A 102,500-nucleotide genomic window follows, 5' to 3' on the forward strand; every position below is an offset into this window, starting at 1 on the left:
AATTTCCTCAAACCTATTTGATCAGACGTAGGTCTAATTTAAGTCTACGTAAAATTAATATTGAACACCTTTATCCGAATTTTTTGCACGAGAGAGAGAGAGAGAGAGAGAGAGAGAGAGAGAGAGAGAGAGAGAGAGAGAGAGAATGGCAATTCACGGAATTGGCTAATCCAGTAATTGCAGCCACGTGACTTTCGCACACATCTGATGGCTCTTCAACCACAGTGTTTTCCAATCGAACGAGGATGAGGACGAGTCAGCCTAAGAAGAGCCTCTGGCCGTACCTGTGAATATGAATTCTCTCTCTCTCTCTCTCTCTCTCTCTCTCTCTCTCTCTCTCTCTCTCTCTCTCGTGAACATTTCACCGAACCAAGTTCATGCCGTAATCAACATACATAAAAATAAGCACCAACCCTTCCAATTGAAATGAACATCGATCATACAGTCATTTTCATAATTCTTAATCGCCTCTTACAAAGACATCAATAACACCAACTCACTGGAAAATAAAAAGAAAAAGAAAAAAAGGAAGTGACCCCATAAATTGAGGTCAGTGACTCGGACTGAGTCTAGCCATCTTGCCACACGCGTCCAGTGATCAAACTCGACCTCTCCTTCCTGTATTAGTCCATTTCAAAGCTCCCTTTCGCCTTTACTGTATATACGTTGTTGAAAAAAACTTAAATAAAAAGATAACCACGAAACTAACTATATATTAAGTCCTTTTCTGTTTTCGTTTGGAAATATTGATCTGACTCAAATCTCTCACTCTCCGTTCAAACATCACATGATTTGTATTCACATGGACACGTGTACGAAACTGAACAGAATTTTAGCAAATCATGAATGAATGGCTATTTATAAGTTAATTTTTTTACATTGATGGCCCATGAATAGCAATAATTCAGTTGATGCCAATATACTTTTTTTTTTGCTTGCAATTTTGTTTATCAGTTCTTACGTCAAAATGATAATCATGAAAAATCAATAGACAAAACTCTGTAAACAAAACAACAAAAAGCAATCAACAGGAAACATAAACATAATGAAAAGGTAAAAAGAATAGGAATTGGAAACTAACAAACAACAGCAGTGAACAAACAATATAACCAGACAAAAAAAAGTACAACATAGACCGAGCGTTTTAGCCACGTGCCGGGTAAAGTATAATTCCTCCCATGTCTTATTCGCTCGTCATCTGATATGATGATGATGACGACGACGATAATAATGATGATGATGACTGCGGTGAGTAGAGAGGGAGGAGAAGGTGGGTGAGTAGAATGATGGAGGAGGGAGGAGGAACCGAGGGGTGGAGGTGGGTGGAGGGAACCAGTGTTATGGAGTTTCCGGCACGTGTACGTTCTAGTCTGCAAGGTTGCCAGTTAAAATATTTGACACCAATTCGTCCCAATGGTTCCTCCCTCCATTTCTCCCCCTCCCCCTTCCCTGCACTCCCTCCCCCCTTTCCCACACACCATCCACCCTCCCTGTATTCATCTAGTACATAATTACAATACTCTCAGGCAACGGCGGCACTTTAATTAGACTCATAACTTTAATATCAATCACAGACTATAATAATGCATTGATCTGAATATTAATTCGAACTGTAATTTGAATATCAATTAGGGAATTTTGTTTCAGCATTGAAAAGAAAATGTTAAATACAAACTGCAACCGTGTTGTACATAACAGGAATTCTACAAGTCTTTAAAATAATGATTCATTATAAAATGAAAAAAATATTTGACTGATTGGAGGAAAGAGGGATTTTAAATAATGATTTCATTAAAGACACACAACACGCATATACACACATGAGAATTCCACCTAGAAACCAAGAAAAAATTGAAAAGGGGAATCGTGATTGATTTTTCATTCCCTCAAGGCTACTAAGTCGTTATTTCTCATTAAGCCTAAATAGGCCTATTACCAAAGGCACTTGAGTTTTATATACAAACCATACCGCATGAGTCCCTCGGTTATTACACAATGCTATACTAGAATACAGATATGAGAAGGGGATTGGCTGGAATAAGTCTACGGGTTTTACTCGCCGACGTACGATGGCTATAGCCTGCTTCCCCAGCTCAGACTAGACTAGAAATCAGAGGCGTTTAGGCTTATAGGCCTAGTACCATTCAGAATCATTAAAAATTCTTGGGCGATGAAAATAGGTTGAGGTTAGTACCCTCTTAATAATTATTATTCGTGGGTCATTGCTCTGAAAAAAAAAAAAAAAAATTCCGAGCAGAAATAAAGGAGTTTCTTCCCAATGCATTTTATAAGCAATGACCCCTTACAAGTTATATGATTATTCTTAATGCGTGTGACCCCTTATAAAAAAAATTTAATTGGATGTCTGATCTTTATACGTGATCTGATGTCTTCTAAAATCCAGTAAAAAATAAAAAACTAGTAAAATACAAGGCCAAACTAAACTAAAAACTAAATCGAATTGTTAGTTATCAGTCATTTGTCACCAGCGTCTTGGAAGGAAACCTGTTTAAATCGTACATCGTGAATCATAACAATCCATATCCCTCGACAACTTAATTACAGTTACTAAAGACAATTGTGACAGTTGTCTTTAATAATTATAAATTCTTCGCAGCCATATTAATATCTTTTAATGAAAATCACGTTGCAGGCTTACTTCAACAAGAAATGTACAATAACTCCTAATATAAGTCAAGTAATTTCAAAATAACTTAATAATGTCTATAATAGAACAAAAAAAATACTACTGATATAGTACTAAATATTTCGCTTTCCTTGAAATACAGATTAAGATAACCTAAAAATTTTTTCGCCAGTAATCACGAGTAAATGTCACCTTCTGTAGAGTCTGGTTTTGCATATCTTAGGCCTAATCAAAGTGGCAATAAACTGTAAAGGTCAGGTGTGTTCCTAAGTTCCGAGGAACGTTGCTGGCTACAAAAAAGTATTTGGATTATTATAAATATTATTATTACTATTATTCTTAGTATTATTATTATTACTCACCAAGACCTTAAACAGGAAGCGTCTACAGATTAAAAACTTACACAAATACTTCCTTATTTCTGTTTCACATCCAGAAGCTTAATATTCACCATTATTCCTGACAAGTACCACTCTTAACATATCTCATTTCCATAAAAAAAAAAAAAAAAATACTTATAAAAATGAAACTACTGGCCCTTCTGAATTCGGAAAATCCCAATTTAGCATGATAATAGGCCGTCCGCCGAACTTATGAATGCCTATCAGTCGTCATCTCTACCCTAGGCCTACTACTCCAGGCTAAATTTGGTGCGTCTGGGATCTTCATTTAGGCCTACGCTTTCACCAAAGGCTTCTCTTCTCTTCTATTAGAATCGCTACTGTTGAGGCCATGACAAACGAAAATGTTAAGTCTACGGTTTAGCGGTTAAGACGTGTGTGTGGAGAGAGAGAGAGAGAGAGAGAGAGAGAGAGAGAGAGAGAGAGAGAGATAGGAAATGTAAGTCCTCATTCTCTCTCTAAGGAACAATTAAAGATAAAAACAGAGAGAGAGAGGGACCCTCTCTCTCTCTCTCTCTCTCTCTCTCTCTCTCTCTCTCTCTCTCTCTCTCTCTCTCTCATGAGCAAATAAAAATTAAACCAATGTATTTCATGAGTGTACGAGTAATAAGTTTATTCATATTGACCTCTTGGCTAGGACTAGGTCTTAGCTCAAATGGTCATCAAATATTACAGCGATTTCAATATTTTTAAAATTCTCAAAATGTATTTATAAAAATTCCAATTGCGCAGGGAATATCTTTAAAGAATCATAAAATATTTCCTTTTACGAAAACCATCCTTTAAGCTATACAGAAGTGATACGTAAACAGGATACAACCCCCCCCCTAGCACACCAGTCTCCATCAACATCCCCACCCCTATGTCTCCCTCATGTAAATTTTTTGATAAGGAAAAGTAACAGGTGTCATTTTTTAAATATCATTACTGATTCCTTAGTATTAATACTGATGACTTACGGCTAATATTTATTATCACATTTATCATCATTATTATCTTCCTTCTTCCTACTGAACACCATATTCTTTGGAAGCTTGAATTTCAAGTCAATGACCCCTGTGGGCTTGTTCCATATGAATAGGTTTCATCTACTGAATAATAATAATAATAATAATAATAATAATAATAATAATAATAATACGACGGACATTTGACCAAGTATGTATCATTATTATTATCTAGACTAAGAGTTGATTAGACATCAGTGGTATAGTAAGGATTATGACTGTAGGCTACTTGAAAGACATTCATAATGCAAGCTCATGCCTAGTGTCTCGAAAGTTGAGAGAGAGAGAGAGAGAGAGAGAGAGAGAGAGAGAGAGAGAGAGAGAGAGAGAGAGAGAGAATTTCACAAGCGACAAAATTTGTTATACTCCCTTCTAAGGAGGTCCTTAATTTCGATTAGAACTATTACTCCTCAGAAAACTTGCGAACTTGAGAGAGAGAGAGAGAGAGAGAGAGAGAGAGAGAGAGAGAGAGAGAGAGAGAGAGAGAGAGAGAGAGAATAACAGGGAAACAATCCCAACGATTTTTGTCCATTAGCACCTCTTCCACCGTCGGATATCGCTCATTCCACACAAAGAAAAAAAATTATTCTAAAAACACTCACACACACACAACACACACACACACATACACGCCTTCTCTCGCACTCGAGGAAGGCGCCATTGTATACAATGCGACAGGAAATGCCAGGACACGTCCTATGAAACTTACCTTCTTCCCCCCCTCCCCATCCCCCTTTTTATCCCCTCCCCCATTAAGAAAACACGCAGAACAACAAGCTGCCAGGACACTCACGCACTTAACATTGAAGGGAGAGAGAGAGAGAGAGAGAGAGAGAGAGAGAGAGAGAGAGAGAGAGAGAGAGAGAGAGAGAACCACCATGACTAAACCATGAGCTGTTTTCAACCTAGGGACTATGTTCATAAACTGTCATGGACTTAGTAGTTAGTTCTGGCGTAGTAACAAAATACATCCTGATTTTGATAATGATAATTAATACCACGATAAATTTATTATAATTTGAAGCTGTCAGCGTTGTGTGTTGTTTCCTACATTATTAAATCTTAATTTAAAATAATTCTGTACCATGTCAAGCTACTAAGCCTACACCACGCTCGTTTCCTAGGGCAATCTGGTGGCCATTATGGGTTTGAGGTTGCACGCAAACGCTACTCTTACCAACGTTTTTCATAGATTTCATTTTTTTTTTTATAAATCCATTCTTTTCTTCAGTCCTTTAGTCTACGGTTGCTTAAATGCAAAGTATAATAACTGGTTACGAGGACGTATTTCAAGTAGAACCGCCACTACATTCATTGAACGTTTTGTAACTGAAAACTAACACCAGAGAGAGAGAGAGAGAGAGAGAGAGGTGGGAAGTAAACGCTATTCGTTTAAATGTCAAACACAGCTAATTACGTGATTACGTTACAGCCAAAACACAAGATTATCGAATCCACTGCACTGGTACAATTCTCACTACACTGATTTCAAAACCTACGAGTAATTCAAAATATTGTTAAAATTAAAACAATTTTGCAAACAACAAAAATAATGCATAAAAACAACAAAATCAAGACAATTTAACCTGAAATATAATGTTTCTGATTGGAAAAGCTTTCAAGAGCTACCATTAACTATTTCACTTACAAAATCACTACATTCTCTGATTCTAAACTATTTTCTTAAGTTCTATTTGCTTATAACGAAAACCCATAAGCATCCCTTTCACAGAATAGACTGTCAAGATTATCGTCATCAATCATAATACGCATATAGGCCTAAAGGCCACGACTTTCATTTCGAAATGCAAACTTTGCATTACAGAGCCCAATGAAGGAAATCTACGGTCATACACACCCACATTTCAAATGCCTCTCCGGATTCCTGTTAATTGGGCAAAACCGGAACTCGGAAAATACGTGCCTCTCTCTTGTTCAGGGGCTTGGTTGATGTACGTGCCTAGTTGTGCGTAACACGTACCAAGATTTAATTATAGAGTTTCGCACTCAAAGCGACGTCAACGTCATACGAAATTTCGTCGCGGGAACAAAAAATGAACAGGTAAATGACTTCAGTAAAGTAAAAAGCGTGAGTTTATATAATACTGAAGCTTTACTTTCTAAGTAATAAGTATAATATAAAACTAGTTTAGACTGACGTCATATATTGCGAATGAAAATGAAAAAGACAGACGATAACTTTCGAGCTTTCAATAAAAACAGGAGAATAGGTTACGTGTAAGAAAATAAAAATGAGAAATCTCTGCACGTTTCAGATATGGAGCTGCAAAATGGAAAGCCAATCAAAAAGGCTTGTTTGTGGTTCATGGTGGTAGGTTTCTGTTTCCTAATAGTAGTACTTGGACCACCGACGGATGGTCTCTTGTTTGTCACTTTTTTATATTGTATTTCAATAGAGATCTTTCACATTCACAATTGATCCCTGGTCCCCTTTATCTGCCGAGAGCAACCAGATTCGCTGAACAGCAGCACCAATATGCAGTAAATGGGTCTCGCTGTCGAACTTCGCAGTTCCAGAGGGTCTTTATTCCTCACACCGTTGGTCTGTGGAACACCCACCCTCCCAGAGGATGTCGTGCAACTGGAACTTCAAAAGATCAAGCGAAGGTGCAGTGCATTACTACTCTAATACTATTCTCCTTGCATTTTAATACGTTTTTATCTATTTGTTAATTTATTCATTTTTTTTCTTTTTTAATAAGTGGGATCTTTTCTCTCTGTGTTTCCCTTTACCTCCTCCTACTTTTTCCTAATGAACACAATATTCTTTAGAAGCTTGAATTTCAAGCACGAAGATAGGCTACTTAGTTATTCAGTTTATATTTCAGCTAAGTAAATATACCGCTTGGTTCGCAGTAGACCTAATTTTGGTAAACAATCGTGCCATCTCTACTGCACGAAAACATATCAGTTCTTTATACTATGAAGGCACAAAAACTTTTTTTTTTATAAATTTAAATCAGACGGAGGTTAAAACGACGAGCTGTCTGTCGGGTAAGTAAGGCAGTCGGGTTGTGGCCTTTCTCCTCCTCCCAATTCGAATTTCGCTCCCAGACACGCCGCCCTTTTCAGCCCAAGGCCCACCCTCAGTCAATAGCGAGCGAGCGTGTATATATGCGCGGTGGGGGGGGGGGAAGGGAAGCCTCAACCATCCCATGTGGCAGCGTCGCAGGTTTGTGACACCTTGCACGAGATTCATCCCTCTTCCTCCTCCTCCTTCTGGAGGTTGTTGGTGGCTGGTGGCAGCCACCTGACTTGACCTCTTGTGCTTCGGCTGTCCGACATCATTCTTTCTTTGCGGATGTAATCGTAGATTCGTTATCATTTGATCTCTTACGAGACGCTTTCATGACTATACTACGTTCCTCTCGGAGTATTATGTTGTAAGGAATGACGCAAGCGTGGGCTCTCTCTCTCTCTCTCTCTGCCCTGTCCTGATCGGGGGTGTCATTGGCGATCTTGCCAAGTGAGGCGCCCACTTTTAGCAGTGCACTTGCCCTCAAAAGCCGTCGCCCCCTCCCCCTTCCTCCCACCTATCCACAATCCAATCACCCCCTCCCTTCGGCCCCCACATATTCAACCGCCTGGCATCTCCAAGCTTACTTTCAATTTATGATTGATCACGCGAATACTCACAGAAGCGTTAAAATGCATTCTTGGGGCCAACGCAAGTATTAAGCTTTCATCGGTCAGTCTATTTAAAAGGACCTCCGGAGACATCAGTTACAGAAGCGTTGATGTGGCAACGCCGAGCGCGGTGGCCACCTCAACACGCACACATACCATCACTCGCAGCACCCTCCTCCTCCCCTACCAACATGAACCGACACCTACACTCATAACAAATCACCCGAAGGCGCCGCCAAACTTCGAAAGCAAGACGAGACCGTCGCATTTTGACGTTTTTCAAGGGCGTGTTAAACTTTCGAGTGGGAGCAATAGTACTAGAAGATGCTTACGCAAATGAGCAGCACGTGCAAGATGGCGCGGTTGGCATGCCTGGCTGCACTTGTTCGTTGTGAATGCCCTCGGGGGGAGAGGAGCACCACCGTGGTGGTGGTGGACGACGACTCTCGTGTGTGTGTGTGTGTGTGTGTGTGTGTGCTGAGAGAGAGAGAGAGAGAGAGAGAGAGAGAGAGAGATGGCTTGAAGCAAGACGACCACAGCACCTAACACCTCCGGACATCGACCACGTGTTTTTACTCCTAGTCCCGGAGTCTAAAGAACTTTGACCGAAACCTTCCTTTCTCATGCCACCTCCTCTTCTTCTTCAACCTAGCTCCTGCCTGGGCATCTCCAGGATGATATGACTGGCCACCGTTAACATTGGCTGACCTTGAAAATACACCCCGTAAATAAACGTTCGAGTCGTAACCTTTCCGTTACGATTGCATATCGATATTAGAAGCGGAATAAGTGATACCCCGGAGAGAGAAAATGCTTACCCGTGATGTGGCAAGAGCCTTCGGGCCTGGAGGCAGCAACTGGCTTGGGTATGAGAGAGAGAGAGAGAGAGAGAGAGAGAGAGAGAGAGAGAGAAATCGCTCCATGCTACCTATAAAGAGAAACAGCCCCACGACCACAAATATGCAATGTGGATGTCGGCACCACTCCCTTGTCTGATGTCAAAATCAACATTTTGGAAACTAATCTGTCATTTTTGCAGCCTTACTAATGACGAAATCTACAGCTTAATTTAATAAAGATCACTAAAAGGTCGAAATAATTTGTGCATGAATATGTACGCAGCAGAAAACAATGTGTAAGTGTGGGAACCAAACTTGTTGAAAATTTTCTCTAAGAAAAAAATACACTTCTTTTAAAATATTTAATTTCGGAAAAAATACTTACCCCAACAAAATTTGGTTTAAAAAAATTATAATTTACAAGCAAAAGAAATATTAAACATGTTTTCCTAGTGGACACAGTCGCTCCAAATATACAACAATTAGGCCTATACACAAGTTTACTCCATTCGTAAACATAGAAGCAATCATTAGGCTTATATTCAGGTCTCCATTCGTAGATGTTAAGGTGTAAAATAAACATTAAAAGTAGTATAATAAAATTTAACAATCAAGACGAAAGCAAGTAGTCATTATCACAATTAAAAAATTATAAGGAACCTCTCACATAATGATGGGCCCTTGACACGGACGATAATTATGTGCAGAGGTCACCGACCAATTTGACAAGTCCGAACTGGGAGCAGATTCAGGATTCTCTCCCGTCTTGTCGCTCTGGGTTTAACGACGAATGAGCGACAACGTTTGAGCGCTGGGATTTTAGATGAAAATCTTTAGTTCTAATAATATCTACAGTAGCTTCAGAAGTATTTATTGAATCGTTGCGTTTAAGGTTATTTGTAAAATACGTAAATATACAGGAGCTGTTTCCTAAGACTAGCGCACACTTATTCACGCATGATTATAAGCAGACGGAAATTATAATGATGATGATTCCGGTCTTCTTATAATGAGTAGACAGGAAATTATAAAAATAATAACTTATGGCTGTCTATAATAACGCGTGATTAAAAGCACACAGAAATTATAATCATTTCTGCCTGCTATAATAACGCACGGTTATAAGCAGACATTATTATGAGACGAAAATTATCATTATAATTTCCGTCTGCTTATAATCACGCATGTATAAATGTGGCTATAAGCACTACTATAATCTGAAAATTATAATCATGCTCATTATCACATTTATACATACTTATACAGACTTGACAGACAATTACAAAATACAATGAGGTAACCGTAATTCAGTATTACAATTTCACAGACTAGCAATTATAATTTGACGAAATGTGTACGTAGATCAAAATCTGGTTTGGTGAAGACCATCTGAATTCAAGACTAACATCAAGAGATTGAGACAAATGTCATAAAAATATCATTAAAAAAATGTTATAAATCTAACTCGTGTCACTGACCCTGAGCACAAACATTGACAAAGTGAGGTAAACACGTTCATTGTTTATAGCACACTGCCGTACATTCATTTATAGCTTAGTCATCACATCTAGTCATACAATTCCACAATGAAATATGTCTAAGTCACTCTGACGAGATATAAAATCTAATTAATGGCAAGACACGTATTTTATTTAAGAGATTATGTTTACTATTTATCTAAATAAGGAATAATAGGATATCAAAAGCAAGTTGTAAGTTTGTTTTGTTCTTAAAAATGTTTCTCTATAGTGACACAACGCTGCATATCTCATACTTCATGAGAACAATGAGTGATATATCCTGAGATATCTCGTAACCTCATGTGAATCTACGCACCAACACACTTAACAGTCATGGTAGGGGAGAAGGTAGCCGGGGGTGGGGGAGATAGCACCCACAGAGTGGGAGAGGAGAAGCAAGCCAGCCACCTGCACACACACACACACACACACACACAAATACATTCACACGTACATAACCCACCTTCCTGTGTATTTATGTGTGTGTGATGACAACATATCGCATACCCTCCAGCATACATTAAAGCTATTTATATAAACTGTGCTGACCATGTGGTGAAAAAAAATTATTTACAATGTCCAGCAAAAAAATGGAGAGAGAGAGAGAGAGAGAGAGAGAGAGAGAGAGAGAGAGAGAGAGAGAGAGAGAATCTGTAAAACATGACATATTTTGTCCGTTCTGTGTTTATATTATATAAAAAAAGGCATGATAGTAATCTTGATGTAAGCTTTACCTGTCAGGTGTATTGCCAGGTGAACTGAAGCATCTGATAAAACATGAAAACACCGCGCATGCGCTTATGGCCCGCAGGTAAACACGAGTTAAAAAGGCATTATTGATCGCTGCATTAATATCACTTCAATTTATTACTTCATACAGGGTCACTAGATGAAAATAAAACAGAAATCATAAACTGATTATTTGCTAATGTCAAATGCACAAGCTTAGGCCCAATGGAGAACAGTCACTACAGATACTTTCAATTTTAGATCTAACAAGCAAACTTGTTGCAACTGCAAGCACTTAATAAGCGGGATCAGCCAAAGTTAAGCCCTAAAAAAATAAAATAAAATAAACTGGATAAGGCCCGATGATGATACTAAATATCTGAAATCTTTCAAGATAATCCCTATGTGATAAAACACAAAGTGTATCCAAGTTTATACTTTAACTGCAATCGTATGCAGTCAATTGCAAGTTGCAGCCTGGCGTACTAACGAGGAAAAATCGCACTTATTCGTTAAAATGAAGAACCTCGCGTTAAAAATAAAATTCAGTAATGTTGCAAGATTTTATAAATGATAGTATTTGATTGATTCATGGTTACTAAAACTGGCGGAGCAACATCTAGGTCAGTGACGCCGTAAATGCGAGTACTAGTGATGTTCTCGTTTTCTTATTAGTTTATTTCCTGTAAAAGCAAAACAAGGAATTGATATATATATATATATATATATATATATATATATATATATATATATATATATATATATATATATATATATATATATATATATATATATATATATATATATATATATATATATATATATATAATTCTAAAAAAATGTCCGCTGAAACTTCTAACATAACTACATGACAAAACACAGACTACAAGCGCATTATTCTCCAACAACCGCCTCCCCCCCCCCCACAGCTGCCTCTTTTAGGGGGAGGGGAAGCCTTTGGTAGGGGGAGGGGTGAAAGACGGGTGGGGGGGAGACTGGGCTTATCTAGTTCCTCGGCCGTGTGTGAGGCGTCACGTGCACAAGACCAAGCATCAATATTCGATGATGGAGTTCACTGGCATAAAAAAAAAAGAAGAGGGCCAAGCTCGTAGTGCCATAATCTCTCTCTCTCTCTCTCTCTCTCTCTTTAGCAAAGATCAGCCTTTCCCAGTCATTCTTTCTCCCTCGAGATTTAATGAGCTAGACTTATGGCTTGTCATTCTTGAACCCGACCAAGCAGACGACCATGGTCGTTGCGACGCCAGATTATTACATAAAACGTATAAAATCAATTAACTGTGTCCCTCGAATGCCTGCTCTAAGCCCTAGGCGATCTGGTTCAAGCGGCAATGAGTTAGTATACGGCCAATGAACCAAGAGAGGAAGAACTAGAAATATAATGTTCACGGGCAGCTATCAGATACTTTAGGATAATGTAGTTCTTGCGTCTTAACGGGAGCAAGCGACCGTGCTGGCATAAGGCCATCTCAGTGAACAACAACAACAACAGAAACTGAACAACACCACCAAAGAATCTTGCAGCAAAATAGGTTCTGTTTTAGAATCTTCAGCAACAGTATATTGATTGTAGATCTAGGCCCACTGCAAAATTCAAAGCCAGTTTGGGTGCGAATCACCTCTCTCTCTCTCTCTCTCTCTCTCTCTCTCTCTCTCTCTCTCTCTCTCTCTCTCTCTCTCTCAACTGCAATTCACAACACTCGACAAACATCTACGTATGAAATTCGCCGCGATTCGAACACGGGTCGTCCAGTGGAATATGTTGGGAATAAAAACTTAACAACAATCAAATCAAGAAAAAATATTTAACATACTGCCACCTTATCCTACTTAATCGACTCTGAAGTCGACACCAAAGACATGTTTATAAACATGTAGTGCATGTTTAAGCTCTAGTACAAACACAACACACACACACACTATCTAGCGTCAAAATACTGTACATGCGCTCTGTCAGCAGGCAGTCTATACACACACACAGCTCTCTCTCTCTCTCTCTCTCTCTCTCTCTCTCTCTCTCTCTCTCTCTCTCCCCAAATGATGAATTAGGTTGACATATTTTTAATCAAAGTGTGGGTTTCTACTATTAAATCAAGAATTCTGATTGAAAATGTTTACGACAAAACTGAATAAAAGTAATACTTTATTTCGCACTGAGCTTGTTCATTGCAATAAATGTAACAAAAAATCAATAAAAAAGAAGCCTCTGTCATTTAAATGACAAAAATAAAACATAACTATACCTCTATTCCCTTTTTCATCCTAGTCTTACATTAAACTTAAATTTCACCATCTACAGATAGTTACTATAATCGTATTTTCATAAGTATCGCAGTACTATACGCGAAAATCCTGTAATTAAACCCTCTTTTCAAAAAATAATAAACGAATAAATACATAATTCATGCACGATCGACCACAAAACATCGTACTAAAAGAATGCAATTGCATTACGATAAATCACGTTGCCATACGTAAGGTTCCAGATTATATTTTCTATCAAGATGGACGAAATATTAAAGGCTGAAACTCAATTACTGCATGCACTTAAGCATGCAGCTCAATATCTCAATTCACGGTGGTCGCAGCGAGCGACCAACCATCCATCAGACGGTATGCAAACCTACATCTCATTAACGGGGTCAGCGACCCAAGTATGACGCAAGGGAAGGACTAGTAGTAAGGAAACCCGTGATCATGGCACCTGTAGGATGGTGAAGTAGATTTTTTTCTACGGGTGAGGTGTGGCGGTAAGAAAATACTAATTTGATGTTTAAAGTATGATAAAATAAAAACTATTATAAAAAAAATTGTCTAAATACAAATTGAGGAAAACGTACATGGTACTATGTGCGTGTTGGGCTTCTAAATTTGCTGTTTAAAGCTGTATAGAACCTCACACATTCTCCAATAACATAATTTAAATGAAAAATAAAGACTAAAGTCTCTGACAATAATGAAAAGTAGAATAAACTGAAAATAAAAGTATACAGAAACATCTAAATCAAGACGCCTAGATAATGAAAATAAATGAAATCACTATTTGCCAAACATAAGCGTACAGATATTATTAGACCTAACTACACCATCCTAAGGTATACAGAGCAATATTTCCCCTTCAGCAGGTGGAAACTTATTCACCCTTATCTCTCTCACACGTCTGATATCTATTCTTCCAGCAATATATTATCCTTAAATCATACGACGGTGACCTAGATGACGCTGTAACAATGCATTGGGCATGTGAGGATACTGTAATCTAGAAGGACCTACAATTCTTAATAAAGTTTTCAATGTACGCACTTATGTATCATCATGTGGGGATTATAACAGTTCTGTATGCAAAAATACAATCACGAATGGATTTCCCTCCAAAGATTGCAATCAAGAAGGAGACGAAAAAGAAGTTGTACCTCCCTATAAACAAACGAAGCATGACATAAATCTTCTGTTTAGGAACTACAAACTACTAAGAACGGTATATCAACAGTTACAAGTCATAACTATATGTAAAAAAATACAAAAAAGAACCTGATAAAGTTTGGCTAAATACAGTAAAAATACAAATGACAATAAAGAAAAAAACTAACAATAGCGTTGCACCCTCAAATACGAGTACAATGAACGAAGGCTTACTTTATGTCTAATTTAAACATATATGACTTTATCATCATCGCAAAATCAGACACCACCAAATAACAAGTGCATGACGAATCGTAATCGGCCTAATTTAGTCCTCAGAAGCGCATTGCATAATATCTTGGTTAACGGGCAGTGCACGATGAAATATAGTGGGCTATAATCAAGTACATAGCACTATATAGACCAGAGATTTTTGTTTAATTTCCAGAGCATGTTCCGGAATTTTGATTCTCAGGTCATGGTACTGTGTTCCCCCCTGGTTACTCATGGTCAAAGCAAGGAGATTAATAAGAATAGAAACAAGAATATGGAACAAAATAAAAATACTGTGGATTCAGTGTCGAGTTCGCAACGAGCTAACATAATCTAAATACAAAAAGCACGTGATTTAAGCGTGAGAGAGCCATCTTCGTCCACTCACATACTCTTGGTGGTATCTATACAGTATCTACACACTATCCAGACCGATAATGCCACCAGATAACAACAACAACAATAGACACAAACATTAGAGAATCGACATCACAGGCGGGTTGTGATATGGGCCTATAGGCCTATATGTAACACAGCTTTCTCGTGAATTTCCAGCATCTTTCATGTAGCAACAGGGCCTGATTTTGGGCAGCCATACCTATCTGGGCAACTTCATATGAAAATATATGAGAAAATACATTAAAAACAATAAACATAAGCTCAGAATGAATGAGAGCACGCAGTTATTGAGCAAGTATTCAAGGACCTTGCACGTGTGGAACAATCGCATTGAGGTGGTGTACCGTAGTGCACCGTACTAAGCAAGGTCTCCTGGTCGTTAAAAAAAGACTCAGTAAATATGTATCAAGTTTTAAGCAACACTACAGTGCAATGTGGGACGTTGCAACGGATCACACTCATGTTAGTATCCTTCTAAACATCTGGGAGCGTTTAGGACTATAATAGTTGGGTGGTTATAAAAACACTTTCATGAGAGGGGTACATTTTGTGAGGCTTCATGGGTACTACTGAAGGAATGCTACTTATGATCACATTCCTGTATCTTATTTACAGTAACTTGAAGTAGTAAAGATAAAAAAAACTAAAGTTCCCTTGAATTTCGGTAAATAAAATCGCTGAAATAATTAAAACACGCAAAACTAAGCCATGGATGAAGATATTTATTTATGGTACTAGGGTGCGGAAGTACTGCTTAGAGTACGCTTAGACCCAAGTCTTCGGTTTTTATTATATAACAAACTATTATATATGGAGCGATGAATTACATTATGTCAGGGCTACAGTAGGGATTGTTTTTTTATATACACTGATTTCCATGAACACGCTATCATCACTAACAGATATTATCTGACAGTTACGACCTACAATGCGGCTACTGTTTAAATCTCTTCTCTCTCTCTCTCTCTCTCTCTCTCTCTCTCTCTCTCTATATATATATATATATATATAGACAGATCTTGAAGTAAAGGCTCGATATGAGTCGAAATTATCTAACGGTATGGAGAGAGAGAAAGAAAGGAGCATTGATATTAAAAAAAAAAAGTTTCCCAGGTGTGAAAATATGTACAGAACAATTGTTGACACTTTTTTTTTTAATTGCATTGTTACAGCAATAACACAGTAACCTTGGAATGACTTCCTAAGACATTCCATAATTTATATACCGTACATAAATTCAACCACTCGATTTTAACTCAATTCTCTGCGCACAGGTTCTGCCTTTGATATAAAATTATCAAGATTCCAATGGCTTCCTGAAAGAGAGAGAGAGAGAGAGAGAGAGAGAGAGAGAGAGAGAGAGAGAGAGAGAGAGAGAGATGGTCACTTTTCCTTCTGGTTACATACAAAAACAATCTGCTTTTGGTATAAAATTATCAAGATTTCAATAGCTTCTTTTGAGAGAGAGAGAGAGAGAGAGAGAGAGAGAGAGAGAGAGAGAGAGAGAGAGAGATTATCACTTTTCCTTTGGTTACATACAAAAACAATCTGCTTTTGGTATAAAATTATCAAGATTTCAATAGCTTCTTTTGAAAGAGAGAGAGAGAGAGAGAGAGAGAGAGAGAGAGAGAGAGAGAGAGAGAGAGAGATTATTACTTTTCCTTCTAGTTACAAACAAAAAACCAATCTGCTTTTGATATAAAATTATGAGGATTTCAATGGCTTCTTTTGAGAGAGAGAGAGAGAGAGAGAGAGAGAGAGAGAGAGAGAGAGAGAGAGAGAGAGAGAGAGAGACCAACCAAGAAGTCAGCATCTGAAAGATGTGGACACATTCTGACAATGGTCTGCTGGAGAGATGCTTAATAAGCTAAGGTTATGTGCGGTAGTGCCCGTGAACAACGGCTCAAGGAGAGAGAGAGAGAGAGAGAGAGAGAGAGAGAGAGAGAGCTGGAACAAACAAGAGTGTGTGTGGCGTAGTGTGGGTACCGAATACAGTGTTTGTGTGTGCTAGGGCGAAGGAGCTGGGAAAGAACGGGGAGATTGTGGGGGTGGGGGTTAGATTCCATGGAGGTGCGTGCACGTGAGAGACGTTGGTATTGGGGGTGGGGATATCCCGTCCTACAGGTCTCTCTCTCATCCTTTAGTGAGAGTACTAGCCAAGGTTACCATGAGGACCCTCACCCACCACCAGCCGCCTCTCTCCCCTTCCCTCCTCCTAGGACGCCTTCCCTATTTCCCCTTCCATCTCCAGAACCCCCTCTACCCCCTTCCCACGAAATACCGCCTTGGACACACAAAGACTCCTCCTCCTCCTCCTCTTCCTCCCCCTACCTCTCAGCCTAAGACGGTTTTCTCCCCGCTATCGTCTTTAATGATTTCCCGGGAGCAAGAGCCTGTGCTGGCTCAAGGCCAAGCGAATCTATCTGTCAACAACAAAGTTATCGAGTAACTCCTCGACAGGAATGAGGAATAGTGATAATAATTACTTACGAGGCAAGAGCCCGTGCTCATCAGAAACGGTTTTGGCATCTGCGGAAGAGTCAAGCTCCCTAGACTCATCCACAACGGAGTCACATCGCTAGACCTTATCACTAAACAATCGAAAATAAAAGCAAATTAATAATTTAAATTGCTGAAATAACGAAATAAAAAACACCACTTTATGAAAATACCTCGCAATTGTTTCGAAATCAGCAAAACAAACACGTATGGACAAAGAACAAGTCATACGAAAAACAATAAACAGGAAAATAGGAAAACAACAATTATCCCGCCAGAAGAGCTACACCAAAAGTGGCTCGGAGAATTTCGCCAAGATGGATTTGTTACGTCATTCTGTACACCTCCGAGAGAGAGAGAGAGAGAGAGAGAGAGAGAGAGAGAGAGAGAGAGAGAGAGAGAGCACTTACGGAATGGTTCCAGCTACTGTGGGAGGGGAATTACCTCGTCGAGGCCCTACCCAGGGCGGACTCTGGGCACTATGTGTAACTGGTTACTGAAAGCACCGATATCAGATCTTACTAAGGAATTGAATACTACGTGTCAAAACGCTGCAGTGACCTAAGAGAGAGAGAGAGAGAGAGAGAGAGAGAGAGAGAGAGAGAGAGACCCAGCCTTCATGCAACACGGTATATAAAACGATCAACAGTACGTGCAGTAGTGCCAAAACGCAGAAATGACCTAAACAGGAGAGAGAGAGAGAGAGAGAGAGAGAGAGAGAGAGAGAGAGAGAGAGAGAGAGAGAGAGAGAGAGAACACGAAAAAAACACTAATTTACATATTAAGTGAATAAAAGATTCAATACCTTTTGGAGACAAACCCTTGTCATCTGGAGGGAAGTAAAACATTGTGGTATGATTTAATTGCTACGAAACTTACGCATCAAAACCAGGATACTGTAAATGAAAGATGTCAAAAAAAAATGAAACCACAAGGCTTTGCAGTCAAGGTTTTCGGAAGACAAACAAGACAGTCAATATGAACTACAGAAAAACAGTTGCCCCAATTCTGGTCGTTACTTGGAATCAATTGCTATGATCTGTAAATCTTAAAACTATCAACCGAGGATCATGGAATGATTTTCATAATGTTCTTGGCAGAATTACATTTATAAACTGACTTCTGGCCTACTTGTTGGCAAAGGTCATGCAGACTTTAAACTACGTTTCCAAATAATTGAGGATTCATTTTGATTCACTTACGCCCCCGCAAGTTTTATCGAATTCATAAATATTTCAAAAGTTAAAAAGTATTAACTTTTGCATAAGTGAGCTAATTATTCAAATTTCAGACCATTCTTTCATTCTTGCTTCACTTACAAAATTAATCAGATCAACGTCTATTGTATAAGATCGAAAGTGACCTTATGATATCTCCTGCAGGTAACCGATTACTGATGCGATAAACAATTTCTGAATTGAAAAATATATATGACCCCGATATTTTTGATAGAACGAAGCGAGATAAACAACTAACTATCCATTTCTAACTTTCTAAGTCAAGCAAAATATTTTTAAGGTAAAATACAAAACTTGATTTGACACTGTTTCAACGGCGTGTTAATTTAAACAGTTATAATGCTAAAACATTCTTCGTCGTAAACAGACAAACAATGAAAGACTTGTCTACGAATTGCCTTGTAAGGGTTTATGGCAATATTAGATTATAACTGACGCAAGTCAGCCGGTTCAACAAAAAAGCATTAAAATTAATACAGTTTCCCGATTCATACACTGGTGAAGACTGCAACCTAAATCACTGAATGATCTTTGCCTTCAGGACAAAAATACACGAAGCGACGGTTTCATATTTCCAAACAATGGCAATTATTTCTAAGGGCCACCTTCGCGCGATATTATCTGATAGTCTTCTAAAAATTATATTTCAATAGAGAATTTTCGTTATCAATTATACTGCAAGTGGCTTCGAAGTAAGTTACTGCTAATCGTTTTACATAGCATCTACATTCTGTTTGGGCGCCAAGTTGCCAAGTGTCCAGTCTTTTAAAACTCCATTGCAGCAAATTTTAAAAGGTTTTCTGGCAAAGTTCTGCAATTTGGTTCATCTCGGATGGGGTTCCTGCTCAGCAGAATATTTCCTGTCTTGATTATTAGTTATGTGTTTAAGACGAATAACAATCATACTATGCTAACTACTGAAGGTGCTACTGTACCACAGCTGCTAATTTTAATACTTAGAAGCCAGCAACAAAGAGAAACGAGTTTAAGAATAAAAATTATCTCAGAAAACCCTAAAACACCAAACATTTAAGTCTTACTAGATCCTAGCTTACATTATAATACTCACAATGCTAGGTCTAGGCTCTTGAAAACTTATTTTCAGTGAAAACTCGGAAGGCAACGGAATAATGCGTTGGCGGGTAACAACTTATAAAACTTCTCTTGCCCCAACACTCCTTCTGCATACGGCAACCTTTGACCTTCTTCGGGATTCGGATTCTGAAATGTCTCACTAACCTCAAATTTCCTCTGAATATTCAAGAAGAGAGAGGGGGAATGGCATGCATGTTTACGTCTGACCCATGGACTGAAATTGGTTTACTATACGCCTTGGATTTACTACAAAAACTTCCAAGGACTAATGTGTAGTCATTCTAATCTATAAGGAATCGCGTACCTAAAGGAATATAACTATAAAAGAAACTCAAAATCTATTAACTATCGAGCTCGTTATTTCAACCCACGATTTGTACACGGTTTCAATAAAAATCAAACAACATTGCTCAGATCATAGCGACAACCATATTACTTGTAACAAGTGGACGTATCGTCTTGTTGTTGGTCTGTTAGAAGCAAATAGTAGTAATAAACTACCTTTCTCTGCAAGTATTCTCATGAAAACATCATGAAAAATATCCCTAGTCCAAAATTAATATAATCTTGCGTTTCCAAAGCCGTAATTTAAGTTTCATTAACAGAAAAATGGAAATTCTCAGGCTGGAAACTGTCGTTTTGAAAGAAACAAACAACCGCCCTGTTGTCGACCTCTGTCTAAAGGTATACAGTGTATATGATTCTGAGCCGCTGTCCATCCCTTCAGCAGGTACTTGGGAGACAGGTAAGCATACTACGGAGAGAGAGAGAGAGAGAGAGAGAGAGAGAGAATCGTTAGGCCTACAGTAATCGTTAGGATCCCGAGATAGGCCTTACAGCTATTTAAATGATACCTGTACGAGATGGATGCTTTCGGTACTCGGGTCCTATAGGAGATGGCGCCCCAAAAAAAGAAACAATTGTCACTGCTTCATTCAAGCTCCATTTGCCGAATCGCGGATAAACCCCATTTGCAAAAGACTTACGCTTTTGTTAATTCACAGTCCTACAATGCTTATCATGTCCCTGTTTTGACGAACTGGCGTATCCCATTTTTTAAAGTTTTTGAGTTTTCCAGTCAAATTGTCTGTTTTTGAAACTCTATAACATAAAACAATTTCAGCGGTCTGCGTTGTCATATTTTGCAAAAAAAAAAAAAAATCATCAAAAGATAAGCAAATTGTCAAAATCTTTGAAGAATATTTTCTCAGACTGAGGAAAAAATGGCTTACGCCAGTTCGTCAAACTAGGGACGACATAATGCATATAATGTTACAGCTGTCACGTGTGAATTCACAACTAATAACACTCGTTTAACAACAGATAAAACCCAAGTAGTATTATTTCACCACAGATAATGTTCTATGCTCCGTTATCTACAAAAGATACATTTTATTTATGCATTTATCACGGCATGATAGCTTTAAAAATCCTTTACTAAATTGCTTTTGATATGTCAAGGCATTTACAACTTATAATGATACTAAACATACCACAAATATGCCCAGATTCCAGGATAAAGCATATTTGTGCTACTATACAAATGGATTCATTTTTAATCCTCATACACGAAAGATACTAATTTCAGGAAATGTTTTACCCTGCAATTTGGAAGTGGTCGCTCGGCGGGCACGTCACAAAATGTACGCTGTTTGTTATTAAAATTTATTCCTATACTCTTTGACGAATAGATCTCTCTGGATGAGGCTTTAAAGATCTGCCCTGTTGCCAGTTTTACGAAAAACAGGCTACTGACACGTGTGTGACAGACCTTTAAATGTCTTCGAGACAAACCCTGAGGCTATACTTATAAGATTTTTGGGGCTTTTGATTTCCAGGTACTTTAATCTCCTTCCTACTCCGCCCTGCTCTCTCTCTCTCTTTTCTAAATCTTAGCTTTTTTTTTTTTTACATATGATCACCTTATCTATTTTGACTTGTAGATAGATGTACATTTATCATTATTACACAATTAGATACTTAAAAGTATTTAATTAATGCTATAGAAATAGGTGATATATTTCTTGTTCATTTTTCGAAATTTGAATTAAAATAAACTTTTTGTCGCCTATATATTATCTATAACGAGGAGGATCATCTTAAGGTTTAAAAGACTACTTTTTCAATCAAACTTTCGAGATAGGCCTAATCCTCTCTTTTTTATATATAATTTATTCAGAAAACTAGTCATCAGATTATCAGCTATGTTGATGACAAAACTGTCAACCAACTTGTCTACAGCCACATCTTGCCGGGCATCCTCTTTTTGAATTTTCTAATGCTGCATTCTTCCAGTTTTTGACAATGCTTCCTGCACTAAAATTTTAAGGTCTGCCAGTTTGAACGTATTCTTTTCGCCATATAAGACTTCACTTGAGCCCAGTGTAATTTTGATTGACCCAAGTTTCGTCGAGATACACGAATTTCTGCCCTGAACGACGCTTCATCTCTCTCAAAAATCTTGACCGAGCTACAGTTACATCTTGCCTTTCCAAGAGAAATGCCCATCAACCTTCTTAAAGAGAGAGACAGAGATCTGTCTGTATACGAATGTTTATTTTCTCTTGCCAAACTTACTGTTATGCTTTATTTCATATTTCCTTGCTTACCAATTTATTCTTTAACGATGTTAAGAAATCAAGGTATATGTAGAAACGAGAAATGCCTCCAGACATAATAATACCGTGATGACCGTGACCACCGAAAGTGCTCCTAGAGAAAATCCAGCCTTTACCCGTGGATTTTAAACGCACGTGGATCCGTGTGTGAGGTATTAATTAACACCACCAAAATGAGATGCCATATTGATAGAAACTCTGATTTTGTTAATTGCTTAAAAAAACATTATCAATCGTGAACCTATGTAATAGACTTGGAATTTGTGTAACGAAAAAGGTTTTATTTGATATCTGTAATGGGAGAAATGATCTCGCTGTTGTTATACATTTGGGTTTACCTGCGAAGAAAACGCCAGAGAGATCTATACATTTTATAATTAAAAGTTTTTAATTAAAATTAATAGTCTTTGCGTGAAGGATTTGTGAAATAGTCTAAATAACTCATTAACGCGGTTATTTAAAATTCACTCCAAAATAACATTACGGAGAGATGAATCGAGGATTAGAAATATTTTAATCACAATTAATCGTCTTTCGGGTAAAGGATTTCTGAAATAACGTCTAAAAAACGCATTAAAGTGGTTATTAAAAATTTCCCCAGAAATAACGTCAAGAGGGGACTCAAGGATTAAAAATGTAAATTTTTAAAATTAAAATTAATCATCTTCCGTGTAGGTGAGGATTGGTGAAATAGTCTCTAAATAATGGATTAATGCTGTGGTGGTTGCATCTTACACCTGCCAACCCGATACACCATACCAACACCAACACGTACCCACACACACACACACACACACCCAAGTGAGTCAGACAAGAGAGAGAGAGAGAGAGGAGTACAGCAAAAGGTTGTTGGTTGGTCCTCCGCACGCACTCTTACTCTTCTTTCTCTTCCTCTCCTTCTTCTTCTTCGTTTACCTGACAGACGCTTAGGCCGATACACACACACACCACACCAGACACTTTCTTTTCCTCCCCTAAGTAAAACTTACTCTTCAGATGGACGGGAAACTTCTGCTTTCTACGAGACATTCCGTCAGGAGGGGGGAGCCGAAATAAATGTTATGGCACACACCACACGCGCATATCACCACTCGCTCATAAGGACTCGCGCCGACAAGTGTATCGGGGTGGCGGCGCTGCACTTGTCCTTCCAACGCACATCCACTCCTCACCACTACGGCAGCCACCTCGTGCCACTGTTGCCACGTCTCCTCTCTCCGCTGTTTAGGTCGACCCTGTGGAAAACAAATAACAAATTACGCTTTTAGAGTTCCCTTTCTTCTTACGCTGTTAAGATTAATACGCTTTCTCTCACCAATGCAGACGCATCGTCTAAAATTGGAGATAATTATTACGAAGATATTTAAAATCTTATAAGCACATACGTTTGCACGTGTTTTCGAAGGATCAGAGGTTCCAACAACGCATTTAAAGCGCGTAGGATTCTACAAGCTTAGGATAACGAAACAATATACGCAGATTTAGTAATTGTATATTTGTATTAGTTATATAAACGTTGGGGTTAACGGTATGGTGCTTTATAAAATACGCAAACCTGTTTGAAATCGCACGCGCATTATGGCTTCAGTTAAACGGTGAGTTGCCATTTTCAGTTAGCGTAGAAATACCAGACATTTTCTGAAGAACAAAGCAAACATTAACGTATTGATAGAGAGGGAATGTTACTTAAATATATCTGTATTACTGATAAAAAATAATTTTTTTATTTACTTTCGTCGTTGGTGAGGTTGAAAGTTCTTTGTTTTAACAGCACTCTCAGTCAAGCTCACCCACTGATTATTTAATTCTACTGAACGTCGTTTTCGAACTTTCGTAACATTTAGCAGATTTTCTTATCATTATATTTTCATTTTTATAGTGTTTTGAGACATGATAGCACCACTTTCGTATTCATACTATCTGTTGACAAGTCGCATCTTCAAGTATAAGTGATTGATAAGTGAAATTATCTACTTCTTGTGTTAACAAAAAACCATTAGTCGAATAAAAGTGAAATCAGTAATCTAATATTAGACATAAGCACAGACCCTGGACCTTTTAACCTGACTCATAACCTAGACCTAATGAGAGAACCGGACCTACTGTATATACCAAACATGATCTGCGAGTGTTTTATTATTTTTAATTTGCTATTTTGACTTCAGATTGAAATTCTAGACTAGAATAAAAATAGTGGCCGGAATGAGGGGTTACAGGAGAAAATAAAAAGGAATCAGAAGAGAAACTACAAGAATTAATAGTAAAGATATGCAAGAAAATTCAAGCAGATTTTTCTGCGTCCTAATTTATATGCAAAATATATGGAAATTAATGACAAAGTACGTATAATAACCTCTTATTCAAAACCCTTTAGAACTCCGACCTTAGACCACCCCTGTTGAGAGATCTATTTAAGCTCGACTTCATAATTGCTCGAGTTATTATGTATATAACAAATATTACTGTAAAAATTGTTGCGTAAATGAAAACTGCGATGTTTGTAAATAAACTTTATTGAATTAAATAAAAAAAAAATCATAATTGTAGAGTGGTCATGCACTAACCTTTTCGTTTACTTGGAAGAAGACAAACTTCCAATGCACTGTTTTATTATATCATCACTATATTGTGATGGTGAAATGTCTTCAGACAGGACTATAATGAAGCGATTTTAAGGTTTTCACTGGGAATATTACTTTTGGTATTTTAAACTGCACAAGAGTTGCTTCTGAACAGCATAGTTTTCCTTACGTGTTTTTTTTTTATCAAGCTATGAGCAGGAAGTGGCCTCATATCTTGACTAACACCATTTTCTGATCTCCTAAAAAAAAGAGGTTATAGAATGATCCTTTTGCTGTCATGCAATTAGGAAGCCACCCGGTGGCCGGAAATAAAGTCACAGGGAAAAAAAGTCACAATTTTGGCTAAGGAAAAAGTCACAGGAAAAAAAGTCACATTAACTTATGGTGGCCGGTAATAAAGTCACAGGGAAAAAATCACAATATATATTCCTTGGGGGTCATTATCATCATCATATTTACAGTTTTTTGTTTATGTTCTTACGGTAATCTAGGTCACTATCTAGGAAAGATTAATGCGACTTTTTTTCCTGTTACTTTTTTCTGTGCTTTTTTTTACCTGGATTCAGCCACTCATGCAAATAAAGCACCATAACTCTTAAGTTAGCTCATCACTTGTTATGAGGGATACCGTCCGCATGAGGATGAATTCTAAAAGCTTAATAGTGGCAGCCAAGAAAGTACTATAACCCTTTGATTTGATAATGTTGCCATAGGCCTACACCAGGCTTCATGTTTTGGTAAGCCCCTGACCAGAAAGGACATGAAAATAATCTGTTATTATCTCTCAAGACTGTAGACATTACATAATACCATGACACCAGAAAAAGTGTTGCTTGCCTCAGAGTTCACAGGTGTGGCTCAGTAAGTGAGGATAGTAGGAAATAACGGTTATATAGCCAGACAACACCTGAAATATGAAGCAAATGAGCAAACTGCATTTATTCAAGGAAAGTCTCAGATGGTGAGGGACATCTGGCTTCCGAGAGAGGGAGAGAGACTTTGTGACTGCTAGAGGATTCATCAGGATTCATCATAGCTTTTCATAAGACTACATTAGTAGTAAAAGCTTCAGGGAAACTTGGAATTTCAGGTGAACCTAGAATAAACCCGGTATATATATAGGCTACATATATATATATATATATATATATATATATATATATATATATATATATATATATATTATATATATATATTATATATATATATATATATATATATATATATATATATATATATATATATATATATATATATATATATTAGAACCTTCTGACTTAAGTTTCAAGGAATTCTAATTTCCGTGGTTTTAGACCATGCGCCTAAACATTTTTTTTTTTCATTTGACTCAGCTGATTATTTCAGCAAAAAAATAAACTCAGTATTACTGATTTTGGTTTTGCCAGACTCTGATATATATAGACTTAATAGGCCGTTAGTTCCTCGGTAAAACGATTAAGCTTTAATTCAGGACACACTATTTCAAGATGACTAGTTAACCTACCACTGAAGTTACCTTCAATTGATGATGGAGTAACACGCCATAAGCAACAATGAGTTTGGTCGGTACTTGGATAGGTAACCACATATGCATACCAGTCATTACCCCGATTGCTACACAACTGGTCCTTTGATCAGTGAATTTAAACATTAGGCCTAGTCACTATTTGGAAGGTTGACCATATATTAAAATGATAAAAATAATTTGGAGGTGTTAGAATAACGCTGAAAATGAGGAGTCTGTACAATTAATGATTGCTCGAAATTATTATACAAATATTTCGGGTTTGAAATCCTTGGGTGAACAAAGCGTTCTATATGTTACATCTTAGAAAATAAGTCTATTCTTGGTTAGGTTAGAAGAATGAGCAAAATATTCAGAGAATATATCTTTTCATAACATATATATATATATATATATATATATATATATATATATATATATATATATATATATATATATATATATATATATATATATATATATACCCTATATATATATAACTCATCTGGAAATATTGTATATAGATCACTTGATGCAATGTTATCACTTGATGAGGTTATATATATATATATTTTTTTTTCAGACCCCTGGAAGACTTAAAATAGATTCTTGCAAAGCCACAGAGGATATCCAAGACAGTAAGCATTTGTAAAGTAAGTGACTGTAAGCAATTTCAACATTACTTAACTACAACAAAATTCTTTTAAATAAGAGATTTTTCCTGCACTGAGAAAGAAAAGTAACATATTCAACTTGATTACTTTTAAGGAGCAAGTATTCAATTGTCTTACAAAAAAATTGGAACTTTTAACTTCTTTTTTTCGAATTCACATTCCACTTGTAAATTTAAAATTTGAAAAATTGGCCACTACGAGATCAAACGCCCACCAGCAAAGGCAACCAATCTAATCACCACCAGCGCTCGTAAAATATCCGATCGCCCGCGACGCCGTTGTTCAAGAGGTGCATTTCTATGTCATCGATGAAAGACTCGGGGCCGCAGACAAACACCTTCAGTGACTCCAAGTTTAGCGCCTCCAAAGACGTCTTCAGTACGTCGTTGTTTATTCGACCATCTGCAGAGACGTTTAAACGAGGTAATGGTTAGATAATGAGGTCAGTTTTTTCATACAGGGAATGATTATTAAGATATTTAACACATAAACAAATCGTTTTGAAACTTACAGTTGACGTCTGAAAGTCCACCTGGCTTCTCTTGGGTTACAAAGTACTTGACGTCTATTTTTGGGTTTTCCTCGGCGATTGCGTCTAACGTCGGCTGTCAATAATAATAATAATAATAATAATAATAATAATAATAATAATAATAATAATAATAATAATACAATGAGAAGAAAATAATGAAGTACAGAAAGAACAAACAAATGGTTTTAACATAATGTATCAAACATAATGTAGCCTATATATAACGAAATTATAGTAAAATAAAATTTCTCAAGATGATGTTCGTAGACTCATCTTGATCTAACATATCATGACTAAACGGAATAAACAAAACATTTTTTGTTTGTGTATTGTGGCAGCAAATAACACCAATGAAAACAAATCACTGCTGTCTACTGTGAATTATTAATCCTACCTTGAAAAGCAACTCTTCTTTGGTCTTAGCAGAACACAGCAATGAAACTCTCCCAGGGAGACATCCTTCCTTGTCCTTGCGAAAGGGTTTGTGTAAATCGTCTGCGTGGCGGTAAATTGAAGATAGAGGGTTGATCCCAACACCTCCAGCTACGAGGAGTAGGTCGTGGGCGCCTTCCTGACCTCCTCCTTCTACTGGGTCGTAGTAAATGTTGCCACCAACGCGTACCTCTACCTTTGAGTTGACCTTACACTGAAAGATGATATGGTGAGTTTTTGGTTATCAGAGTGCAGGGGCGTCATTCCAGATTTTTGTTGGGGCGGGGGGGCAAAGACAATTTGGCGAGCGAAGCGAGCCTAATCAGCTGGGTTTTTTTTTTAGCTATTTTATGTGCTTTTTGAAGCACATAAAATAGATAGATATAACTTAATGTGATGACACATTTGAATTTCGTGGGAATAATGGAATAGCAGCTGCTGTTACTTCATTGGGCTTTGGGGTGAGGGGGCAAGTTGAGGCTTGGGGGGGCAACTTGAGTCTTGGGGGACAGTTGCCCCTCCCAGCCCCCTAAATGACGCCAATGTCAGAGTGAGGAGCAAGGGCTATTATAGTGGGCGTTTCCGTGGTAAGCCTAGGTATTTCAGAGGGATTATGACCTAATCAGATTTACCTTTACCTAACCTAACCTTGGACGCCGTCCCCTAACCGGGCCAGGGGTGCCTTGCCCCCAACCCCCAAGAAAGCTGTGACCCCCCTCCCCACACTGCATTCTACCCGTTTGTCATATTGCTTTTTTTTGTTTTGTTAAAATCGAAGTTATTTAAGCAGTTATTCGAAAGTAGATTTATAGCCTCCCATTCTGTTAAAGATACAAATTTTCGAACAATAATTGTTAAAAAAATTGCAAAACAGTTTCTTAATGAGTCTATGATATCATAGACTCATGAAAATTTATTCTGAAAAATATCGGTAGGCTACATCTTTTGAAAATCGTGATGGTGATATTCAGTAAAAATGCAAAGCAAGATTAAAGAATATAAGATTGTCTGGTAGTCATTTCATACACAGAAAAGTTAAACTGACAATTGTTTAGAGGAAAATTAATTATTGTTTCTCATCAAAAGGAACACAAAGTAATGAGTCTCAACCCTTGGCTGAAGACAATTAATACTGACCTGAAAACAAAATCAAAACACTTTATTGAAAAAAGGAATCTTAGGGTAATTATTCCCAACACCATGTTGATTAAATGAGTATCTAATACACCGTGAATTTTATCTAAACAAACCAATAGTTTGCTGTACTGGAAAAAGTATAAAAAACAATATTTACACTAAATAATCAAATATAATATTATTTGATACTCGTTGTATGTAAATGGTGTATATATCATATAACTCTGCTATAAATAATGAATATTTGGCTAAGCTCTACAGTCTATATTTTTCCACAATAAGCTGTAGGTCCCGTTGCTAAGTAACCAATTGGTTCTTAGCCACGTAAAATAAGTCTAATCCTTCGGGCCAGCCCTAGGAGAGCTGTTAACCAGCTCAGTGGTCTGGTAAAACTAAGGTATACTTAACTTTACTAAATTGATATTAGACCTACCTATGTTGCTAAGTGCGGCAACCGAATCATTTCAGATGTCGCTTTAGGTTGCCGTACCCCGGGTCGTTAGTTGTATAAACATGATCAAGTCTGGGGTAGTGCCATATAAAAAGCCATACCTTCTATAGGACTGGGGCTGAGTTTCTTAGTCTAGGGTACAATAAAGCACTCTTACCTTCCATTATTTATTCAACTTTTTTATATATCTTTCTTTTATCTCGGCAGCTAATTGTGTGCATATGTTGTTATTTGTTTTATATATATTAAGTTTTTGTTATGACTGAGGGGTTTCTGTTGTATGAATTTGCATACCAGTACAGAGTGTTTCTTACTTGTTCGTGCATCCAGAGAGTGGGAGGCCAGTCAGAATACTTTAGTGCTAGGTCTATGGTCCTCTGTTCTGTGAGCTGCTTGGGACTTGAATACATTGAATAGCCACCAATAGTCTCTATCCCGGGAACAAACAGATCAACCCTGGAAGGAAAATAAGTCTTATAAGATATCCTATTAATTGTAGATCTACTGGGGATAATGGAACAAATAAAAGAAACTGATGCTTTTGTATAGCTGAAGTTCAGGGCGTAATTTGAAACACCATGTATATTTGGAAAAAGGCTTAAACCCGTCTACACTGCAACGATATAAAAGACAGATGTAATTAAGGCTGGTTGTATGAAATTCCGTAATAATTTGTTGAAATATAGGACGGCTGTCCTTATCACTTGGGCCTAGTACGAAGTGCATTACAATTTCTCTCCTTCATTATTACGTAAAACGTAGTGTAGTGGTGTAGTTTTTTTTTAAACAAAACTCTTACTAGCACCATCTGACTAGATTTTGAGAGGGATAAATATGTAACTTTTAAGGAAATGGGACTATTTTTATATGCATATTATAAGATCGACACAAAACATAACTGTCTGCAACTACTCATACCCTTAATGGGCCTAGTGTCTAGCACCAAGTGACTAGCCTTTGAAAGCGATAAGAATGCAACTTTTAGGGAACTGGGTCTATTTTTGCATTTTTTTAGATCATCACAAAGTACGTACAACTATTTGAAAATTCTCATACCACTGCCCAGGCTTGAAATCGAAACGTGGGTTGTCGATTCGAAGGGTGAAGCCTTTCACTGATGGAGATTCTGATCTCACTTCAGTCACCACTGCCTCTGCTCTTACGGGCTCTGAACTTCTTCCCTCCATGGTGAAGCAGACTTGTAGCCTTTAAAACATGATGTGTTAAAACTAACTTCGAGTGTTCTTTAGCTTCGTAAGCTTTATATTTGGAAAATTTACTTTACATTTAAGCAAAGAATTAATATATTTCATCTTCATTTTACTTGATTAAACCTAAAGACAAGATTTTATTGTAAAGAATGGCATGTAATAAAATATGAATCCTATTTTCGTATCCTTTGATACAAAAAACAGTAAAATTATAATTAATAGTAAGGATTTCAAAATAAATGAGGAAATAATGTCATCAATAAAAGTAAAATATAAGAGTAATTATTATATCTCTCGGGTGATTGTGGACTTCATTTGATTTACATATAGATTATTTCTCCCCTCTACAATGATCTTAAAAAGAAAAAATCTGAAAATTAAGCAATTTACCGTATTTAGATTTTTACCATCGACAGAATTGTTAATATCTAGATGACTGGGAAAATCTAAAGTTATCAGAATTGCAGAAAAGACCCTCTAGAAATACTTTTCACTTACATCGTCAAGAAACCAATAAAAGGTCTTAGATAAAAGAAAATGCGATAAGTGAGATGAAAAAAAAATCCAGTTTAAGAGTAAACTGGTGCACCAGAATTTGTTTGAAGTCGCTTCTAGAAGCACGTTTAAAATCGTGAGAACTGCTGAGAGAGAGAGAGAGAGAGTTTTTAAGAACTCAGCCTAGAAGTAAACTGACTCGTCAGAACTTGTGAAGTCGCTTCTAAACGTGCTTAAAATCTTCATTCTGAGAGAGAGAGCTATGAGCTATTTAAGGATGGCATCTATCCCTGCCTTTGTCGTGGGTCAAGGACATTCACTACTAGGGGATGGGTGTTGCCCTGGCTACAGAAAGTTAAGCTACAAATCAATAGCTTCTCGTTAGTACTATAGGAGGTAATAATGGATTACTTCAAGGTATAAACTAACAGCTTTTTATAGATATATATTATAACCTGTACTTAAATTTATTAAGTCAGGTATTGATATGTCATATTTGGTAGCTTTAATATCAGGTTGGACGAATGAGAATTGGTGACTGGTAATCGATTACAGAAATGACCTGACCTCCATGCAGTGTGGAGGTCAAGGCATAATTTAAGGGCAAAATAAAACAGATGGAGACTATCCAGAGCTGATTAAATCAATCTATTGAAAAGTAGGATCCAATAAGACTAATTTTTGTAGAAGAACTGTTAAGGCAAGGATTGTATATGTACACTAAAAAAAGTTTAGCGTAGGTGAAAGCACGGATCAAAGTGTTTATAGATGGTCTGCTCATGTGGAACGAAAGGAAGATGATAGGTAAGTGAAAAGAGTGTTTGATTCGGAAGTGTGAGGAGGAGGAAGGAGAGGAAGAAATAAGAAACAATGAACAGATAGTAGGAAGCCTAATTGCGTGTCTTCTGTATAGGTGTAGGAAGCGGCACGCAGTGTTGTGGGTTCATATGTGATTCAGCAGTTTCATGTCGTTTTATTTTAAAGCATCACTTGACGTGTTTACATGAACATGCATACACAATCACACAATTTCTTTATGCGTTTTCCAGTGCTTAGTCCCTTTTTTGATATTATATTCTATAATTTTTCTTCACTCACACTTTTGTCTTGACATTGCCTTCGTTCTGAAAATTTAATATTTACTGTATATATATATATATATATATATATATATATATATATATATATATATATATATATATACTGTATATATATAATGTAAATATACAGCACTGGGACCTGTCCCCACTGGCTGTCGGCCTAAGAAACAGATCAGCTCCTACCCTATGAGCCTACAGAAGCCCAGGAGGACTTTAACTTTTAGTTATATATATATATATATATATATATATATATATATATATATATATATATGTATATATACATATATGGTATATGTATGTATATACATATACATATATATATATATATATATATATATATATATATATATATATATATATATATATATATATATATAAGCGAATACCATAGGAAAATGAGTCAGAAGTTCAGTACCAGGCGCTTTCACGTGTTTATTCACGCATCTCGTGCCCCGAAGATGCGTGAATGAACTCGTGAAAGCGCTTGGTACGGAAGTTCTGCCTGCCATTTTCCTGTGGTATTCACTTGTATACCGAAGTCACGTGCATCTACCATGATTTTTAAACACACACACACACACACACACACACACACACACACACACATATATATATATATATATATATATATATATATATATATATATATATATATATATATATATATATATTTGTGTGTGTGAGAGAGAGAGAGAGAGAGACAGGACTCATTCTCTGGCGATGACACTCTTCTTCCTTCTTCGGTATAACCATACAGTATGGCGTAAAAAGTGTCACAGACCTCATGTGCTAAAATTTGAAGGAAAATATGGTCTCTGTAACTCCTGCTTTATAACTTTACGGTTTCTGATTTAGCAAATCTAACACAAACAGGGTTAAATAATATTTGTAATAAAACAGAACCCGGGTTTTTGAGCTCAGTAGGCATTGAAAGAAGAGACATACCAACACAACTGATGAACAATTATACTAAAGGCTGTAAGATTTGTTATGAAGACAAATGAATGAAGCCATACTTCCTTCAATAAATACCAAGATCTCTGTAGCTGAATGACTTCCCTTAGTGGTATCAGAGTCGCAGACTGCTATAAGCTTCCACTATACACTGACCGATCTAAACTGTGAAGTGGATGACTATGGATCTCTTCCCAAGAGGGCAATGGAGTCCACTTATCTTACGCCCTTTGCCTTTACCAACAAGATTTTCTAGATGCTTTGCTATCTGACAAGTGAATCACGGGCTAAAATCAAAGTGTAGGGAAAACTGATGCTTAGCCTATTATGTATCTTTTTTGCCAAACATCTATAATAAAGACCACAATTTTGCTTCATTCTTGATTACTTGTTGATCGAATGTGGATATAATCATTCTTTGGGCAAATCAAAATTTATTTAACTCCCAAAAAATTAAACCGAAGTAAACTGAAAATTATACAAAGGGAAAATTATCTTTATCAGTGACAAATCAGTTTTAGATTATATAGTTTTCCACACGTCACATTTATAGCTAGCTTCTGTATCTATATGTAGCATATTTAGAGTTACAGGAGGTGTTTTAATAATGATGGATAGATGGCATAACGTTGTGAAATCGAAAGGAAAATTGACCTCTATTTAAGAGAGAAGCATTACCAGATTCCTTTAATGTGAGAATATCTACTTGCATGAGAGCAGAACAGAACGTAAACAACATCATTCCCCGATCCCCATAAGGTACTTGTTATCCTCCAAGTTTTCCGGGTCCGTCTGTGCGATTTATTATTTATAAGACATTATTTTTTATAAAATTTTATATATTAGCATGTAAATTAAGACTGTTATATAGACCGTAGTCTTAAAAGCAGGCTTGACTTGATAAATTTAGCGAGTATCACCTGGCTAAGGCCAGGCTAATTCCCTACCCTTGGTAGGCTGTAAGCGAAAGCAAATCCTAGCCATAATTCTGATTTAGTTATAATTAGGGCTTATGATTTTTCTTGTAGGTTTTAGTGGGTAATTTACTTCTTTATAGTTTAATTATTTGGTCAAAAACTATGGATTAGCCTACAGTTTGTGTGATATTTTGGTATTTCCAAATAGCCTAAGAGCTCTGCACGGACTATTACCGTGGAAATTGATTTTTGCTATACTTTGTGTTGCTGATGAAGGAGGTAGTGTTGTTTATTGTCGGTCAATTATTATTAACCTCATATCTACCCAACATGGTTGGGGACCCTTTGGAACGCGGGGTTTTGGAAACAATGGGAGAAAGAACAGACCACCATGTTGTTTTTATTGAGCGTTTCTACGCATTCGCAAGTCATTAGGGAGCCATATGTTTAAGAAGGGATTGGCAAAGGAAACCTATTATAAAAAGAACTATACTAACCTAACCTAACCTAGCAGGCCGTGTTATAGTCGGGGCCTCAAGTGGTGAAGGAAACTCGGTTATTTTTCGTTAGACTCCAGCCACCTGCTTTATAATTTATAGGTAAAACATCAAAACAAAAACATTTAGCAGAGAAAATAAGGACTTGTAAGGTAAGACAAAAGTTCCATAACTTATAAACACCCTTAGTAGTTTACGTTAGGTTGGTATTTTTAGGTTCTTTTACTAGCATTCCAGGATTTTGCATGAAAATGTGCAAAACAACTTTTGAAAGGTCGAAAAACAGCCACATTTTACCAAAAATAACATGGGAAGCATTCCAGGATGCCCAATGTACAACTTTTAAGGTTACAGTCGACCGTCAAAAAATAATGGGAAATTCTTAATAAGCAAGCAAAATATTGTATGGAAAATCAATTTCCCAAGTAATACCTGATGTGGACCTCTTGCTTAGTTCCACTGATATTTTAGCCAATATCCTAGGCTAGTGTGATTTTTGACAAATTTGACATTTAGCCTATTGCCAGCGGAAATGCTTGGGTAGCCTGTTACACATTCCATATATTTATCTGTTGGTGAAATCCTACATCTCATCCTTATTAGAGTTTGGCATGGACATTTAGGCAGGTTAGGGAACATCACGCAAAGTTAGGTTAGGTTAAGGTAAGTCTGGGTAGGTCATGTACCCTCTGAAATGCCCACAAAATCTACAGTATCCCTGACCCCTCACATTGTTTGTCCATATGTAGTTTTTCATGTGATTTTGATTAATTTAATTTCCATTTTTGTATAGAATGACGAAGTTATCTCCTTGGTGTACTGCAGACCCTTCTATTTCTAACAATAATGGGGCTTCTAGGGGAAACTAAGGTTACTGGTTATGGAGAATCATTATCTGACCATAGGCTATCTTACAAATTAGACTAATCTGCTGAAGGGAAGGATATGTAAACTGAGCAGGTGTGTAGGCTAGGATAAATGTATGAGTATGTCAAGTAAAAATTTATTGGTGTAATTGAATACTACTATCTCTCCCATCTGATTATGGTAAATACCAGTTTATGTGCAAAATGGCAGCTGTATTTAGTGCCACCCCTGGATAGTTTTGATAACAACGGGAACAGGCTCTAACACTGCCTCAGAGTGGAAGCTTAGTTCATGTTTCTGATGTTCATTGTTACTTGGGGGAATCCAAGGAGGGCAAAGCCCCCCTGGCCAGGTCAGGGCACAACACCTTAAGTCAGCTTGGGGAGGTAAGGTCTTGTTAGTTAAGGATACGACATTATAGAAAAGTTTAGGTTTTTTTTTTTTTTTTTGTTAGCGAAGCATGTGTCTGTCGTTCTCAACTGGCCCCCCAATCCCTTGGGGATGAACCTAAAAATATAAACATATGACGGTGAATACCTTAAACATAAACAAAGGGCAGTAAATATTCCAGTTGGCATCTGACAAGAACCAGTCTGTGGTAGTAGTTTTCAGTTTTTCCAATTTACTTTCGAGCCATCTATCCTTGGGTTGTTTTTGTATAACCTAAATTATTTGTATTTATCCATTTTTTAATTTAAATTTCAAAATGACACTTTAAACCTTTCTTTGTTTTGATCTGTATCTTCCATTTAGGGAAGTGACCATGTTGGTTAAGAATTAGGAACCTGCTAACCTCATCAGTTATGAATTATTTTGGTAGCCTTTTGTATTTTTCTAACCCTTCCTTCTTCTGGTAGCCTTTTGTATTTTTCTCACCCTTCCTGCTTCCTATGCATGATGCTCTTTTATTCCAATGAGGGCATCAATAACCTAGGTGTTGTGATGCCAGTTTAGTAGCCATTATTCCAATAAGGTTTGCCGAGTTTGGTTAAGTATACCTTAGTTTAACCAGACCACTGAGCTGATTAACAGCTCTCCTAGGGCTGGCCTGAAGGATTAGACTTATTTTACGTGGCTAAGAACCAATTGGTTACCTAGCAACGGGATCTAGAGCTTATTGTGGAATCTGAACCACATTATACCGAGAAATGAATTTCTATCACCAGAAATAAATTCCTCTCATTCTTCATTGGCCGGCCGGAGAATTGAACGCGGGCGTAGGAGAGCCGAGTTTAGTAGTATAGTTCTGATACAGTAATTACTTGTCATCTTCCACATTCAACTGTAATTTGAGCAATGCAATTCTTGTAAGTCTGTCATTATTATCATGAGAGTCACATCTCAGTCAGAAGATCTTTCACTCTTGCAGCAGTTTGGTAAACTGTGGATAAAAAAAAAAAAAGCATTCACCCAGAAGCTGCTGTTAGTTTTTTGTAATCATTAAGCATTGACTTAGGACTGAAAATAGAATAAAACAAAGTCATGAATGATGTTTTTAACTTTTGTTGAAGTTTAGAACTTATGCAAGAAAATACTAAATACTACTCTTCCGCAGATGCCGAAGAAGAACAGATATCGTAGGCAAGATGATGCTTATTCGGATGAAGAAGAGGCTGAGGAGTTAGAAGGGATTCCTCAGGCTTCTAAAAGGAATGTAGAAGTAAGTTCTGAAAATTTTGAGATCTCTTGACCCAATGTCTATCAGAATTTTTTACCTATGCTTCTCTTCTTTAATGCTGTTTCACTGCCATTACATAATGACTTTGATTTTACTACGATTTATAAAGTATGATATTACTATGATTTATAAGTATTATTTGTGTACATTTGTTTTTTTCTCTTTTATCTTTTAAAGTTAACTCACAGCATTTATGCGAAGTGATCCAAGTTTTGGGTCACTTTGCTTTTATATTCAGTGTAGACTTACCACTACTGTAGTAATTGTTTTTGCCCCTCTGACATCATAAGATAAGTTGCTTGCAGTACTTTGTATCTAAAACATTTTCATTTATTGTGGCTTATGAATACAAAGTGGAACAATTTTGAATTATGAATAACATGGATCTTCTGATGTGCCTCTACTATGTATGTTGACCTCGATTTTGTAAAACATATTTTGTCATGTTTCACTTTTATTTTTTGGTAAATGAACAAGTCTGTTTTTCATGTTGTTGACTGAGGTTTTGGGCTAAGTAATTTGTCATGTGGGTAAGAAAAGAATGTCATCCTCGTTTTATGTCAGCTTACCATTTTTCGCAGTTAGGGGTCAAGTGAATTCTTTCCCATTTTTCGCAGTTAGGTGTCAAGTGAATTCTTTCCAGTTTCCGTCCTTTGTTCTCTCCGTAAATTTCTTTCTGGCCTTGGTCTTCATCTATACCCCCTCATGCATTTTTTGGTCTTTGTCATGCTTCTTCAGTAACTACCACCTTAGTCTTCCTTCTCGTGTATCTTTTACTTTTCTGACTAGTTGCTTCTCACCTTGTCTCATTCTGTGTCCAAACCATCCATGTTGCAGCTGTATCACATTGCCCTTTCAGTACCTACCTTACATCTGAGAATGTCCCCTAGTTAACAAATATTCTAGCATAAGAGGTACTCCTTTTCTCTTTCTCCTCTGTCAGTTCTAATATATTTTGAGAAATGGGCAGTGAAATTCCTTACTCCATTTACATTCTGCAGTCCTGAACATATCCTGTAACACCATCTAAGCCATTTGATACATAGGATTGAATCCACCCTTATACCTCCTCTATCTGCAGCATCCACATGGTTACCTCCTTGCTTGTACTTTTTCTGTAGCATCCATCTGAGCCACTTAAACTTAATTTTCAAATATTGTCAAACATTAAAAGTCATTGGTTGTAGTTGTGGGTATGTTACATTTAAGTATCACAGCCTACTGCCTACACCACTTACTGATCTATTTTAAAGTCTCTGTAAAAGCTAGCAGCCATTTCCACTGTAAACCAGGACTAATAAATGCAACATAAGTTGCAACATATGCACTTGGCTCAATCAGTATTCTGATGCTGTGTGTATGTAAAGTCAAATGTTTGTTTTTATGGAAAATAGGAAGTATTTTTTATTTTGTTTATATTGTGATCATATTCCCTCTATGGATCTTAGGGATAAATGTATTGTTTCTTGTTGAAGTACCTGTACATAATTTGTAGATTATCAGGTGCACATTTTTATTACAGTGCATGACTTGTTTGTAAGAATGATGCGAGTTTTAAGTTCTGAATTTTTCTTTAATTATAATTCAGCTGCATTTTTGTTATTTAGATTTTAGTTCCTTTTAAGAGCATTGTACCTCATTGGCATCTCTGATAAACATTTAAGCACTGGATTTTCAGCATTAATTTTTTTATACAGTGTCTTCCCATGTAACTTTAACTGAGATTTTGCATCATCATTTCAGGAGAGGGGAGTGCAGGCAACGCCTAAAGATCAGTATGGCGCATTTGACTTTCGTTCACAACTAGAGCTGAGAGATGACTATACTTCCAGACCCTTGTGGGTAGCTCCAAATGGCCACATATTTTTAGAGAGCTATTCCCCAGTATACCAGCATGCTAAGGATTTCCTTATCACAATTGCAGAACCAGTATGTCGTCCAGAATTTATCCATGAATACAAACTTACTGCGTATTCATTGTATGCAGCTGTAAGTGTTGGTATGCAAACACATGATATAATTGAATATCTTCGTAGGTTGTGCAAGACTTCATTGCCACCAGGTATTTGTGACTTTATCCAGAGTTGTACACTGTCATATGGAAAAGTGAAACTTGTTCTGAAAAAGAATCGTTACTATGTAGAAAGTGACTTCCCAGAAGTTATTCAAAAACTTGTGAAACACCCAGCTATACAGGAGTGCATGTTAAGGCCAAGTGATGGGGTCTTCAGTTCTGAAAAACAGAAGTCTCAGGCCATCATGTTTACAAGTCATCAAGCTCAGATGGCTGGAGGAGGAGGAGATAATCCTGAAGAAGAGGATGCAGATAAAGATGCAAAAGATGGAACAACTGTAATACCAGAAGATATAAATGACCTTTACGAGAAGTTGGACAAGGCAGATGATGATGAAGATGAAGAAAGAGCATCCCATACGGTCTCATTTGAGGTTAATCAGGATAAAATTGAAAATCTACAGAAAACTTGTATTGGCTTAGATTATCCGCTACTTGCCGAGTATGATTTCAAAAATGACACAGTCAATGAGTCCATAAAAATAGATTTAAAACCATCTGCAGTATTACGCCCTTACCAGGAAAAAAGCCTTAGGAAAATGTTTGGAAATGGAAGGGCAAGATCAGGAATCATTGTACTTCCATGTGGTGCTGGGAAAAGTTTAGTGGGAGTTACTGCTTGCTGCACCGTTAATAAAAAGGCTTTAGTTTTATGTAATTCAGGAGTTTCGGTAGAACAGTGGAAGCAACAGTTTAAGATGTGGTCAACTGCAACTGACGATATGATCTGCAGATTTACCTCTGATGCCAAAGACAAGCCATTCAATGCTGGTATTTTAATTACCACATATGCTATGATCTCTCACAACCAGAAGCGAGCTTATGAAGCAGAGCAGACGATGAACTGGTTGAAAGAGCAAGAGTGGGGAATTATGGTGTTAGATGAAGTGCACACAATTCCTGCAAAAATGTTCAGGAGGGTACTTACTATTGTTCAGTCACACTGTAAATTAGGCTTAACTGCAACTCTTGTTCGTGAGGATGACAAAATTGCAGATCTCAATTTTCTCATAGGGCCAAAATTATATGAGGCTAATTGGTTGGAACTTCAAAAAGAAGGCTATATTGCCAAGGTTCAGTGTGCAGAAGTATGGTGTCCAATGACACCAGAATTTTACCGTGAATATTTGAATGGTAAGGTTTCTGATCAGAAAATCAAGCTTTTGTGTGGTATGAATCCCAATAAATTCAGAACTTGTGAATTTTTGATCAAGTATCATGAAAACAGAAATGACAAAATTATTGTGTTTATTGATGAAGTGTATGCACTGGTGCACTATGCTAAAACGATGCAAAAAATGTATATTTGTGGCAAAACAAATCAAAAAGAGAGAATGACCATCATTCAGAATTTCAAATTGAATCCAAAAGTGAACACCATATTCTTCAGTCGAGTGGCTGATACGTCATTCGATATTCCTGAGGCAAATGTTCTGATTGAGATTTCCTCGCAAGGTGGTTCACGACGTCAGGAAGCCCAGAGACTGGGTCGTATTCTTCGAGCCAAGAAAGGCGCAGTCGCAGAGAATTACAATGCCTTCTTCTATGCCCTTCTTTCTCAAGACACCAGAGAAATGGGATATTCTAGGAAGAGGCAGAGTTTTCTGATCAACCAAGGTTATGCCTATCGTGTTATAACACCAAAACAGTTGGTGGGAATGGATGAAGAGCAGCTCCATTACAACACTAGAGAAGAGCAGGTTCATCTTCTTGAGCAAATTCTTGCTGCTTCAGAGTCAGATATGTATGAGGAAGGACAGTCTTTAGATAAAGGTGGTGGGTCTCATCGTCGTGTTGGTAACATGAGTTCCATGTCTGGTGCCGATGATTCTGTATATGCAGAGAAGAGAAAAGGTGGGAAGAAGGAGCATTTGCACTATCTTTTCAAAAAGTTCAGGTCGTAGTTATTCTAAAAAGTGTAGGATTTTGCTTATGATGTGGGATAGGAATTTAAGATTTTATTAAATTTTTGGCTTCAAATAAAATGTCAGAATAGTTAATGATTGTTAAAGAGACATGTTGCATCTCATCGTGTCATGTATATCCTGTTTTATGAAATAATTCAATTTTTTAGTACAGTATATTACACATATGCTTAAGAGGAAATATAATGATTTCCTTAAACTTTGTAACCAAGGAAAACAAATGCTATATGAAATTTACCTAAAGCGCCGTATCTGTTGTTTCAATATTTTTACCAGAAATTATGTACAGGTTCATAATCAGCTTTATAACACTGATTGCAAAGTGGATTTTCAGACATTTATTATAATTACTAATATGCAGTATATGAAGTTCATACTACGTACAATATTTTATATAAAAAGAAATATTTCTGAGATAGCAATTATTTTGAGGGTCCTTGTTTGGTGTAAAAATTCATATATGACAGACGTATGATTCAGGTTGTTCTTGAATTAATCTCATTTTGTTTTATAGGTTTATATGTTCAAGTAATTTGTCTTCTAAATTATATAATTAATGTATTACTGTAATATATATTTTCAGTAATATAAAGTATTCTTAATTGGCCCATATTTTCCTGCAGCAAGTTGAATAGGCAATTAGCTTGCCTTGAAGTATTTCATCATATGAATTCCTGCATGTTTAAAAAGAGGAAGTTGTCACTCACAGTGTTCAGATTGCAGAAAAATCACACAAGTATTGTTTCAGTTTGGAGGTATACTGGAAGATATGTTTTAGAAATCATTATTCTGACATCAGGGATGGAGCTGTTTGTGCAACATTAAAAACTGTCTACCTTCTACAGTCCCTTGCTTGTCTTGCTGGTTAACCATAACCAATTTGTATAATTCATATTGTTTACTATAACTGCAATTACTGCTTACATTACTAAGTGGTTTCTTGTTAACATGCAATATCCAGCCACATAATTGCATAACGCCACTTCCTAGAATAACCATACACTTCAGTTTATTCTGTAACTGACCTGTTGTGCTGTATTTAAATATGTACAAAATGTTGGTGGAAGAAAATTTGGCCACTGCTGGGAGTGATCCTTGGCAGTAGAGGGCCTTGCAAAAGTGTTAAGTGCTTGAGATTATAAACCACCTAATGAGCAGGTTCATCCACCAGGGTTGCTATTAGTAGTTTCTGTTGTGGGCTTGGAGACTAGGTTCCCAGGTCACTTTTGACAAAAGGGAGAGAGTGACAAGAAGCCTGCACACCAAATTTTCCTCATGATATACTTTCTAGAATAATGCACTTTATAATCTGTAGAACCACAAACATACATGAAGTGAAAAAATTTGTTTACACCCTTAAAAAAAAAATTAGAGGATACTCATTCCCCAGGTATTTAAATCAGAAAAGAGTTTATATTACTCACAATTCATCATTAAAAACACTGTACTAGATTATCAAAATGTATGTTTACAAGACTATGAGAGACATATTACATACTTGCACATGTAGTCAAAAGCATTTTGTCTTGGCAAAATGTCATAATACCTCTGCTTCCAAAATTGGCACATGCTCAGTGAAAATGCAACTTTAAAGAGGCAGTTAATGAGCTGCTCCCTTAATCTATTATCATATGTTATACAAACAATACAGCTGCTCTGCCAAGAGAAACTGACATGCACTGTACGACTGTTATTGATGTAGTTGAATCTTCACAAGCCAGCATATTTAACTTCATCAAAGGCTTTCCTAGCTTTCTTTAATTCTTCATTCATATTCAGAAGGTCATGAACTCGAGCATACTTCCTCTTGTCTTTCCTCACCAAGTAGAGGACATCCTCAACCTGAACTCGACCTGATCTGCCCACTTCCATTGCCCGCTGAGTCTGATGAAAAAGTTTTTACTTAATAAATTTGGCAAAACTTGAATACTAAATGCTTCACTAGAATATCAAAACCTGTATAATGTATAACAAAATTTAGTAACACTAATTGTAAGTTCCTTGGCATAAGAGGTGCAGTATGTTAAGACTATTTTCAACAGTTGCTTAAAATTCATAACTTTGATAGTGAAATTAAAAAAATACTGAAAATTTTACTGTTCAACATTATGACCAAAGTGTAATATTGGTTTAAAATTTTTTCCTTCATATGGCAAGAGGGCATTTCTGACTGAGCCACTGAAGTTCAATGCAGAACCTATGGAAGAAATGTTAATATTCTTACTTCTCTACGATGACTTACCATTTGTGTTATAAATTCTAATACAAGATCTTCTAAAAGGTCAACACTTTCTGTGTACGGGTTCTGATCGTCTCCGAAACCGTACATCATGCATCGTAATTCCTTGGAAAACAACCTTTTCCTTCCTCCAGTTCCAGAAGATATGGTAGCTTCACTCTGAGTCTCTCCTGCTTCTTCCTCCTCATACTTTAAAGCATATCAAAAGAATATTAAAACTTAATACTGTAAATATATATATTTACAAACATTAGAGTCTGCTTTCTAAGTACTGTATTTGACATGTTACAGTACCATACATGCATTATATGTTGCTAATTACAAAAATAAAAATACCAGATGTTTTTTTCAAGCACAACAACTAAGACTATATTTTCAATTTTACATGTCAATGCATGTCCCAAGAAAGTTTTAGAACCATCAAATTTCAGCTCTATAGCTGTTTGTTTTGTCCTTATGAGCATACATTTTGTATGGGAAAAGCAAGAACTTCATCTCACATAATAAGCTTCCAGAGAAGAGATTGCACAAGTATGAAATAGAAAAAAGAAAAGAAGAAACTAGAAAGGGGGCCATAGGCAAGGGCATTCACCAAGGGTCATACAGAGAAGCAATCTGCTATCCCGCCTTCAAAGAAAAATCAATCTATATCAAACAGTAGTCTTGATTCAAATAACAAAGCACAAGTCTGTGGAAGATAAATGAATATCCCAGATTTTCAGGGATAGTCAAATGAACAATCCATGGATGTTTTCATCTCTGTACATTCCTTATTTGATTATTATTTCATTATTAGGGTGCTATTTTCCAGATGAAGCAAAACCAGTTTTCCTTTACTGGAGCTGTATCCTCTGAATATGAACCATAACTTTAAAACACTTTCTAACAAAAACAAAATAATGACCAGATTGCCAGCAAAGTTGAATGGTAAATCATGTGTAAGAGTGATACTAACGAACTTCATGTTCATTAGACTCTCCTGTTAATGACGTTTTCTATGTACAGTGCAGTAAATACAGTATACAGTTATAAAAGTATCATTAGCCAACAGTATATAATGTAGTGTGGATAAAGTTTACAATTTACAGTGGGATAATGCAATAAATTAGCCAATCAGCACACAACATTCTCCTTGAGCCATTCACTTCAAATACAATGCTCAGCTACTTCGTCTAGCTGAGCAGAGATGTTTTTGTGCTCCCATACAAACAGTCCAACCTTAATTCTCACATCAATTTCCACCTGTGTACTTTATTTCTCACTTTTGCCATTTAGTGTTTTTAAGTGCACATACATGGTCGCACTCAGAATGGTGGAGTTTGAATAAATGATGGATTACTTTGTGTGGAAGCAACAAAGCAGTGAACAGTAAGAAAGGACAGAAAATTAACAGAATATAAATGAAGACGTGAGAAAGCCTGGATACCACACTAAGTGCGTTGCACTGAAAAGCGTGGAAAGAACTCATCAGAAAACTAATCCCATAAAGGAAAAACAACAAAACTGTTTGTGTGTTGTATGAACACATGAAAATTAAATCTAGTTATTACTGCATTGTTTATTACTGTGGCATTAAATTTATGCACTGCAATATAGTTTACACTTGATTGTTTATAACATACAAAAGAACAACCCACCTGATCAAAACTGTCATCTGCAGATGCCATGATGCGTTAAATGTTGTAGAGGAAGATCCTTTAAACAGCTCACTATGGTACAAGCTTTACGTGATCCTAAAAAATAAATGAAGATTACTTTTGAGAAGAAGACAAATACATGAAACAAGTTTTTCATACAAACCCATGACTGGTGGGTTTGTACAATATAAATCTGTACTAATTTTACGAATTCTATTTTCATTTCATTGAAAGAAATTCTTACAAAGTGTTAAAGCAAATTAGTCGACAGACTTTTTTGCTATAAATTTACCAATTTCCAGGAGAAAGGCATTACATCCTGATAAAAACATCTAAAGGCTAGCACTAGCCTATATACCGATTTTAACCCTATAGCCTACTATCTGATAGGTTCAAAACTGCAAGTTTAGGGTTATTCTGTTTTCAAGTAAAGTTGAATTGTCTTGGCATAAAACCCAATTCTAATATAAAGAGGCAGCCAAAGATACACGAAAAGGCAAAACTAACGAATCCTTCTTGGGTTACGTAAAATGGCAAAAATATCTTGCTTTAGTCCGGCAAATATCTTGCTTTAGTCCAGTAATAAGCCCTTTGTTGGCCGAGTCTGTTGAGCTTCAGACCGTCATTCGATGGGCCGGAGTTCAATTCCCGCCGCCGGCTGATGAAGAGTTAGAGGAATTTATTTCTGGTGATAGAAATTCATTTCTCGCTATAATGTGGTTCGGATTCCACAATAAGCTGTAGGTCCGTTGCTAAGTAACCAATTGGTTCTTAGCCACGTAAAATAAGTCTAATCTTTCGGGCCAGCCCTAGGAGAGCTGTTAATCAGCTCAGTGGTCAGGTAAAACTAAGGTATACTTACTTTCAGTCCAGTAATAACTTTAAACTTGACCCTCCCATTTCATATGGAAAAAATCACGGCAATGATCAATATGCGACCACTAGCGAGATTAAACTACGAAATTGCATTACCTACTTTTGTATAATCTTCCTTGTAAATATTTGTGACTGTATGTATTGTTCCATTATCACCGACAGGCATATCCTAAAATAGGCTAGTCTGAGCCTATTTTAGCAAAATTTCAACAGAATTAGCAGCAAAACTGGTAATTTTTCGGAAGACTCCAGCCAGCCACTTCCAAAGGTGCCAGCTAGCCATTTTGCATGAAAAACCATTTTGGATTTTTCATGCAGAAACAGGAAATGATAAGGTAGTAAAAGAACCTAAAAATACCAACCTAACGTAAACTAGGGGTGTTTACTGGTTACAATTTTGCCCTATTAGTTATGGGGGGCTGCTGGTATTGTCTTTTACAAGTCCTTATTTTTCTCTGCTATTAGGCATTTGCGAAGGTTATGTATTGAGAAGAAGTTTTTGTTTTGATGTGATTTACCCAAGAAAAATATAAATTATAAAGCGGGAGGTGGCTGGAGTCTGAAAAATAACCGCAAAACTTTTCATTTTAATACACAGACCACATAACATGACTGCTACCTTTGTAAATTTACAATAGCCTACGAACACTGGCTACCCTACCTGAAAATGGAGGCAGTTCGAGCTGACGGCCTGACGCTGGCTACGGTACCCTAGGCTTTTTAAGTCCTTATTCGGGTCAGGAGAAGCAAAAATGCCCCTAGTGATAAAGAGTATTGTTTATCCTTTGTCTTGAATTATTTTTTATTTAGATTTTGTTTTTTTATGGGAGACAGCTTTTCTAGAACACTACCAAGCTTAAGGTGAGGGCTGTGGACAGAGTGACAGCTAACGCAATCTGCCTGAGGCTGTTGACATATTAATAGTAGTAACAGTTGGATGTATGCTTTGGAGAGGCTCCTTCTATATTTCTATTTCCCCCGCACTCTCATCGATAACTTCTACGTGGTTCCACATTCTTTAGCAAATTCTTTCATATCTTCAATTTATTCTCTGAATAGATCTGTAAATTGTAAGATTTGAGCAATTATTTAGCTCTTACCTTCCTGGTATGGCTGCTGCAAGAATCTGAATCCACTCCTTATATTATTGTACGCTGGGCAATAAATAAATGTCTTGATCTTTTGTTTTACATACCACACTTTCGGTCTTCCCATATTTCAGTATTTCCCTGTAATTCATCTTTAACGTATCTAAATCGAGTCTACTGTTAACACTGTTGTTTCTGTGCCATCATGCCAATTTTTTATACTCCTTTTGAATTTACTATAAAACTTTGCCCTCTCTCTCTCTCTCTCTCTCTCTCTCTCTCTCTCTCTCTCTCTCTCTCTCTCTCTCTCTCTCTCTCTCTCTCTCTCTCTCTCTCTCTCTCTCTCTCGTTGGTTTCCCAATGTATACGATTCATTTAACTTTGATTTAATGCTTATTTTGCAAAAAAAAACAGGAATTCTTTATCGCTTTTAAAACCTCCAACGTTACTTTATTAATATATATATATATATATATATATATATATATATATATATATATGTGTGTGTGTGTGTGTGTGTGTGTGTGTGTGTGTGTGTGTGTGTGTGTTTGTGTGTATGTGTATGTGTGTGTGTTTCTGGTAGTTTATGCTTCAGATAAAGCAGTAGCATTTCTTGAACAACTGGGTGACGCACCCATATCAAATCTTAGGGCCACAGTGCTTGTAATAATGCCCTATACACTCGATTGAAAGAAAGACCTTTTTATTTAATTACATTGCTGTTGTGAAGGGTTTAATTAACATCACAATTTCCATGGAACGCATTACTGTTTCCATTCCCAATCATTGCTTCACTACAAATTTACATACGATGGCACTGACCGTATTTGCTAAAGCTGGTGCATATAGTGTTTTAAATTCATGGTCTGAATCTCAAAGAAATATCTCATTTAATAACACTTTTCCTTGATATATATATATATATATATATATATATATATATATATATATATATATATATATATATATATATATATATATATGTGTGTGTGTAATTATGTATGTATGTGTATGCTCTGCGATGCAACATTTTTCATTATTCTTGTCAAATAGAAGTATAGTGATGAGGACAATTATTGTTGGGCTTGTGATTATTATACCATCATCTACTTATCAGGAAAACTATGTAACCGATTCTTTTAATGCAAAAGAACTTGTGAAAAGCGCCATAAGCAAGCTAATGTCGTGAAAAGGAAACAATAGTGTTTTACAAGTGACAGAGTAACAATAATTCTATAAATAACACCATAGTGAATCACTTCTAAATATTGCACAACAAAAAGTAATGAGGAATCTTGTTCACTCAAGAATTTAATTAAAGTAAATATAAATTTTCTTAGCCTAAAATTGATTTATAACAGATGGTATGACAAAGAACTGAAAGACAACCCTGCTGCGTGTATATTCATGTAAAGAGAATAAGAAAATATTTTTAAATAAAATGCTAAACAGATGCCTTTTAATATTTATAAAACCTCTATGTCAATGATACCAGCATCTTGTATGAGTTAAACCTAAAAACACTAATCTTTTGTGAATAATATTGTAATATTTTTGCTTTAACGATATATTAATAGAATTTTTGTATTTTAATTTCATCTAAAAGTTAAAAATTACTTAATTTTAACTTAATTTAATTTCATAATCACGGATTTTATCAGATCAAAAAGTGACAATGAAGACAAAAACTGGCAACACTGAGTGATTGCCTACGGCCCTTGTGTCATGAAAATACATTAACGTTTGCAAAACAATAACACCGTACTGCAAGTTGGGGTTTTCACGCAGTTATCCATGATCTACTTTAAACAAGGTGAGTAATTGGCGTACTTATTATTATTCTTAAAAGAGTTATATAAGAACCGTTTCGTTAAAGTAATTGTAGTGCGTAATATGAAGTCTTACTGTAGGCCTACACTATGCGTTGATTAGCCTATCATGTAGAGACTTGCGTGTATTCTTATTATTATTTATGCTGGTTGTTAAGACAAGTAACGAATAATCCGACCTGGAATATAATTATTAAGTTTATTTCTTTAAATAGGGACTCTGGTTCACTTTAATCTTAACTTACGTAGGCAGTGGTAACCCAACCTGTCATTGTTTTCCTTTTATGTCAAGTGACCTAATTTTTCCTGCTGAGGAGATAACTTAGTCCCAAGCCGAAGCAAGTGGGTATTTTTATCGTATGTTTTATTTAGTTTATTTCTAAGCATGATGTCTGCATGAACTATTAGACCTACCTTGGAAATTGACTTTTCCTATACTTCTAGCCTACTGTTGCTGGTGAAGCAGGTGTCATTGTTTATTGTCGGTCAGTTATTATGGTATTTCTAAGTATTAGCTCCGTGCTTGTTGTTACCTTGGAAACTGGTTTTTTCTACACTTTTGGGGCTGCTGATAATGAAGGTGAGTTTGTTTATTGTCGGCCAACTGTTATTTGCCCCCTAACTCCACTCAACAGTAAATGGGGACTGGGAATTCGGTTTTGGTTGGGGGAGAACACAGAAATGGAGCGGACATGTTTATGTTGTGGAAGCGTCCCCTGGAGGAGGAAAACGCCAGGGAGCCATCTGCAGGTGGGAGGGAGCGACTGAAAGGGAGGGAGAAAGTTCCTCACGTACCCCAACAGCAGGGGAAAGTGAGGAATGGTGCAAGTGGGGGATGGGAGGTGGAATGCGCAAACGCAGATCGCGTTGGGAACAAGAGTGGGTAGCAACAAAACAATGTGGTGGCGACAAAAAACATGTGACTGACAAAAATAAAACACTACCTCCTTTACCAGCAGCCGTAAAAGTGTAGAAAAACCAGTTTACAAGGTAAAACAGGCACGGAGATGTATTTAGAACTCGGGTTTCATAAAATAACCTGAAAAAAAACACAATCCGGTACACTAAGAGAAGAAGCCCCAATAAACTTACCTTAGGGACTCCGAGCCTGCACTCACTGGGGATAAAATTTGCCTTTTTTTTTTTAAAGGCTGTGACCTTGGCATAGCTGAATTAACATCTCGTAATTTCCGTAACAATATACGTTAATTTCCCGGTAGTTGACGTAAGAGTTTACGCAGGAAACAGCTAAAGGTGATGTGTTACAGGTTCACAGGAGCGTGCAGCAAGGAATCAGCCGGTGTACTGATTTGAAACGACTTAACAATTGTTCCAACTCAAACAGGCAGGTGCAATAGTTGGAAAGACTTGTGAGAGTCGCGTATGAATACCCCCCACACCCCCTCCAACGACGGGAGAAACTTCTCAACTCCTCCTGAAACCTCTTTTTCTGTGTTTAGCACTGGCACCAGGGGGTTCAAATGTATTTCGCCGTGTTTAGTACTGGCACCTGGGGTTCAAATATATTTTGCCGTAAATTGAAACTTTAGAATGACTGGGAACAAACGTTATCCCCCCAGCCCCCCTTTTTCCTCAGTAAGGAGTCGGCTTGGGTACCAAAATCTCCCCTATAAGATTGCACATGCATGGCAGCATTCGAAATAGCAGTATTAGTGAAAGTTTTTTGTCTTTGTAACGGCTACCTTTGTCGTCTTGTTGTTTCTATGTTTGTTTGGGGTTTTTTCATCTTTGTAGTGCCGTAAACAATAAAGTTTGGGTGTTTTCTCATTACCCGTGGTCTACCTCACCCATAACCCCTCTTTCCCTAGGGGTCCCCCAAATTGTAGGGTTGTAACACCCCACCCATAACCCCGCATTCCCATCGGGTCCCCAGCTTGTTGGATGGAGTGAGCAAATCACCTGTCCCAGTGGTATACCCCACCTGTAACCCTGCTTTCCCATCGGGTCCCCTAGCTTGTTGGATGAAGTCCTGTGGTTAATTACAGGTTAATTACAAATGTGCGACAAAAATTGAAGGTAAATCCATAATTAGCAAGCAAAAAAACTGTAGAAAAGTTAAGTTAGAAGGAAATCGCCGCCGCGGAGCTACTACTTAGATCTACCATTATTATTAACCCAACATGGTCAGGGACTCTTTGGGAACACGGGGTTTTGGAAACGTTGGGAGAAAGACCTGACCGCCATGTTGTTATGGAATGTTTCGGAGCATGCACAAGTCATCAGGGAGCCATATGTTTAAGAAGGGATTGGCTAAGGAAACCTATTATAAAAGGAACTATACTAACTTAATGTACCATAACCTAACCTAACCTAACCTAGCAGGCTGTGTTACTTAGTCGGGGGTTTCCACCCCCAGACCCCTTGGTGAAAGAAATTCCACTTTTGCCAAAGCTTCCCTATAACACTGCGCTTGCGCAGTAGCATTCCAGGGTGGCCAGCATTCAGCTTCTCACAGGTTAGTTATAGTCAACCGACAAAAAATAATGGTAAATTCTTGATAAGCAACCAAAATACTGTAGGAAAAAATCAGTTTCCAAAGTAATACCCCATGCAGAGCTATTGCATAGTTCTACCTTATTTAGTAAATACAACAATGTTTTTAGAAAATATTTCGTTTTTTTATAGTTTTCGAATATGCCTAATTAACCTTTTTGTTCTTTGCCTAATTCACAAACAACTTTTTAGAATTTAGCTACTCCCCTTCCCATTCAACTCCCCCTTCCCCCCAAAAAACATACTAGGCCTGTGGATTTATGGGGATAGAAATTTTTGAAAATATTGGAGCTAATGCAGAGGGAGGTGTCAGAGCTATTGTAGGCGTAGTTGGCATTTCAGAGGGAATATGACCCAACCAGAATTACCTTAACCTAACCTACCCACAGACACTGTGTCTTACCCCTTCAAGCAAGTCGTGACATCTTTACCAAATTTAACTTGTCATAGACTAGCCTACTACCATGGCCTGGTTCCCACCAGTTGCTGACCAGAATATATACCACCGTTTTTTATGTTCCTTTTGATATTTGTTTCTTTTGTTAATTTTATTATATTTACTGTATTTTGTTTTTTATGTTCATCCACAAGGGGCTGGAACTAAACACAACATCCATTTTGCACATACATTAGTAGTTACCGAACCAGAGGTGCTCAGTAGTAGTTTTAAGTTATAGTACTGGCTCCTAACCTGGAGTGGGGAATTTAACCTTGTAATGCACAGCCTCTGGAAAAAACTAGAATGTTTCACCTCATGTTTGAGTGTGACACTTGGCACTTCCACCCATATGTGGAGGAGGTAAGGCTTCTGATGGGGCTGCCATCTTTAGTGTACTTTGTGTTCTGCCCTATAGATGGTATTGAAGGTTCTTTGCTGCATTTTTTTCCCATTTTATTTGCCCCTTTCAGTCTCCTCTCACTTAGCTGTGAACTTACACAATACCTTGCTTCAGTTTTTGCACTATTGAAGAATAGGCAATTTGATGAGCATTGTGAGTAGAAATTTTCCTTGGTGTTCTTGTTAAACTGTTCATGAGTAATAACTATTGATTTAAGGTACATGGTTATTTTCCACTTCATGTAGAGGTGAGATCTGTTGTTTAACATAGACTCTACCTTGGTTTTTTTAAGGTGTACAGTATATGAAGTTGAAGTTATTTTGTTTGAGTTTTTGGTGTTTTAGCCTTGTACATTATATGAGTACTTTTCAAGGCCAACTTGAAGGTGTTATATATTTAAGGCAAAATTTGGAACAAGGAGCTTGTCAATGCATGGGGACCATTTCTCTGATTTATTTTGTTTGTTTGTAGTGTTAGCATTAAGAATGTTTGAATATTGTATTTTCCTTCAGAAATATGCTGGTACAGTATATCACATATTTGCTTGTAAGAATATTAGCTAATTTAGTTACCACTGAGCATTAGTTCATGAAATCTTGTCTGCATTTCAATGAATAGCACAACTGGGGTGAGGTGGTTACATCTGGTTTATGTCATATATTTTCTTTTTGTATTTCAGGAGCCATGTTCATCATTTTTCCCTAGAAGTAGTGTGAAAAGGATCATCATGTGCGTCGACTGGGATATGAATATCCTGCCTTAGGTGGGATGCCATTCCTACCTAATCTTTGCCACTAAAAGTACATTACAACTGTCGCAGTCTGTGATCTTTTCTATGGGACGAAACCCTCTTGAGCGTTAACCATTTCACACAGGAATAGTGATTCTTTGTACCTGCTTATTGTAGCGTCTGCTGCTAATACTTTGTATTTATAGCTTGTTTTAAACTTGGGTGTTGTTGTTTTTGAGTGCTTGCCTCTTTTTGCGTGACAATGGCAGTTCTGTAGTATGAGAGGTTTTTTATACCATTTAGAAAACTGATGAGTGAATGTTTTCCTTTATGTAAAGTGTGCTTGACTGGAGCATAAGTGGTAAATATATTTAATTCCTTAGATTCAGATCTCATTTTAGCTTTAATCGTTCTATTTTAATTTCATGTTTCAAGATATTGCATATTTGTGGTCATTGTAATTTTCGAACAAGATGTAACTTTCTTCGGAAAATCATGTTGCTGTCATTTTTCATAACAGCAGGAATTTAGGCACTAAAAAATTTATCAAAATTTAGGCTAAGCAGAAAATTAAAGTATTTTTGGAAAATTCAGTCTGAAATCATAGGCATCTGTTCATGGTGGAGAAACAAAATATTTTTGCCTCAGAGCATAAGGATGGCATCTTAAGCATGAAATATTAGCATACACGGGAAGATTCTGGTAAATACTTATATTTCTGTAATTCTAAAAGTATATAATCAAAGTGAAAATTACATGCATTCTTATGAGTAACTCGCAAACATTAACTTGCCTTTCTACATGCAAGTGTTAGTTGTTGGTAAGCATTGCTATGTGAATACCTACCATGTTTTGATTTCTTGAGCTGTTACTGTATCATATGAAATCATCTTTAGTAGGGCCAATCTGGAATTGGACTTGCCCTTTAGAGACAGAAAGGGATATTGTAGGTTTGCTTTTTATATTTTAAATTATTTGTTGCAATTGGCTACAATGGTGTTGATTGGTTACTATCACTTCGGAATGGTGTTAGGCCGTGGGAAGTTTGGTTGGGTGTCTCAGGCTACTCACAGAGTTGTAGGTCATTATGTTGCTGTAAAGCATCAGCCTTGGGCTGTGGGAGGAGACACCTGTGGGGGAGCTTCTGGTAAACATGTTGACTGTCAGCATGCTGATGAAACTCAGTGGCGAGCAGCCCTTGAAAATGAAGCAGAGTTACTAGCTCGAATATCACACCCTTCTGTTGTAGCCTTGCTTGAAGTGGTACGCAAGCCTAGTGAATTATATTTATGCCTTGAATATTTAGGAGAGATAACCTTGGCATCTATGGTGTCTCAAGACTATGAGGAAAAAGGTGCAGGCTTAACTGAGCCTGAAGCTGCATGTATCTTTAAGCAAGTTGCAGCTGGTCTGCATCACTTGCATTGTGAAGGCATATTGCATCGAGATGTTAAGCCAGAAAACATTATGATAATTCCTTCACAGAATGGTGAAATGCCAATTGCTAAGTTAATTGACTTGGGTCTAGCAGCCCTTTGGGACCCCTTGTCTCCTCTTAATACATCTTGCACTCGTGCAGGGACTGTAGTATACATGGCCCCTGAACTTACATCATCTGCTCATGTTTACGGCCCTGAAGTTGATGTATTTAGCTTAGGTGCTTCACTGTACTATGCTTTAATTGGGGAAATTCCTTTTATGGAATACTCACGCAATGGCAAAAGAGGTACTACTGCTGTGTTTGGTTTGCAGCTCCAACATGAGGAGGCTCTAGATTCTTTAACCAGGGAAGCTGCGGCTTTACTTCGATCAATGTTGGACGCTAACCCAAGCAAGCGGTACACTTTACCACAGGTTTGTGGTCATACTTGGATCATTCAAGAATATATCCCCTCCTCCAGAAGCTTGGAAGCTAATTCATCACTTATAGTTGATTGCCACAGTGGTCTTGATATTTCAGGCCTCTTCAGTGTGATTGGTAAAGATTATTTCTGTGGAGAAAGTGATGAATCTTCAGAGTTTGGTGACGAGGCTGGTAGTTCAGAGGAACTTGTGTTTGTCAAAACAAATCATTCTAGGTCAATAGCTAGTACAAGCAGCAGTAGCTTAGGAAATGTAAGTAAGTTAAGGATTAGAAGTTCAAGTAGCAATAATATTGAAGATACAAAAGATATTTTGGTAAACATGGAATGCGTTGATCGTGTTTCATCTCTGTTGCAGAAAGATAATGATCATGTATTACAGCATCTTGGGGAGGAACCTTGGGGACCAGTAGGTGGGATATACAATCTTTTGCTTCATGCAGGTTTAGTTCAGCAAATTTGATATGTATTGTTGAGTACTTTCCTTAAAATCATCTCTAACATCTTAGTGGATTGCTGTACCTTTTTCTTGATGTTTAAAATGGGAAGTTGGATTATTGCATGTTTTGGTTTTCATAATTACAATGTATATAAGTCAGGAACATTAGTAATGTGTTGGGAGTGTTTTTCTCTAGCAGTAAACAATATGGTACAATCATAAGTCAAATCAGAATAGAGAAGAGAATATAGCATAGTGTGGATAATGAATCATTCCCAAGTGTTTCATTTGCACTCCACAGTATTAGCTTCAGGAACAAACTTTTGAGTCGCCTTCCAGAAAAATAGTTATAGATTGAATGTCAAAATTTATTAATCATATGTAAGCTATTCTTATACTTTATTCTGTGAGATAACAATAAAACCTATGTTGACGAGTTACCTGTTGTGTAGCAACTAACGATTTATGTTAGTTATAAAATTTTGTACATTGTTTATGGTACAGTAAGTCCTTACATACAATAGTTAATGTAGTGTCCACATTTTGAGCTGTATTGCTCATGAGTTCATCATTAATATTCCTCCATTTTCCCATTACAGTACTGTATATTTGTCCTTATAACAGTATATAGGAAGCTGTTTGTGGTCTTTCATGGTGCCTATTTTATCTGGAAATAATTTTTGATTGATTTTATATACATATACATATATAACATATGTATTATTTTAGCATTATATGATATTGTAGTGGCCTTAAGATATTAAAACATGAAAAGTGGATTGATTTGTTGTAGAACACTTTTGGGGTAAGTATCAAGAGTTACTGTTTTTTCAAAGCACATTGAAGGTACATTTGAGGGAGTTGCCTGCTTTGTTTTTAATGATGCTGTTAATCACCAAAGTACCTCTTTTTCTCGTACATTTTGGGTAAAACAACAAAAATTGTCTTGGATGAAGGTCATTCATACAGGTGCAGCTTTGCTTTGACAACAACTAAATGTGTATTCCTGTGAATCATTTGTCATGCTATAAATAGGAAAAATATTAATGAGCCAAAATAGGGGAACTATGAGCAAGAAAGTAAAAGCAATAAGTAAAACTACTGATTAATTTGTCTCCAAAATATTGTACAGTATTATTTTTTGTGTGGTTTATGCACAGCACATACCAAATTATCCAGATTTAGTTTAGTATAAAATTTGTTGATTTTGCCAGTCTCTGATTAAGTCTGTCTGAACCCATTGGGTGAAATTTGCATTATTAATTTGTTGGGTTACAGTAGTTCAAATGCAGCATTGTTTGATGAGTTCATATTAAACAACACAATACATGTAACTTTGTTTTTATAATTGTTAAGGGTTGTAGTGTTTTGCCTCTAAAATGCATAGTACAGACCAGAACTAACTGTACCTTATATAGAATTAATTTTTAGAAACTATTATTGCTCTGGAAAGTATGGGCCTCAAACTGTATATGATCTTTATGTATGCATTTAAAATATCTAAAGAAAGCAATAAAAGTACAAGAAAAAGCTAAAAATTTAAGAGGATGGGTAGATGAACCAGGTAGCATATTAAAAATTTTACTTATTTGACAACTGTCCTGAACTCCCAATTAATAGATCTTTTTTTACGTAGACATGAAATGAAAGCAGGGCCAGGTTAGCTTGAAATATTGGAGCTGCATCAAACAGTGATGGCATTTCTATAATAGCAAATGCAAGCCAGAGGTAAGATTTTGTACAAATGAAAAGAAATAGCTGTGTGATAATGTGCAGAAAATTTAACTACTGAGCTGTAACCAGGGATAAGCAAAATTAGTGGTGAAACTGGATAACAGACTACTGGTGTACTGTATACTAATTCAGTATTAGATTGATTGTGGCAAACTTAAAATAAGTAAAAAGGCAGAGATATTGACCAAAGCTGCTAAGTTATGATAACATCAGACACATCAGACATTGAAATACCAAAAATGATAGCAGTATGGCTAGAATCCATTGTAAAAATAAAAAAAGTAAGACATATATTGTGATTGATGTCTAAAAGTATTAAGGACAAGAGGTAATTAAACAATGCAAAATGTGGTTTTCATCAGTATATAAATGGAACTCTGAAAATTGAACAAAGTTACATAATTATTTGGAAGTCATTCCCCATGATGTAGTCTCTGTATGTAGTCTGTATGTTTTATGTAACTCTTCTAATATCAAGTAACAACGAATGACCATAGTCTTTGACATAGTTTATTAAAACGATTTCTTCAGAATCATCAACATAATTAAATTTTAATCTTTTCATAAAGCTTTAATCCATGAATTACAGTAATTTAAGAGCTTATCCCCTTGCAGCTGTGGGGTAGCTGAAAACCTTCAAGTTAATTACAGTATAGCCTTATATTCACTTACAAAAGTTAACGTCAACATGTCGCTAAGCCCAACCAACTACTGTACTAACTTTCACCTGTCATCAGGCTCTAATTTCAGGCTTTCTTATATGTACTTTACAATGTATTTGCTTATGGTTTGCTATTTTGGCCCAAATTTTGATAACTTTTGAACTTGTGTGTCATAGTCACGATTTATACTTAATTTCTACTGCCATATCAGGTAAATCATGTGCTTTTATTGTTTCATGTGCCATAATGTATGTAAGTTAAACATCTAAATATGTTCTATAATATACATCCTGAATTGTATTGTTATAATGGTCATTTTTTTTCTAAAACAGCTTCTTTCTTGAAGGAAAACTTCAGATGCAAGCTATGGCATTTAGGTGTTAACTCATTATGGCTTGGGATGGAATTTTATGGGGTAAGGCTCAATGTATAAATGGTTTATTGTAGTATAATGTATTTTAAATTACTGTGTTGTACAGCATACACTGTATATTGTAAGAGTGGCTAAAATCCAGCACTGATGAAGACATTGTCAATGTATGTCCAAGTTATTACTTATACAATGTCTGACTGTGTCAGCTTATGTCAGAAGTTGCTCTTTCATGGACCATTTTTAATGTCAAACTGATTCCTACTCTTATATCTTCAAATTTCCTCCTTTCACTGTCTCTATGACAGAGGAGGGCAGGTTGTTTCTATCTAGTTTCTTTGGTTTCATCTAAATCATTGTTGATAACTTTTAATGAGGTCAGTTGCGATGTTTTGTTGGTGACTTTTGAGGTATTGTCCCTTCAGTATACACATGTATAACACCCTTCCCCACTCTCCTGCAAATATAAGTCTGGCTATGCCACCAAAAAATGGAACCAATCATAAATACTTTGTTTTTATTCTGCTGGTCCAAAAACAGTACACAATATGTTATTAGCAGCATTTTTTTAATACAAATATGTATAAGGAAAGTAATAACGTACAGTGACCATGTAACTTTGAATGCACTTGTGAATATGAAGGTTCATCTGGTACCTTGGTATGTATACATTAAAATTCTAGGTGATTAGACCTCTAAATATAGTCAGTACACACACAACTAATATGCTGTTGTTTTGTGTGTGTAGGCATAGGTTTTGTAGAACTATAATTGCTAGAATACTATTTTGTTATTTTTTAATAATCCTGTGTAGTACTATTTACTGAACTTTATACTTGTGTAAATACACTGTATAGTATATATTTAGTTTCATTGTCATTTTGGTTCTTAATTTGTGTGGATTATTGATGGACGAACAAGTGTCCATGCTAATCCAATGTATTAATCAAAGATAAAAGAGCAGATAATTGTAGAACCTAATGCAGTCCAAGTGGTTAATCTGCGTATTGAAAAAGGGTTGTAAATTAGAAATGGAAAGCCATAGGTGACAGCAGTAGATCTTAGACAGGAAGATTTGAAGGAAGAACCCTAAGTAGCAGCACAACCAATTCAAGGATTACTGAATTCACTGCATTAATGTGGAGGTAGACCAGCTTCCTGATATCTTTTTGTGAGTTGGAAAGGTTTCAATTGTTAATCTCTTTGTTCAAGCAGATTCACCAGGTTTGGTTAAGAGTTTTTGAATTCCTGGAGTTTTTTACCCATAGTTTGTGTCCAGATATCCTTCCTTCATTCATTTCCCGTATAATTTTTCGTCTATGGTTTTCTGCCCTTCCATCTGCTGTGAGTAATAATAATTTAAAAGATAATGACTGAATAAATAATTTCGAACATCTTTTGAAACTAGATTTGATAAGGTTAGAAAGCACGCCAACACATCTGAACGCCACCACCTGGTTTAGACGAACTGGGAAAGGTTAGCTGTCAAGCTTTGTTAATAATGCTTGGCTAGTCTCGACAAACAACCTGTTAATACCTTATACAGTACTATATGCAGATTTTGCTGCATGGCTAGACAAAAAATGGTACATCTGACAACTACAAAATTTCGTCTTGTATATAGTTTGCTAAGATATTGAGCAGAATGGTCCAGTTTTCTTGACCATATAATGCAAGTTTCCACATCAGAACTGTCTACAATATGCCAGCAGTTTCAAAAGTTGACACGTTATCTATGACCAGGAGGAACAGCCGCTGATGGCAACGCTGGTATACATATGGGCTTTATGCGGATCTCCAAACTCCTCCTCCAAATCCCTATTTCATAGGGTTACTAAGGTTGCTTTTGCCAGTGCAGTCTATCAAGCTATGATTGAGATTGGAACTCCGGACCACCACACTATGAAAGCCGGGCAAAACCGGTGAGATAACATGGTTATTGAAAACATCTCGGGCAACTTCACTCAAAAGGTGGTGGACAGAAACGTTAAGTAAACATCACTTTTAATGGGGCCCAAGTAGTAAGTTTTGTACAATACTTTAGTCTTTTTAAGAATTGAAATTAAGATAGAATGTACTACAAGCTAGAACTAGGCCTTTCTCATTTCAAATCCTTTTTCAGTCATGAAAATTAAGATATATCAGAGTAGCATAGTTATTCCGTAAATGACTGAAATTTTCTCAATTCTTTACAAAACATTTGCGGGTTTGGTGTAAGAAAAGTTTTCCTGTCATACCGATAACTAAAACTTTGTTTTTCTTAGATGTTTACGTGTGGAGTTTTTCCATCATGCTGTGATTACTTCTTTGTTTCCATGATTATGACTGAATAGCTGGTAAATAATCGAAATAGTGACCACACCCCCAATATTTTTAAACCTTCCTCTTTGTGTATAAAAATGACTTCTGATACATTGTTGTTCGTTCAAGTTTCATTGATAACGTGTGGCAATACATATAATTTTGGTGGTTTATCGTGGCAAGGCGCTTGCTGGGCTAATACCTAACATTTGGGAACATTTAACGAATCTAAAAATATAAGCAACAAATCCTAATACTAAAAGTCGTGAGAAGAAGAAGTCGATTTCTAAGTCTATGGTTTGGTTTTGTGTAAAAATGTTTCAGAAATTTTACCGATACTGACAATAACAGTGAAGAACTGATTATAAGGAATGAATTAAAAGTTAACCAATTATTTTTAAGCTAAATAAAAAGATGCTTGATTAATAAGTGTTTGTGTCAATCATCATCTTGAGCATAACTTACAATATACATATAATTAACTGTACAGAACAATCTCTTCAGTACAGATGAAATACCATTTGACATCTGCAGAGAATATTAACAGTAATTTAAATTCACTAATATTTATTTTAAGATTATGTAGATAATAACATTTTATTTTATAATAAATTGAGTAGGATTAAAACACAACTTTGTGTTGGTAAAGAACCACTGAATTAGTTCTTCTGAATAACCAATCATGAGCCTGCTTCAGCTGCAGCCTTAGCCAATCAGAGGAAAGGAATCATCTTCCCTTCATCACCACAACAAACCGAGGAAAGATGGTGAGACCGTACTTTGCACATTTTTGTATTTTAAGCCCTTCTACCGCCATTTTAGTGGTATTTTCGGTGTGAGAGTTAAATGGGAAGATATTGCGTATATTTATATATAATATTATTCCAAATTGGGTTGTGAATTTTGTGTAGAATGATAATTTAAAATTGACTCCGGATTTCGCACGTGGATGTCCGTGCCTTTGATGAGTCCTATTGTCAAAGGTTTAAGTTATTGTCTTTGGTCTTTTATTTAAGATTGATTCTGTAATGTTAAATTGTTTCTGTTAAACCAGGAAGACGTAAATTTAACATTTAGATTATTCTACCGGTTACCGCGATAACTTACCGATCGCTTACGGGTAACTTGGCTTTCGTGTAGGGTACCCTTATAAACTTTGGCATCCTAATGTTTTCCAGTTTGTGATACTTATATAAACGATAGGCTTAGCCTATTGCGAGACAAGTCACTCGTAGGATAGGCCTATCCTGAGGTCGTAGGTTAGGAAATGCGATGTTTTGTCACGGTCAACCTTCGACTTATCGTAGTCTGTATAACGGTAGCCTAGCCAAGGTCATAATCAAGTTTGGTAACGTTATGCAGTTTGTTTTGCTAGGTAACATGTTATTAGAAAGTTGTTAGCCTAGGCCAACCTATATAGACTTTGCTTACGTGGACTCTCGGCTTGCCTAATGTGGCTAGGTTATGCCAGTGTTTGTGAGTAGCCTAAACTTGAAGGCGATGAAAAACAGCGGTCTCTGTTAGCGAGTAATGTAAGTGATCTTAGCCTAGGCTAACGTAGTATGAAGTAGGCACAAGCTAAATAGATTAGGTGGCAACGTATTTAAATTTCTCACAAAATTGCCTTCGTCCCAGTGCTTGTGTTCTGTTTTGCGATCAGGTTTTTTACTAGCTGTTGTTTTTAGTAGAGTTTTTGTATCTATTGTAGGCCAGCCTATACATCGTGTAGGAAAGGGCTCAGTATGAAACCTGGTTTTTGGTGGTGATTAAAATAAAGTGAATTACATGAACAGTTGTAATAAAGGTGGGGTTACAATGTAGGCTATGAGCAAAAATAGCACAATTTGGCTAAGCCACAATTGACATTAACAAGTGACAGCATTGGCCAAGATGAATCAAGGTCTGCCCATCCATCAGGTAGGCAGTAAGTTACTAACGCTTACACAGTCTAGGCTTCAACAAATTTGATAATGGCCAGCAGGATATGGAATTGCCCCCTGTGCTTGCAAGACTGCATTTGTGCTACGGCTTGCCACTTCATACACAAAGAAGACGACCCATGGCAAGACTTACTATAGCTTGAATAGGTAATCATTTCTATATTGGGTAATAGTTACTTGGCCACCCCAGAAGTGTAGGCAGGAGCTGTTTGACAGTCCAAGGCCAAGAGAGACTAGGTCTACCCAATTGGGTGGAGTCACCTCCCACCTGGGATAACTACATAGGCTATGACCCTATCTTAGAGTTACCTGCTCAAGGTCCCTTTTTCTGTTTACGGAAATTCACCCGCTGATGCAATAAGGAGGTAGACAAAGCACCACCTACAATGGGGGATTTTGGGGCGAAGTGAGCAGACCTCTTTTTCATTTGAATTCTACTTCCAGTGACCGCTCCTGACTTAATGCAAATAGAAGGTTATAGTGTTGAAACCTGAGGTAAAACAAAACGGATTGTCTTTTTGTATTCCTACCCAGAACAGATGTAGATCTAACGAATGAGCAATAGACTGGTTCATTATGTGGATGAATTACATACAATGAATTATTTGTAAAGTAGAAACAATACGAATATCAAGAAATTGGGAGAATTCCAAACTAACAACTTAATCCCAACAAGTGCTGTGGAAGTTGCAATGAAATCTCCACAAAATATAATAATAATAATAATGGAGAATGATAATTCAGTCAAGGGGACGATGACAAATCCTTTCTCGCCACAGTGAAGAGACTTTTCCTCACATGTAAACTTCTCATCACTGTGGGTGGAGCCTCATGACATCATAGGTTAACCTTACTATTATGTTCAAAACCCTTACCTGCAATTTTGATGGTGCTGGCATAGGAAACACCCTTTTACTCTGATAAGTACCAGAACTATTGAACTTGGGTACTAAATAGTATTTGCAAAAATGAGGTAGGTTTATAAAATATACACTTGCCGATTTTAACCATTATCCGATGCTTTGATAAAAAGGTGTTGCCGAAAAACCGTGTGTTTCATCGGCTCTGAATCCCTTAGTAGTCTCAATTTGTACTTTTGGGGCGTGGGACACAACTTTTTTAAATGCCTTCACCTTTTGGAAGCGAATTTTTTTTTTTTTATACCAAGGAGACATAAAAAATGACTGGTTAACTGAAAAAAAAAATGTAATTTTAATAATACTGTACATTTGAAAGTTTGCTAAAAGTTGGTGAAAATGAAGACTCGTGGCCTGGTTCCTGCACGCCGCCAAACGGAGAGTCTACCAACTAATATATAGTATTACGTGGTGGGTTGTATAGCATGGAGAGATGTATTGAAATGCAAAGGATGATTAGAATTGTGACATATGCAGGTATGCACTTTGTGAAGTGAATGGTGGCATCCAAGGTTGAGGGTAGTTTGGAGAACGGAGGGACTAGCTTAGTTCATTGTCTCTGATGTTTATTGTTTTGCCCCAAGATTGATATCAAGTTAAGAATAAGCTATTTATAGTATTCAAGGTTTTGTCGAATAAATTGATATGCAAGTGAGCTACTGGAGACTATACAAGAATATGCAAAACTGAAGAGCATAGAAGTAGAATATATCATCAGAACAGACAGGCTTCCAAAATTCTTGACAGACAAATCATACTTATTTTCTGTGCAATTAAGGAAGATATAAAGCTGATAAATCGGAAATGTAAATTTCAAGTATTATACAACAGTAGCAACGAAAATCGTCTGCATTATTAAGTTTTTAGATAATGCCATTTTATGTTCATTGGGTATCAAGATAATTTCTGATGAATATAGTAACCTAATGACAAGTCATCAGCAATATCATCAGTCTGTTCACCTAATGACAAGTCATCAGCAATATCTCAGTCTGTATTGATTTATGATATTCAAGGACATTGTCACAGCTGGGTTTGTTTCTCAAACAATTATTCTTGAAAGCTAGGTGAAGTTTGGAATAGGTTATTTAAAGTAAGACAACTTGCCTGGTATTAAAAGGCTCTTGGAAACATGAAAATATAGTGGCAAAAAGCATTGTAGTTGGGGTGGAAGGAGATGGCATGTGTCAAATCTCCAGTTAGCAAGGTGTGTTAGCTGGACATTTTTGTGACCTTTGGTGCTTTTGAGTCAGATTTGCAGACCATATGTGAATTAATCACAGCTGTTTTACCCATACACTGTTATTCAGTAGACTTGTTTAAATTCTATTGGTAATTGTGTTAAAAACTTGACATGAACTTTTTTTTTTTTTTTTTTCCTCAATAGCCTCCCAAGAAGGATACCAAGGGAAAGCAGCCCTCAAAACAACCAGCCAAAAAGAAGGAGGGAGGAGGAGGTGGAAAGGCTAAGAAGAAGAAGTGGTCAAAGGGAAAAGTAAGTTTTTTTTTTTTTTTTCTGCTTTAAATGTACCATACTTAATTTTTTGTCTTCCATTGAGTGATTTTCATGTCAGTTTTCTAGCGTGCTTATTTATGGAAGTTCTTGACCGCCTACATGAATCATAAATTTCCCCATTAGGGAATGCTGATACCGTGATCTTATGCTTTATATTTTCTTTTCAGGTTCGTGACAAGTTGAATAACCTGGTGTTGTTTGACAAAGGCACTTATGATAAATTTTTGAAAGAAGTCCCAATTTACAAGTTGATCACCCCTTCAGTAGTTTCTGAAAGGCTTAAGATCACCGGATCTTTAGCAAAGAGAGCTCTTGAAGAACTACATAGTAAAGGTAAGTTTTAAATTTGGTGCGCAGGTAAAGATTACTGGACGTAAATTATAGAAATAAGGTAATTGCTAGCATGGGAGTGTGATTGAAGGATGATTTTAGTAGTGTACGTTAATGTGACATTAGATTATTATGTTCATGATGGACTGCAGCTATATTTTGTTTCCCTTTGGGTTATTTTTGAGGTTGTTCATTATTAAAATGAGTGTGTAAGCATAGTCGAATTTATTACTTTAGTAGTGTTAACAAGACTTCCTTCCTTCCACAGGCCTCATCAGACAAGTTGTAAAGCATCATGCACAGGTTGTCTACACAAGGACTACTAAGAGTGAGGACTAAATAAACTTTAGTAAGAAACTGGTGGTTTGATTTTTCATTTAAATTTTGTCATGTTGAAAGGACCATGTAAGTGTAGCAAAAGCTTTGAAAAAATCAGAGGATTTTATCATAAGTGAAGGTATGTTATTTGCTGTTATCCTTAGTCTTTCCTCAATGGGACCCTACAAAGAAATGCAGAAATAAGGTCCCTGGGATTTTTTATATGCAGATGCTCACCAAGTCTGGTAAAAGCTAGCTCATGGTGATAGGAAATTAGTTAACAAATATTCTATCAGTGAATGCCGGTGAAATGTGTCTTGAGGCTGTATTTCATCTAAGCTTTTTCCCCATTGAATGGTACTTCATTGGAATAAGATTGTTTTCATATCTTGCAAAGGGATTTTGAAGGTTTAACAGTACAATAATTCAATGTACACAAATTTACCAAATATGAAAACAGGTAAAGAAAACTATGGACAAGATCTGTTGATTTTTATTGCAGAAAGTAGAAAGAGAAGAGACTACCGTGAGATAAGGTGGTTTGCAAAAATATAATCCAGTTGTAACCGATTTCTTGGAATGGGGAGCAAAGGACTAACAAATTGTAAAGATACCCCAAGGCAGGATGCTGAATGTCACGTGTGGGAGGATGGAGAAATCCCTGTATATCTTGAGAGTTGCATGGTAGAAGACGAGGCCAAACTCGGGTGAAAATCAATATTATTAAAATATGGTGAGATGGGAGAAAATTATCATGTATAGAGGGAGAAGGCAATTAAAATTCGATTTAAAACTAGTCTTTTGACCTCCACCGGGAAGTCCAAAGAAGTTCTGAGGTGCCAAAAACACTGGCTAATTATCTTTAGCCATATCCCCAGAGGTTTGTTAAATGAAACTGCATAAGTTTTAATTTCAGCTGGAAAGTTGCCATATCCGGAAAAAACAGCTGACATGCAAATTGCACAAAAATACTTTTGCTAGTAATGAAGACTTAAAGCTGGACTTACCTCTGTACAAATTGCTAACCCCAATTTTAGGAGGTAATTGAAATCATGCGGCAACAGTCGTTTGGAGGATATGTCTAGAACTGTGGTAGTTCCAGCTCCAGTAAGATACTGTATTCAGTATTAAAAGTTGCTAAAGGCTTATAGAAATAGTGCATGCTCTCCTCTCATAATCAGTATTCAGTAGAACATGTGCAACATTGAGCTAAATTGATGGTTAATGTCTCCAAGGTCATGGTTTTGCTGCAATCTCCCAATAGGAGGAATCGGGTCTTAAAGACCTGGTAATGCCTTAATATTTATGCAGTACTTAGATAATCCGCATCCAAAAACTGTCGCCAGATATATCCCCTCACCAAAGTGTCCAGTTTTCAGTGACAGTAAATGTGATCTGGGACTGGGTCACTTGGATTATCAATCAAATACCCACAGCCACAGGTCAGACGTGTTACTAGTCCGAAGATGGGATATTGCCTAAAATGAATGTCTTTTGGATAATATTGCCTAAAATGTATGTCCTTTAAAATGCTACTGTCCAGCATTGGGTTAAATTAGTCATTTATCGGATTCATTCCACGAAATTTGCCATTTATGAAAGACGTTGGGTTTAGAGATTTAAAATTATTGCTGACATGAACTGGGAGACATTTTATTAGGTGGTGATAACTGCAGGATTCCCCGCTTTTTCATTTCCTTCAGTGCATACACCAATAGGTGTGCAACTTGTCCCATTTATACAGGCATCTTATCATTTATGACATGAAAACAAGCTGTTGAAAAAAATTTTTGGTAGGCTAGACTTTATTGCATAATTTTGATTAGTAAAATCATATCATAACTACGAGCTAAAGTGTGGGAAAACTAGACTGGACCTTTTTTTCTGATGAATGTAAATTGGAAAAACAAAATAGCCTGAGGCAAAATTTAATTTATGGAAGGTCCGCTATAGGTTTGCCCTTCAACAGAAGGTACTGTTACTTAGGTGATAATTACTTATTGACAAATTATCTCAGGTTTTGATTTGGATTCTGTCTTTCCACAGTAATTTGCGTTTTTTATATACTTAATAAAGATTTAGCTTTTTTTTTTTTCATAAATTACCATGATTTTTTTTTCTCAAGTCCCGTGGGCTACTACCGGTATGTGCAGACGTCTGCTGCTCCCCGTAGTTTGGTAGCGCACTTTAGTCATTATTAATGTTTGCAATGAGAGCAAAATATGTAAAATTTTATTGAAATAAATTTATAGAGCTTAGTGCGCAATGATTCAGCCACATTAAGATTCAGAAACTAAAAAAGAATATGAAAACAGCGATGACTAGACATTTTGAAATTAAGCATACTCCAAGACTGTAATAGAGCAAATAAAGACATATGAAAAGAAGAAATTAAACATATAACAAGTGTTTGTGTTCAGATGTGATAACCCACACGTTAAAAGAAATGAGGACAAGTAAGAAAGGGAGAAAGTGCTCGTTCCACTGAAACTTATAAGAATAGTGACAATACCGTGATAGTGAAAGACATTTATTAACTAAGAAACACACAACAATCGATTAAAATGAGATTATAGAAACGAACACACACTGTAATTACCTAAAAAAGCATTATAACGTACTTTGCCCTCTGAAAATAAATAGGAAACGAGACGTCTTAAAATATTGTGATAATAAACGACATTTTTAAACAAACACATAACAATCGAATTAAAACGAGACTAGAAACACGATCATACACTATAATGAGCACCACCCCCTTTTTGAAAAAAGCATTATGCCATACTCCATCTGAAAATAAACAGGAAACCTTAAGAAGAAGAAGAAGAAGAAAACTCCTTTGTAGGGAAGGCTGATTTGGCATATATCAGCTGGCAACAGTAGAAATACGTCAGAGACGCGTGGTCCCTCGACTCTCCACCGTCGAATTATGGCAGTTCAAGTGCATTTGACCAATGAAGTGGTAATGTAATATTGTCTTGCTTTATTTATAAGGTTTCATAAAGGTTAAATATGTAAAAAGCTGAGTTTTCTAGGCCTATTTACTTGTAAGTATGACGTAGCCTCAGTGCTCGCCGTATTTACCGTATGACGTAGTCTAGGCCTATAGTAATATGGTGGCTTATTTTAATGCTATGGATTGTCATGGGACCTTAGATGATTTTTAAATAATATGTACATATATTTAATTGACTTATTAAAAGGGAAGGATGTCCGTTCTTACGGATCTGTAGCCTAGGCCTAGGCTGTCTTGTTAAAAGCAACTCGAGTGGCCATGTTGCTGTATTAGGCCTAAGCTTAGGCTTGATTTTAGATTTTCGGTCGCTAAGTATGGTGAAAGTAAATATATTCCATGGAAACCGTGAACCATAAGGTAGGGACCAGGATTAACCTTGGCCATAGGCTATTTATCTGACTACGTATAGCCTATTTCACTGATTTTTTTTATCCTTCGTTGTTAGGAAAGGTAAACCTAAGCAAGAGCTTCGCACCGACTATTACCTTGGAAATTGATTATTCTTATATTCTAGTGGTGCAGATGGAGGTCGTGTGGTTTATTGTCAGTCAATTATTATTAACCGCATATCTACCCAACATGGCTGGGGACTCTGGGAAGGCGGGGTTTTGGCTGGGGCAAAACGATGGGAAAAAGACTGGAACCCGATTGAAGGTCTACCTAATAAGCTAATAATGTAGAAAAACTTTGGAAAAGAAGGTACAGTATTATTTTACTTATGGACATTAATTGCTTTCAACATAAACTATAGGTTTTCTGTTGTATTATGATGTGATTTGAATGATTTTGAGGTTTATTTCCATCGCAAATGAATACTTATCCTTCCCCGGCAAATGATATACTGTATACAAAATTAATAAAATTACGACTTGTCAAAATATTGCACCCTCTCTCCATAGCTAATACGGCAAAACTGTGTTTACTGATTACAGTTTTGCCGTATTAGCTATGGAGAGGGGGTGCAGTATTCTGACAAGTCGTAATTTTATTAATTTTGTATATATCATTTGCTGGGGAAGGATAAGTATTCATTTGCGATGAAATAAACCTCAAAATCATTCAAATCACATCATAATACAACAGAAAAACCTATATTTTATGTTGAAAGCAATTAATGTCCATAAGTAAAATAATACCGAAGGTACTGCATATTGGGATTGGGAAAATATTCAGTTGCATTGTTCTCAAAACACTAGAACCAATGGAGTATTTAGTATTGTTTTGTCTATAGCCTATAAATGTTAAACCTTTTCTCAATTATCTCATTTTATTTTGTCAGTTTGAACAGCTTTTCTGCCATTTTCTTACTACTTTGGAATTTGCTAATTAGTGGGATGTTGATGTCATCTTAGGCCTATATGTAAATTAAAACGTAGTGTGTGTTGCCATATTTGATACTTTACCAGGGCCCTGGTTTGGGGGTTAGGTTAGAGTAGGCTAGTCGGGTAGAATATAGTTCCCTATGTTAGGTTAGGTTTAGGGAGTGTAGGTTAGGATGCATCCTTGTAAGTGTGCTCTTCTTAACCGATCAGAATTGGCTGCAGTCATATATTCGTCATTCAGAAAACGATACACAGTTGGCAGTACATTGGACAAGGTTTATGTACAGTTCTGTGTAGGATGGAAAGATCCTTCTTATTTTTCTAAAGTATATTGTTAGAACAATACTGTACAGAATTTTGTAGCTTTCTTGGGCTACATTAGAAGAAATGTTATTGAAAGTTACTCTGCTGTCCTTGTAGATCATCTCACCTGGCATCTGTTTTCATTAATATGTAAGAAAGATACTTTATCTGCGCCATAAAAGTTGCCACTTGTGTCGAGGTGAGGATTATCAGGTAAATTGTGCTGGTCAGCCACAGTAACAATATCCATATTAGCTTCTGTAACCACACCCAAAAGGACAGTTTCTAATGGAACGTTCATATTTTTATCGTATGTAACAAAATTTTTCAAGTATGGGTAGACGTGTTTAAATTTATGCATCTTTCTCCAATATTCAAAATATCACAATTCTTGCATTATGTAATTTATACCCGTGTTTTGTTTTTATCTTTATCTGCCGTCTATATTCACAAATGTATAACAGTACCTCTGACATTGTTGAAGTGAAATACAAATTTGTAATTGTCATTCTTTAGGCTTTGTTATTTTTACAATGTTATTATGAAAAATCAATTTTATTGGTACAATTTTCATGTTTTCTGTAATCCAGCATGAAGTGGGTTTTTTCTGATAGTAATCTTAAAAATTTCCTTGTTTAAAAAGATTAAGTTGTCATTCCATAAATTACATGAAGCTATTACCAGTATATAAATTTTGAAATATGTTGGTTCCATACACATGTAGGTAGTAAGGAAAATGAAAATGCAGGTAATGCAGTCAAAGTTGCAACAACTGCGACTAGATCAAATATACATTTTTCCAGTCAGTGATTATTTAACTTCACCTCAACCCATCATTTTTAATAAATAAAACAGGCTTCGTGTGAATAATGAATCTGGTAACAATATAAAAGAAATTAAACCCAATTTGTAATGTGGGTTTTGTCACTGAAGTGAATGCTACATTGGAGAATTATTATCCTGTCTTGTAAGAGGATGTACTCTCTTGATTCATTAGCATTTGATAGATAGACCCTTTTGGGTCAGCCTTACGAGACATGTTAATAGTTTATTCTTTATAAATATGAGAGGCGTGTACAGTATCTCTTAATACTCATACTGTATATGCTGTATTAATGCCTTTGTTTAATTTTTCCAAATTTCAGTTCATGTCTGAGTTGACACTCATGTTCCACAATTCAAGGAAAGAAGGGACAGTTACAACTTCAATTAAGAGATGTAAGTTTTGCATTTTTCTCTATCGCAGAATCTCTTTTTGAGTAAATTTTTTATTTAGATAATTTCTAATGAGAATAGCTTGTTATTTTTGGAGGCTATACCATATGTGATGGATATACTCGTTCTACTAAAAAAATATTATTTTATGAGAGAAAAATGAAAGGCCTTGTTGAATTGTTTCTTTTTATATGTGGAAGGATATTTAATGTTCATGTCATAGTTTTAATTCACATTGAGAGATTACCTTTGCAGATGATGGACGCACAAGGCCTGTTCCTAAAGCTCGAAGAGTCAAGAAAGGCAAGAAAGTTCAAGTTGTGGAACCTAAGGCACCTCTTCCTGTTCCAGATGAATTTAGTTGTTTGATTCGTGCCAAATCAAAGACCAAGAAAATAAGCACTGTGGTAAGATTTCTTTTAAGTTCCTAGTAGGTTTACAGTGAATTTTTAGCCACTTTTTGGCATTTTTGTTTTTTCTAGAATTTATTAATTTCCTTAGCAGAGCAGTAATAACAAAAGAACTCTATAGAAGGCATACTTATCGCAAGAACACTCATCTTGAAACAGTTGAACTCATAACCATTTTATAAGCTATGAGCATATATTTATATTTGATCTGTGACCTCTACTTTTGATATTTAATAATTTCATTAGGAAAATTCGGTTATTAGTGTAGATGCGTTATTTCTTTGTATGACAGTGATCCCCTAGATCTTAGCCGTCTGTGAAAGTGTGACCTTGATTTATAAGGGCCAGACTTGGCATAAAGTAATGCCCTAGTAATTGACTGGGATATTACTGTCATGATTTCTCAGGATACCACAGGTATGAGGCTGGCCTTGGCTTATTTCAGTAGTAAACAATTGTAACCTTAGCCTTTTAACATCATAGAGGTGCAGATTTATAAACCTAATTAATATGGAATTACAATTTTGATAGCCTTTTAACATTATAGAGGTGCAGATTTATAAACCTAATTAATATGGAATTACAATTTTGATTTATCAAGATGGAGAGGGTATTGCAAACATTTAACTCAATTACATTTCAGATATCAAGGATTTCCCAAAACAGATCTTGAATGGAAAAAAAACCAGCAAGGTCAGGCTGTGAAATTTGATCAGAGGAAACAAAAGGAAGTTCAGTTGTTAATTAAAGTTAATCAACTGGAGAAAGGTGCCTGATATCACCAAGTTACTGTTATCCTGTACTTTTTGTGGTTTTCTTGTTATCTTGACATTCTTTTTATGAGGTCCTGTTGACAGTTCTACATCTGTTTTTTTTTTTTTTTGTAGATTACGAGCTGGCTACTGTTCAACTATTATTTCCTTTGATGTCTAAACTTTAGAATAGTCCTTAGTTTTCATCAGTATCAGTATATTTTTACTTATGAAGGCATACTAGTTATGGCTGTGTCAGAGAAAGCATATTTGAGTATCTTTAACTTTGCATATTACTGGTGTTTACCAGTTTTTCCAGTAGACATAAAGTATAGAATAATTGTAAAGCTGCTATTTTCTCAAAATTATTTGTTTTCAGGTATCTGCTGAAGATGTTCTTAAATTCCAACTTCAGTTTTGCCAGTTCCTTAGATCTAACATGGATGGGCTTAAGAAGGAAAAGAAAGCAAAGAAGAAAACTAAAAAAGCTACCCAGTAGGAGCCGTATTTGTACTTCATTAAAGCTGAACATGACCTTTTCAAGGTATACTTGAGAGAGAGAGAGAAGGAAAGGCAGAAACTATGAGGTTGGGTTGGTCACTAGGTGCACCCTATCACAAAGCACGTCTCTTGATGCAGGTCTGTACGTTTTGACTTGCAGTACTGTGAATGCAAAACAGGCTGTGATGTATAATGATTAAGATGATTTAATTTTAAGCTTTGCAAAATTAACTTGTGTAAAATTCTCTTTAAAAGCTGAAGGGTAACAAGGATAATGCAAGGGGCCTTGATAGATAAAAATTAAATTTATATTTTTATATCTTTTACCTGTAATTATGGTCATAAACATTAAAGACTGAAATTGCAACATAGTGGCAGAGGAATAAATTGTTTGTCCAGTTGTTGAAGGTTCAGAGTCAACTATGGATGTGCTTTGATGTTATCTTCATATCAGCATTAAATTTGAATGGCAATAGTGCTTCATTCTAAGAAAGGGTTTCTCATTGATATTCAAGGAAAAGTTGTAACATATGTATTTAGATCCAGTATTTCACAAGACTGCTTCCATAATATTTCTGTGGATTATGACAACAACTCTCGAATATTTCAGCTTCACTTGAGATTACATTAACATATAATTTCTTACATAAACTAGTTATCAGAATTGTCCCCTGTATCATGGAGGTGTGGATTATCTATTTTTTACGCTTCATATCGGGGAAATAATTTCAAAATGCCAATTCTTCAAGATTTGCCTCTAATAGAGCTATGCTAGAAAGTAAATGCCCATTCTTCAAGATTTGCCTCTAATAGAGCTGTGCTAGAAAGTAGAGGTACTCTGTACAGCTGCTTTTTTCTATTTTGAAATTTCTTTGTAGGACCAATTAAATATTTTTTTGACCAAAGTGAAACTATAAAAAAAATTAAAGTGCTAGGTTTTCTTTTTTTTTATTTTAGTGTGCATTGTACAGTATTTTGAAGGTTACCAAGTTTTTTTATTTTTTCAGAAAGAAGGATTGATAAATGAATACCTTAGTCTAGCTTAGGCCCAAAGAAGATACATTTTTTGTTGCTTTTTTTAATATCTGTCATTCTTTTATTACTGATATATTTGAGTTCTTTATTACTTATTTCAAACTGGGGCTTTAAGATAATTACTTGATTTCTTTACATGGAAATTAAACGTATTACAAAAAGAGCAGTTGGAGCCAACAAAATGTTTTACTCTCAAAATTTTTAAACCTCGAAGAGCAAGGAGATATTTGTTAAATGCTGAGTTTAAGAAAATCTTTAAAAACACTTTATGCTTTTGAAATTTCAATGTATATTTATTTTGGGGAGGAAAATTTAGTTGTTAAATGTGTTAATGACAAGCCATTTAGTATTGTTAACTACAGCTATTTAACCAGACCACTGGGTTACACTGCTGGATTTTTTTGCAGGACTGCCCTGAAGGATTTCATCCTAAAGGGTGAATATGAAAACACAGCAGTATTAAGTTAGATAATGTATGTGGAGAGGAAATATAAAGAAAGAAACTATTGTAATTGGGGTCCAAAAGAATGTTGCAGAGAACCTCAAATAATGCTTGCAGTGTCACATTTCCATTGAAAGTGTGTCACATAAGGTCCATTGAAGGTGGTATTCCCCTTTTTGGATGAAATCTGGATAGGACAATTTTAAATGAGCAACTTTAATGCTGTATATTGATGTATTCATCTGCCACAAGAATTTTGACTATACCATTAGTTATCTGCCACCTGCATTTCAGCTTTTAATTGCCAGATTTTATCCACTGTTTATTACACTGCATATGAGAAACCCAAGTCCTCGTGAGCAGCGTTGCCAGATTTCCACATCCATTAGCCAATCATCCTCCTTTACCTACTGCAGAATTTTACCATGACTTGCTGTAGATATTGTTTGATTTCCCTTTTAAAGGTCAGGTTTTATTTTTTAGATTAGAACACTTCTGTACATATTTCTGTAAAATTTCCATAACCTATTTTTATCCATTATAATGATTAGCAGTTCTGGTCAGGGTGCAAAAATTCTTGCCTGTGCAATAACATGAAGATGCCACTTCTACACCAGTACTTGCAAAAGTTTCCTCATTAAAATTAAAATTTTGTTTCGGCAACTCTGCCCATGAGTAATTTTAATCTTTGTGATCTCTGAGGTTGTTAGTAATCCTTGTTTAATATTGGAGATAATTGGGGTATAGGTATTCAGAGTGAATGACCAACCAGGTGAAATATTGATTACATTTGAATAAGTTACTTGGATTTCACAAGAATCTTTGTAAGGATACTAAATGCTTGGATTCTGTGTTAATCTTTATCCTATCCTCAAGTATTGAGTTCCTTATTAGTTGGGCTTGATAACAAAACTACTAGGACCTTTGGTATGATGGAATTATACACTGAATAGGTGCTCTGACTGACTGCACTAAAAATTTCCTGGGTTGTGTATGAAGCACTCCTGGGTTGCAGCTGTCATGCCCTAAGTGTTCAGTGTGGCCAATGGTTTGCTGTGTAACTTCAGCTGATAGGAAAGTGCTTCCTTTATATGACTAGAAAATATCCCACCTCAGGTTGTCTGTTGTTATTAATGATGGGTATTGTTGTAAAATTGAAAATTTGAGAATATGGAGTCAGTATTTCTCATTACTGAAGAAGCTGACTTTCTAATCTTGTCAGTACCTCACAGTGAAAAAATTTATTTGCTACTGAATAAAAGACAAAATGATTTTTCTCTTATTTTCTTATGTATTCATATACCTAACATTTGTTAAATGAAACCCATTAATCACAATTAGCCTTAACTCCCTGTGAAATGGATCTCTCACACAAATGTGAAGAGTTGAAAGGAGAAGAGTTGCACTGTGTAATGTTTGCCATTGCTTCATGTGAAAAGGACCCTGTTCCATTGCGCACTGTTAGCCATTACTTCATGTGAAATGGACCCATCACACAAAAACATGATGAGTTGAAATAATGAAAGCTCCACTCTGCACACCCAACCCACAGTCGCTAATCAATGTCTCCCATTCTGTGCAACTCCTATGGAGTTGCAAGCATGATGTGCCTCCCAGGATTAATTTTTTTTATTTTTTCAAGTTATCTTACCATTTCAGTCATTTCATTGGGCTCTAAACACTTTCCAACAAAACCACTTCCTGGCCTGCTCTTGAAATTTTTCTTTTCTGCCTGGTGAGGGCTGTTAATTGTGCCTCCAGGAGTTTAAATCTTTCCAGGTCTCTGGATCTCGACCATCCCTTCTTGAGTCACCGAGGTCACCAGAATCGAGCTTTAGAACTTTTTCGAGACGACCCTTCGGTGTTAGGTGTGGTATGTTTCATTTTGGGCTTAATTGAAGGTTTCTCAGGAGTCCATTGCAAAGTATCAACCCTCTTGAAATTCAAAGTATCAACCCTCTTGAAATTCAGCTACTTCAATTCTAAGATAAACAAAGGGTGGAGTCCATTGCACAGCAAAGTATCAACCCTCTTGAAATTCAGCTACTTCAATTCTAAGATAAACAAAGGGTTGTTTTAAATTCTGCAAAAATAAATTTTTTAAGGAATTTCTGCTTTCCCTAGGCATACAAACTTACAAGTATCTTTCTGCACAAGCTGGAACAGCTGTTAAATCTTGGTAACAAGGTTCAACTGGTGGGGATGAGGAGTAACCCTCACTTACCTCCCTTTTGCCACATCGCTCGGTCTTTCTTCAGCAGCCTTTGTGAGAGGACACTCACTGCTCCCCTCCTCCCTGTACGCTTGTTAGATTCTTGGATGTGGATGATTAGCTTGCTACCATTTTTCCTTTCACTTGGTTTGTGTTCCTTGTCCATTTCTTTAGCCTAGTGTGTGTCTGGTAGCTTTTTCTCTAGATGGTGAAGAAACATGACCAATGCTGGTGTGGGCAACCATTTTGTTTCCCGTATCGGTATACCCACATACTTGTGCCTATTACAATAACTCTTCCTCATATACCTGCCGCTGTCTCCACTGTAGATGTTGTTATTGATATACTGTAGTACTATTAATGGTTTATTGAATTTCATCTCCATTCTGTTTTTGAATGCCAGTGTGACTGCTTGTCTCAGTATTCTGCTGAGTGCCTTCTCAAGATCCAGAAATATATGGTATGACCTATCCCTTTAGTTATCTCAATATACAGCCTGTAATGAGATACTGTTTTCCCAGCGTTGCAGTACCATCTTATCCTTTATCATGTCTTCATGTATTCTATAAGTTCATCAATTTTACTGTTTTCATGTATTCTGCAAGTTCATCAATTTTATCATGTTTTCATGTATTCTATAAATTCAACAATGACTAGTTATCCTGCTGGTTCCCAGAGCTATTTATCCCAAATGGTTGGTCATTTATTAGCAAAAACATAACTCATGACATATGGAAATATTCTTGTTTAACTATGAGAAATGATTGCACGTACCTAATGTATCTTGAGGAACAAGGTTTTCATTTTAAAAAATTGGAAGAAAGAATAGAGAGTTTACTGTCTGCCATTTACTGAAGAGTTTTTCACCATGCTCTCAGGAGAAGATTAAGGGACATTTACAAATTTAACAAAGAAGGGCTTTTACGAAGTGTAAATTCTAAAAGAATATCCTTGAATCTAATTCTTGGGCCAAATCTCATTTGTTGAGATTTCACATGCAAACAGTAGTACATCAATAAATACTAATAATCCTTGTTATGCACAATAAAAAAATCGTTTCTATGGTAATACAGTGTTTCCTATGTTCTGCCTGAAAATTTCCATTTTGAAACAAATCACTAATTTCCAAAATTTTCCTGACAGACTGAAACTTACCAACATTATCAGAAGATTAATACAGTGGAGTTAAATACCAGGTAGATGATAAACTAACATAATCACAAACAAAATATCAATATAAAAAACTTCCTTATAAAAACTTGCAACAAAAATGCTGCAGTTCAGTCACGTCTGGGAATTTTTATACCAATACCAAAAGTAGTTATATTAGCCAACCCACTTTATTAACCCCCTCTTAATTACTGAAAAAAACTAGCAATAACTAGTAATATAATCCACCTTATCAGGATATACTATGAATATTTACTTCAATAACTCCATCAGTTATCAACCAAAGGGTAACTAGCTGCAAAATTTGGGCAGTATATTTGGCTTCATATTTTGCTTAAATTAAGGGATCTGTTGCCTTCCTCTTAAACAATTTCCTTCTAGCTAAATTTGAAGATCTATTCCGAAGTGAGATTGTCTTTTCTTGTTCTCCTAAATCAACATCTTTGGTTGGAGACATTTGACTAGTTTCACCACTAGAGTCATTGTATCCCTCTAAGAAAAAAAAAATGACAAATTATTATTGCAGTGTTTAAATGGCCTTATAAAAAATGGAAGGAAATATTATAATCAGGCAATATCCAAAATTCTGTGAGAACTCCACCAAGGGTGTTAAAGAAAATATAATTTTCCAAAGAATACAATTAATGTTTTCATTACAAACCAATTATTTTCACATGCCCTTTGTGCAACTGTGTGAAAATCCAAAAGTAATAGTTTTGTACTGAATGTTTAAAAAATATGTTTCACAATAGACTTATTACTTTTACAGAGCATTTTAGGTAGGATATCTGGAACTGCTCAATTGCAGAACTCCTACAAAGATCAATTAGCTGACTGAGACACTCGAGGTATGGTAAAAAAAAATACGGAAAAATAGAAAATTATCAGAGCATACAACAATTTTTTTGGCAGCACTGTCACTTGCAAACTTTAAAGCATAAGAGAAAAACATGCACACAGTACATAAAGAATTTGATCAAGATAAAGAAAAATACCAAACAAGGCTATACTGAAATAGTCAAGCAAATACAACAGTCCAAAACATAAAATAAAGTGGAGATGAAAAAACATTACAATAAACACATACCAATGTACACTTAAGCCTTAAAAAAGGTAAAACACACAGAAACCCGATATTGTAACAATAAAGAAGCCCTAAACAACATCAAGCACAGAACTCAAGTAGAAGCTCCTCTATTTACGAACTTTCAGAGATATGAACATCAGTGCTTGTAAATTCAGCTTTGTTCGGAGCGCTCCAGGCCACGACCCACGAGAGCAAATTTTGTTGCGAGGGCCTGCCTTGACTTAGTTACAATTTCTGGTGCTACCGACGCCGAACAAAGTTAAGTATATCTTAGTTTAACCAGACCCCTGAGCTCATTAACAGCTCTCCTAGGGCTGACACGAAGGATTAGACTTATTTTACGTAGCCAAGAACCAATTGGATACCTAGCAACGGGACCTACAGCTTATTGTGGAATCCGAACCACATTATACCGAGAAATGAATTTCTATCACCAGAAATAAATTCCTCTTATTCTTCACTGGCCGGTCTGAGATTCGAACTCGTGGCCAACAGAGTGGTAGCTGAGAAGGGAACCCGCTCGCCCAACGAGGAACTTTCAACGCCGAACAGCACTGTACCTGACACCACTAGGCATCCCAGATTCTTTCTACCTACACTACTGCTGTGACTTCACCTCCTGTGCAGCGATTCATTAAATATTTACCGCATCCGTTATCTATCAGTGATGAAAATGGTAGTGTTAAAAAACAGTAAGCCATTGCAATGAAAACTAAAGCGGCAATAATGAAGTTACAAAGTGGGGAAAAAATAGTTGACGTAGTGCGCCATTATAACATGAATCACTCGACTATCGACACAATTTTGAAGAAAAAATACAAAATTATGGAACACATGAAAACTGCTGTGCCAATGCAGTCAACAATTATAAGTAAGAGAAGGGGGAGGGTGGTAGAAGAAATGGAAAACTTTTGGGTATCTGGATGGAACACCAGTTTCGATGACTTGAAGGTTAAGGCTGGTGAGAGTGCTAAAGATGAAACATTTGCTGGAAGTCATGGATAGTTTCATCGCTTCAAAAAATGAGCCAACTTGCATCATGCCCATAAGCGGTGAGTCAGCAAGCGCCGACAAAGCAGCCAAAAAATTTCCCCAAGACACTCAAGGAAATAATTGATAAGGAAGGTTACCCCTCAGTATATTTTTAATATAAACAAGACAGGTCTTTTCTGGAAAAAAATGCCAGAAAAAACGTGCATTAGCCGCGAAGAGAAGATCATGCCAGGATTTATGGCGACGAAGGATAGGCTAACGTTACTGCTGGGTGGCAACTGTTCGGGAGCCATGAAGCTAAAACCTCTCCTCATCTATCATGCAGGAAATCCATGGGCACTCAAAAATATCACAAAAAGTTCTGTACCTGTAATCTGGATGTCCAATAAGAAAGCCTGGGTGACTTGCTGTATTTGAGGACTGGTTTTTTCATCACTTTCAAGCTGTACTGCAGAGAGAATAACATTCCTTTCAAGATTCTCTCAATTTTGGATAATGCCCCTGGTCACCCACTGCACTTTGATGATTTCCATCCGGATGTTCAAGTTGTTTAATTATCCCTAACACAATTTCATTCACTGAGCCAATAGATCAGGGCATAATAGCAAATTTCAAAAAATACTACACTCGCCGTACGTATAGGCAAGCATTAAAGGAGATACATGATGCAGATGTGACCTTACGTTACTTCTGGAAGGGATACAACATTTACAATTGTGTAAAGAACACTGATGCTGCATGGTGTAAAGTAAACGACATCAACATGAATGGAATATGGAAGGCCTTGTTCCCACAGTTTGTAAATGACTTCTGAGGGTTTAATCAAGAAGAGGGGGAAAAAAAGGGAATCCTTAACAGTCCAACTGACATGTGGACTTTCAAGAGCCGTTTGACAGTCATTCAGAGTTGACGAATAAGGATTTGATGGAACTGGAAGAAATGCAAATGAAGATTTGATGGAACTGGAAGAAATGCAAAAAAACAGAACATGAAGAACTTGTTCCCTTAAAGAAGTTTGAAATTGAAACAAAATTGATGACTACAGGATTTTCTCTTCTAGAAAAAATGTTGACTATTTTGCAGAATCAGGACCCAAATACTGAGATTTTCTCAAAAGTAGCACCAACAGTCAATGATGCTTTGCAGTGTTATCGTATCATATATGATGAAGAGAAAAGAAAAACAATGCAAACTTCCAACGACAAATTCTTTAAACCAGTGCCTTCAACCTCTAGAGTCTCCCCATCTCCAATGACTGCTTCCTCGTCAAATGAAGGGGAAAGTGATGAGGAAATCCTTACTGAAGAAATTGAAGAAAGCGAAGAATACGTTGACGACCCACCACCCCTGCATTAAATCCACATCTCCCTCTCTCTCATCATCCATCACAACAAGCCTACGACACCATTTTCAAAGGTAAGAAAACTGTACATGTACTTTACTGTTCTATTATCATAATTTGTTTAATGTTAGGTTTTATAAGTCATTTGAGTTAGTAAAATGCTCTAAAAAACACAGTAACAGTACTAGTATTGGGTTTTAGTATGAAAAACATAAATAGTACTGCTCGTATTGACTTTGTGTATACCAAGTTGAATTTACAAACAAAATGAACTTACAAACAGCCGTTCGGAATGTAATCAAATACCCAAAAAATAAAAACAAGATCTGGACTGTAACATGCACAAGTCGGTTGCAAAAGTGCTCTGCACCAAAAGGAAAACACAGTAGCATTTACCATGGATGCACACCAGTCACATATTTACAGCCAAATGATCTTCGGCTGAAAACAGACTGGCACATGCTGGAACTCCTTAAATACTACTTAGTGAAGAAACTATGGCACATTCACAAACCTTTGGAAATATCACATTCACCAAATCATCAAGATGAAAGAAATGGAGTGAAACATGGGTGAAATGTAATCCAAGAGTGGGGAATTGCAAGGTTTGAAAATGTAGGCCAACACAATTAATGAGCCTCTTTGTTTCACTTAGACCTGAAGGAGGAGGAGGAGGAGGAAGAGGATGTTTACTACTGTTAATCCTACTAGTAATGTTAGGGAATTTGTGCACATGCATGAAAGGCTAAGTAAATGGGGAGTTCAAACAAACGCAAAAAAACTAAGTAACATTAATAGGCCTGGAAGGAAGTTTTTTTTTTTTTTTACTTTTTTTGACAACAGTTACCAGATAATCTACTAGCTGAAGTATAATTACTGAATTCCACTTACTTCTAGCTCTAGTTTTGTTTGGGGATTCTACTGAAATCTGTTCGGGTGCAGGTGAATCAGTGGCATTTCTTGACCATGGTGGAACATTACGAACAATACTCAGGAGTTCTTGGTGCCTTAAGGCCTCATGCACAGCATGCAGCTCTTCTTTTAGCTGTACATTCTGAGCTTTACAGTCCTCAAAATTCTTCCCCATTTCTTCAAGTTTTGCTTTATATTCTAGTTCAACAGCATGCACCTTCTGTTGAATAAACATATGTATCCTTACTGTCCCAGGGTATAATATTTTTTTTATTTACAAAATGCATTAATTTATAATGATTTCAATTAATTTGTTTACATTCAGTACCTGACATATGTGAATTCAAAATACATAATGGGTTGCTACAGAGAAATTTTATTTCACCTTTGCTGTCTGCCCTTCTTACTGACTTTATAAAGAAAAAAGTGATTGGAGAAGGCTTAGATTGGATTATCAATAGAAATTTGACAAGGTTTAGATTGGATTATCAATAGAAATTTGACAAACTTAGAATACTTAAGATAATGCTGCTTTAATAATAAAGACACCACATTCATGAGCTTGCTTTACAAAATGCACCATACAGCATGTCTAGAGAGGGGGGACTCAAAATAAATCTAAGAAAAATGCAAGTAACAAGGCAGTACGTGCACAAAAGTATGAAATAACACCAGGTGAAGAAAGGATTAATGTTTTTGAATCTTTCTAAGACAGGCAGTCCCCGCTTATCAGCAGGGTTCCGTTCCCGACAGCGTGACGATAACCGAAAATCGCCGCTGAAAATCGACAATAATAGCAGTGATTCTTGGTTATCAGCGCTGATAACCGGTGATCAGCGCCGCCAATAACCGGCGATCAGCGCCGATAATTGGTTATCAGCGATGATAACCGGGAATTGGTGTCTAAAATCCAGTTATCGTCGTCGCTAGACAAGTGCAGTAAAACTGGATCGCCGATAACCGGGGACTGCCTATATTTAGATACAATAATATCGAATACAGGTTCCCTTGGGTTGAGATTTAGCAAAATACTACAAGTAATAAATCAAACACTGTTCTGGTTGAACAAGATTTGGAAGTTAAGCACACTGAAACTGGACACACAAGACTCATGGTATGTATAATGAAACTGTAACTGAAAGTTTTAAATCTTCGATAATGTTTTATATTAAAAGTCAGATGACACGAATGGCTATAAAATGATACCACAATACTGTATAGAAAATTATTAAGTTCCATGTGTAGATGAGATAATGATGACGGGATAAGATGACTGGGATGTCCATTGTACTATCCCTGGTAGAGTATTATGTGATGTGTTAGCAAAACTAACACCAGAAGAGCTAGAAGATCCTGATCTACTTGTCGGCACCAGAGTTTGGAAGATACACACCCACTTGGATGAAAACTGTGAGATGATTGGAGCCCTGTCAAAGATAAAGCTCAAGGAAGAAATAAGTGGCAGAATTTCACAAGGGCCCTTTGTGTCATAGCGTTTCAGGTGGTGGTGGGATGATAATGTTGATCTGACAAAAATTCTATTCTAATTTACTTAGAAAATAATAGAAAACCAGAACATTTCTTGAAAAAATTATTACATACACTGGTAATCACATCCTTGTCTGATAATGCCTGACTGGATTGATTCTCTTTCAACAACTGGATTCGGTATTCTAGATAATCCTGCTCTATCTTGTGCTGAAATATACATATATCCATTATTATAAAAAAGAAATACTTTGGAATTCTGAAGGTATCTATAATCTCTACAATGACATAAGAGACAAGCATCCTGTATAGCAAATTTAGATTTAAAAGGCTATTTGGAAAGTCCTTGCAGTTTTGCGTATGCACTCTTACTGACCTGAATTTATTACCCTCTCAAGCAAGTTGAGTTAAAAGTAGTGGCTGCGTCCACTGCAATCAATTTATAGTCTTTTCAATTTTTATGATAAATACTTTGTTTGTATTGTTGCATTCCACCAGTAACTCTCCTGTATTTATCATTATTTCAAGAATGGAGAGGTAAATGGTTGCTGACTGGGACTCTTTTTATTGGAAAAGGATAAACTACAACCCGGTCACAGAGTAACTTTGATGGAATCTGTCAATGTTGATGCCTTCTTGAAGTTCTACATGCCCTAGACAAAAAACAGCACATGGAACTTCGGTTCAACTTTTATTTCTCCTAACCATCACTAGGAGGAACCTAAAGAACCATTCAGTGTCAACCACCACACACGCACGAACACATACAGTGCATGTGCCACATCTAACCTAAAACTGTCACACCTGACACAAAACAGAACTAAAGTAAAATATCAATTCAGCCACACTCCCACATAATCGAGCCATCATGCTAATTGAAAACCCCAAACTCCCCACCAACAAAAACCAGGCTGTTTCAGTGTCTTAGGATTTTAACTGAGCAGCAAGATCATCTGGCACTGCAACCAACCAAAGAAAATTAAGGCCTCCTGGTCTTCCTCTAACTATGACCTCCTCCTCCTCCTCCTGTTATAAATACTTGTACAATTTTTAGATTTTACTCATTCCTTATTGCACCCTCTGTAGATGACCACCAATAAGTGTGTCTGGACTTGAAGTAATAGACAAAGGCAATATATGTCTTCCCATGATCCTTGGGAATTTTTTATGCCATCTATTTGCTTATACGAGGAACAATACTTAGATGAACAGAAATGACTAGTGTATAAAAACCAAATTCTACTGAAGTAATTAATCCTTCCGAATTAAGTTAACAGTTCAGAGAGTACAATGATAAGAAGCACTAGAGGGAAAATCATTGCTTCAGAGAGTAAAATGTTAAGAAGGGGCAGAAGGGAAGCTGCAAAGAACCCTAAGTACAGTAATGCCTAAAGTGCACCGCATGAGTTGCACTGATGACACCAACCCCCTACGGGGAATATAGGTTAAAATGAGTCACAACTGACCAAAAACATTATGCAAATTCTTATTCCCATGAAATACAGTAACCATTATCACTGATAAGTAATTCGAAGGTAAGCAGGTGCATTCACAAAGGCTGGTAGTGGCAGCATGAAGGCACTGATAAAGCCTCCTGTGTTGAAGGAAAAAACACCCATAAATATTTTACAAATTTGGAGAGATTATATACTGTACAAATCACTACCACAGCATAAATAAAAATTAAATTGGAAAATAAAGATAAAAATATAAAAAAATTATGTAGAAATGAGAGCATAGGATTTTAAAAATATGATATTTTAATGATAAAATAAAGTTTGTTCATACTTACCTGGCAGATATATATATAGCTGTATTCTCTGATAGTCCGACAGAATTTCAAAACTTATGACACACGCAGTGGGAGATCAGGTGGTTAGTACCCATTCCCGCCGCTGGGAGGCGGGTATCAGGAACCATTCCCATTTTCTGTTCAGATTTTCTAGTGCCACTGTCTCCTGAGGGGAGGTGGGCGGGCACTATGAATATATATATCTGCCAGGTAGTATGAACAAACTTTATTTTATCATTAAAATATCATTTTGTTCATGAGACTTACCTGTCAGATATATATATAGCTGAATACCACCATTGGAGGTGGGTACAGACAGAATAGGATTTAGGAAACATAATACATGTAGGTGATTGACACCTTGGTTCCTTACCTGTTAGCACAGCTGACTTCGTGATTACTGTCACCCAAGTCTGCTTCTGCTTTACTAGAGTCTCCAGCAAGGTAGTGACCTGTATAGCTGGTGAGTTCTAGATGATCTGTCAACGGGGCGTGACCAATGATGTGACTAGAACCATATTGACCATACAATGAGGGCAAACGAAGAAAAAACAACCACCTGACCAAGCCTAACTAAGTTAAAAAGCAAAACTAAAGCTAAAGAGTGGGAAGTCCGCCTCTGGTGGTCGACCCAACAACCATAAAAAAACACTTCCTAACCATTTAAAATAGGATAGGATGTGTGTCACTCCCTGCCCCCAGGATTGTATCTCTTGAAACGTATGGTCCTAGCGAGAAGCAGTTCTCATATGTCGTCTTCACATCTCTCAGGTAGTGTGAAGCAAACACAGAGTTGCTACGCCAAAATGTGGCACCCAGAATATTACTGAGTGTCATATTCTTCTGAAAAGCCACTGAAGTTGCAATGGCCCTCACCTCGTGAGCGTTGACTTTCAGAAGTTTAAAATCAGTGGCTTGACAGCATAAATGGGCTTCTTTAATCGTGTTCTCAGGAAGAATGCCAGAGCATTTTTCGACATAGGTAAAATCGGTCTCTTCACTGAACACCATAGATTGTCCGAGGGGTCTCGACTTTCCTTTGTTTTGTCCAAGTAGAATTTGAGAGCCCTGACAGGGCATAGGACTCTCTCTGGCTCTTAACCCAGAATCTCAGCCATACCCTTAATTTCGAAGCTCTTGGGCCAAGGGTTAGACGGGTTCTCGTTTTTTGCTAAAAAAGTAGGACTTAAAGTACAAACTACGTTATGTCCTTTAAAGCCTATATGTTTACTGAAGGCTTGAAGTTTGCTAACCCTCTTCGCAGTTGCTAGAGCGGTTAAAAAAATAGTCTTTCTGGTAATGTTCCTCAATGTCGCAGAACGAAGAGGCTCGAAAGGACTGGACATCAGGAACCGTAACATCACATCTAAATTCCAAGAAGGAGTTCTTTGCTGAGGCACCTTCGTGGTTTCAAATGATTTAAATAGATCGTGAAGGTCTTTGTTGTTAGTCAGGTCCAGGTTTCTATGCCTAAAAACGGCTGATAGCATACTCCTATATCCCTTGATAGTCGGGACCGCTAGTTTGACTTCACTCCTCAGAAACAAGAGGAAGTCGGCTATCTGACTCACAGAGGTCGTGGTAGAGGAAATGCCCTTCTTTCTACACCATCTCCTGAACACGGTCCACTTCGATTGGTACAAATTACTGGAAGAGAATCTTCTGGCTCTGGCAATAGCTCTTGCCACTGATCTAGAAAAACCTCTCGCTCTGGCCAGCTTCTCGATAGTCTGAATGCAGTCAGACTCAGAGCGGGGAGGTTTTTGTGGTACCTCTCGAAGTGGGGCTGTCTGAGTAGATCGACTCTCATGGGCAGAGTTCTCGGAAAGTCCACTAGGAAGGACATGACCTCTGTGAACCACTCCCTCGAAGGCCAAAACGGGGCGATCAACGTCATCCTCGTCCCTTCCGATGACGTACAAACTTCCTGATGACTTCTCCAGGATTTTGAATGGGGAAAGGCATAAACGTCCATCCCCGTCAATCCCAGAGAAGAGCATCTACTGAGATCGCTCCTGGATCGAGTACAGGGGAGCAGTAAAGAGGAAGCCTCTTTGTCTTGGAAGTTGCAAAGAGATCTACCAAGGGACGTCCCCATAGCCTCCACAGTCCCTGACAAACCTCTTGGTGCAGGGTCCACTCGGTCGGTAGCAGTTGTTGTTGCCGACTTAGAAGATCCGCACGGACGTTCTCTACACCTGCAACAAAACCTCGTGAGGATCGTAATATTCCGGCCTGTGCCCACAGCAGGAAGTCCTTTGCTAAGCGAACAGGGACCGAGAGTGAGTTCCTCCCTGTTTCTTTAGATATGCCAGGGCCGTGGTGTTGTCCGAGTTGATCTGGACTACTCGGTTTCTGACTCGTCCCTCGAAGAAAAGTAGGGCCAACTGAATCGCCCCAATTCTTTGAGATTTATGTGCCAGGACACCTGTTCCCCTCTCCAGGTGCCCGACACTTCTTCCCCCCCTAGTGTTGCTCCCCATCCCGATGTGGACGCGTCGGAAAACAACACTAGGTTGGGGTTCTGAAGTTTGAGAGAAACGCCTTCTGCCAACTTTGATGGATCGAGCCACCACCTTAGGTGATCCTTCACCTTTGGTGAGATCTTCAGAGAAACTTCCAGATCCTCCTTGTCCTGCCAGTTCTCTGCAAGGAAGAATTGAAGCGGTCTGAGATGCAGTCTCCCAGGGAAACAAACTTCTCCAGCGATGAAATGGTCCCCAGCAGTACTCATCCATTCCCTCACTGAGCATGTTTCTTTCCGCAGGAAGGCTGAAACTTTGTCTAAGCACTGCTGCTATCTTTCTTGGGATGGAAAAGCTCGAAAAGCCACTGAATCCATCTGAATCCCCAGATAAACGATGGACTGAGAGGGGTCAGATGGGACTTTTCGAAATTCACCAGAAGTCCTAGGGACTTTGTCAGTTTCAACGTCGTGTGAAGGTCCTCCAGACACCTCGACATTGACGAGGCTCAAATGAGCCAATCGTCCAAATAAAGTGAGACTCTTATCCCTGCAAGGTGAAGCCATCTCGCCACATTCCTCATTAACACCGTGAAGACCATAGGGGCTGTGCTTAGCAGCCCGAAGCAGAGAGCCCTGAACTGATATACCTGTCCCCGCAGGACAAATCTCAGGTACTTCCTTGATAGAGGATGTATAGGGACGTGAAAGTAGGCGTCCTGGAGATCAAGAGAAACCATCCAGTCCCCTGGTCTTAAGGCTCCTATAACCGACTGGGACGTCTCCATTTTGAACTTTTCTTTCAGAACGAAATGGTTCAACCTGCTGACGTCCAGGACTGGTCTCCATCCTCCTGACTGCTTTGGGACCAGGAACAACCTGTTGTAAAAGCCTGGGGATTGTAAATCTGAGACCTGTTCCACAGCTCTCTTCTCGAGCATTTGCTCGAGCAGGTAGAATAGAATCTGCTGCTTCTCCTGCTGATAGGATGGCGACAGATCCTGGGCTTCATGCACAATGGAGGTAAGACGAGGAATGGGATCTTGTATCCCTTTTTTCGATGACTTTGAGGGACCAGTTGTCCGTCCCTCTCTCTCTCCAGGCTCTTGCAAAGGAAAGAAGCCTGGCTCCAACCGGTGTCTGGAGGTCCACAGAGTCACTTCTTGCCCCTAGGTTTTGAAGGGGCTCTACCTCTGGAGAGACCTCTTCCTCGAGAGGACGATCTTGAAGAAGCTCCTCCACGAAAGGGCTTCTGTATCTTGGAAGCCTGCCCAAGGGAAGAAGTCGAAGGGACTGCTGGACGTCTAGAAGACTGGGCCAGGAGGTCTTGAGTAGCCTTCTCTTGCAAAGTGGCGGCAGTATCCTTGACTAAGGACTGGGGAAAAAGATGGCTAGACATCGGGGCGAACAGCAACTCTGCCCTCTGAGAAGGAGAGACCGACTTCGCAGTGAAGTTGCAGTATATGGCTCTCTTCTTTAAAAGCCCCGTACAGAAGTGGGCAGCCAGCTCTTCGGAGCCATCCCTGACCGCCTTGTCCATGCAAGATAGGACGCTGAACAAATCTCCCAGACTAATGGAGTCAGGGCTACGAGCCTGCAAGTCCAGGACTCCCAGGCACCAGTCCAGAAAGTTGAAAACTTCCAAAGTTCTGAAGAGACCTTTCAGATGGTGATCAGTCTCAGACAACGTCCAGGACACCTTCGCTGACGAAAGGAGAGACCTTCTAGGAGCGTCCACAAGGCTGGTGAAGTCCCCTTGGGAAGAGGAAGGAACTCTCCAACCAACATCCTCTCCCGTCTCGTACCAAATCCCCGCTTTCCCACTCAATCTTGACGGAGGCAGGGCGAAAGAAGTCTTGCACTGGGCCTTCCTGGAGTCCATCCACTCCTGAACCTTCTTAAAGGCCTTCTTCGTAGAGAGAGACGTGGCCATTTTCACAAAACCTGAAGTCTTTTGCGATTTAGACGAGGTTAACTGCGACGGAGGAGGGCGAGGAGCAGAAGGTTGAAACTTGTCCCCAAACAAGTCCTTCAGCAAACGTGTCAAGACCTGCTAATCGGAAGAAGCTGATGAAGTCGAGGACTGTTCCTCAACTGCAGGTTCCGATGCACTTGACAGCTCTCCTTCTTCAATGGGAGCAACTGAAGAGACTGGAGAAACTCCGGAGGTCTAAGCCCTTGCAGACCATCTTGAAGCGGGACTTCTGCTTGGAAGAAGTCCGAGAGGGGTTGGCGGAAAATCTCGGCAAGAAGCGTCTTGACGAGCGCCCTGACGAGCGCCCCAATGAGGTCGAGCAGCAAGGGGGCGTCTTGCCAAGCAGCATGAGGAGCGTCATGCTTAGCAGCATGAGAAGCGTCATGGCGAGAAACAAGTGGAGCGTCATAATGAGGGGCGTCAAGCATAGCAGCATGGAGAGTGTCAGAAAGAGGGAATTGGCAATCCCTGCTGAGACCAGTAAAGCGCTGAGCCAGGACTTCTAGGGGCGGCGAAGCATGAGAAGAAGACGAACGCGGAGAAGGAGAAGGGGACGGTTTGGACCTCTTGATTGGCAGTCAGGAATCCTTCCGACAACGACACGTATCAGTCTCCTTCTGGGCCATTAACGAAGCCAACTGCCTCTGCATGTCTAGCAGAAGCTTTCGAGTAGGAGAAGTCTCCTCCTCAGGAGAAGGGCTGATCCTGTAAGAAGACGAGGGGCGAGGGGAGGCCTTCTTCCTTCTCACAGGGGAAGCAACAGCTCTCTTCCTGGAGCGACCGGGGCGCTCAAAAGCGTCATCGTCCGATGACGTCCTGGTCCTCTTCTGCGGCGGGAGGGCGTCAAAACCTCCGGAGAAGAGCGAAGAGCGCCACAAGAAAAAGGGTCGTGAAGCGTCCCCTTCTTTGAAGCTCTCTTCAAAGGGCGAGAGTCCTTCCGAGAAGTTCCACCCGGACGTGGGGAGGAAGATTCGGGGGACGAGAAGCAATCCTTAAGGATTCATGCCCGTGCACGATCCTTGGCAGCCTGGGAAGCGTCCACAGGACCTGCCGAAGGGACGCCAGATCGGTGGGGGTCCGTAACCCTCTTGCGGCTTTCGACTTGCCCACTCCCTGAGTCCTGGGAGTCCGGCAGAGGTCCAGGCCTAGAGGCATTATACGGCCGATCTGATCCCCTCCACAACACTAGGGGACAGACACTATCACTGCACTTCACAGCACTTTGAAGAGCAAGCATTTTAGCTTCCAGGTTATGAATGGAAGACATAATAACCAACAGGGCATCTCCTTCCGCAGACACAACCTCAGGGCCCGGGGCAACACCACAGGGTTAGGAAAAGCTACGTCTACGGGAGGGTTAGCAGGTGAAAAACACTACCCTGACTCCTACCTCACTGAAACACTTCTGGAGGAAGACCTCCTGATCATATCCCGCTCTAACTTTTTCGCACATAGGAATCATAAGTCCTCCAACTAGCATCAGGCAAAGACTCACACTCCTTGCATCGATCATCAAATAAACAAACATGCCCCTACACCTCATGCATACAGTGTGAGGATCTACCGAAATTTTCGGTAGCCTCACCTTACAGTCTTGCACACAGCAAACTCTATAACTAGAAGAACTAGATTCAGACATCTTAATCCAAGCAAAAACAAAGCCAAATCCAAAACAGTCCACAATTGTGTATGTCTAGCCACAAGTCCAAGTCAAAAAACCAAAAGTCAAACAAATACTTAAGTGACAACCAAGTTTACGAAAATCCAAGACGGAGGTACTGAAAACAGGTGTTGACAGTACCGGCGACAGAGAAAATCTGAATAGAAAATGGGAATGGTTCTGATACCGCCTCCCAGCGGCGGAATGGGTACTAACCACCTGATCTCCCACTGCATGTGTCGTAAGTTTTGAAATTCTGTCAGACTATCAGAGAATACAGCTATATATATATCTGACAGGTAAGTCTCATGAACAAATTGGAAAATAAAAACAACAGGTGTCAGTGGCTTGACAGACAACAGATAATGACAAGCTAACACCAACAGCACTGATAGACATGATGTACTCCAGGCCAAGACCAAGAGTTGGGGTGGTTGTTTTTTCAATGTGCGTCTAAAAGGAGCTTCTGGCTTCAGGATAGAATATGGTAAGTGGACTGAGTCGCAGCTTGTGTGAGCTTGGCTTTTCAAAAAGACCTACGCTGATCTGAGAAGTGTCTGGGATCACACCCATCTTAAGACTGGCATTGGTATTATAATAATCATATTACTCAAACATCACAATTTTTGTTGATCCCAAGGGTTAGTCATAAGAATCAGATCCTAATTAAGGGGTGTAAACTGGAACTAACATAAGAAGTTGGACAGTAAAGTGGGAAGAAAGCAAATTAAAAATGAATATCAGGAAACACAAGGTAAACACATCTGCAAAACTCCAGTACTGTACTGCTTGTATTGCACTGTATATCTACCCAGAATTCATACACAATCATATAACTTCATTTAAGTTAATAAGGCGCATAAAATAACTGCATCAAATTGCAGAAAGCATTACTGATGCAAACACTCCACAACACAAAAAGTTTCTGATCACTAGATACCATACCTTACTTTCCAGATCTGATACTGTGTCCAAATGCCAGGTTTTCTGCTGCTTTAATTTATCAGTGAGTTTTTCAATCTCTTCATCCAACTGATTTACTTCTTTCTGATGAGAGAACTCTTCTTTCTTAGCTGTAAAATGTGTGTGGTTACTTCATCACTGGTACAATCCCTTGTGTGACTAACCCATTAGGCCAATAGCTGAATTTCAACTGGATTTTCTATCAACGACTATTTAGGATTTTTATTTAACATTTAGTAAAAACAAGAGAGTTACTTCTGAGAATACAAGACAAAGTTTCTATATTCAGGTAAGCAAATGTCATAGTCAAACTTTAGTGATAAAAACAATGTACATTATAATTTTAAAAAATTAATGACATATATCATAACTGCTGTACCTCAGGTGGATACTGTACTTATACAGTATTTTCAATTTAAATAAAGATTTTGTCACACATAGAATTTAACTTCATATTTTTACAATATCATACTACTTGCATTCAGTTATTACCTAAGATATTTGTAATTCATTTAGTTATTAACACAAAAATTCATACTCAACTTTTAATCTTGAAAACTGACTATCAGTATTGCAAAGGTTTTAATATAATCCTAGCTGGCACAAAAAAATAACTTTTAAGTGTACTTACAGATCAGTGCCTTCAAATTATAATCTACAATTTAGGCATGCTATAAATGCCTCATTAGGTTTAGATTTTTCACTAGTTCTATTCACTATATTATCATAGGTATTAATACTGTTCTTAATTTAAATAATACATAAAGTTACCTAAAATACCTGTCTAGATAATAAAGTGAAATGTAACTGGGTCATAAAAGAATGCAAGTCCAGGTAACTTACTGTTGGCTATTTTTAATCTTAGTGAACTTCATACAACTTTGCCCCATGAAGATATTTGGTGAATTGTGGCCTTACTAATAAGTATTTTAATTCAGATTTGGAAATATATATAGACAAAAACCTGTGGCACTGGTGAATATATGGGAGAGGTGGTGTTACCATAACTTGCAAGTACAACATAAGCAATAATGATCTACTAAGACCTTTATTCATTCAATTCATTAACAAATTTTGTACTTTAAACTAGCCTTTTTCTACAGCTTCATTCTTTTGGGAATCAAATTTCTTCTTCAGTTCTTCAAGGGCAACTTCTGAATTCCTTCTCCTAGCTGCCACTTTTTCTTGATGAACCTATTAATAAAGATGAACCTATTAATAAAGAGTTACATTTTAATATTTAAGATTAATTAACTAAATAATGAAATTTAGGTTGTAAAGCCAAGTAATGGGATACTTTTAGCCATTTAGTTGCTCATGAAAACAGGGATTTAGGGTTGTTGGATATGAAGATAAAAAAAATCCAGAAAATAAACTAAGTATAAGGATCTAAAGGTGACACTCCTTAAGCTGCAATGCATAACAGTCAGAGAGGTTGAACAGCAAGTAAAAGGCTAAAAATTAAGTGCAGCGAGGGCCAAAGGGAAACTGCAAACACCGTTTAGTAATGCCTACAGTGACACCATCAAAGATGCAATGACAGCACTATCTCCCTACATAAATGGCAACAAATGACAACAGATCAGAACATTTTTGGCAAAATGTCATTCAGCCTCATTGAGGAAAGTAAAATGGAACAAGATATTATTTAGTGACATTCACTTAGCTACAGTGCTATCCATTAAATTTGGGTTCAGTAAAAGGGCTCCAGTTATGAACCTTGAAGGTGAGATTGACAGATGTTATTATCAAGCCGTAACAGTGTGCCAGAGGATCAATGAAAAGTTACCCACATCAATTTCACAACTGTAAATTCATTTGGGCATCTGCAGCCCTACATGAAGGGTGGTAGGGGAGGGTGAGGGTGAAGAGGAGCCTAAACTGAATTAGGGGTTAGTGAAGCATATGACAGATACTAAGTGAATATGAATTCAATTCCCAAGGTAAAATCCAAACAAGAAATAAGAAGCATTAAAGCTTTGTTCTTTTGAGTGTCTCTGAATGCAGGCATGACAAAAAATTACTTGCAGCGCAGTGAAATTTTGAAGAGGCTACAATAAAAATTTCTGGATAAAATAGTATAGGAAAACATGAAGAATTAATGGCATTACCTTTTCATCTTCTTGTAACTGTTCCTGCTCCCTGGCAATCTCTACTTCTAAATGCCTTTTCTCTTCTGTAAAATTAAAAAAAGCATTTATTTTTAATTTTGATTTGTACACACACAAACTAAAACTTCAGACAGACTCACTCTTTATTTTATAAATGTTGACTGCATCACAAATTTACCAAAATGATAACTCTGCTACATTAAATGCAGCAAGATCCTTCTCAGTAGAGGTAATGACCTTACACCTTCTATCTACTTTCATCTGTATGAAGTTTACCCCAGGGAAAAAAATCTATGCCTAATCAGATCGTATATCTTGACATAATACAATGATTCATATGTACAAAACATATAAGTTTGCTCTTCAGCTGGAATGCCAGTATGAAAGAATACAATGAATTACAATGTAATATTTTTCTTTATATAGCACATAAACCATAGTTTTACTTTACCCAATCATGCATCTTCATGAATTAGTTTTACTTCCCCTAATCTGGATCTTGAGGCGAAAATAATAGTGCTGACTTCTGGGACTGTATGACTCCTCTAGTGGTGAAGGAGCACCAAAGTTCTCACTTCTTCAACACCCCCAACCAGAAAAGGGCCCCAAGTTCCAAAGAGCCATCCCTGATGGCTTTGTCGGCACACGACAGAATTCCTAACCAATCTGATGTGAAGTTCTCATCTAAGTCCTTGTAGTCTTCAATTTTCTTGGCAAGGGCTCCGACCGTCCAGTCTAGGAAACTGAAGACCTCAAACACCTTGAAGAGGTTCTTAACTAGGTGGTTCAGCTCTGACAACGAGAACATTATCTTCCCCAAAGTGAAGGCCGAGCGCCAGGAAGAGTCGATGAGGCTGGAGAAGTCCCCTTGGGAGGAAGCAGCGACTCCCAAAGATGGAGCTTCCCCAGTGGCGTACGACGGGTATCTCATTTTTATCGGACGTGAGGAAGGAAGGGCGAAAGAAGCCTTACCTTGTTCTTTCTTAGCAGAAAGCCAGTCTCCGATTTCTTTGAGCGCCTTCTTAGACAACGAAGAAAGAACCATCTTGGGGAGCCTTGAGCTATCATTTGGGAGGCTCCTCATCAGGAAGGTTGATGCCGGCAAGACTAGGGCAGCTGGAGTAAAAAATGAGGGAAAGCTCGCCAACAGGTAGCGAAGAAGAGCTACGTATGCTGAAGGAGGAGTAGTGTCTTGGATAACCTCCTCTTCTTCAGAAGAGATCGGAGAAAGGGATAAATCATGAGCAGGCTTGCAGGTGGGAGCTTTCTTGAGTAAGCTCATAATTTCAGATAACTGTTGCCTGATGGGTGCCAAAGATGGCTCATCTTGATCCAAAGTGGGTGCTTAGTGCTCAGAAGTATACGGGTGATGGAGAGTTGCACTTTTTCTTTAAACACTTTGTCCATTAGGACTCTCAGGGATGCCCCTAACCTGATCAGACACAGTATGCACTACCAGGTTTACTTTCTTATTGAACCTGGATTCAAGTTGGCAATGGCATCGGGGTCAGAAGCATGGGAGCCCGGCATGGGAGTAGGTGGACTGATAGTAGGAGGGCTGGGGATAGGAGAAATGGCAGGAATAGGGGAAGAAGGACTAGCAGGACTAAGATCTGACTGGGGTAACAGAAGCTCTACTCTCGGCCCTAGCGGCCACCTTTCTCTTCCTATGACTTTCAAGCTTATTAAGGTGAGATTCAAGAACCTTCCACTTTGTCTCATCCCAATCTTTGCACTCACCACAAGTATTCTCCTTAGTACATATCTACTCTCTACATTTATTGTAAATAGTATCTGAATTGTAAGATGACTTAGTCAGTCTAGTTTTACAACCCTCACTACAACAGCGAAAACTAGATGCACTCGAATCAGACATATCTGAGGCAAAAATGTTGACAAAAGCTAATAAAAGCTTGAAGGCTTCACAAAAGCGACAATAGTTCACCGAATTCCAGTGAGAATAAAAAAAAAAAAACGGTGAAAAGGACTGCAGCAACCCAGCGATGTTGACTCGTGAGTCGGCAGAAACAGAATGCATTGTCTGCTAAGTCGTTTACATTACCCCATAGTGGGCAGGGCTTGTCACCTATGCTAAACTATCGAAGCGTTACTGCAATTTTTAAATAAAAGGCTGTCACACAAGTTAGAAACTACAGCTATGTAATTACTTGGTAAGTTACTTACATGAAAATTACTTTCCATTCAAACCAATCAATCACCTTTACATGTACTGTACTCAGTAGCAACATACAGGGGCAGCAAGTTGATTTCATGAGAAGTAAGAGCTTCATGTGGGAAAAAATGTACAGAAAAGGCTCCAAGGACTAAAGGTTCATGAATTAGACAAGATCTTTTTTTTAGTAAAATACAGTTTGCATTGTAAGAGATAAGACCAATGTTTGAAAAATCAACTGTGCACCTTGTGATCCTGTAAGGTATAGCAATGGGTGACCCAAACCGCTTATGCCCAGTAAAGCAAATCTGGATTATGATATGATGGGGGCGAGGCCCTCGAATCCCTAACTAATTACACTTTACCTGTTGCCACTGTAGGCATTAATGGCAAAACATTTAAAGAATTGTGAGATCCTCAAATAAACCCTTGCTGAAGTAGATTTGATCCTCTGTATGCTGGCGTTTTATAATACAGTAATGAGGCTGACAATTCTCTTATCTCATGACTGGCATCTTTCACCTGGGAAGTCTGTTCTTACAAAATGTTTTCATAAACTTTCAAACTGACTTGCCAAAGAAAAAATTATTTTCTTGGATGCCTACTTCCTGATATGAGCAGTAGAGAAAGGCAAGAGGTCTTCCTTATTTCTGGCTTGACAGGCTAGATAAGGAATAGAGAATGAAGCTGAAAAAATGTCTCAAGAAAGTGAAACCTGCACCTTTGTGAAGGGTCCACTTTTATTCCCTCCTTGATATAAAAAAAAACTTTGGCTGAAATAAACATTAAAAATGGTATAACAAATTTTCAAGCATTACTGAAGACATAAAACAACACTTCATATCTGATATAACTCACCAATGAGTGGAACTAGTTTTACAATGTTCTGCAGAAGCTCTCGTTGCACTCGGAGTAAAGAACTGAAGCGATTGTACTCCACACGTACCTCACAACTCAGCTCTTCCGACTCTTTATGCAAAGTGGATAACTGTGTTTGTGACTTACATTTCTGAAGAAGTGCCTCTTTTGCAACCTGTTAAATATAGAGGAACTGCATCAACATTTGGTTCTTAACAGCTTAGTTCATCGATTTCATTTCAGTCTAGTACTTTAGGGCTTTGATATTCATAATATAAACATCAGTTTTTAAAGTTGTAGAACTTAAAAATGCCTATTAATTATTCAAAATTTTATCATATCAATATTACTACTCCTCTCTAGAGTAATGCAAGTAAATCAAAATTAAGATAAACTTTCTAATTATTGTACACAAAAATTTTCTGAAACCCCCAAATAAGTTGTGCCCCCTCAACCAGCTTTGAAACCTGGAAATTTCCTGGTAAAATAACTTTGGGAAGTTTTACATAAACAAAATTATATACCCAAATAAATTATACTACATCACAGAAACTGTTAAGATTGCATAATTGGTTTTCTGTGGCACAGCCATTCAGCCTAAATATACCAACAAGCATTAGGTTAAGTTAGTCTATGAGATATCACAGCACCCAGGATATGAGATGTGACAATAAAGAAACGAGACTGCGGAAGCCACACATATACCTCAATGCCAATTGGCTAACCGTTTATGTCACTGTGTTGAGCAACATTTCACCACTATTCTGCTATAATACTGTTCACCTTTTAAGAGGTGCAAAAGAAATGAGCAGGAGAAAAGGTACTCCTACTTTATTGGAGATGCAGGCCGTTTAGCCTATATAGCGGCGGACTGATGTCACATAGAGGAATACAATGGAACCTCGGTGACCCGAGGTCAATTACACTTGACAATAATTACAATGCATAAATACAATTCATGTGAAAAGAAAAATGGACAATGACCAACATGACAACATTCTGATACATGTGCAAAAGAGACAGATACAAAATAAATTAATAACAGGTACAAATTTACATAAAAAGGCATGGCTGGTTTGATATGGCTGATTTTGCGTGATCCGATCCTATAGGAGCAGAATTGAAAGAAAACAGGTCGCTCATCATAGAAGACTCACTCAGCGGAGACTTTACAACCTCGCTTACTCTGTGCTTCTGTTTCAGGCTGCTGAGTATCACACTGCTGTTAAGCCTTCTCACACAACTAGAGGTGAAGCAAACATGGAGCAGAGAATCAATTTGAAATTCATGGGTAAGAGGCTTATGGAGAATATGCGATATCTTCGAGTGGCACAAACGCTTCAAAGAATGGCCACAAGAAGGTGGAGGATGACGCCAAGTCAGGACGGCCTTCCTCAACAGATGACAAAATGTAACAGCTGGTGCGGGTGATTGAAGACTAACAGTGCAGATGATAGCGGAGGGGCTCAGCCTGAACAGGGAGTCAGTGAGGACCATCTCGGTGCAGGAGCTGGGAACGCGGAAGGTGTGTACCAAGATGGTGCCCAACTTTTTGTCAGACAACCAGAAGGAGAGCTGAGTCGATGTTTGTCAAGACTTGCTGGAGTCATTTGGGGACGATCCAGAGTTCCTTGGCCAAGTCATCACAGGAGATGAGGTCTGGATCTTCCAGTAAGACCCAGAAATCAAGAGACAGAGCCTGCAGTGGAAGACCCCAACTTCACCCAGATCCAAGCGGGATCACATGTCCAAACCAAAGATCAAGGTCATGCTGATTGCATTGTTCAACCAGAAGGGAGTGGTTCATCACGAGTTTGTACCTCTGGGTCAGACAGTTAATCAGCACTTCAACCAGTATGTCCTCAATCGCCTCCACGACAGGGTGCAGCGCAGCAGGTGGGCTCTGTGGAGAGACAATTCGTGGCTGCTTCACTACAACAACGCATGCACACACTGCACTCAGTGTGAGGCAGTCCTTCACCAACAAACAGATCGCAGTTCTCGACTACCCTCCTTATTCCCCAGGTCTTGCACCATGCAACTTCTGGCTCTTCCCCAGGCTGAAGACTGCTCAAAGGAACCCATTTTGCCTCTGTAGAAGAGTTCAAGGCCACTGTGATGAAGGGAGGTAAGGGCCCTCAAGGAGGAAGACTTTGCCGTGTGCTTCCGTGGGTGGCAGATGTGAATGCAGAAGTGCATTAACACTAGGGGGGGATTACTTTGAAGGGGTCAATGCATAATTTCCCTGTAGATTTTGTGATAAAACTATTTTGAGATAAGTCGTTTCTTATTGTCACACCTTGTAAGTTAGGTTACGGGGTTAGGCTAGTTAATTATAGATCATAAGCAACAAGACAACCTCATTAGGGTATTCTCACATAAGTCTATTCAATGAGGTACTTTTCACCTAGTTTAGCTGGCAGGCTTCAGCAACCTACGGGCCTACAAAAGTTGTCTAGTCTTTAAACTAAATTGAGTAACACTTTACTTTAGTTGCGCAGCCTGATTCCCGCTGGTCATCAACTGGGGCAGGTTTCTCATACATAAATATACGTAACCTTTCCCATAATGCCAGGTCCTGACCTATCCAGATCTTACCTACCTAACCTAACTTAGGGCACTGTGACCTGACCTGGCTGGGGAGAAGTTCGTCGCCCCTGGACCTCATCCTCCAAAAAAGGCCGTAACTTGTCCCGGTCGACGACTGGTGGGAATCAGGCCGCGCAACTAAAGTAAAGATTTACATTACATTAGCCTAGGCCTATACAATGTTAGTGAAGTCAGGCTTACCTTTCCCCATTCTGACAAACCCTTCCGCAGCTCATCGCCCGTCATGTTGCAGGAGACAGATTCTGAAAAGGCCACAGAAAATGAATACCTTCTCTGGGACTAGCCTATGGTATCCTACGGCATTTCTAGCATTTAAATGACGACAGATTATGCTCTGGAAGTTTGAATTTCAAGTCAGTGACCCCCTGTGGACTTGTTTCATAGGCTTATGAATAGGATTCATCCTCTGAATATATATAAAATAATAATAATAAGCTCATGGGCCTAGGCCACAAGTTTAGGCTAGACTCTGCTAAGGTAAGTTCGCCAATAAATAGGCATAAGCTGTTCTCTGTTGCCTCTAAAACACATATTTTTAAAGAAAACTATATATAAATGTTAGTTATAAAGAAAAATGCTGAAGGTATTTGCTTACCGATGAGAAAAACAAATTAAAACGTATAAAACATTACACAAATTCACCAAACCAAACATTAAGTTGTCAACAATGTTGTCATAATATTATCCACCATCTTCAATTTTTCTCTCCATATATTTAGACTAAAAATATTACTGCCTCTCTCTTCAGTATTTATAAGTAACGAAATACCTTAACATTGAAAATCTTTAAAACGTACGGTTGTTGTATAGGGAAATTTTAAAATAAGTAGTTTTAGATAACTTTGCTTGCTTCTTTTGGAATTCCCCTCTCGCCTCGTCTAATCTTCTTACTCTAGGTGTAGTTATTTCTTGTTTTATTAAAGTGGATTCACGTGTCTCTGTTTTCAGACATTTATAGTGTCTGTGGCATTTAGCGTACATAGATTATCATATCTGTAAATAGTGTTGCAGTGCAGTACTCTGAGAGGAAGAATACGAGATAAAACAGCAAGTCTAAGTGTAAATTTAACAGGAAAAAGTATTTCCCTGCTCAAAGAAAACCCCTGTGTTTTTAGCAATCTGTTTCCCTTGCTTCCGCTGACCTTCTGATGTTGTGACTGGCATTCCATCCTCTGAGAGGTAGGGCTATAGCTGTTTTCCATTTAAAGATAAAGATCCTCCGTTTTTCTTTTCTCTTTTAAAGGGTTTCTGCTCCATATAGAGTTTAGGATGGGTAATTATATCAGGGTGCTGGGCCTAGTCACATAAACTGAAAGAGCCACGTCCGTGCAACTTTAGGAAACCAGTTACCAAGCAAACAGTGTAGGCCTATCGATAGATAAAGACCTTTTGTTTTCATTCTGCCATATATAAAAGCGTTTCTGTTCCATATCGAATTTCGGTAGGTTGATAGTATTAGAGAGCTGATCCCATAAACTCAAAGACAAACCTTGACTTCAGCTTTGAGAGACCAGTAACCAAGCAAGCATATCAAAGCGAACAGTCTTATGTGCAACTTAATATCTGCAAACTTCAAACTACAGTAAATGATTTAGCATAATATTTTTCATTCAGATACGATGGAACTTGCAAATTTATTCGTCATCGGCAACCTAGGCCTATTATCAATGATCTTTTGAGTTGCGGTAGGGCAAGATTTGATGCTTAGTATTATTATAATGTAAGGGACCGCATGGTGGTCCTACGGACACCCGTGTTTGTGAGTCAGCCATCGGACAAAACAGGACAACAAGCATCTCTCTCTCTCTCCCTCCCTCCCTCGTCAGCGGCTCGCTCGAAGGAACGCTCTTTGTAAGGACTCTCTGAGCGACATACTCTCTCTCTCTTTATTCTCTACTGAGATCTCTCAGAATCTTGGAAGATGTTATTGACGCGTCGAGCGGTAATGATCGTCTCACACAGACAGGTAAAACGGACAAAAAGGTTACAATATTCTGTGTTTTTTCTCTAACCATTGTGGTCTCGATTCATGGTGATGAACGATAACAGAAATTCTTTTATTGAGATTCAAGATTTTAAAACCGCCAGCTAATAAATGAAATTAGTTCCATTTTCTCAATGAGCTAGTTTGTTTCTGGTAAGTGCCGATTAATGCTTGTTGATGCAGTGGTGTGACCACAGTCACTG

The 102,500-nt window shown here is 37.5% G+C and overlaps 8 protein-coding genes across 16 annotated transcripts in view; 4 read left to right on the plus strand and 4 right to left on the minus strand.

Moving 5' to 3' along the window:
- Positions 1-23,568, minus strand: part of LOC136845894 (zinc finger protein 443-like) — a 49,763-nt gene extending 26,195 nt beyond the window's left edge. The window contains exon 1 of one of the 3 annotated variants that reach the window (XM_067116349.1): positions 23,323-23,531. In XM_067116349.1, coding sequence (XP_066972450.1) covers positions 23,323-23,362 — 40 coding nt within the window. In that variant the 5' untranslated portion in view covers positions 23,363-23,531. Of the gene's footprint in view, positions 1-23,322 lie in introns of all 3 variants that reach the window. The other 2 variants (XM_067116352.1, XM_067116351.1) reach the window with 2 other exon arrangements.
- Positions 23,569-26,986: 3,418 nt separating this feature from the next.
- On the minus strand, positions 26,987-33,624 carry LOC136845897 (oxidoreductase NAD-binding domain-containing protein 1-like). 2 transcript variants are annotated; one of them, XM_067116357.1, is made up of 6 exons: positions 33,487-33,624; positions 30,702-30,851; positions 29,960-30,101; positions 28,020-28,271; positions 27,605-27,698; positions 26,987-27,495 (listed from the first exon to the last, which is right to left on the minus strand). In XM_067116357.1, the coding sequence occupies exons 2-6, from the start codon at positions 30,830-30,832 to the stop codon at positions 27,329-27,331; spliced, it is 786 nt and encodes a 261-aa protein (XP_066972458.1). In that variant the 5' UTR covers positions 30,833-30,851; positions 33,487-33,624; the 3' UTR covers positions 26,987-27,328. The 2 variants fall into 2 exon arrangements, with proteins under 2 accessions (XP_066972458.1, XP_066972457.1); XM_067116356.1 differs by having other exon boundaries at positions 33,471-33,596.
- Positions 33,625-34,006: 382 nt separating this feature from the next.
- On the plus strand, positions 34,007-41,958 carry hay (ATP-dependent DNA helicase hay). 2 transcript variants are annotated; one of them, XM_067116353.1, is made up of 3 exons: positions 34,007-34,167; positions 37,245-37,349; positions 39,111-41,958. In XM_067116353.1, exons 2-3 carry the CDS (start codon positions 37,245-37,247, stop codon positions 41,343-41,345), a joined length of 2,340 nt encoding a protein of 779 aa, XP_066972454.1. In that variant the 5' UTR covers positions 34,007-34,167; the 3' UTR covers positions 41,346-41,958. The 2 variants fall into 2 exon arrangements, with proteins under 2 accessions (XP_066972454.1, XP_066972455.1); XM_067116354.1 differs by having other exon boundaries at positions 34,118-34,194.
- Positions 41,959-42,630: 672 nt separating this feature from the next.
- LOC136845898 (transcription initiation factor TFIID subunit 13-like) lies at positions 42,631-47,035 on the minus strand. Its single transcript, XM_067116358.1, has 4 exons — positions 46,780-47,035; positions 45,243-45,338; positions 43,609-43,794; positions 42,631-43,250 (listed from the first exon to the last, which is right to left on the minus strand). The coding sequence occupies exons 2-4, from the start codon at positions 45,270-45,272 to the stop codon at positions 43,077-43,079; spliced, it is 390 nt and encodes a 129-aa protein (XP_066972459.1). The 5' UTR covers positions 45,273-45,338; positions 46,780-47,035; the 3' UTR covers positions 42,631-43,076.
- A 1,849-nt stretch (positions 47,036-48,884) lies between these two features.
- LOC136845893 (5'-AMP-activated protein kinase catalytic subunit alpha-2-like) lies at positions 48,885-59,046 on the plus strand. Its single transcript, XM_067116347.1, has 2 exons — positions 48,885-49,019; positions 53,068-59,046. The coding sequence occupies exon 2, from the start codon at positions 54,112-54,114 to the stop codon at positions 55,441-55,443; it is 1,332 nt and encodes a 443-aa protein (XP_066972448.1). The 5' UTR covers positions 48,885-49,019; positions 53,068-54,111; the 3' UTR covers positions 55,444-59,046.
- A 2,062-nt stretch (positions 59,047-61,108) lies between these two features.
- Positions 61,109-65,546, plus strand: RpS25 (ribosomal protein S25). The gene is made up of 4 exons (XM_067116389.1): positions 61,109-61,253; positions 64,731-64,838; positions 65,027-65,192; positions 65,458-65,546. Exons 1-4 carry the CDS (start codon positions 61,251-61,253, stop codon positions 65,526-65,528), a joined length of 348 nt encoding a protein of 115 aa, XP_066972490.1. The 5' UTR covers positions 61,109-61,250; the 3' UTR covers positions 65,529-65,546.
- A 2,638-nt stretch (positions 65,547-68,184) lies between these two features.
- On the plus strand, positions 68,185-75,776 carry Srp14 (signal recognition particle 14). The gene is made up of 4 exons (XM_067116388.1): positions 68,185-68,469; positions 71,294-71,366; positions 71,619-71,770; positions 72,905-75,776. Exons 1-4 carry the CDS (start codon positions 68,437-68,439, stop codon positions 73,022-73,024), a joined length of 378 nt encoding a protein of 125 aa, XP_066972489.1. The 5' UTR covers positions 68,185-68,436; the 3' UTR covers positions 73,025-75,776.
- LOC136845901 (spindle assembly abnormal protein 6-like) lies at positions 73,944-101,574 on the minus strand. Of its 5 annotated transcripts, none has more exons than XM_067116378.1 (9): positions 101,456-101,574; positions 100,494-100,555; positions 97,704-97,878; positions 94,673-94,737; positions 93,653-93,755; positions 92,544-92,671; positions 83,822-83,917; positions 82,199-82,439; positions 73,944-78,377 (listed from the first exon to the last, which is right to left on the minus strand). In XM_067116378.1, the coding sequence occupies exons 1-9, from the start codon at positions 101,475-101,477 to the stop codon at positions 78,220-78,222; spliced, it is 1,050 nt and encodes a 349-aa protein (XP_066972479.1). In that variant the 5' UTR covers positions 101,478-101,574; the 3' UTR covers positions 73,944-78,219. The 5 variants fall into 5 exon arrangements, with proteins under 5 accessions (XP_066972479.1, XP_066972477.1, XP_066972481.1 ...); XM_067116376.1 differs by having other exon boundaries at positions 101,111-101,461; XM_067116380.1 differs by lacking the exon at positions 101,456-101,574 and adding an exon at positions 100,909-101,039.
- Positions 101,575-102,500: the final 926 nt, after the last annotated feature.

Source organism: Macrobrachium rosenbergii, chromosome 14, assembly GCF_040412425.1.
Source record: "Macrobrachium rosenbergii isolate ZJJX-2024 chromosome 14, ASM4041242v1, whole genome shotgun sequence".
Taxonomy (NCBI): domain Eukaryota; kingdom Metazoa; phylum Arthropoda; class Malacostraca; order Decapoda; family Palaemonidae; genus Macrobrachium; species Macrobrachium rosenbergii.

Bases quoted from the DNA above. Each gene is read 5' to 3' on its own strand.
- LOC136845897 (XM_067116357.1), bottom strand. From the start codon at position 30,832: ATGGAGGGAAGAAGTTCAGAGCCCGTAAGAGCAGAGGCAGTGGTGACT. The intron at 28,272-29,959 runs GTAAGAAACACT...ATCATCTTTCAG, and splicing joins CTCTCTGGATGCACGAACAA to TGTAAGGTCAACTCAAAGGT. The intron at 27,496-27,604 runs GTAAGTTTCAAA...ACGTCTCTGCAG, and splicing joins TGGACTTTCAGACGTCAACT to ATGGTCGAATAAACAACGAC.
- hay (XM_067116353.1), top strand. From the start codon at position 37,245: ATGCCGAAGAAGAACAGATATCGTAGGCAAGATGATGCTTATTCGGAT. The intron at 37,350-39,110 runs GTAAGTTCTGAA...TCATCATTTCAG, and splicing joins CTTCTAAAAGGAATGTAGAA to GAGAGGGGAGTGCAGGCAAC.
- LOC136845898 (XM_067116358.1), bottom strand. From the start codon at position 45,272: ATGGCATCTGCAGATGACAGTTTTGATCAG. The intron at 43,795-45,242 runs GTGGGTTGTTCT...TATGCTTTAAAG, and splicing joins CAGATGACAGTTTTGATCAG to TATGAGGAGGAAGAAGCAGG. The intron at 43,251-43,608 runs GTAAGTCATCGT...CTTTTTCATCAG, and splicing joins TAGAATTTATAACACAAATG to ACTCAGCGGGCAATGGAAGT.
- LOC136845893 (XM_067116347.1), top strand. From the start codon at position 54,112: ATGGTGTTGATTGGTTACTATCACTTCGGAATGGTGTTAGGCCGTGGG.
- RpS25 (XM_067116389.1), top strand. The intron at 64,839-65,026 runs GTAAGTTTTTTT...TTTTCTTTTCAG, and splicing joins AGAAGTGGTCAAAGGGAAAA to GTTCGTGACAAGTTGAATAA. The intron at 65,193-65,457 runs GTAAGTTTTAAA...TTCCTTCCACAG, and splicing joins TGAAGAACTACATAGTAAAG to GCCTCATCAGACAAGTTGTA.
- Srp14 (XM_067116388.1), top strand. From the start codon at position 68,437: ATGGCAGTTCAAGTGCATTTGACCAATGAAGTG. The intron at 68,470-71,293 runs GTAATGTAATAT...TCCAAATTTCAG, and splicing joins TGCATTTGACCAATGAAGTG to TTCATGTCTGAGTTGACACT. The intron at 71,367-71,618 runs GTAAGTTTTGCA...TTACCTTTGCAG, and splicing joins TACAACTTCAATTAAGAGAT to ATGATGGACGCACAAGGCCT.
- LOC136845901 (XM_067116376.1), bottom strand. From the start codon at position 101,294: ATGTACGCTAAATGCCACAGACACTATAAATGTCTGAAAACAGAGACA. The intron at 100,556-101,110 runs GTACGTTTTAAA...TGGCCTTTTCAG, and splicing joins AATTTCCCTATACAACAACC to AATCTGTCTCCTGCAACATG. The intron at 92,672-93,652 runs GCTAGTTTAAAG...CACATTTTACAG, and splicing joins GAATGAAGCTGTAGAAAAAG to CTAAGAAAGAAGAGTTCTCT.